Source organism: Gossypium hirsutum, chromosome D01, assembly GCF_007990345.1.
Source record: "Gossypium hirsutum isolate 1008001.06 chromosome D01, Gossypium_hirsutum_v2.1, whole genome shotgun sequence".
Lineage (NCBI taxonomy): Eukaryota > Viridiplantae > Streptophyta > Magnoliopsida > Malvales > Malvaceae > Gossypium > Gossypium hirsutum.
In genome coordinates, this window is record NC_053437.1 from 38,620,759 (window position 1) to 38,764,937 (window position 144,179).

Here is a 144,179-nt window from a genome sequence, read left to right on the forward strand (position 1 = left end):
TGGTCACTTGTATTGACTAAACACCCTTTTGTTTCAAGTTCAAAACTTGGCTAATACACACATATATACACTAGTAAAGCATCCTCTCCCTTTCCATCAATTTAACACATGCATTACTCATTAATATACAAAAATTATATTCGGCCTTAGCACACAACTTGCTAGCCGATTCTTCTCCATCTAGCAACCAATGCACATATGTGCTCACTCAAAAATGCTAAAAAGAAGATTCAAGAATCATCAATCCACCATCACATGCATCATTAACAAGCTTCATATTTAGCATGCAATGGCATTAACACAAAATCTACCTAGGCCGAATATCATCCCCATGACATAGCAAAGATTTGAACCATGGGATAATTAGAACTCAAGCTAGCAACTAAAAACATGCATGAATCTCATGGCACAACCTCAAACATACCTTGATCTAGATACAAGTATGGCCAAACCTCCTCCTAATCCTCTTCCAAACCAAACATGAAGCAAGAACTCCTTCCTCCTTCCTTAGAATTTTCGGCCAAATGAAGATGAAAAAGGATGAACAAAATTTTCTCTTTTCTTTTCTTTAACTCACGGCAATGGGGGGGAAAACAACCACACACTTTTTTTTGTTTTCATCATATTCCCTTTCATTATTTTATGCCCATGCTCCTTATTTTATTTTTTTTCCACCCATGATGCACCAACACAACATGTCTATGACATGTCTTGCCCATCACACTTGGTCTACCATGCTTGTCATGGCCGGCCACTACTAATTAGGGGGGAATTTGACATGCAAGTCCCCTCTTTTTATTTCATGCACTAATAGGTCCTTATGCTTCGACCTATCACATTTCAAAAATGTCGCACATAAGTCCTATTGACTAAATTCACATGCAATCGACTAAATCGAAGCTTGAAATTTTCACACATTCATAATTACATATTCTAGACAATAAATATCACATTCAAACATTTCGGTGACTCGGTTTAGCGGTCCCGAAACCACTTCCCGACTAGGGTCAATTTTGGGCTGTCACAACTCTCCCCCACTTAAGAAATTTTCGTCCCCGAAAATCTTACCGGTAAATAGGTTTGGGTATCGTTCTTTCATCGAGCTCTCGGTTTCCCAAGTAGCTTCCTCGATCCCGTGTTTGAGCCATAACACCTTAACCAACGGAACCCTTTTGTTTCGCAACTCTTTCACTTCACGTACTAGGATACGAATCGGTTCTTCTTCATAACTCAAGTCAGATTGAATTTCAACTTCTGAGGGATTAATCACATTGACGGATCGGATCTATAACGTCGAAGCATCGAAACATGAAAGACATCGTGAATCTTTTCAAGTTCAGGGGGCAAAATCAATCTATACGCAACCGGACCAACTCGTTCGGAGATTTCGTACGGCCCAATGAATCTCGGGCTCAACTTGCCCTTACGGCCAAATCTGAGTACCTTTTTCCAAGGTGAAACTTTAAGAAACACTTTATCTCCCACCTGATATTCAATGTCTTTTCGTTTCAAATCCGCATACGATTTTTGACGATCTGTGGCTGCTTTCAGACTTTCACGGATTACCTTTACTTTCTGTTCGGCATCCTTAATCAAATCAACTCCGAAAATTTTACTTTCACCGAGCTCGGTCCAAAACAATGGTGTACGGCATTTACGACCGTACAAAGCCTCGTAAGGTGCCATCTTAATACTTGATTGAAAACTATTGTTGTAAGCGAATTCAATCAAAGGTAAATATCGTTCCCATGAACTACTGAACTCGAGGATGCAACATCTCAACATATCCTCAAGTATCTGAATTATCCGCTCAGATTGACCATCGGTTTGGGGGTGAAAAGCAGTGCTAAAATGCAGCTTGGTACCCAAAGCTTCTTGCAATTTCCTCCAAAATCGTGAGGTGAATCTCGGATCTCTATCCGACACGATAGAAATAGGTACCCCGTGTAATCTCACAATCTGAGAAACATACAATTCGGCTAGTTTATCCAATGAAAAATCCGTACGCACGGGGATAAAGTGAGCCGACTTAGTCAGTCTATCAACAACAACCCAAATCGCATCCTTCTTACTTGCTGACAATGGCAGTCCGGACACAAAGTCCATTGTGACTCGATCCCATTTCCACTCGGGTATCATGATCAGCTGAAGTAATCCTGAAGGCACTTGATGTTCCGCTTTCACTTGTTGACATATTAAACATCTCGAAACAAAGTCGGAGATGTCTCGTTTCATACCATGCCACCAAAACCAACGTTTCAAATCGTTGTACATTTTCGTACTCCCCGGGTGAATTGACATTCGGCTACAATGGGCTTCATTCAGAATCATCGAAATGAGTTCCGAATTCCTTGGAACGCACAAACGACTTCTGAACCTCAAACAATCATCATCATCAATTTGAAACTCCGATTCCTTGTTCGGAACACACTCAGCCCGTTTTGCAACCAATTCATCATCAACTTTCTAGGCTTCACGAATTTGATGAATCAATAATGGTTTGGCTTTTAATTCAGCTACTAACACATTGTCGGGTAGAACAGACAAGTGCACATTCATCGCTTGTAAAGCAAACAATGATTTCCGGCTTAAGGCGTCCGCAACCACTTTAGCCTTTCCCGGGTGGTAATCAATGACAAGCTCGTAATCTTTCAACAACTCAAGCCAACGTCTTTGTCGCAGATTTAAGTCTCTTTGAGTCATCAAATATTTGAGACTTTTGTGATCCGAAAATACATGGCACTTTTCACCAAATAAGTAATGTCGCCATATTTTTAAAGCAAATACGATGGCAGCTAGTTCAAGATCATGGGTCGGATAATTTTTCTCATGTGGCTTTAATTGTCTTGACGCATAGGCCACCACTCGACCTTCTTGCATCAATACGCAACCCAACCCAAGTAGGGATGCGTCACTATAAATGACAAACTCTTTGCCTGATTCGGGTTGCACTAAAATTGGAGCTTCAGTCAAATAAGTTTTCAGTTGATCGAAACTTTTCTGACATTTCTCCGTCCATTCGAACTTAACATCCTTTTGAAGTAGCTTCGTCATTGGTGTGGCTATCATCGAGAAACCTTTTACAAATCGTCGGTAATAACCGACGAGCCCTAGGAAGCTCCGAACTTCGATAATATTTCTTGGAGGTTTCCAGTTAAGTATGGCTGAAATTTTGTTCGAGTCAACTCGAATACCCGATGCGGATACCACGTGACCCAAGAAGCTAACCTCTCTTAACCAGAACTCACACTTACAGAACTTAGCATATAACTGCTTATCCCACAAAATTTGCAACACTAGTCTCAGGTGCTCAGCATGTTCGGTCTCATCTCTTGAATAGACCAAGATGTCATCAATGAACACAACTACGAACCGATCCAAATATGGTCTGAAGATCCGATTCATCAAATCCATAAATACCGCAGGGGCATTAGTGAGCCCAAACGGCATCACTAAGAATTCGTAGTGACCATATCTCGTTCTGAAGGCAATTTTGGGTATGTCCGAATCTCGAATTCGCAACTGATAATAGCCCGATCTCAAATCTATTTTTGAGAACACTGAGGCTCCCTTCAGTTGGTCGAACAAATCATCGATACGCGGTAACGGATATTTGTTCTTTATCGTCACTTTATTCAGTTGACGATAGTCAATGCACAACCTCATGGTTCCGTCCTTCTTTTTCACGAACAATACTGGTGCACCCCAAGGTGAGAAACTTGGTCGAGCAAAACCTCTATCCGTCAATTCTTGCAACTGAGCTTTCAACTCTTTTAACTCGGTTGGTTCCATACGATACGGAGCCATCGAAATCGGCGTAGTCCCAGGTACAAGCTCAATACCAAACTCTATCTCCCGAACAGGTGGTAAACCCGGTAATTCTTCAGGAAAAACATCCGGGTATTCACAAACCACCGGCACAGATTCGGGTTTCTTTTCTAATTCTTTGTCATCAAGTACATACGCAAGGTATGCTTCGCACCCTTTTCTTACATATTTCTGGGCCAACATTGAGGATATTACAGCTGGCAACCCATCCAAGTCCGTAGACTCAACTCGGATTACTTCGTTATTTGCGCACCTCAATTCAATAGTCTTGCTTTTGCAATTCACAACCGCATCATGCACGGTCAACCAATCCAACCCGAGAATAACATCAAATTCATTAAACGGCAAAAGCATTAAGTCCGCCGGAAAACAGGAACCTCGAATTACTAGGGGACATTGCTTACACACTTTGTCGACAAGCACGTAACGACCCAAGGGATTTGACACCCGAATTACGAACTCAGTAGACTCAATAGGTAAAGTCTTACTGGATGCTAAGGTTTCACATATGTAAGAATGAGTAGAACCGGGGTCAATCAAAGCAATTACATTAGTATCAAAGAGAGTAAAAGTACCGGTAATAACATCAGGCGAAGAAACATCCTCGCGGGCACGTATAGCATAAGCTCTAGCAGGCGCACGAGCCTCGGATCTGGTCGTAGCATCTCTAGATCCTCTCTGACCACCACCAGCATTGCCCGTATTTCCAGATGGTCTACCTCGAGCAGTGGTAGCACCCGGTTTCCCACTTTGATTTACATTCTGTTCAGACAACCTCGGGCAATCTTTAATGAAGTGGTCAACTGATCCGCACTTGTAACAGGAGCGGTCAGGGAATCTACAACTCCCCGAATGCCATTTACCGTAATATCGACATTTCGTTCTGTCTCGACGTTCATTCCCAACACTGGCGACCGAAGTGCCTCGTGTACCCACAGGGGGTCGATCACGATCTCGTCTAAAAAGGCCCGAAGTGCCTCTCGACCAGCCCACATCATCTCAAAATTTCTTCGATGCCTGTTGAAGAGACTTTCCCGAAGATCTTTTACGAAACTCTCCAGTCCCCACATCAACTTTTTGTTTTTCTTTTCTAAGCTCTTCGGCTTTACAAGCTCGCTCGACAAGTACTACGAACTCTCGTATTTCAAGAATGCCAACGAACATTTTTATATCTTCATTCAGCCCATCCTCGAAACGTCTACACATGATAGCCTCGGACGAAACACATTCCCGAGCGTATCTACTAAGTCTAACAAATTTTCGCTCGTAATCAGTAACTGACATGGAACCTTGCTTAAGCTCAAGAAATTCCTTCCGTTTTTGATCAACAAATCTCTGACTGATATACTTTTTTCGAAACTCAGTTTGGAAAAACTCCCAAGTTACTTGCTCTCGGGGCACAACAGAAGTCAGAGTACTCCACCAATAGTAGGCAGAATCGCGTAGCAAGGAGATAGTACACTTTAGGCATTCATCGGGTGTACAAGATAGCTCATCGAGTACCCGGATAGTGTTGTCCAACCAAAATTCAGCTTGCTCGGCATCATCGCTGTCCGTAGCTTTAAATTCAGTAGCCCCATGTTTTCGGATTCTGTCAACTGGGGGCTTATTTGACCTTATTTGGTCAGTTTCCGGAGGTATTGTAGGTGCGGGGGTGGTATTTGCCGGGAATGGAGGTTGTGGAACAGCCGTATTAGTTCGAATGTATTGGTTGAACCAATCATTCATCATGCTATAGAAAGCTTGTCTAGCTTCATCATTCGGGTTACTAGCATTAGGTTGAGAGTCCGCCGGCGCTGTCCCTTGTGCGGGAGCAGGCGCTACACTCTCAAGATCATCAGCTACCGCTCGGTCGGGATCGGGATCCATTACTATAAATAAACACATTTGCAAATGTCAGAAATCACCACACTATCAAATAATCACATAAAATGGCATGTATAGCTAGACCCAACGCATTACGGTAGTCCTAGAATCGACTAAACCGTAGCTCTGATACCAATCAAATGTAACACCCCGAACCCGAGGCCGTCACCGGAGTCGAACACGAGGTGTTAACAGACTTTAAAAAAAATTTCCCAGACACTGCCAATCTGCGTACTAGTCGCTTTAAAAATTATATCTTGAGTTCAGAAACTCGGAATCCTGTTCCGTAAATTTTCCATGAAACTAGACTCATATACCCATCTACATATTTTTTCTAGAATTTTTGGTTGGGCCAATTAGTACAGTTTATTAGTCAAAGTCTCCCATGTTACAGGGATTGACTACACTGACCTTTGTGCATTACGACTTGGATATCTCCCTGTACAGGGCTTCAATACTGATGCCGTTTGTTTCTATAGAAACTACACTCAGAGAGGAATCTACACATATATGGCTTGACTCCTAATTGTCTCTGGTTAATTTGTAATGAATTTTCAAAGTCGGAACAGGAAATCCAAAAACCGTTCTGGCCCTGTCTCACAAGAACCTGAATATCTCTTAACATACTGTCCGTATGATTGTTTCGTTACTTTCCTATGAAAATAGATTTATCAAGGTTCGTTTACATAATTTATTCACTATTTAATTCCATTCCTACTATTTTTAGTGATTTTCCATATCTACATCACTGCTGCTGTTAGCATCTGCCTTTAAGGTAGACTTTACCTATTTCATAGTTTCCATGATTCAACTAGCCCTTTTTGCATAAATAGCACAATATATGATAGTGATTAACCATTCCCATGGCCAATCCTTGTCAAGCATATCCACACCTCTCAATAACCATATCCATACCAAATGATTATAACATTATACTCAAACATATATAAGCCATTTTCGCATGGCTATCCAAAATTATACAAGTCCAAAGGGTCCATGACCCACAACAAACGGGTAGTCCTATACATGCCATTTCGAAGATCAACCAAAATTGTACCAAAAAGGGGGGGGCTTTGATAGTGTGGGCGACTTCAACTTCAAAATCCCGAGTCCGATAGCTGGAGAACCAAAATCTATAAAACAGAGAATCAAAGAAACAGAGTAAGCAATTTATGCTTAGTAAGTTTTGAGCAAGGAATTCGAGCACAGCAAAAGTATAGCATTCATATAGCTAAACGGATAATTCCATATGCACAAATTTTCGATATCATACTTGCTTCACATTACCAACCCTTATGTACATACACAAAAGATCAACTTAGCCAAAGGTCGGTAGCTCGTTTATCAACTGAGCGAATACTTATTTGTAAGGGCTCAACTAAATTCAAGCACATACGAAACATACCTCAATGTTGGGATGTTTCTAGAGTATTTACTGAAATTTTTACAGCAAGATCATTCATTCCCAAATCACGTACCTTCGGAATTTAACCGGATATAGCTACTCGTTCAAATGCCTTCGGGACATAGCCCGGTTATAGTAACTCGCACAATTGCCTTCGGGACTTAACCCGGATTTAGTAACTCGCACAAATGCCTTCGGGACTTAACCCAGAATTAGTATCTCGCACAAATGCCTTCGGATCTTAGTCCGGATATGGTCACTTAGCACAAAGCCTTCGGGACTTAGCCCGGACATCATTCAAATAACAATGCACATTTAACAGTAATTCATGGCACATTCGTATTTCATTTTCGTTAACAAAACTCAAACACAAGACACTTATCATTCTTGCAATTTCGGCTCAATAGCCACACACAAAGAGCATGATTTTGATTTGCTTAAAACATGATCTAATCAAATCATAATTTAAGCTCTTTTACTCAAGAACTTACCTCGGGTGTTGTCGAACGATTCCGATAGCTATTCGACCACTTTTTCCTTCCCTTTATCGGATTTAGTTCCCCTTTGCTCTTGAGCTTAATTAAACAAATAAATTGATTTAATCATTTGAGCATCGAAAAGAGGAACACAAGGCACTTAGCCCATATTTATACATTAGACATTAAAGTCACATATGTACGGAATCATGAATCAAACTCAACATTTTAGCTAATTTTTCCCCCTTGGCCGAATTTTCTAAGCCAAGACAAAAGCATCAATATGCTTGCCTCTAACCGAATACATGCAACACCAATCTCCTTCCTATGGCCGAATATGCATGTCTATGTTGGGGCCGATTTCAACACTTAATACATTCTACAAGTATGGTCACTTGTATTGACTAAACACCCTTTTGTTTCAAGTTCAAAACTTGGCTAATACACACATATATACACTAGTAAAGCATCCTCTCCCTTTCCATCAATTTAACACATGCATTACTCATTAATATACAAAAATTATATTCGGCCTTAGCACACAACTTGCTAGCCGATTCTTCTCCATCTAGCAACCAATGCACATATGTGCTCACTCAAAAATGCTAAAAAGAAGATTCAAGAATCATCAATCCACCATCACATGCATCATTAACAAGCTTCATATTTAGCATGCAATGGCATTAACACAAAATCTACCTAGGCCGAATATCATCCCCATGACATAGCAAAGATTTGAACCATGGGATAATTAGAACTCAAGCTAGCAACTAAAAACATGCATGAATCTCATGGCACAACCTCAAACATACCTTGATCTAGATACAAGTATGGCCAAACCTCCTCCTAATCCTCTTCCAAACCAAACATGAAGCAAGAACTCCTTCCTCCTTCCTTAGAATTTTCGGCCAAATGAAGATGAAAAAGGATGAACAAAATTTTCTCTTTTCTTTTCTTTAACTCACGGCAATAGGGGGGGAAAAACAACCACACACTTTTTTTTTGTTTTCATCATATTCCCTTTCATTATTTTATGCCCATGCTCCTTATTTTATTTTTTTTCCACCCATGATGCACCAACACAACATGTCTATGACATGTCTTGCCCATCACACTTGGTCTACCATGCTTGTCATGGCCGGCCACTACTAATTAGGGGGGGAATTTGACATGCAAGTCCCCCTTTTTTATTTCATGCACTAATAGGTCCTTATGCTTCGACCTATCACATTTCAAAAATGTCGCACATAAGTCCTATTGACTAAATTCACATGCAATCGACTAAATCGAAGCTTGAAATTTTCACACATTCATAATTACATATTCTAGACAATAAATATCACATTCAAACATTTCGGTGACTCGGTTTAGCGGTCCCGAAACCACTTCCCGACTAGGGTCAATTTTGGGCTGTCACACATTGTGTCTGATCGAGATACCAAGTTTTTGAGCTACTTTTGGAAGACCTTATGGGGTAAGTTAGGCACTAAATTGTTGTTCTCCACTACATGTCATCCCCAACCTAATGGACAGACTGAAGTTGTAAATTGTACGTTGTCAACGCTGCTTCGAGCTATCATTCAATGAAATTTAAAGACGTGGGAGGAGTGTTTACCACATGTTGAATTTTTATACAACCGAAGTGTGCATTCTGCCACTAGGTTTTCTCCTTTTAAGATAGTGTATTGTTTCAATCCTCTTACACCTTTGGATTTAATTCCTTTGCCTTATAACGAATCTGTCAATTTAGATGGAAAAAGAAAGGTTGAATTTGTTCAACAACTTCATAAAAAGGTTTGGGATAATATTGAAAAGAGGACAAAGCAGTATGTAGAAGATGCCAACAAGGGTCGAAAGAAAGTCATATTCGAACCGAGAGATTTGGTTTGGGTACATATGCAAAAGGAATGGTTTCCTGCCCAACAGATATCTAAACTCCTTCCAAGAGGAGATGGCCCTTTTCAAGTCTTGGAGAAAATTAATGATAACTCTTATAAGATAGATCTCCCAGGTGAGTACAATGTTAGTGTGAGTTTTAACATTTTTTTTTATTTATCTTCATTTTATACAAATTTAGATTTGAGGAAAAATCCTTTCAAATAGGGAATGGATGATGTGAGCATGGGTACAAGATTAGGACCAAACGTGAAGGTTCTATTACTTGAAGATGCGTTGCAGGTACCTATGGAGCCAATTATGTGGGAAAGGCTAGAAAGCTTAAGGAGGCACTCAATGTTCTCATACAAGTCATTTGGGTTGAGTTGGAACAATCCCCATTGCATTCTGGACTTAGTATGGAACATCAACCTTGCAATGTTTTATTCGTTACCCAATAGGCCTTTCTTATTCACATCTTAAATAAAGTTTATTCGCATGTTTAAATAAAGAACTTGTCGTTTTTTCTATTCTATTTCTTTGTTTGTTTTATTCAATATTTTCATTGCACTCATAATATTTTAGTTTATGCATATGGAATGAATGAATTGTGAAATGAGTCTTATTTATATTATATTGCAGGTACCTTTGTTGACCATACATCTTCCATGAAGACCTTTCATCTCCAAATCAGAATCCAAGGAGCATTCATGGACAAATTTAATGAGACTTAGGGATTCAAGCATTCATTGGTCAGATTTAAAAGACAAAATGCTAAAAGGTTCACATTCATGCATCTTAAATGACCATTCGGTTAGCCAAAGTCCCTCTAATTGCCAACATTCAAGATGAGAGTTAAACATGACCTTTGGAGGAATTATTATAGCATCATATTTATACAAGTGACTTTTCGACAACCTTATAACCTTTGGAGAGACTCTAGTTGTAATGCATTTATGCACAAGTGACCTTTTAGTCACCCCATGCACATTCATTTCCACCGTCCAAAATGGGGGTTGAATGTGACTTTTGAAGTTCTTCCACTTTATTAAGTCTACATGTAAGGTTGGGAGTTATGTGACTTTTCGTGTACTACTTGCATTCATGCATAATTAAGTCCTTAAATTACATAGATGGATTAACTATCCATATACCTAGAATAGTATACAAATAGTTGCTCATTTTGCAATTTGGAGGTTGATGAATCAAAATACATTTTGAGATTTTCTTGAGTTCTTAAAAACATACAAACTAAACTTATCAAGGGTTTTGCCCTGTGGCATTCTTCTTTCATTTCTTATACATTATACATTCGGTTCTTGTTTCTTTCATAAACAACGGGTCACATTCAATAACATTGGTTCTTTTCTCATACAAGTTTTTGATTCAAGATTCATATCTTATTTCTTTAGTTTTCAAGTACCTATTTAGAAACGGTCAGGCATTCAATGAATTGTAATTCTAAACCGATTACAAGCTCACATCACATCTAATCGAGGGATAGGATGTCAACACTTTACCGTGATATTATTTATAGCGCGACAGTCAATACACATCTGCCAAGTTCCATCCTTCTTTGGAATTAATAAAACAGGAACGACACATGGACTAAGACATTCTCGCACATACAGATCATTCACAGCGATCAAAGCTACATAGTTTCTTTATTCTTAATTGAAGTTAAAACTAAAAGGAACATGACTTTGATTGCCCAAATTATTGAAAGAAAAATATATAACATAGTTAATTCACTATATATATTAGAAACTATAATGATTGCAGCAAGAATGAATGATTTCCGATCTGTAAGGAAATAGCTAAGGGTAAAAATCCCTTCCGCCACTTATAAGGCTAAGCTTGAAAGAATAGCTAGCCAGCCTCCTTCAACCCGTTGCTCTCCAAATCTTCGCATCATCTTCCCACTACCTGAAATTTCATGATTCACGTATTACATTCAGTTACATCGCAGGATCTATTTCTTCTGGAATTCTTGCTCTCCCTGAGTAAAGATACTGCATCTCATCTATCCATGTCTGCCAAATTCCAAACCATTAGCCACCACCAGAGATGATAAGTTCTATAAAGAAATAATGTAAATATACCTCATGTCGAAAGGCAATCCTCATGTTTGGAACATTTGTCTTCTGAATGTCATTCCCTTCTGGACCTCTTAGGAAATATTTGTTGCCAAGCCAATGCAACTGCAGTAAAAAGGGAACGATAATATGTCAAAAATGTTTTAACTATGGCTTATTTCATAGATTTACCATTCGCAAGAGCTACTGAGGACTTAGACGTATGGAAAAAGACTATCAAAGGTTGGTCAGTCAATGTCAGTGAATTTGGCGTATCTCCGAATCCCAACCAAGTATTATAAAGACCATTTTCAAATCCACATTATGAGTTTCCCAGAAAATGTATCAATAACATTTTACCTTCTCAAGCAACCTGGAACTTTACACAAAATTTTATCTTATTTTTAGACGGGGCTTGAGCTTTGAAAGGCTTTGTTCAACGCTTGCTGCAAGTGAATAGAAAAATAAAAGAGAGAGAAAAAAAAAGCACAATTACAGGTTATAGGCTTCCTATTGACCATTTTTCCTGCTTAGTATGGATGTAAGTTAATGAACATGCCCGATAATGTTGAAGATAAAAGAATTGAAGAGAAACAATTTCAGCCAACACGTCACTTATAATATAAGCATCCTCTCTCACTCCTTCATTTGCAATATCAATTACCCTAAATAGAATCAATTTTTCCTCAATCAGATAATAAAGTAGTTGCCCATTTTTTTATCTGAAGTGTACCCGCCAATAGAGAGCCCGTCATTCAAAAGGATTTATGTAAAAAGATAGAATGAGAAACTTTGCTTGGTAATTGAAAGAATGAATCCAGCAAGTTGCTTCCATACTTCACAAGAAAAATTGAAGGGCCAAGAAAGCAGAGAAAGTAAGTTTCAGAGATCTCTCTAACCTTTGACATATGCAAAAACCCAGACTGGTATACAGAATTTCTAGCAATCTCACATAAGTCACAAGCACTGAGCTTCCAAACCTGCAAAGTACCGATTTAAGATGATGACAGACATCAAGCATTATGGTTAAGCACCTTACCATGTGTCTTTTAATTTACTAGTTCCTTTAGACTGTGTTGGGGGAACAGTTGGATGAATTTTTTTTTTTCGTTCCACATTTTCAGGAATATTGGAAAAGGATATATATAAATATATACAGAGAGAGAGAGAACTGGCCATTTGGTTTTCCACAGTATTATAGATATAGTACTGTCAAAAGCAAGTAACAAACCTGTGCTGCAACACTGTACTCTTCTACAAGAGCTTCCTTCGTCAAATGAATTTGTAAAGGATCATCAGATGAAAGAGAAACATTTAGCCCACGCTGAAAGAATGAAGGAAATGGGTTGCGATGATAGTCCAGGAAAAGGGAATTATTGCTCAGAGGAGACATGGCCAATCCGATCTGATAAAAGGACAGTAAGATGATCAACATTAGTAATTGAATCAATTGTACTATTTTAAAGGGGGAGTTCATTCCAAAAGTCACTCGTAAACTGTTTATGCAGAATAATACAAGGGGCAGATTCTGCATATTCCAACAGATGGGAACGAGATATGATGACATCCCCACTGATTGGTTTGGAATAAGCGCATAATACAACTGAAAAACCGCCCATGCACATGCCATTTTTCATGCTCTATTTTTACAACACAAAAAAGGCTAAACCATCTGCTAGAAAGAAACTGGTTTATGGAAAATCCTGCAAGACAACCTGAGCAAGGTAATACAAGTACTGCAAAACAGGGGATTTCCGGAGATTAATCCCGTGAGATATATTGTTGCACAGAAGGAAAGCAGCAGCTAAATGGTCAATATCACCAGCCTGCATAAATTTGCAAGTGTCAAAAGCAATTTAAATACCTGCAGAAACACTAAAACAGAGAGAAATTGACTTTAACCTCCCCACAGTGAGGTCGGAGTTTTATTGTCTGCAATCCTTTTGACTCACGAAGCTGAAAAAAGGAAAAAATAAAAATTATGAAATGTTTCGACATAACATCTATAACAAAACGATCAAGGATAAAATAATCTTCCTCTTTACCCCAGGCACCTAACCAGCTCAAGTATTGTAAAGGATCACATGATGTTTCATTCCCCCATATCCTTCTGACAAACTTTTATTCAACAACATTGACTTCAATAATTAGTCTTAAAGTATATTCCAGATATTACTGAATCAGGGGATGATTACATAAAATCATAAAAGCCGACTAAATCTTCCCCTAACATCAAAAGACCAGAAGCCCAATCGCTGTGTAAAAAGCAATAATGGTATGTAAAATAACTATGATAAGATTAGAAAATAACACAAACCTTGTTGAGTGTATAAAGGTTTGCATAAAAGTAGTAGGCATAATAAGAATATGCAGGATTAAATTCATTAGTCCATTCAGCAGGAGTTGGCATGTGCTTTGTAGGACGCCTCTCTGGTTTACTCTCATCATCAACTAAATCAAAGCCAACCACCTGTACTAAGAGACATTAGCATTTCTTTGTGGCATTCACAAGTAAAAGGCTACAAACATTTTCCCTGACAAACTGATTATTACAACAATTTAGGAAAGTTCTACAAAATAATGCATTATATGACAAGACTAAACGAATGGTGGTTCAACAAACAAAACAACCTAAATTAGGGATGGCAATCGATCCAATATCACACTGCAATCTTTGAAATCTCCAAATCCGCTTAGTTTGTCCAATATCTAAATCAGTTTAATATTAACTTACTATCCGAATACTACTATTTGAGTCCACACCCACTGTAAAAAACAATCTGTTGAATATCCAATTTGGCTAAGCATCCAAAATTTTTAAGCCAGTCCTTTTAAAAATAAATTTATCCAAATCCATTATCCACATAAAAAAAATGAATTTGGATAACAGATGCGAAGATCTGACAATCAGCATGAAAACTGAAGTGAAGTGGGATAACAAATATCCAAGGGTTTATCCAAATCCGCAGCAGATAGTAAATCTAATATCTGAATCTGAAAGTTACCCAAAATTGCAGCAGACAGATTCTATAATATCAGATATTCAATTGCTTTGCTGTCCAACTCCATCCATCTAAAATCGCAAGGATGTACCCATGTTCAATATGCAGTACAGACCCAAAAATTGACCATATAATGTGGCTCAAGAGAATTTTCGAATGGTTTTAAAGAATTATGAGAACACAATGAATAAAGTTAAGGCATCATTTATTCAGCTTGCTATAATGCAGGTCACTCCAGTAAAGAAGCATTTTTTAACTGTATTTTCCCTTACCCCAATAACAATGAAATCTCTTATTATAGCACAGTATGTTCTCCAAGGAACATAGAACTCACCATTTTTAGGAACACGTGTAGTTGAGGATGAGAATTCGGATCAACTGTAACTTCAAATAGTGGAATGAAAACATTGTCCAGAATATTCTGAAAAGATTTTACAATTCCCATTTGCTTGTACACATTATACAATCGTGGTAACTGCAAAATTAAGTCAAAATCAAGTGAAGAAGGTTACCTTTGACTTGAGAAATATATCAAAGAGAGGGAGAGAGAGAGAAAACAGTAATCTGGAAAGATGATGCTTGATATGGGCATGATACCCTAAAACCCGATCTTAAATTTTAATTTCTAAAATGTTATTAGCTTGTGCATACTTTCAAATACTTTTCATTAGAGTTACCATAAGACTAATTTTTCCAATTTTAGATGATTCAAGAAACTACTTGGGGGAAATTCTTAAATAAACATGTGCAAACAAGATACGATCATTTGACTCTTTAACAAGAAAGCATCCAAGAAAACCAGTAGTTAATACTTAAATAAACATTATCAAATGGAGATGTAAAGAAGAAAGAATCCTACTGCAAAGCTGGATAGCAGGAGAATCACTAGAATGAAGAGAAATAATATTGGCACTATACCTGAATTAACCAAACAGTAGTCTCACTATAAATTTCATTGTTAATAAACCAACTTGCCAACTGGTCCCATTCACTTTGTTTCCTTCCATATATGGACACCCTGTACTCTGCCATCTAGAAAATATATATATATTATTCAGTGTTAGAGGCGCAAGGAGCACTCTAGGTGCTAGAATCCTTTTATTGTATAAGGCACATGGCGCACAAAAAAAAAACACTTGCTTATGTTAAGGCACATGTATGCGTGTTTTGGTATGTCCATGTCTGTATATAAATAAGCCAAAGATATATAATTATAATAATAAACTATAAAAAGTGCTCCAGTTTGAACTACAAAACATGCCAAATTTTCTTTCTTTTGTCAACCATATGGATATTTCCATATGATCCCATGCCTGGTGTTGAATACTCAAATATTGAGAAGTAGAGAGTTCGATATTATCCCTTTGTTACAATTAAGAAACAATTAAAGAGATATTAAAAAGAACTTCAATTAGAAGGCCTTTTCCCCCTATATGCACCAGGCAGGCGCTTAGCCTGAAAAGGTCAAAGGCCCTTTTACTGTCTGGTGATAAGGCAAAAAACATTGGACAAAGTTGGTGGGAGGATAGAATACTAAAAGAGCCCAATGTTGTCACTTTTCTACAGTAAGCTCATATGCTTTTTTTGTACCCAAACAATATCTTACCCTTTAATTTGTACCTAAAGAAATTATTTCTAATAGAAAGTTTACTTTTGTTATGATCAATGCTGGAGGCCAAAACTGATTTGGCCTAAGGAATTGGTAGTGAGAATTGGGAGGCAAGAAGAAAGAAAGTTCTTAAGTGTTATATTTTTCAAAAAATACAAATTGTTCATTTTTTTACCACATCATCAAGCCAGGTCAGCTTCCATGTGGATAAAGAAAATTTTGGCGGCATTGACCATAACAGAAGTCAATCTTTTGTTTGAAAATAAAAGGTTATTTGGATACAATAAAAACAGAGGCTCACTTAAGAAAAAGAAGGATACTTCATGGGCTTTTAATAATTTAGCCCTTGGTAGGAATATGACCATCCAAAAAAAGGCAGTTGATACTTTAAGGTCAATTAGCCAAAACAATAACAACAATTCTTAGGCTTCAATAAAATAATTTAGACAACAAATAAAGCTTTAAGGTTGAATTTTGCACTGCAGCAGCATTGGGTTTTACAAGGTGAAAACCCACATTGCATAAAAATATCAAAGCTTCAGATCTATCACAATTTAAAATTCTAACCAAAATAAACGCCAAGAATGCTGAATGCATAAACAAAAAACATAAGATTAACCCAAGGACCTAAACTTCAAATAGCATGCAAACATTTTTAGAGAAACGCTTCCATAAATACTTTGGAGGTTGAAAGAGTAAATATATATCTCTTAACAGTATGAATTTAATTAATATTTCTATCTGGGACATGCTAAAATGGAGGATGCACAAGTAATGATTAAAGCAGAGCATTATGACTTTATTCTACCTGATATTTGCTTGTTTCAAGATCTGATAGCACTTGCTTTGTAACTTCTGCCAGAAAACGTCCTGTACAAGCACCACTTAATTTGTCAATGCTTTCCCAAATTTATATTAAGAGTGATGGCAACATCCAAAAAAAGAAAAAAGTCTCAACCTAGAATGTGAGAACTAAAACAGTCAACACCACTAAATCTGTTAATTTTGCCAAACATATGTTACCAATAACATAGAGCTGTGACCCCGATACCAATGTGAATTTGAGATACAAAGCGAGAACTATTGGAGAAAACTTATAAAAAATGAGTGACTGTATCAGTTACCAATAAAAGGAAAAAAAAAGGGTTATCTGACCAAACATAGTAAATAAAACTTAAGCTTGCTTCGTGATGACGTAGTTGTCAGACCTTGGATAAGATTGTCCTGCTTTAAAAAGATCTCTCTAAGTCTGCTTTGCCCACAAGGATTATATTTAAGATTGAATTTGTCAAATCGATGAAAGGTGCTCTTATCAGCATGAACATCCAACAAATCAACATTGAGATCATATCTGAAATAAAGGGCAGGTGAAACATTAGTTGAAATAAATCAAAGCACTTTCTGAAACATAGAAGCGAATGGAACCAAGGTTTTGCCTACCCAGTCAAGTCCAAACTCTCAAAAACTTCTTTCAATGTCATATACTTTCCATCCCTAAATATAACAACCTGCACAATTTCATGTAGGATTGTGTTGATTATGATCCATTTCAAATGCTTACAAACACAACACAGGATGCTAAATTAGCAAATAAAAGTAATTCAAAACCACCTCATCAGGTTCTTTTCGTAGTTTTGATTTGATGAAACTAAGCAGATGTTTCTGGTTCATGCAAGCAGAATGATGCAAATGTGTATCAACCTTCCGGATATTGTAGAAATCCCGGTGTGGTGCACTCTTCTGAGCCAAAAACTCCCTATCTGCATTTACTAACAGATGAAGGCGGAACTTCTGTGCAGCATCCAGTTGTAAGTTACATAAACAAGCCAAAGTGGATAAAATACACAATTTAGAGTTCAAAACCTACCTCTTCTAGAAACCTTAGTCGGTGATGACAAGCAGATCGAACATTTCCAGCTGACATGACTTTTAGGAGGTGATGCATATCAGTGAAAAATGTTGTTGAACTTGCAACAGGAAAAAGCTCAACAGTGCCTGAAAATTCATAGACAGATCATTTCCTGTTTTAGGGTTCATCAAAGGAAATAACCTTAAGCAATGGAAACACGCAGATCAAGCATACAACTATAGTTTAAATAATTTTTGCATCATTTCCAATAGATTATGTATTAGAGACCAGTCATGTTAAACAGTGTTACACTAAAAGAACTCCTATCCCCATACTCACACACTAGAAACTCTATTCCTGGGGCATCAAATTTTCCAAATAGATATTAAGATTTCGGCCCAAAACCGACAATATAACCTTGTCATGTTCAAGAAAAACACTTAATTGACAAATCTGATTCATTTTTGACAATATAATATGGTATACACTAATGGTACATACCACTTTCACTTGCATAAACATGTATGACTCCATCTTCCATCCTAAAGTGATGCTGCATGAAAAGGAAAAAAACAGAGTAAAATACAGAAAATACTTTTATCACTGTTGCTTCAATGAGTTTAGCAGAAATGTTGTAACCTTTTTTTTCTAAACAATATTTAAAAAGAAAAAAGAATAGAAAAATGAAACACACCGCTGTTTTTTCCACAGGTTCAAAGTGAAATGGATCACAGCTCGCCTTTGGAGTGCTAGGTTCCATCACAGGTTCCTTGGTCCATGGAGCAATCTCCTCCCTGTAAACATAATTGTCTCGCAATTCCAAGCACTCCCGTACCATCTTTCTTACTTCCTCCTCTTCAACATTTGTTGAGTCTGTATAGAGATTGTTAAAAGCAGAACAACAATCAACTTAGAAGTGTTCTTAGTCAAGCACTTCTAGTAAGAAATAAAGACTAATTCTGACTTGGCCTGTCAGTCTTGCTTAATAAATATCTATATAGAGGAAAAAATGTGTTAACACACCCAAGACACCAATTAACAAATTAAAGTAATAGAAAATTCCAATTTATTAAATATAAAACTAAGTTTACAACAGAGATAGATAGTAAAAGCATTCAGATTTAGAGAAGCTATGATACCATGCAATGTGCTTCTGAGAGGCAAACTAGTCTTGGTAAAAACAGGATCATTCTCAAATATGCCAACTGAAGCTGAATCAACGTTTCCCTTGCCAACTAGATTCACACAAGATTTTTCCTCATTCCCAGAAGCTTGATAGGTCTTGTCACGAGCATGGTTAACACTATCGCCTCTAAATGGAAGAGGAAACGAATTTTGAACTTTTGTAGCAACATCCTATATATTTACCAATAACAGATGAACAAAAAATCAATTGCTTTTGATGCATTATTAGTAATTAAAAGATTCACCATAGTTACTCTACAAATGATAAGCCCTTAAACCTAACGGCAAAGCAAACCCTATCTGCTCGAAAACAAATTCTATTGAAACTACTTTGGCTTTGTACTATAAGCAATGATATTGGCATGAAACTAAAGGAAACACCAGAACTAGAAAACCGCTCACCTTTAACAAATCAACAGAAACATCAATATTCTTGTCAGCAAAAAGAATCTCATCCTCATCCGCAGGCTCTGTCCCTTCATCATCTGAATCCCCAGCAGCATTGCCACCAGGCGACCTTGGAGTCATTAGCCGACCATAGGTAGCCAACCTCATAGTGGAACCTCCATGACTAAAAGTCTGACTTTCTCCTGCAAAAGAAAAGAAACAAAAGAATAACATACTTCATGTAGAATACATGGCAACTGCATTTAGCAAATCGTGAATGCTTACAAGTTCAGAACCCGAACCATTTTCCTAAAACACTCGATGTGCATCAAGCCAAGAACTGATTCGTAAAGTCACATTTTACAATTACTTTACAATTTACTTTTTGCTCTCGGAAAAAAAAAAGGAACAAAATGACTTCTGGATACAAAAGGAAATGAATTTTTAAAGAATTAAAACTGAAAAAAGAAATGTATGCTTAATCTACAAAGGCAACAAATAATAATAATAAATCTTATTAGAACTGATACTTCATTTTATTTGTTCATTCATTTTTAATCAATTTATACGATTTTCATTATTCAACTATCAGGAACATTTTTTAGGAAAATATATTTACAACATTAACTCTAATTTCTACTTTCCCTTGTGCCCACTGTTAGCAAAACTATTCAAACTCTCTTTTAGCAATGCGGCATTTAACTGTCATGTAATCAATATCGATCCGCATTTCATCAAAATTTGATTAGAAGTCTAATTCGATCGTCATAAAACACTTTCTACAGTTATGGTAACAACGGGAAAAAAGAAACAAAAGATTAGTGCAAAAGCAATTATAGGCCTAAAATAAAGAAACTACCTCTCCAAGATGTTTGAAGAGGAGGAAGACCCGAAGGAATAAAGTTAAGCTTCTCAAGCGACGAAGCAGAGCAACTTTGAACTCTTTCCCTCACCGCCTGATCAAATTTAGCATCCTCCTCGAACCACTCATTGCGCAAAGCCACGTTAGGCATCGAACTGGAAATGCGAGAACTCCTCGACACCTCCATTTTCTCATCAAAAGATTTAGACGCGCTCGATTTATGGTCGAGGCACTGATCCACTTCTTCTATTTCTAGTCGTCTATTATCTTGTTCGTAATCCACTTCTTCATCCTCTTCGTCTTCATCGGAGACAAGGCGACTTCGAGGCCGCCTTGCCTGCGGCACACATTCGCGGCGGATCTCGATAAGCCGATCGATGACGTGGTCGACACTGCGTTTGTGGATATAAAACGCGGATACGGCCATTAATGAAGCTCCGAGTAACGCCGCCATGGCCAAGTGCAACGAAGGGATAGGCGTAGACGAGTCCATGAATATCTTTCCCTGCAAAACAAAGGAACCCTAATTTTTCTATTTTGACAACGCGTGTGAGTTGCGAGAGGAGAAGCGCAACATTTCTTCTTTACTTTTATAGCTTTTGTGGAGTGCTGGGCAGCAGATGGCGAGACTGTGTGAGAGAAAAAGAGCGAGAACCAAAAGCCTAAAAGTGCAAGCCAATGGTAGGACCTGTTAGAATATACGTGGACCTACCAGATGATGACGTATATTATATTTTAGTTTTATCTTTTTCCTTTTCGGTAATAGTGTTTTTTTTTTATAGTTAAATCTTCTCTAAAGTATTGATTATCCTTCCACCAAGAAAAACTTTTTACGGACTGCTGGCGAAACAAACTTTTTACCATCAGAAACCTTCGAGTTTAAACGTGTCTAAATTCATTTTTGGACGAAAATTCTTGAACTTGTAATCTTTTATTGTTTTTAAAATTTTCTAACAAATAATAAAATCTATAATAGATATCAAAATCTCTAAAGCAATAGTAAAAATTTTAAAAGATACGAAATTCTGTAATGAATACTGAAATATAAATGAAAAGTCACCTACTCCTCTTGATTTATGTTGCTGACTTCTCTTACAAATTATAGTTGTTCTTACTCATCTTCATTAACAAACAGTTTTCAAATTTCCGTTTTTTTTAATAAAAAGATTTTAGTGTTAAAATTTTTCGAGAGTGTTGATTTTGAATAAAAAATGAGAGTTGTATTGAAATTTTGAAAGATATCGAAATTTGTAATAAATACTAAAATATAAATGAAAAGTCAACAACTCCTCTCGATTTATGTTGCTAACTTCTTTTACATATTATAGTTGTTCTTACTCATCTTCATTGCCAAATAGTTTTAAGAAATTTTCATTTTTTTGTTTTTGAATAGAGAGATTTTAGTGTTAAAAATTTTAAAAATGTTTTTAAAAAAATTATTTTGGGTGTTGATTTTAAATCTAAAAACGATCAGAGTTGTATTGAATTTTTTTAGTTTACGAGACTAAAAGAGAAGAAAAAAGAAAAAAAATCAAGAAGGAAAGTACTTCAAAAAAATATTTTCTTAAAAAAGAATGTGATAGATTCTGATGAGAAAGGAAAAAAGTGTACACTCGAAAAGCGTACCAAATTTTTAAATTGAACCAAAATCTGTATTTTATATTAATTTTTTTAATTTATACTAATATAAAAAATTTTGACAAAATAATTAAAAATTTTGGTAAAAGTTAATTTTTTTTATTGGTATCTGTTAGAAATTTTTGTATTTGGTAAGAGATTTTGGTATCATTAGAAAATTGAGTAAAAAAATTTGGTATTCTGTTAAATATTTTGTTATACATTAGAGATTTGGTATCATTTACATATTTTGGTTATTTATTAGAAATTTTGGTATCATTAGATATTTTGGTATTTGGTATTTGGTTAGAGGTAAGAGATAAGAGATTTTAATTCTTAAAATTGTTGCACAAACGTTAGTAAAATAATAGCAATATAAAGTTTTATATTAATCACAAGATCGAACAAAAACAATTGATGCGAACCTCAAGGCCCAAAATTAGGTTCATGAACGTGATGGGCTCAAATTTCCTTAAGGTTAAATAACGAGGTCGAAAGCTAAGAAATTTTGAGCAAGATTGAATGGGATCATCCAAGACTTCGTTACCAAAGCCCTAGATGCGTAAACGACCGAAAAAGAAAATCAAGATTTACTTTCTTGTTTTCAAGAAAATCAAAAAATCAAATCTTGGTCCAATTTTGTTGTTACAGACAATTTCAAGAATCAAGAAAATTAAAATTTCAAATCTTAGAAATCTTGGTCCAAGAAACCGAATCTTGCAGCTAAAGTGCATTGGATTTCATGTACGAGCTTTGTAACACCCTTAACCCGTAACCGTCACCGGATTAGGGTTACGAGGCATTATCGTACAAAACACAAATCAACACAGTCATTTATTTAATCACATATTCGAACCAACTAACATGCAACAAAGTCGTATTACATGTACTTTATAAATATAACATACGAACCATAAAAGGCATCGCATTCATGGTATTCGAATACCTAAATTAAATTCAAGCATATTTTATTCCAAATATCAATCACATATATCACCTCATTCTTTAGTATACATCTATTTTAATGGCTAATTATTATACAAACCATTTTATATACCCATGCACTTTCACATAACGAGTTAAAACAAATCATATTATACCATTTATTAGTTATCCAAATATGATTCATTAGCAACCATTAACAAATGGTTATATATAATTCTTATACATTACCAAAATTCATGTGCATTCCAACATAACAAAATTACCCATTTTGAGCACAAATGACAAATCAAGCATACCAATTTCGCAAACAAAATATCATGTCAAAACATCTTATAGACAACAAATCAATAGCCACATAAATCATATCAATACCGTAACTAAATTTTATACTAATTATACCAAATACCAAAATCTCATGCTTATCAAAATGAACCAAATACCATAGCCGAATATAAATATGCATCATATATATATCATAATTTATCTCACTTAATGACCAAAGCAATTTATACATCTATACATAGGTCATTAATAAGCCACACCAAATAACCAAATTCACATGGCATAGCATAGTCATCACATAGCAAATACGAACACATACCAACATCAACATTTAACCGAATAATTAACCACATGAATATATCAAATTTGTCGAATCACAATATAGATTATAAACATCATTTATCATTTATCAATGCACAAAATAAGCTCATTTATATAGTCAAAGTAACTTCCAACAATTACACCATTTACTAACCAACTCGCATGGATAAAACCACAACTCATAAACACATCCATCAACTACATTGACATCACTCAAACCGGTTCATAAAATCATACATTGCACAAGATATACCATATAACATACTTCCAAAATGAGCTAATTATAAAGCCGAATTCTCATCACTTTCAAGCCAATTTGCGTGGCTATACATATACAAATCAAAACCAACCATAACAAAACTAGCCTATACATGCCATACATCAAACGTACAAACTCTTAAAGTACAGAAATAGCAATTGATAGTGTGACGATGATCCTTGACAATCCCCGAGCTTGAAACTAACTTTCAAATTTTATAAAACAATGAAAAAACACACAAAGTAAACTTTGAAAGCTTAATAAGTCATAAGCAATTAAATTATCACGAGAACATTAATAGTTCCATTCAAAAAGGCCAAATTTAATCAATCTCATACACATATAAAATCATCTTACTTATATAATTACATATTACCACATTAAATATTACACTTACCTTGATCTTTCATGAATATATAAACTTCTCACATACCTGACCCATTTAGCTCAATTTTATCTTTGGCCTTGTATTATCAATGCCCGATGAACCATTCGGAATTGTTAAGGATACACAAAAATTATATAAAGCTCATACAATGCCATATCCCGGATATGGTCTCACATGTTAACACATTTCGATGCCACTGTCCTAGACAGGGTCTTATACGACTCATACAATGCCAATGTCCCAGACATGGTCTTACACAAAATCAAATCTCGGAAGTCCTTATGTCATGACATCAATATCCTATACATTTCCTAATGTTTGTTCGGGGCTTTTGACTTCGTGTCATTCGCTCTAATGAAATTGTGGACTCATTTGAAATAGGCATAAGGCTGAGTCGAATGAAATAAAACCATACATTCGCTAATGGTGTCAAATATTCTCTACAAGTGTGAGTTCCATGCTTTGACACAGTCCACTTAAAACCCGAAACTGTAAGTTCCTTAAGAATTTTTTGCCATTTTTCAGCCTCAATATTTTATTAAGGAAGAGTATTCGTCATCTTCAAAATTAGGTAAATCAAAGAATTCATTAATAGTGCTTGAATTTATTGGTACCTAGATTCCTCGGACAGAGACTTCTGTTAATTCGCTTCAGGTCAAATCATAAAATTCATGAACTAACTCTTCATCTGCACTTGGTTTTTTCTCACAAAACACTTCCGAATTTAAAGCTTCAACAACTTTTCTAATGCTCATCATGAAATCAGTATAGTTGCTTTCTTTCAGTGTAAAGCCTTTTTCTATGAGCATTTGTTGATTTTTGAAAATGCTATCGTATCTTGCTTTGGCTTCTTCACAGTGGAATTTGTTTTGTGATTTTTCGACTTAGACAAAGACACGAGTTCTTTTGTAAGGCATGATTAACCTGAACGTAAGATGGAAATAAATATTTTCTGAAAAATTCAATTAGAATAAAATATTAATAATTCAATAAATTGAAAATTAAATAATTAAATAAAATTAAAATTTAAGAGGAAAATTTTCTTACCCACCTTTGTATAAAAATTAGAAACTCAAAAATGAAATTAATATGGAGCTAATAGAATTGGTTTAGAGTAGGTTGGAGGGTAATTGGTTGGTGGCTAGTTGTGATAATAGTGTAGTGTTAAGGAGACAAGGGGCGTATGGCTAGCAAGTGGAAACAACAATGTGCGATAGCTAGGGGCGTGAGTAGCAGTGACTTGCGGGATCAGCAGCAAAAGCATGCAAGCAAGGGCTAGTGCATGTCAAAAAGGGCGCGAGCAGGGGTAGGTGTGCCAGGAAACAGGTGTGTTGGCAGCAAGGCACGAGCAAAGCTGGTGCGCAAGTAGGACTAGGCGTGAGGTGCTGGTGGTCGGCTTTTTTGGGTGCGAGAAAGGATATACGTAGGTTGGCTAGCAATGTGTGCAAGAGAGCAGTTGGCAAGGTGCGCGCGATAGTGGCTGCTGGTCGTGTGCAACTACCAGTGGTGGCTTCGACAGTTGCCGATAGGAGCTGCAACACTAGATAGCTTGGAGGTTGGATGGTTTTAAGAGTGATGGAAGAAAAGGAGCATGGACATGTGGTATTTAAAGTGTAAGTATGGGGAGTTTAACTCAAATTCTTAGAACAAAATAATAATAAATTATTATAAGTCCTAATGTCATAAAGTTAATAACAATTAATAAATAATATAAAGCAATTCTAATCCTATGTAAAGTTTACTGCTTTTCCAAGGCAAATCCAATCCTAGACATAAACATATCTATTGCCACACTTCTTAATTTGTAATTTGTTCAATTTTATTGATGATTTCCACCTGTTATGTTATTATGTGAGAAATAAAAATCCTAATAGAACCTAATCCTAAAAACTTTAAATATCCTAAGAAAGAAAATAATATAAAGTAAAGATCCCCTCCCTTTTTATTTATTTGCAGATCCCTTAGAATCCGACTCATCTTTTGCTCTATCGTCTTTATTTTTGTATGAATCGCTTCGTTCTGTCTTCGATATTGGACTCAATGGTTCAAATATAAAATTTAGAAACTTAGGCACAAAAATAAATGAGTCATGAAATATTTTCCTAAAAGTGTTTCTCATTGAGTCGTCCCGTATTTTTGAATATCTCCAATAAGCTTGTTGTTGCCACTACATTTGTTGCATTAGGTCCATCAACTTTGACAACTCATCACGAAGATCTGGTTGAGGTGAATGAGTTCTAAATGTTGGGGTCGCCATGTCAGGTTCAGTCATTGGTTCAATTGGTTTTGCTTTATCAGGGACTTCAGTTGACTGTATTGGTTCTATCTTTGTGGGATTTTCTCCTTCTTCTTTAGGAACCTTGCTCAGTTCAACCCGTTGCTGCAGAATAGAATTTTCGGATACTCAGTAGAGGTCCCAATCTGTGATTGTGCCTTGACTATAGCCTATCTTCTTTACGTTTTCAAGAATTTTAGCTTTCAAGCACAAAAATGTTATCCTAAAGGGAAAGTATATTGGGACAAAATGTCTAGCGGCACATTTTTGAATTTCCCTTAGAATGATTTTTCCCGCATCAATGGTCTTTGCCATTAAAATCGAGTATAACAAGACCATTTTCTCTAAGGAAATTGTGGTCCCATGTGAACTAGGCATAAGGCTGAACCGAATGAAATAAAACCATACATTTGCTAGTGGTGTCAAATATTCTCTGCGACAAGTATGAGTTCCATGCTTTAACACAGTCCACTTAGAACCCGGAACTGTAAGTTCCTCAAGAATTTTTTTGCAATTTTTCGGCCACAATATTTTCTATTAGGGAAGATTATTTGTCATCTTCAAAATTAGGTAAATTAAATAATTCATTAATAGTGCTTGAATATATTGGTAACTTTATCCCTCGGACATAAACTTCTGTTAATACGCTTGAGGTCAAATTCGCATAAAAGTCATGAACTAACTCTTCATCTGCACTTGGTAAATTCTCACAAAACACTTCCCAATTAAAGCTTCAGCAACTTTTCTAATACTCGCCATGAAATTAGTATAGTCGTTTTCTTTCAGTGTAAAGCCTTTTTCTGGGAGCATTTGTTGATATTTGAAAATGCTATTGTATCTCGCTTTGGCTTCTTCACAGTGGAAGTTATTTTGTGATTCTTCAACTTGGACAAAGGCACGAGTTCTTTTGCGAGGCATGATTAACCTGAACAAAAGATGGAAACAAATATTTTCTCAAAAATTCAATTAGTATAAAATATTAATAATTAAATAAATTGAAAATTAAATAATTAAATAAAATTGAAATTTAGGAGGAAAATTTTCTTACCAAATTTGTATAAAAATTAGAAACTCAAAAATGAAATTAATATGGAGCTAATAGAGTTGGTTTAGGGTAGGTTGGAAGGAAATTGGTTGGTGGCTAGTTGTGATAGCAGTGTGGTGCTAAGGAGACAGGGGGCGTGTGGCTAGCAATTGGAAACATCAATTTGCGATGGCTAAGGGAGTGAGCAGTAGCGGCTTACAGGATCAGCAGCAGTACGCGAGCAAGGGTTGCTGCGTGTCAAACAGGGCGTGAGCAGGGGCAAGTGCGCCAGGAAGCAGGTGCGTGGGTAGCAAGGCACGAGCAGAGCTTGTGCGCAAGCAGGGCCAGGCATGAGCTGGTGGTGGTCGACTTGCTTGCGCGCGGGCAAGGATGTGCACAGGTTGGCTAGCGACGTGCGTAAGGGAGTAGTTGGCAAAGTTCATGTGATGGTGGCTACTGGGCGTGTGTAGCTGCTAGTGGTGCCTTCGATAGTTACTGATGGGAGCTGCGACACTAGATAGCTTAGAGGTGGGATGGTTTTAAGAGTGATGGAGGAAAAGGTGGTATTTAAAGTGTGAGTATGGGGGAGTTCAACTCAAATTCTTAGAACAAAATAATATTAAATTACTATAAGTCCTAATGTCATATAAAGTTAATAACAATTAATAAATAATATAAGGTATATTAATATATTATTTTCTATTAATTTATTTATTGAAATAAAAAATCTTAAATAAAATATTAAAGCAATTCTAATCCTATGTAAATTTGATAATAATTAATATAAAATATAATTATATATTAGGTATTATCATCTTATTTATTAAAAATTAAATTAAAAACTTTTATTTTAGCTGCTTTTAAAGATATTTACGAAAAGAGACAACTAATGTCAATATTTATAGAAAGAGTAATCAAATTTTGCAAATAATTCGATTAAGTACCTGAACTTAAAAGAAAATTTGAGAATTGGGTTGCAATTAAAGATTGGATCAAAATTGACCCTTTTATTTGAAAAACTAAAAATTTATTTTTCCATTTAGGGAATAATTTCTCAAAAGATTTTGTTAAAATCAATTCCCAGTAAAGATTGGAGAGGTCACAAGCGGTCCCGCTTAAGTTCCAATCTCTTAGATAGAATTTATTTTAACATACTAATCTCGAAAATATATCCTAAATAATTTATTTAAAAAATAAGAAAAATTAAGTATTTGATAAAATGAACGAGATTTTATCCCGCTCAATTTTATTCCCCCATTAATGTTTTAAACACTGAGCATTAACTCGAAAATTACCTCCCTTACCTTGAAGTTCAACAACTCCATATGAAAAAAACTTGGTGAATATTAAATGGATCAAACCAACATGATTTCAACTTACTTGGGAAAAATCTTAATCTGGAATTGAACAACAAAACTTGCTAACCTACTTCAAATTCTTGAACTCGGATATGCTTATCATGCCATCTCTTTAATATCTCATTGAATAACTTGGCATTTTCATATGAGAAAGTTCAGAATTCTTCTAACTCATTAAGTTGGAGCATCCATTTCTTTTTGGCAAGCTTGGGATCCAAATTGAGTTGTTGGAAAGCCCAGTAAGCTTTATGTTCTAACTCCAAGGGCAAATGATAGGTTTTCCCAAAGACCAACCGATAGGGAGACATCCCTAAAGGTGTCTTGTATGATGTCTTGTAGGCCCATAAAGCGTCATCCAGTCTTCTGGACCAGTCCCATTGGTTTGGACAAACTACCTTCTCAAGTATGCCTTTTATATCTTTATTCACCAATTCAGCTTGTACATCCGTCTGTAGATGGTAAGCTATGGCAACCTTTTGCTGAACTCCGTGTTTATCGAGCAACCATTTCAACCATTTGTTCACAAAATAGGACCCCTCATCACTGATGGTATCCCTAGGAGTTCCAAACCTTGTGAGCAAATGTTTCTGTAAAAACTTCATCACAACCTTGGCATCATTCGTTGGATATGCCTCGACCTCAACCCACTTAGATATGTAAACTACTGCTACCAATATATACTTCTGACCAACATGAGGGAATGGACAAAAAAAATCAATACCCTAAACATCGAATAATTCTACCTCAATGATGTTTGTTCGGGGCATCTCATTTCTGTTGGTGATGTTTCCAACCCTCTGGCATCAATCATAACTCTTTACGTAGGCATATGCATATTTGAATAGTGTTGGCCAAAAGAATCTGGCTTGTAATACTTTGGCTCCAGTATGTGTACCGTTGAAGTTTCCCCCACTCGGAGCTATGTGACAATGATATAAAATCTTATGTACCTCATTTTCTGCCACGCATCTCCTGATCATTTGATCTGTGCACTTTTTGAACAAGTATGGCTTTTCCTAAAAATAGTACTTCACATCATGAAGAAACTTTTTTTATTGATACGTCTTATCAATCGACATCAAACCACAAGCTAAATAGTTAGCAAAATAAGCAAAACCTTTGTGGGCATAATTTACCTTAAGTATGTGCTCATCTGGAAATGTAACCTGAATGGGTATATGTGGATAATTTCCTTCTTGCGGCTCCAATCTAGATAAGTGATCTGTTACTTGATTTTCTATCCCTTTTCGATCTTGAATTTCTAGATCAAATTCTTGGAGTATAAGTACCCATTGGATAAATCTCAGCTTGGCATCTTTCTTGGAAAGTAAATATTTAATCGTTGAATGATTTGTATAAACAGTCACTTTAGTACCTACAAGATCGGATCGAAATTTATCAAAAACAAATACAATAGCAAGTAACTTTTTCTTTATTACCGTATAATTCAATTGAGCTCTCGTTAGAGTCTGACTTGCATAGTAGATGAGATGAAAAAATTTGTTCCTTCGCTGGCCCATCATAGCTCCTATCACGAAGTCACTTGCGTCACATATAAACTCAAATGGCAAATCCCAATCCGATGTGACGATAATGGATGCTGAAACTAATCGATTCTTTAAATCATTAATCGTTTTCAAACATTCTTCATCAAAGTTAAATATCGCATCCTTCTCTAATATTTTGCATAAGGGCTTAGCGATTTTGGAGAAGTCATTGATAAATATTCGGTAGAATCTGGCATGTCCCAAAAAGCTTTTAATACCCTTTATAGATGTTGGAGGTGAGAGTTTCTCACTAACATCTACCTTTGTTTTATGACCTCGATTCCATGTCTCATTATTCGGTGCCCTAGAACAATACCTTCTCGTACCATAAAATGACACTTTTCCCATTGAGTACGAGGTTTGCTTCTTCGTACTGCCTTAGTATCTTGGCTAGATTGGCTAAACAATCATCATAAGTGTCTCCAAACACCGAAAATTCTTCCATAAAAACTTTCAAATACTTCTCAACCATGTCGGTAAAAATAGCCATTATACATATTTGAAATGTAGCAGGTGCATTACATAAACCAAATGGCATACGTCTAAATGCAAATGTACCGTACGGGCATGTGAATGTTGCTTTATGATGATCCTCTGGTGCTATTGTGATCTAATTATATCCTGAGTATCCATCAAGAAAATAGTAATAGTCTCACCCTGTGAGTCTATCCAACACATTGTCCAAGAACGGCAAAGGAAAGTGATCTTTCCTAGTTGCCTTGTTCAACTTTCAGTAATCTATGCAAATTCTCCATCACGTAACTGTTCTGGTCAGTATTAACTTATTATTCTTGTTCTCAACGACTGTAATACATCTTTTCTTTGGCACGCACTAGATCAAACTTACCCATGAACTATCTGACATCGGGTAAATTATACCCGCATCTAACCACTTAATGACTTCTTTCTTTACTACGTCCTTCATGATGGGGTTTAGTCTCCATTGTCCATCAATTGTCCCTTTCTCGCCATCTTCTAGGATGATTTTGTACATGCAAATGGATGGGAAAATACCACAAATATCGGCTATGGTCCATCCGATAGCCTTCTTTAATTGTTTCAACATTGAAATGAGTTTTTCTTCATGCTCTTCAATCAACTCTGTTGAAACAATCACATGCAAAGTTGAAGCGTTACCTACATAAACATATTTTAAGTGCGAGGGAAGAACCTTAAGTTCTAATTTAATTGGCTCCTTGATTGACACTTTTGATTAGACATAATCTCTGCTTTCTAATTCTAAAGATTCAAAATGAGATTGTAGATTAAATCTCTTCTGGTTAGCTTCTAGCAAAGCTAAGTATTCCTCCCCCTCTTCATCACTTGGAGGGTTTGACATCAAAACTTGTTCCAATGGGTCCCCAACAAAGTTGAGTTCCCATTCTACAGCTAAATCATCTAACTTAGATACTGCAAAACAATCATTAACTCTATCAAGTAATTGGATAGACTTAAAAACATTAAAACTTACCTGATCGTCCTAAACACGCATAGTAAGTTCACCCTTCTACACATGAATAAGGTTCCTTCCAGTTGCTAGGAAAGGCCTCCTTAGGATGATTAACACCTATTTATCTGCTTCAAAGTCTAAAATAAAAAAGTTAGCAGGAAAAATAAATTTGTTTATACGTACCAATACATCCTCAATTTTTCCTTCTGGATGTGCTAAGGATTGATCTTCTAATTGAAGTGTAACCATTGTAGGTCTAACTTCACCTATCCCCAATTTCGTCAATATAGACATGGGCATCAAGTTGATGCTTGCACCCAGATCACATAATGTCTTACCATAATAGTGTTGAAAGGTATGCTAAAACTCTAGGGTCCTTCATCTTTAGGGGTAGTTTATTTTGTAGATATGCACTGCATTCCTTTGTCAGGGCTACCGTCTCAATTTCTCCTAGTCTTCGTTTCTTAGACATGATATCCTTCATAAATTTAACATAGCTTGGCATTTGCTCAAGTGCTTCTACCAACAGAATGTTGATATGAAGTTGATTGAGTACATCTAGGAATTTCTTGAATTGGTCTTCCTACTTCTGCTTTTGAAGTTATTGAGGGTAGGGTGCTGGAGGATTCTTAACTTGAACTGGCTGATTCGTCTTTTGTAGATTTTTTGCATCTAACGAAGTTGTTAGTTTATCAGAATTGGCTGGTTCAAAAGTTACCTTATTTGGTTTTGTAGATTCTAGTTCTGGTGAAGCTGGAATTTCAACACTTGGTTGAATTTCAACTTTATCTTGAGTATCAGCTTCCTCTTGTTCAACTTCAACGACGTTGGGCTCTATCGTCTTTCTGCTCCTTAGTGCCAATGTTTTACAATGCTCTTTCCCCAGATTTTTTGGGTTCTCTGCATCTGACACGAACTCGTCCAAGGGCTCAAATGAATTTGTTCGTGATCCAATCGAGCTACTAGCTAGTCTAATTACTCGAGCCCGAGCCAAACAATGTAAAGAAGTAATTTTGACATTAGTTGAACGAGTCTGGGAGGAAGCTTCAAATGGACTTGTCAACCGAGCTTGGGGTGGCTGAACAAGTGCTCTATGCAATTTGATTCAAGCCGAATTCAACCTTAGTTAACTAATTAGCTGCTGAATAAGACTTGAACGTTTTTAGTCATTTTTTAAATTATAATAAATTATGTTTTAATTTCCTACAGGTTTATTACTTGTCTGATTGTTCATTAAGTATATTTGACTCCTTTTGTTCATTGTTTAAGTCCTTAATTGTGTCATTGTTTGTTCAGCATTTATATTTGTCTTAGTTTGATTTATGTCTATTAAGTATGTTATAATTTGGACAGCATCAATGCAGGTTTTAATTCGGACAGCATCAATGCATGTTTTAAGTCAGACCTATTAACTATGCTCTATTTCGGATAGCCTTAATGCATGTTAATAAGTCAGACTCCTTAATTGTGTCTTAGCTTATTACACATTTAATTTGTGTTTTAGTTTGTCTTTTTGATGCTTTTAATCAAGTTTAAATTTGCCTCGTTGGTTATTAAATAGGCGACTGGACATTCATGCACTTCTCCAGATTCATTGGACTCATTTAAAAAGGAAACATTCATGGAACTAACAAATTCATGCCATTACAAAAATACATGTGACTGTTCGTATGGGAGGGCCAAGTACATGTCTTCATACATTTTTTAATGAGGAAGAATTCATGAACACATCAAGGGAATTGAGCCTCATAAATTTAGCACACTGAATGAGAATATACATACACCAAAGTGGGGAATGAACTTCAAAGATCCATGCATCAAATTCATGAACCATCATCCTCATTATGGCGTCACTAATATAAATGCATGTCCCATGCATTATACATTCGGTCAAAGGGGATAGAGAGGAATTAAAGGTGGTCAATTCATGGAACATGGAGTTTCTTCATTGGTAAGCATGCATGCATGCACCAAGGGGGAGAAAGTGACCATTCATAAGACTATGAGACATCAAGGTAAGCTAATTAGCCAGCAATTCACTTGACCATTCGGTACTTGGTGTTCACACTAAAGAAATCTCCAAATTTGAGTGTTCACACCTAAGGGCCATTCGATTGCCACCAAATACATTCATCAACTGATTCTCCATTCAGTGAACCTTCAAGCATTAACTCCAGCTCATAACAACATTAACCGTGCAAGTTAATGCTTCTTTTAGCTCAGCTATTAAGTCCACCTCAATGTCTATTCGGGAACTCCAAGTGACAAGCTTCATGGCTGTTCGGGGACTTCAATTGTCAAAATGATAAATTAAGTTCCTTCAAGATTCATTCGACTGGATTAACTTGAATTCCAGCTATCTTTAATTGTATTTATTTAGTGTCCATTTGGCTAGAATCAAGCAGTCTATAAATAGCTTGTTTGTAACTTGTTTTCGGAACTTTTTTCACCTTGAATGAATTATAGCAAAGTTGTGAGTTTTCAAATCTTGTTGTTCTTGGTGATTCGAATTGACTTATCTAGCTTGCTAGTGGCGTCATTCTATCTCCATTCTGAACTTATCACTCTTCGAATGTGGCGTTCATCTCCATTAATACCGATTGGTTCCTATCTTCCTAGATAGAGGGTCACGATCCTATCAACTATCCATTGTCCATCTTAATAGTCGTATAAGATTCGGGTCTCTATTCCTTAATAGAGGTTCTTTCTTCTGCTGTTAAGTTTATTTTCCATTAATCCAACAACCTATCTTTTATTTATGTTCTTTGTTTTAAACTATCATCTTATAAAAAAATAGCCTTTTGGTAAACTGAATAGGGAAACAAACGACTCGGGTTCGACACCAAATACAAGTTCGTATCAGTATCACTAGGCAACACACCTTGTGATTGGTTACTAAGTTCAGTCGCAAGCTGGCCCATTTGGTTTTATAGGATTTTCAATGTGGCTACTTGGCTTTGGATTAAGGGATCATTTTTTGCTATGTATTCCTTCAGCAAGTTTTCTAAGCCATTGGAAGATTCAGCTTGAGGTTGTTTCCGAACTTGTTAGGTAAATACAAGTGGTTGTGTAACAGTCCATTTTTAGTGAAATCAAAATAGTGATTTTAGGACCACAAGTTCGATGAGAAAATATTTATTTTAATATTATTTTAATATCGACGGTATGATAGTAGTGTGGTATAAAAATTTTGTTAAGAAAATTTGACGTTTGCATGTTTAATCAAGTAAAAGGACCAAATTGTAAAAGTTGTAAAAGTGGAGTTCTAGTAGATAAAAGTATTAAATGGTTATAAAAATTAAGTGTAAAAGTACTTAGATGGTAATTAGACCATTTAAGTGATAGTGGATATTTATGGGATTGGTTTTATTGAAATTATTAATGTTTTGAAAGGATAAAATGGTTAATTAGTAATTAAAGTTAAATTAACTAAAAGAAAATATGTCCATCTTCTTCATTTTTCATACATTCAACTGAAAACACCATAGAAGAATAAGCTAGGGATTTGGCCAAACTCTTCCTTGTGCATGTGAGTGAATTTTTATCTCGTTTTTAATTATTTCTATGTTTTTTAAGTCGTATTTTAATCTAGCTAGCCTAGGGACTAATTTGCAAAATTGTTAAAAGTGTAGGGTCTTTCCATGAATTTCCTAGCTTGAAATTTGAATTTTCAGGGAAGAAAATAAATTTTGTTGATAAATAAACAACTTTTGTAAAGTGATTTTAGTTGAAAATGTCAATTAGGGTCTTGGATGTAGAACTAGTAAAAATGCATGGTGAAATGGTGAAATTATGATAAGTATGAATTGGTATGTGTTCATGAAGAATTCGGCTAGCTTGGGTTAGGGATGGAATTGCATGAATTTCAATTTACGAGCCTAAGGACTAAATTATAAAAAGTTAAAATGTTAGGGGTAAAATTGTAAGTATGCATAAATGTGATTTGTGGATTGAATTGAATAATTGATATTGATTGAAACACTTAATTGAATTTTATCATTTATTTAGATCGAGATAAATCTCAACCAGATTTAAATTGAGGAAAGGCAAAAGTTGTGGATTAGCTCAATTGTACTCCTACGCATTAGTTGTCAAAGTAAGTTCATATTATTTAAACATATAATTGAATTTCTATATGTATTTTTATCTTATAAAAATGTAATTAATTGTTTATGTAAATTATACCCTGTTTGTACTTCGGTACCCCTAATTACACTTACGTGCCCCTATTTGTACTTCGCAACCCCTGATTACACTTACGTGCCCCTGTTTGTACTTCGGTACCCCTGATTACACTTACGTGCCCCTGTTTGTACTTCGGTACCCCTGATTGCACTTAAGTGCCCTTGCTTGTACTTCGGTACGCCTGATTGCACTTGCGTGCCCCTGTTTAAATTTCGGTAATTCAATCAAGTAAAATAAGAGTTGCATTCAATTGATGTTAAGTTAATATATTTGCTATGTTCTTACTAAGCTCTGTAAGCTTATACATTTTTGTGTATCATTTTGTAGATCATTATTGTTGACCCTTGGACGGATCGAATCTTCGGCTCACACTATCTGTCGTTGTTGATAGCTCTTGAACTCTTAGGGTTGTGGCATGTATATGTGGATATATATATGTTGTTTTGGTATAGTATGGTGAATTACTAAACTAGGTGTTTAGGTAATTTTCTAAGTTTTTGAATAGATATATTTTGGTATAATAGAATGTTATGGAAGTAAACACTCACGGATTGTTTTGGTTTGTTGATGAATTTAGTTGTTATGTTTGGTTTATAAATATGGTATACTGGTCGGTATACTTTTGTCACTTTGATGCTTTAAGGATTGGTATGGATATGACCAATTTGGTATGTTACACGGACGTGTAAGGCCATTTCAAAAGTTACACGGCCTAGCACACGGGTGTGTGGCTTGGCCATGTGGCCCAAGTCAGAGAGTTACACGGGTACAGACACAGGTTGGGACATGGCCGTGTGACCCCTGCAGTATAAAATTTTCTAACTTTTTCCTTTTTGTTTCAAATGTTCCCAATTTAGTCCCGAATCATTTTTAAAGTGTTTTTAAGGCCTATAAGGCTCAAATAAGGGACGATATGTACGTGTTTGAACGAACTATGATATGATTTGTTAATGTTTGAAAATAAATGATTTAAGTTGCATATTTACGTTAATGCTCTGTAACCCTATTCCGATGACGGATACATGTTAGAGGTGTTACAGGTTGGGTCGGTCTAGGTTGTGCATAAGTGTTACTGAGTCCAGCCCCATGGTTACTCCAAGAGAAATTAAGGCGGTTTCGCCAAGATGGGTTATAAAAATTAGATTGCAGTCCTTGCCTTCTTCGGTTTTGGTTCTGGTTACTGATGTAATACATGGATTTTGGGTTTGATGGGCATTCTTCGAACAAGTGCCCTTCCCCACAATAAACACAGTCTACATTCTCAAATTGATTTGGTGGTTGAGCTGCAAAATTATTAAACCCATTAGTAGTAAAGTTTTTGGCATTTAGGATGTTGAAGATACCTAAGATGTGAGTGAAGTGAGGGCGTCTACTTCATGTACTCCAGCGACTTTGTAACACCCCTAAGCCGTATCTGTCGTCGAAATAAGGTTATGAAGCATTACCGTAAAAACATAGCTTTAAAACATACATTTGTAAACTTTAATATAAACATATCATAATCCATACATTAACATGCATATCGTCCCTTAATCGAGCCCTCGAGGCCTTAGAAACATTTTGGAAATGATTTAGACTAAATCGAAAACATTTGGAATATTTAGGAAAAATTTAGAAAAATTGAACTGCAGGGGTCACAAGGTCGCGTGACTCATGCCGTGTAAAAATAGAATTAGGGACACACAATAGTGTTCCAAGCCAAGCCACAAGCCCGTGTGCCAAGCCGTGTAACACTCGAAATGGCCTTACACACCTGTGTGCCAAGCTGTGACTCATGCCTGTGTTACTCTCTGAGTTGGGTCACACAGCCAAGCCACAAGCCCGTGTGCCAAGCCGTGTAACGCTCGAAATGGCCTTACACACCTGTGTGCCAAGCCATGTCTAGGCCATGTAACTGCCTGACTTGAAACCTTTAAAACCTACAGGTGACACACGGCCATGTCGTATGGCCGTGTGTCACACATGGCTGAGACACATGCCCGTGTCTTAGGCCGTGTGGACAAGAAATTGGCCAAAATCAAGCCATTTCCTTCACCCTTTTCAAGCATGTACCTACAAGCCGTTAGGACCCTTGTCCAAGGCATCAAAACATACCAAAACATGCACAAAATGACCAACTCAAATGACAAATTCCATTCAACCAATATTTCATATAGGCACCTGAATCAAAATCAAACTAACATACCTAAACTTATGCATATTTGAACACATTGCTACCATTTTAAAACATACCATAGTTGACCTATACCATGTTAATATAATCCTACAATTTGGACCATTACTCACATGCATCAAAATCACCCAAGTGACACAGACCAACTATTTCCAAATGGTACCAAACAATCAACATATATATACATACCAAAATCCACATTTAGCATTCAACCCAAACTTTAAACATAACTCCATCTATACATGCCATTATACCCTTGATCAAAACTTCAAAAACTACCGTTATATTCGTTGGATAGTGTGATAGATCTCCGACGAGCTTCCAAACTAATCGAGCTTCCGATAAACTATAAAACATAAGAAAGAAAACTACGTAAGCATATAATGCTTAGTAAGTTTGTAAGTTGTGAACATAACTTACGATATCAATGCATAACGTTATAATTTAAACATGATTCAATCCAAAATAAGCTTGGCACAAGCCTAAGCATCATCAACAACACATGTTAGAATATTCAAACATAATCCACGTGAATTTAACATAGGTAAGCCATTACACATGAACATAATTCATTTGAATTCATCATTTTCCTTAACATATCATACTTTCAATGAAACTTACCAATTCAACCCTTTTCATAAATACATGACATAGTTCCTTTTTAAACACTTAGCATCCCTTTTCTTTTCATGCTCGTTGAATTGTTTAGAATATCATTGGATATTTGGGATAGCTTATACGAAGTGTGCTAAACATGTAACCGTAACCTTTCCTTTCCTTTCCTTTACATCATTACTCACATGAGCTGTGGGTCAAAATGTAAGCTACAAGATACTACTCACACGAGCTATGGACTATCCGCAACAAATGTAGGACCTCAGCCATCAGTAGGACATTCAAGACCAGCACCCGAAACATGAAAACCCTAATGACATGTCATTTGTATCCCACGAATTCCTAAGGTTCAAACGGGGCTTGATAATCATCGTGACATCATTGGATTTACATCATTCACTTACATAGCAATTAGCACATTAACATATAGATCAATAAATAGAATTAAAATAATATATAATCATACGAACTTAACTCGATAACAAAGACATAGAAACGAGATCAACAATACGAAGCTTTCGCTTTTCCCCTATCTAACTCCATACGAGGTCTATATTGATCTAAATATATAAATTCAATCCATTTAATAATTTTATTATTAAATTAAATCCAAAATTCATACTTTTGCAAAATTATATTTTGCCTCTAATATTTTAACTTCTTTACAATTTAGTCCATAAGCTCATAAATTGAAATTTATGCAATTTCATCCACAGTTCATGCTAGCCGAATTACCTAGGGACTTATATCAACCCATACAAATCATCATTTCACAATTTTACCATGATATTTTACTACTTTAACAAATAACTGCCTAAATGATAATTTCATCAAAACTCAGTTTATAAAACTTGTTTATTTAACAACAAGGACTCATACTCTTTCATTAAATTTTAAGAATGATGAAAAAATGCTCATGGAAAACCCTAAACCTTTAATTTTTTTCAAATTAGTCCCTGGGCTAGCTAAATTAAGCTACAACGATCCCAAAAATATGAAAATCATTAAAAAGGGACATAATATCACTTACATGCAAGAGATGTATCTAGCCAAACCTAGCAAGCTTCCATGGAGTTGCTTTCTTTTTTTTTTTTGGTGGAAGAAGATGAAACTAAAGATGATATCTTTTTTTTCCTTAATTTACATAACATATTTATTAATTTACTAAATTAACCTTATTAATCAACCTTAAAATCATTTCATTTTATGTCCATAAGTGTCCAATAATAATGGTCTAATTATCATCTAAGTCCTCTTACATTAAATTTTCATAGCTATTAGATACCTTTAACTACTAGAACTTTACTTTTACACCTTTAACGATTTAGTCCTTTTTACTTAATTAAGCATGCAAACGTCAAAATTTCTTAACGAAACTTTTATAGACACTACTAACATACTATAGACATTAAAATAATAATAAAATAAAAATTTTCTCGTTAGATTTGTGGTCCCAAAACCGTTATTTTGATTTTACTGAAAATGGGCTGTTATAGACTCATCTTCTTAATGCTGCTCAATTGATTGGCCATTGATAACTGTTGCAGGAAATCTTCTCAATGATTTCATAAGCCTCATTGTAAGAATTAGAAAGGAGAGCACCATTAGCAGAAGTATCCACTACTATCCTTGTGTGAGCATTGAGACCGTTATAGAACGTCTCTAATTAGATGCAATGAGGGATTTCGTGATGAGGGCATCTTCGTAATAGTTCTTTAAACCTTTACCATGCCTCATATAAGGACTTTTCATCCAATTATTGGAACATAGTAATCTCGTTCCTCAACTTAGCATTCTTGCTAGGTGGGAAGTACTTCATAACGAATCTTTTTGCTAACTCTTGCCATATGGTAATGGAATTTGGTGGCAATGAGTTCAACCAAGCTCGACCTTTGTCCCATAGTAAACATGGGAACAACTTTAATCATATTGCATCTTCAGGTACTCCGGCTAATTTGAAAGAATCACTCACCTCCATAAATAATCCTAAGTGAAAGTAAGGATCTTCGGTAGGCATTCCACTAAATTCACCCACTGTTTAAAGCATCTGGAACATGACTGGTTTTAGCTCGAATTGTTGTGCCTCAATTTTAGGTTTCCTAATACCCGAATTAAGCTCATGAAACACTAGCATGACATACTGTCTTAGAGCTCTATCCCTATCCTCAGTAATATGGATAGGATTTTGAGCAGGGTTTGATTCGTTTCCTTGATTCAAATTTTCAAAGTTCATCTCTTCGGTCCTTATTTGAGCTGCTTGTTTTCTTCTTTGTCGAAAAGTTCTTTCAATTTCAGGATCTACGGGGAGTAAATTGATAATTCGATCCGTACTTATAAACACTTGAAAAAAACATAGAAAAATTAGCTAAGTTAAAATTGAACAGAAAAAATTTAACCAAAATGCAAAATTAAAAAATTCACAAATAATGACTTTTAAAACTGTCCCCGACAACGGCGCCAAAAACTTGGAACAACAAACATTGAAAAATTAGCTAAGTTAAAATTGAACAGAAAAAATTTAAACAAAATGAAAAATTAACAAATTCACAAATAGTGACTTTTAAAATAGTCCCCGACAACGGCGCCAAAAACTTGGAATGACAGAAGTGTGCAAGTGTACACAATCACAACAAGTAATAAAGTGACAAGTAAATGTCGAGTTATCGTACCCATAGGGACTATGAAATATGTAACACCCCCTACCCGTATCCGTTGTTGGAATAGGGCACGAGGAATTACCGGAGTTTACTAAACATTTTCAATAATTATGAATCATTTACTATTCATATTCTGAAAATAATCATAACGTCCCTCTATTGAGCTCTCGAAGCCCAAAACATTTATTAGGAACCTACTGGGATTAAATCGGAATCATAGGGAATTTTTTGCAGAATCCTAAATATATATATAGATTTTAAATTTTTTTATTTCCGAATTAGGTACAGGGTTCATACGGGCGTATCACATAACAAATCTTTTCATAAGAAATTACATAACTGAAACCTTTCCACTCTTTCATAAGCTCAATTATATTTTCATCTAAGAACTTACCATTCCAATGCACCTTATAATTAAACATATTACCATTCAATAGTAATTTGGCACTTGCCTAAACTTCAAGCAACAACATTGGTTAGCGTACTTTAATACTAGCAAACTTATTTTCTCGCCATGTTTCACTTAAATTTATTACTCGTCTTAATATACATAATTTTCCTTGTATCAACGTATCAAAGATAGTCTCATATTTACATGTCATGATATATATCATTCTCTTGTTGTTTCTTCTTAAATATAAATTATTCAATTCATTATGACAATATTTCATGTACCATAATTTTTTTATAAGTTCAATGTATATTTATTCCAGTAGCAGTTCATAATCTTGAATATGCATAATTATCAAGCAAGTTTCACATAAATGTATTTTCCATGTCATATTTTAGTATATCAAATAATTATCATTTCTATGTATTTCAAGTTTAATTTCATGATTTCCTGTACCTATCATTTTCTATTTTTATCTCGTTGAATTTCTCGAAATTTCGATGGATTTTCAAGGGTACACTTTAGTGTACAAATTCAGGTCCGTCAATTCATCTTCATGTGCGCACATTTTTCAGTTCAGAGAGCACACTCCCGCGAACCTCATTTCTTACAGCGGGATTACCAGTCCAAGCTAAATCCCCTGCAATGGCAATTACTCTAATGAGCTTGGATATGAATTACCAGTCCAGGCTAAATTCATGCCCTAATTCGGATTACCTGTCCAGGCTAAATCCATTTTCCACATATTCTTCGGGAGGGCTAAATCAAAATCATCCGTCCGGGCTATATCTTTTTCACACATATTCTTCGGGAGGGATATATCAGGATTGGATCACCCGTCCAGGCTAGATCCTTTTTACCGTCAATTCCTTTTCAGAGATCCATCGAATTTTCCTTCCATTTAACCTGGATTTTTTTTCTTTTTATCAAATATATCAATGTTTCATCAATAACATACATTTCAAGCATCTAAGAATATAATTCAAGTTACACGAACTTATCGAGCTAAATTGTAGAAATATCAAAATTCATGGACATATTGGTAATTTTTCATTTTTTCTTGAATTTCCACCCAAATCTTGATCTAAATTAATATTTCATTCAATTTATTAATTTAAATGATAAAACAATTCATTTCATGCAATTTGGTCATTTTTGACATTTTTACAAAATTACCCTTAAAATTTTACTTTTATTCAATTTAGACCCTGAACCTAAAACATGTAAATTAGCTATTTTAAAATAAACTCATATTAGCCAAATATTCACATATATTATTTTTCCTCATCCTCCACTCCATTCCACATCCTTGATATATATATATTACCACTATTTACTTGTTTACAGATAACAAGTTGTTCACTTGAGTTATAGTCACTGAATTAATTATATCTTATGCTACAAAACTCCGAATTGAGATCCATAAATTTTATCTGAAACTAGACTCACATATATTCTTACCATAAAATTTCCATAATTTTTGGTTTAGCCAATAAGTACAGTTTATTCTTTAAATTCATCCATGTTCTGCTATCTGACAGTTTTGACCCTTCTTCACTAAAAATTAATTATCTCCTTGTACAGGATTCAGATGATGTTCTCGTTTGTTCATTTTTAAAATAGACTTATTAAGGATTATAATGATATAAATTATAACTCATAATAATTTTTTTACAATGTTTAATGATTTTCCAAAGTCAGAACAGGGGAACCCGAATTCATTCTGACCTTGTCTCACAAAATTTATTATTTCTCATAATTTACAATTCTATTGATTACACCATTTCTTCTATGAGAAACTAGACTCAATAATATTTAATTTCATATTTTTTTCATCCTCTAATTCAATTTCCACCATTTTTGGTGATTTTTCAAAGTCACAAAACTGTTGCTGTCTAAACTGTTTTGTTGCTAAATGTACTCTTTCATAATTTCACTTTTTCACTTTCAATCACAATTCAATTCAAAATTCACTTTTCCATTTCTAAGTCGATATTCAATTCAATTCCACACCTATATTCATTATTCAATTACACTTAGTCAATTCCTCGATGAACACTTCAGAATAATAACAGATACTCGGTGGATTCAGCACATAGCAACCACCTTATTATTAATTAATGATGTCTGGTGGAATCAGCACATAGTAACCAGCTTACTAATCAATGATGTTCAGTTCACATAGTAGCCTGCACATAGTACTACACATGTGACCATTACCATCTGATACACGTAGTAGTCTGCACATAGTACTACACATGTGATCGAAACTATCCGGTACGCATAGTAGCCTGCACATAGTACTACACATGCGACCTATCATTCTGGTACACGTAGTAGCCTGCACATAGTACTACACATGTGATCATGACTTTCACTTTTACATAGTGGCCTACACACATTCCGTGCCACACATGTGATCATTTCTGTCACTTCATTCGCATCCCTTTTTATTCCAAAGATTCATTCGAGAATTTTTCACTTTTTCTCACTTTTCTTTTTATCGATCAATTTCAGTTTCTCGTCTTTCTTGACTTATAACAATACATTTAACTTATTTAACACTCACATTATTTAATTTAGTCCAAAAATCACACTTTGGCAAAATTATCTTTTTGCCCCTAAAGTTTTACAAAATTACGATTTTGCCCCTAGGCTTGTAAAATAATTTTATTCAATTTCTTTTCATTTCAAGCCTAGCCAAACCATTTTCATAACTATAGAAGTCCACAATTTTCACTTATTCACACACATTTTACAATCTTTTTACAAACTAGTCCTTTTATGCATTCTCACCGAAAATCACTTAGTAAAAGTTGTTTCTCCAAACATAAACATGCATACTCTACTATTAACCATCAAAATACACAAATTTCTAACATGGTTCAAAACCTATACCTTCATCATATCTCAAATAAATGGTAAAAATAAATAAATCATGTTACAAGGAATTCAAAAACGTGAATCATTAAAAACAAGGCTAGAACGGACTTACAATCGAGCTTGGAAGCTTGAAAAACCCTAGCCATGGTTTCTCCATGAAAATTTAGGCCCCTAGCTTGAAGGTGGACAAAAATTGGCTTTTAATTTTGTTTTTAATTCATTTTAATTACTAAATGACTAAAATGCCCTTAATGAAAAACTTTGGAAACATGCCTAACCATGTCCATTTTTGTCCACCAACTTAACCAATGGTCTAATTACTGTATAAGGATCTCCAATTTAAAATTTCATAATAATTGGACACTTCTAACATGTAGAACTCAATTTTTGCACTTTTTACAATTTAGTCCTTTTTATTAAATTGAGTGCTCAAACGTCGAAATTTTCGAACGAAACCATAAAAATATAATAAGAATAAATTTTTTTCCTCGTCGAATTTGTGGTCCCGAAACCACTGTTCCGACTAGGCCCAAAATCGGGTTGTTACAAAAGAAAAGTATTTATGAAATGTAAATCAAACACTTTCGTGATGGGAAAAATATTTTGTTTTGAAGAAGTGATTTAAAAACTAAAAATTAACTAAGTAATAAAAATAAAAAGTAAAAATTCCAATGCACGATTTCAAAAAGATGAGTTTTAATCGATGTGACATAATTGTGTTAGATCAATTACATTCATTAAATTAGAATTACTAAACCCATGTTCATGTTGTTACGAATATTTTCACGGCAACTTGGTAATTTGTTAACTACTGCTCATACATACTTACTAAATTAACTAATCTCTTGAACATTTTTCAATGTCAATTCAAACAATTAATCAGTCTTCATAAACACGAATAGGATTAAGTGAGGTAACAATATATTTATATATTGAAATTGTTTAATCACAATAATCTTGCAAGATATGCAAGGCTAATGTACCGTTTAATACCGTCACTAATTTAACCTTCAACTATCTTAGAAGATTAAGCATGCACCAATTAAATAATGTGTCAATTAATTATAATTTCAATACATTTAATAATTAATTCATTCGTTACCTTACATTTTATAATGCAAGCATAACATAAGCATGGTTTTATTTAATTGAACAACTCACCAAGGCCTATAACAATACAAACATGATTTTAATTCAAGTGGACAGAATGCAATCAATCTAACACGAATTAATTTAAGCCGTTTTAATTAGAATAAGAACAACAACAAAATAATTATCCATACTCATGATCACAACATAAACAAGAAAATTAAAGAGAAGGGAACTAGGAAGCAAATCCAATATTTCTCTAAAGCCAGATTAGTGCACTTCTCTACTCGTTGTGTTGAACTGAGACCTCTATGAAAAATTGAATGATGCTATTCCAAGGTGAAAGAAGGTTTTTTTTAAGAGAGAAATTGACAAGGGAAATGGGAAAACAAATAAGGGAATGGAAGAGAGAAAGTGAGTGAAAGAGAGAGAGATGTATAGGAATGAATGGTGTGTTGAATGAGGTAGAAAAGGTGGGTATTTATAGGTGTGAATGGCTTCTAAAACTAGCAAATAATAAGCAGCCACAAACTCTTCCTTGGCCGGCCGTACAACAAGCAAGTTTGAAACAAACTTGTTATTTTAAGCTAGGGGTAAAAGTTTGAAGACACGAAAAGTGGAGGGCTTTGAATGGAGTTTAGGGAAACTTTGAGGGCTGTTTTGCAAGCATAAAAATCATAAAAAAATCGGCTTATTGGCTTAGCTTGTTGGACGGTTTGGGGCTGCCAATTTGTTTGGTGGATCAGTCTTCCCTTTTTAGCATTCTGGGCCATTTTCTCCTTCAGCCTTTATATTAATTTTTAACCCAATTAACTTTGGACAAAAATTAAATATAAATTATATAAAATAATCATAATTTGGACCACCAATTGGCTGGAAAAATATTCAGCCTTGCTCTTGGTTCACTCGATGTAAAAATTTTTCCAACGGTTCAAGCCTTTTGAGGTGTCTACCGAGCCAATTTTCACCTTTTGTGCAAAACTGTTGAAAATAAACAAAATTTGTGAAATTTTATTATAAAAATAATTAAAATTAAATATGCTAATAATTTAAGTGCAAATTAATTATTTTATAATTAAAGTGTGAATTTCGACAGGATTTACTATGAAACTGAATGAATTAGGGCTCAAAGGTGTTGCAAAAGTCTATATTTTTGTGTTACCACTCTCTGTGAATCTTTTACTCTTGCAAATAGACTTTGCACTCTGTTTTTACCACTAGAGGATTCACTCACCATTGGGTCAATTGAATTTTGACTTTTAGCACTAATGGCCCCTTTTCTCTCAGTCTTTTTGGTTTGTCCTTTCCCCTTAACCCCCTCATAGAATTTCATTATTTTCATTTGATCGTTATACACGTCGTTGGGATTCAAAGGGGCTAAAGTAAATTTCTTCACTTTAAAGATAAGGAAATATCAATTTTGTTTTCCATGGTGTATTACATCACGATCAAATTGCCACGGCCTTCCAAGAAGTAAATGATGCGAGTCTCAAGGCAGAATTTCAGACCCATGAATGTGATTGGCTCACACTACCTCAAGGCCCAACAATAATTTCAAAGGCTAAGCAAATCAAATCAGGATTCAATCAAAGACATGATTCAAGAACGAATCTTTTTGAGGAAAGGGGGAATGATACATGCACGGATGGGGTGAAATTTATTAAATTCCAATAACCAAAGCTGACAATTTTCAAGCTTAGGAAATTAACATACTTGCAATGAATTTTTGGACGAGATCCTGGTATTTTTGGGTTGAGATGTCTACATGGCGTTTTAAGATCTATATCTTAGCTTACAAACGCATTTTGACTCACTCGATTTTGAGTTTGGGATCTCAAGTTATGATCATTTTAGTAAAGATTGCGTGAGCCAAATTTCTGAATAGGATTATGACGGGAATTACGAATTTCGAGCTTGTAATTCGAGTTTAAATCTTATTGGGTTTGGGTTTTAGGCTTAATTTTTATTATATATGAGTCCAATATTGTATTTATCAGCTCTTTATTTTATTATTATTTTATTCCAAATTTTTTATAACTATTTAGTATTTTAAGTTATTTAGGAGTTTTATGTTAACAAGGAAGTTTAGTTTAAAACTACTTATTGTTTAGATTAAATTAGAGTTCTAGTATACTTAAGAGTTTTATTTAGATTTATTTAGCTAGCCTATATATAGGCCTTTGCATTGTACACAATTTATTCAATTCATTATTATTCAACTTTTCTTTTGAGTGTATATCTTTTTAAGAATTTTTCTTGAGTTTCTTTTAGAAGAGTTTTAACAATTTTTTCAGATTGTGGTGATCATCTTTAAGCTTTTTTTTGCCAAGTTTTCTTTCTTGGAGGGGAAGTTAGAGCTGCTTGAAGGGGGTTGTGGATTCTTCGTGTTTCCAATTAAGCTGCAAACGGGACCAATCACTCATGCCCAAGCCAAGAGATTCAGGGAAGCTATCTCGGGTCTTGTTGATCAAGTTTAGGGAGAAGTTGTAGCGGGATTCATTAATCGAGCTTGGGAATGCCCTCTATCCAACCCATGCAACTTGCTTCAAGCCAATTTTTATTTTAGTTAGCTTAATTTGGCTACTGGAATAAGGACTTAATTTATTTTAGTTAATTTAGTTACTTAAGTTAAACATCATTAATAGTTCGGACATCATTAATTTTGTCTTTAATTAAGTACTAGTTTGGACAACATTAATATATGTTTTACATTCGGTCTTAAGTCAGACATTATAATTGTGTGTCTAAGTTTAATACAAATTAAGTTATGTTTCCAATTTGTCTTTCAGGTTGTTCACATTGGCGGCTGAACATGCATGTATAGTTTCAGATACATTGGACCGAATTTATGAGGGAACATGCACTAGGACGTTCACGCATATGGTAGCTGTTGGTTACACTCTTCCAAGTGACTATTCATGAAAAGCTATGACATCAATTGAGTCCACACTTGAATTGATCAGCCAGTTGTTTTGTTCACACCAAAAGGATCGTCCAAATCCTGATGTTCACACCAAAGACTTTTCAGGCGCCTCAAGCAGCATTTAAAAGATGCATGCACATTCAGTGATCCAAGGTGGCATTAACTTATGTTCATAACTATTCTTGACCAATCAAGCTCATTGCTTATTCAGCTCAACTTCTAAGTCCACTGAATTGACTACTTGGGAATTTCAATTGACAAAGCTAATGGCAACTTCCATACCTAGAAGTCTTCAAAGAATTTATCAGATAAATCAATAAACTTTCAGCTCCATTTAATCTGATTGTATTATGCCTATTCGGCTGACTTCTTTACAGCCTATAAATATTAGGCTTGAAACATGTAGAAAGAACTTTTGATCCTTTGATGAATTTTAATATTTTTGTGAGTTGTTCAACTCTCATTGTTCTTTTGTGACTCAAATTGACTTATCTAGCCAGTCTAGTGGCGTCAGTATGATTCCTTTGTGAATTTATCACTTTTACAAGTGTGGCGTTCAACTATACCGCCATGTGCAGGTTAGGTACTTCTCTTTTGATTGTCGACTCAACATCCTACAACGATCCCAATCTTAAATGTGGTGATGTTTATCTTTTGTAATGGCATGTACCTAGGATGTCTTTGGTTTTTAATGAATTTGGTATATGTGATGTAATTGAGTTTAAGTATAATGTTGGTTTGGTATATATAGAAACTTATGTTTGTATTTGGAGCCATAATTTGGCATGTTGATTTGAACCAAGACTTGTTAGGTGTTTGTGAATTTAAGTTTGATGTTTTAGGTAGATATAAGCTAGGCCAAATTGATTGATTTTGACATGTTTAAAACTTTAATTTGAATGATGCATGGATGATATGTTTTTATGATATTACATATGGAGGTACATTGGTTAGACATATTAGGTGATGAATTTGGTGTATTTTGGGCATGTTTAATCGTGTTTTGAATAGGTTAAACGATTGGTAATTGAGTTACTTAGTGCCCAAGTGAGTAGGAAATGGTAAACTTGAGTTTTAAGGTACTTTTGGGTGCACACGGCCTAGCCACAAGGGCGTGTGTCACACACGGGCAACACACATGGGCATGTGACCCAAGTCAGAGAGTTACACGGCCTAAGCCATACAGGCGTGTGTCTCAGCTGTGTGAGGCACACGGCCTGGCCACACGGGTGTGTGACCCTTGCAGTTGAAATTTTTCTATCTTTTTTCTAAATTTTTTAAATGTTCCTGATTTAGTCTCAAATCATTTCTAAAGTGATTCTAAAGCCTCGGTGGCTTGAATAATGGAGGATATGCATGTTTAATGATGGGTTATGTTATGATTATTGAAATGTTTTGAAATGAATGATTTAGGTTACATTTACTTGGTAATGCTCTGAATCCCTATTTCAATGATGGATACGGGTTAGGGGTGTTACACGTGTAACTCACTGACTTGAAACAATAGAATTTTACAAATGATACACTGCCGTGTCGCCAGGCCGGGTTCACGGCCATGTGAACCCTAAAATTCACCTAAAATCAAACCATTTCAAGTCTAATTCATACCTAATCATTCATACCATTTGGGCACACATTCAAGGGATTTAAATATTATTCAATTACACATAAACATGCCATTTCAAACATCCTAATTCATCTAACCAGTATGTCATTCAAAGGCACCACAATTGTATCAAAACATTATGGATCAAACCAAAGCAATTTTACCATGTCTCAAGCAAATAACCTAGTTCAAACACCTACCAAAACACATCACAATGACCATTTTCAAGCCATCACAAACATACCAAAAGACCATGCATTTCATTTACCTAAAGGTGGTCAAAATGACCTAACGCAACAAGCATTACAAGTCCATCAACCAAACATAAACTTCAATGGCATAAACATACTAAATCAACCATTACACATCCATGAATTACTATTACAAAAGGTCCTATACATGTCATTATTAACTTTGGCCAAAATACTCAAAAACTACCGAAACAATTGTTGGATAGTGTGATAGGTCTCCGATGAGCTGTCAATTATCTATAAGATAAAGGAAAGTAACTACGTAAGCAACGAGTGCTTAGTAAGCTCATAAAAACTTACACATAACTTACTATTTCATTAATATAATTCATAGATTAAACATAAAATCAATGCCAATGCCATATGTTTAGTATAAGCCTATAAAAACTCACAAGTTAGTATACTTGTCCATGATATAAATGAATTCAATCATAAGATAAGTAGATTTTCCTTATATATATGCATCATTTAACTCATCAACCTTTCCATAAGATCATAATTCATTCTATTTGAATACTTACCATTTCATTTCTTTTTCTTACCCGTTGAACCATCTAGAATTACATTAGATACTCAAGAATACTCACATACATAGTGTGTCTTTCCATATAACCGTAACCTTTCCTTTACATCAATGCTTACACGAGCTATGAAATGGGCCTACTCACACGAGTTGTGGGTTGGAATGTAAGCTACACGATGCTGCTCACACGAGCTGCGGAGTATCCGCAACAAATGCAGGACCTCAGCCATCGGTAGGACATTCCAGACCAGCACCTGAAACATGAAACCCCTAATGACATGTCATTTGTATCCTAAGAATTCTTAAGGTTCAAACGGGACTTGTTATCCGTCAATTCATCATAGCATTGTTGCATATATGTTCAAATCCATTTACAATTAACACAATATAATATATAATCAAATTAACTAACATTAACACAATTATAGTTCATACGAACTTACCTTGATAACTAGGGCATAAAAGTAGAATCGAACACTAATCCGAAGCTTTAGCTTTTACTCGATTTAAGTCCGATTGTGGTTTATCTTGATCTAAATAGATAATTTTAATCAACTAAGTACTTCTAGTATTCAATTTTATCCATAGTTCATATTTATGTTAAAATTACAAAATTACCCCTAGTACTTTGACTTTTCACAATTTAGTCCTTAAGCTCATAACTTAAATATAACTCATTTTAGCGTAAATCCAACTTAATCAATGTTACAAGGGACCTTTAAACAATCCATAATTACCAAAAATTCACGATAAAACCCATGGATTTATACTTTTAACAATTTAATCCCTATTTCTAAAATTCATCAAAAATCACTTAACAAAACATGTTTACTTTACAACCAAGATTAATAATCTATCAAATAACATAAAAACACATTCAAAAACATCAATGGTAAGTCCCTCAACCTTTAACAATTTTTCAAATTAACCCCTGGGCTAGCTAGATCAAGCTAAAATGAACTCAAAAACATAAAAATCATTAAAAACGGAACATAGAATCATACCATGCAAGGAAGAATTCAAAACCGAAGTTTTTCTCCTCTTAAATGGAAATTTTTAGTTCAAAAACATAAGAAAAGAAAGAAGATGATAGCTTATTTTCCTTTTAATTAACTTAATCTTTTAACCTAATTATCAAATTACCATATTAACCTTTAAAATTCATTAAAAATTCATTAAAACCTATCTATGCATATCCACTAACTCTTTAATTGGTATATTTACCATTCAAATTTATTAACATTCCTTTCCATAGCCATTTAGCCCTTTTAACTAATACAATTCAACTTTTACACATTTTATAATTTAGTCCTTTTTATTTAATTAACTATTTAAACTTCAAAATTTCTTAACAAAAATTTAATACGGCCTTAATATAATCTCGTAGACATTTAATAAATAAAATAATAATAACTCACTCGTCAAAATTGTTGTCCCAAAAACACTGTTTTTGACACCATTAATAATGGGCTATTACAATATATAACTTATTGTTATATATCATTGTGTATTATTATACTAGTTGAGATATGCTCTATGTAACACCCCTTACCCGTATTCGACACCGGAATAGGGTACGAGGCATTACCAGAACACATACGCTTGTAAACGTATTGAACCGAATTATAAAATTTCATCTAAATTAAAATTTTCAAATTATTAACATACTTTTATTGTTCTTCACTATATATTCTCAAAATTTTATATTTATAATAAATAGGGCCTACTAGACCCGATACATACTCATGCAATTCAATGCTTCATTTCTTTTTCATTCATTTCACAATTTCTCATGATTACAATTCAAATCATATCACTAGCAATTTCCTTTTAATTCACTTACAATTCAATATCATTAAGATCAATACTAATACTTATTTACCATTTAACTCAATATTTATCGATTATACCATTCATTAACACATCTATGAAATTCTCAATTTTGCAATGAAAATATCACTTTAGCTTAAATAACAACATCAATTCAACTCATTATCCCCTTTTTCGTCATTTTACACTTCAAGTATGAACTTACTATTTCATTACCTTTCTATACCCGTTTCCTATACATATCACACAAGACAAACATATCATTCAACCATAGTCGCAAGCTAGTGCATTTAAACATAATTCTTTTTGGAACTAACCACATGATAAACCATTTCACTAAAGATTACATAATTTAAATCTTATCACCCCTTTCTTGATCACACGCATATTTCCATTTAGGCATTTACCATTTCAATGCATAAATTATAAGTTTAATGTGGCATAATCCAGCCACAACTTGGCCAAAGCCTAAGCATATACACCAAATATGTTAGCCAAATAAACATATAGCATAAGCATTATAAGCATGGATGAGCACAACATTTGTTCATGTATCAAACTTACCAACATGAGTTAATTCATAAACCATTCATGACATTACTTCATGCCAAATCATATACCCAATATACCATACACACACTATGAAACTTTATTTTCCCACATGATCTTAAACCATGACCAATAATGCACAAATATAAGCGTCATTTCTATTTCATCGTTTATCAATTATAATCGAACATATGACTAATTATACACAAATAATTCATATATTTTCATATTTTCCTCCTCCTCCTCTCCATTCCACATCCTTAATGTGTATAACACACTTAAACAACATTATCCATACTTTCACTATTTTCCTGTATGTAAATTCAAGCCGTCTGTCTGAGTCAGAGTCACTAATTTATTTATATCTCGAGCTACAGAGCTCCAAATTAAGATCCGTTAATTTTTTCAAAAACTAGACTTATATATCTTTTTTCCATAAAATTTTTAGAATTTTTGGCTTATCCAATGAGTACAGTTTATTCTTTAAAGTTTCCCCTATTTCACTGCTCGATAGTTCCGATCCCTCTTCATTAAAAATTAATTATCTCATTGTACATAATTCAGATAATGTTCTCATTTGTTTCTTTTGAAAATAGACTCACTCAGGATTCTAAACATATAAAGTTTAGCCCATAATTATTTTTTTATAATTTTTAATGATATTCCAAAGTCATAACAGGGGATTTCGAAATCATTCTGGCCCTGCCTCACTAAAATTTAAATATCTCATAATATAAAACTCTTTTGCTTACTTTGTCTCTTTTATGTGAAAATAGACTCATTCAGCTTTAATTTCATATATTATTTAGCTTCTAATTCAATTTCTACCATTTTTTATTTCAAAGTCACAAAACTCCTGTTGTTCAAAACTATTTTATTTCTAAATTTACTCTTTAATAGTTTCATTTCTTCATATCATCTTACTCAAGGGTCGATTAAATATCGAACCCAATATTCATCACGTAATCTTATTCATTTCACATGTACTTTCACTTGTCCAATATCCCCGATGAACACTTCGAAATATTAACCGTTACTCGGTGAAATCAGCACCTAGCAACCACCTTATATTCAGTGATACGGGGAATCAGCACATAGCAACCCCTTTCACAATCAAGGAAACGGTGGAATCAGCACTTAGCAACTACCTTTAGAATAAATAATTTGGGGAATCAGCACTTAGCAACCCCTTTTCGATCAGTGATTCGGGGAATTTGCACTTAGCAACCCCTTTTTGATAAGTGATTCGGGGAATTTGCAATTAGCAACCCCTTTTTGATCAGTGATTCGGGGAATTTGCACTTAGCAACCCCTTACATTCAATGAATCTTAGTCTAATCCGAGTGTTCAACCGAGAACCTTATTTTACAACATTTTACCAACTTTTTCAAATTTAACCACATTTTTGTAATTTACATCAAATATTTATTCTATATTCAATGATATCTCAACAATATATTAAATAAAATTAAAACAATGCATTATTCACATACAAACTTACTTAACACTCACATTATTCAATTTAGTCCAAAACTCATACTTTGGAAAAATTACATTTTTGCCACTAAAATTTCACAAAATTATGATTTTGCCCCTAGGCTCGTAAAATAATTTTTATTTAATTTCCTTGCATTTTAGGTCTAGCCGAACCATTTTCATAACTATAGCAGTCCACAATTTTCACTTATTCAGACACTTACACACATTTTACAATCTTTTTACAAACTAGTCCTTTTATGCATTTTCACCGAAAATCACTTAGTAAAAGTTGTTTCTCTAACCATAAACATGCATAATCCACCATTACCATCAAAATACACAAATTTATAACATGGGTCAAAACCTATACCTTCATCATATCTCAAATAAATGGTAGAAATAAATAAATCATGTTACAAGGATTTAAAAAACGTGAAAATCATTAAAAACGGGGCTAGAACGAACTTACAATCGAGCTTGGAAGCTTGAAAAACCCTATCCATGGTTTCTCCATGCAAATTTCGGCCCCTATCTTGAAGGTGGACAAAAATTGGCTTTTAATTTTGTTTTTAATTCATTTTAATTACTAAATGACTAAAATGCCCTTAATGAAAAACTTTGGAAACATGCCTAACCATGTCCATTTTTGTCCACCAACTTAACCAATGGTCTAATTACCATATAAGGATCTCCAATTTAAAATTTCATAACAATTGGACACTTCTAACATGTAGAACTATTTTTTTTGCACTTTTTACAATTTAGTCCTTTTTACTAAATTGAGTGCTCAAACGTCGAAATTTTTGAACAAAATTTTTAAGAAATTTTCATGACATTATTCTGTGAAATTTTAGACCATAAAAATATAATAAGAATAAATTTTTCCTCGTCGAATTTGTGGTCCCGAAACCACTGTTCCGCCTAGGCCCAAAATCGGGTTGTTACACTCTAAGTCCCTACACTTTTTGTACATTTGAAAGTTAACTCTTCTAATATATTATATAATGTTATATCATATCATATAATATATTTATAGTTTATATATATGCATTGATGTTTAAACATTATAATATCATAAAATGTTATATCTTTTACTATAATCTACGTTATAATAATATATATGTATTAATATTTTTAGTAATAGTTATATATTATATCATTATTTTATGTATTAATAGTATACGAATTTAGTATATTGGTTTAAGGTCAGGTTAGGTAATCGGTCTTCGTTTCGGTAATAGTTATATAATATATTATTATATAATCATCAAATTTTAATTTTATATTTTTTAATATTGTTAATTTTATATATTTATTATACATATATAATTATAGAATTAAAAATATTTTATATTAAAATAATATTTTTAAAATTTTATTTCACTTTTTAATTTAACATAAAAATTATTATCAATTACTTTTCCTATTAATAAAATTTTAGTATAAAATATACAATGCTTATGAATACATTTTTTAAAAATAAAGAATTATAATTTATTTTTATTTTAAGTAACAACATAAAATTATCTTAATTATTATAGTCATCATTGTTGTTTAGTTATGAATTCGGGTTTTGGGTCGGATTTATCTCAAGCTCGAGCCAGATCGGTCTTTGACTTGGATCTGTTACAAGCTCAGGCTTTCTCGGACTTAGATCATTACAAGCTCAGATCGACATGGGCAGACTTTCGGGCTCAAGTCTATTTTGCCAGCTCTAATGTTTAGTGATGACATTTAGAGATTGCATATACTAGCTGATATATGTATCAGCTAAAGTGCTCTAAATAATTATGTGTTTCCAAATAAGTCTTGGGCATGCTAGAAGTACGAAAAACTAGCCAATTCTATAAAATGAAAAATTCTTAAAAGAAAGAAGCAAGAAATGAATATGGTCACATGTTAAAAGAGGCGGGTACTCATGAAGAGATCCAATGCATACCTTTTGATAAAATCCTAAAAGTGGTTCAGGTACATGAAATTATGAATATAATGAGATATCTCAACCAGTTGTGTCATAACTAAAGATGATAGAGCTAATAAAAGGAAATTATTGTCAACAATGCTTCTATTATACCTCATGAAATGTATCTCAAACATGAAGTTCAAACACCCAAAAGGTTTAAAGCCAAGTGGAGAACATGTAGCATAATAGTGAAAAAATAAAAGTTATAAAATCTAGAATTGACTTGTAATACAAACTTTCACAAGACACTTGACTTTGATTATGAAAAATAATTAAAGTTTTTGGAGTGCAATAGTTTGACACTAAATAAAAATTATTTATTTTACATTTAGTACATTTGTATTAAGTTGATATAAATTATTTGATAAAATTATAAAAAAAACAAAAACAAAAACCCCTAAAAGATTAATGCTTGAAGCATAAAACTCGAGTTTCGTGAGAAAACCATTAAATATGAATATGAGTTATTTCACATATTTTTAATTATCAATGTATTTATACATATATGTTATTATTGTTGATATTATGTATCAAATATAATTGGAGTTTCTGAGAATTTCCAATAGCAATATATTTTTGGTAGATAAACTTTACAATAAAAGTATACCTAAAGATCGAGTGTTCAATAAGGACAAATGGTCACACAATAACATCATAAACAATTACTATTAAGTATCCAATGGTGTTTATATAATCAAAATTAATCAAGATCATTTTTATGTAGATTGGAGATATTGAAAAGGAATACAATTGATCATACAATTATGTTATAAAATGATGGTACTGAAGTACTATTTCTTTATGTGTCTAATACACTCATTGAGTTGGTAATAGTGAATGATAAAATCCATAATTTTTATAAAGTTGTTGGCAACATCTAAAGCGTAGCAATTGAATTTTATTGTTATAATGATACACATCAACAAAATTTGTTATATATGTTGATGATTTACTATTCATAAATAATATTAAACGTCTCAACATTAAGTTGTAAATGATGTTAAAATAAGAGAGTAAAATACACACTATACCCTTTTTTTACTAGACTCTTTTTTTCTTTACTAGAATATTTTTCCCGCAGGGTTTTTCTTAGTAATATTTTAACGAGACATATTCATTCTTTGTTAATGGATATCCAAGAAGGGGCGTTATAAACAATATATTATTATGGATGTCCATAACTCTCAAAGTTGTAACCTCGAGTGAAAAAATAAGGATTTTATATTGTAATTAAGCCTATATTTACTATTTGTAACTTAAGAAATTGTATTATATTAGAAGACCTAGAAGTATGTACAATATACAGAAGGAATGAAATAAAAAGTTCTCTCATTTGTCATTCTATTATACTATTTCTTTATATTTATATTTTCTCTTTACTTTATTCTTTCCTTTCATTATTTCATAATAATTCTGTCTTTTTTATAATTACAAAATTAAAAGAAAAAATCAAAATTTTTAAATTAAAAAATGCAAAAACTTAATGTGTCCAAATTAAAAATAAATGAACTAAATTCAAATTTTAATATACCATAGGATCGCTAGCATATTTAAACTTATGGGTGTTTTTTTTCAACTTTAATTGGAAGCCAACTAATCTTGCACTAACCTGTCCATATGTACAAAATGTTTACCGAAGAGTATCCTGGAATTGATTTTGTTACTATATTAATCATCCATCATTCCAAATATATTTTTGTATCTTAATGCAATAGTTTTAGTCTAAATTAGGTAATGGTTCTCACGGTTTAAACTTATTTTTTATCTCAAATATTTTTTTAATTTGGTAATTGTTTCTACCTTAATAATTGAATTAAATAATTATTTCCACATTAAAATTTAAATATTTTTTAAATTAATTTTTAAACCTATAATTGTTCTCACAATAGAGTTTAAAATTTTTTTTCTCTAACTTCTTTCCGAAAAATATCATGGATTAATTTAGACAAAAAAAATTAAAATTATAATTTAAAATTAATTGTCAAATTCAAAAACGAATTTTAAAAAAAATTTCAAACCCTAAACCAAAACAATTACCAAAATTAGGCCAAATAATGAATTAGTTTTATTTTTAAAAACACAAGGAAATTTGAATTACAAATATTATTATCTATAACCGCACACCTAGAGAGCATCGTACGTAATGGAACAGTATATAGGATCGAAAATATAAAGCATATATGGGAAATTGTCATCTGGAAAGAGCTCTCTGTCTATAATAACTAGCCTTCACCATTTTTATTATTTTAACCTGTAGTGCAATTGTAGATTTAACAGTCTCTGCTTAGCTTTCAAGCTTTTCAAGGTATGGTTTCTTTTCTTTTCTCTTTTTTTTTTATTATTCTGTATTATCTCAGTCTCAAGCACACACGAAATGACAACAAAGAATAAAAACCAAAAGGATATCTCCCATGAAATCCGTAATGGTTTAAGTGCATGCAAGCAATCTGCTTTCTTGCTCCCCATTTCCTTTCTTCTTCTTCTTCTTCTTCGTGATCTTTCTTGGTTATAGCCATTGAACTTAAATCATAGTGGAGAAGTTGTTTGGTAGATTTTTACATCGTTGAGTGATGAGATCTGTAGAGAAAAACTCAAATTTCATTGAAAATAAATACCCCTAAATAGAAAAGCCAAGAAGAAGGCTTCAATTCTATCCAACTGTCCCAATTGTGCTCGAATTTGGACGGAGAGAAAAATCCTAACAGATAAAATCTATCTTCTTTTTTTTATGGAGAATACATTGTCATAGTTAACGAATAATTTCTTGACTTTCTTCCTATAGGTCTAGGGTGAGCCAACCTGGATTTGTAAGGTCTGCTGAGCCTCGCTCAATCTTATAACAACGACTATGAAACTGATATTTGATGATTTGTCATTTTAATTCCTCAAACATTTTACATGTTAGTATTTCAGAGCGAAGATAGCGATGGAAGGTGGTGAGAATGAGAATGGGGGTAAGAAGAGGGGATGTGGTTGCAGCAAGCAAGATTTCTTGCCAGAAGAGTCATTTCAGAGTTGTAGAAGCTATTTGAATGCATTGTGTAACACTAAATCTAGGCTTAGAGACCGGCTGCTGGCACGTTCCGCGGACCACATGGAACTACATGAAATACGTGGTCGTAGCCAGCATGAAATGAAGAAAAGGTTGAATTGGTGGGACATAATTTGGTTTGGGATTGGAGCTGTGATGGGTTCAGGAATATTTGTCCTCACTGGGGAAGCTGCTAGAAATCATTCTGGGCCTGCAGTTGTGGTTTCGTATCTTATTTCAGGTATGACTGCGCTGCTCTCGGTTTTGTGCTACACTGAATTCTGTGTGGAACTGCCGGTTGCGGGAGGCTCATTTACATATCTTAGAGTAGAGCTGGGTGATTTCGTTGCTTATATTGGTGCTGGGAACATTCTGTTTGAGTACGTGGTTGCTGGTGCTAGTGTGGCAAGGTCCTGGACTTCCTACCTCGCTACTTTGTTCAACCATGACCCCAATAGTTTCCGCTTCCATGCTTCATCCTTTCCCGAAGACTACAGCCATTTAGACCCTATTGCAGCAGTTGTCTCACTGCTCATCTGCATTACCGCATGTATGAGCACCAAAGGGTCCTCAAGGTTCAATTCCATTGCCACCATTGTCCATCTACTAGTTTTGCTTTTCATTCTCATTGTTGGTTTAACCAAAGGTAACCCCCAACATTTTTCCAACTTTGCCCCTAATGGCATCCGTGGTATTCTGAAAGCTTCCTCTATTCTCTTCTTTGCTTATGTGGGATTTGATGGAGTGGCAACCCTTGGAGAAGAGGTTAAGAACCCGGGTCGAGATATCCCAATCGGCTTAATAGGCTCGATGTTGATTATAATACTACTGTATTGCCTTCTCTCAGCAACATTGATTTTGATCCAACCCTACTACCAAATTGATGTGAATGCGCCATTTACTTTGGCATTCCAAGCCATAGGCCTGAAATGGGCTAAATATATTGTTGCTTTAGGTGCATTGAAGGGCATGACCACGGTCTTGCTAGCCAACATACTCGGACAAGCTCGGTATTTCACTCACATAGGGCGCACTCATATGGCACCACCCTTCCTTGCAACCGTTAACGAGAAAACAAGAACACCAGTTAACGCCACAGTCGTCATGACCCTCGTAAACTCCATCGTAGGATTCTTCACAAGCCTTGACGTGCTGGCAAACCTTCTTTCGCTGACAACACTGTTAATTTTCTCACTGGTTGCATTGGCGCTTTTGGTTAGACGTTACTATGTGGGAGGTGAGACAACAAGCTCCAACAGAAACAAGCTGATCCTGTTCTTGATGTTGATCATAGGATCCTCAATTGCTACTGCTGTATATTGGGCGATTGGGAAAAATGGATGGATCGGGTATGCAGTGACAGTCCCCATTTGGTTCATAGCTACGCTTGGGCTAAATCTGATGGTGAAGGAAGCAAAGAAACCTAAGTTGTGGGGAGTGCCATTAGTGCCTTGGCTACCATCAGCTTCTTTTGCCACTAATGTTTTTATCATGGCTTCAGTTGATGGGGCATCATATGTGCGATTTGGAATCTGGACATTGCTATTGCTACTCTATTATGTTTTCATTGCACTACATGCTTCATATGATGCAGCCAAGGAGACTACTGATACAACTTCCGCAGCTACTGCTACATGCCTTGAGGATGGAGGAGCATCACAACTCCACCATTGAACCTTTTCTGGAGTAGATTATTATTAAATATTGCTCTTATTTATTTTCATTATTTGTAACTTCAAGGTTTAATTAGATTAATGCAACATTTTGTTTTCTAATTCGGCTTGTGCAAATTAATTTCATATTAAAATTTTTAAGATTACCAACTGAAGCATTTCAGGAGGCAAGGCCAAACGTCCAGGCTGGTTTTCTCTACAATAAGATAAAAAGGCCGAAGGAAAGATGATCAAATAAGACGAAGGAAATTCTTGCGAATAGAGTAGAATATCGTCATTTAAATAATGAATTACGCACAAGTGAAACACCTGCAGCTCCCCTAATGCTTTGAAAACCCAACACTGGAATATATATATATATATATATATATATATAAGTTGCTTACAAGCTAAAAACAATGAAGATGGCAATGGCACCAACAAAAAGACCTTTGGGTGAGAAAGCACACAGACCTAAAAAAAGGAAACTTACAATTGATTGCTTTTTGATGCGTTTATATTTTCTGACCAAATTTTATGTCTCTATCTTAAGGAGAGAATTAAGAGATGTACTATTGAACCGCTGAGCAAGACCACGGATCACAAGAACAATAACATCCCTGATGTATCGCGAATGCACCATGAGGTCTACTTCGTTCTCGCTGTCCACCACAATCCTAAGTCGGCGTTGGTCATTACGAAAAACCTCCACCTGCCACAACTTGGATCCTTTAGATTTAAACAAAAATAAAGAACCGAGTCTTGATGACCAATCTAGCCATTCATCACTAAAATATTTTCTTAATATGAGAAAAAAGGTCCTTGAAAAGTATTATCAATTCATTTTATCCTATAATCTAATGCACCAACTAGAAGACAACAATGTGGATTGCATTGTCTAACAACATGAAATTAGCTCTGTCAAGAAACAAACTTACATGAAAAGGAGGAGCAAAGGTTCCGCGTATTTCGGTAGTAGGAAAAGAAGTCTTTGAACCCGGCTTTACAACCTTAACTCGTTTTCTATTAATTTCCAGGATTCTTCTCTCAAGGCACCCTTCTCCTGGGACCTGCAACATTAATAATGATAAGAATAGATAATTATGTTTTTCTTTCTGAAATAGAATAACCATATAAAGAACGGAAGGGAGGATATGAATATATGAAATAAGAACCTTCTTTGGGTTGCGATCCTTGTCACATAATACCTGCTCCAGAGATTGAAGCAATAAGTCTCAGAAATCAAAAAAGTATAAACAAACTTGGCCACTTCATCTGTCAAAGTATCAAGTTACATTGTCTTATATTTTTTTTCCTAGGATTAAGACTCAAATATATTTCTACTTAGGATGTCTCCACCATTGCTTTTGAAAAACACTTTTGATATCAAAAGCACTTCTACAACCATAAGTATGCAGATAACATTTTTGAACACAATTACTTTTGGAAAACACTTTTAAACTCGACATTTTTATTTATTTAAAATCACCTTTTTAAGCCTCATTTATCATCCCTACTTTTTTTCATACTATTTATGTTGGGTATACAATTTTTTCTCTTTTGAAATTTATTTGCTTATATATTCAAATTCAAATTAAATTTTACAAAAAATTTATATTAATTGTCTAAGAAAATATTTAAAATTTATATTTCATATATCAATATATTAATAATGAGTTAATAATAAATTATTTTTATATTTTTATTATAATTTAAGTTGATATATTTTATATATCATAATATTAACGAATTTGAATATCATTTAAATACATATTCTTTTACTTGACAACATAATATCTCAAATTTTCTAATTTAAAAAGCACTTTTTGACAATGATAAACACTTAAATCTTAAACCGAGCTTTTCAAAACTATTTTTCCACCACAGTTTTTAAAAACACTTTCCAAAAACAATGCTAAACTAGTCCTTTGGCTCCTTTATTTGGTTTTAATACTTAAAGGGAACTTCCTAAACTGACATAACATCTATTTGAAAAAAATAAAATAATAGTAACTGTTTGGATCTTCACAAAACTCATAGCAAGGAACGTCCTAACTATTCTTGTGACTTTTGAAGTCAAATGAGTGAAAGGCAGATCAGGTTCCTATATCTTCATACTCAATAGTAATAAAAATAGAAAGATGCATCAATACCGCAACCTGAGTAGATTAAGGAAAAGAAAAAACTTATAAGGTGAAAAGAAATACCAATCACTTAAAACAAGGAATATAATCTCACCTCAAACTTTACAGATCCAAGATCAAGCTTCTGTTTTACTTCTTTATAAACATCAGGCTCTGCAATTTAAACAATCACCAAATAAACAAAAAGGATAGACATAAAATACATGAAAAGTTGAAGAACAGTATGTACAACTGTTCAAAGCACCTTCACCCCACTCAAGTTGGAGCTTTGTTGTGGGACAGACAACATCAACATCTAGTTACTAAGAACGGAAATAAGAAAGCCATCTAACACCAGGTGAGCCCATGCTCAGCCAAACAGAATGAGAAGAATTCATTTTCATGTAGAAATGCAACAGAAACTTCAGAATATTATTGGTTGAAAAAAGAGCAGAAGGTGAGCTTCAGAATTACCGACTGCAATTGGCTCAGTTGATGCAGAAACAGGTTGTCCCTCAATGCCATCCTTCCTGAATGGAGTATAAATAGCAACCAACCTGTACCCCACATCATCAACATTTGCTTCATACATCCTCCCTGTTTCACCTGCAGGATCAGCATATCTTTCAGAACAAATATATAAAGGATTGAAGCCTGGACCCTAAGCTTTAAATCAAGTTAATAAATACGGTTCCTCAAAATCTCGTAAGAGAAGTTTAATATCTTAAGAAATATACAGCAAGGCAGTATATTCGTTTTTTCCCCCTCTTCTATAACTCCCTAGAAGACAAAGCCAAAGCTACCTCTTTGAATCACAATCAGGGTTTAATATCTTAAGAATCTTAAAGCATTCAGCACATAGCCAGGCAGTATATTCGTTTTTCCCCCCTCTTCTATAACTCCCTAGAAGACAAAGCCAAAGCTACCTCCTTGAATCACAATCAGGGTACCCATCAGTCATTGTAACCTGACCAGTCAACCTTTCATAACCAATATGTCAGAAGATTGGAACCTGGACATTATGCTTTAAAGTTTTCAGTTAATAAATCATATTCCTCATAATCTCATAAAAGAATTTTGGTATCTCAATAAAGGAATCTTAAAGCCGCAGAGCATTGCAGGCAGTAGATTTATCCTTTATTTCTCAACTCTGCAGCTTCCTACAAAACTGAGTCAGCGGTAGCTCTTTGAACTGTGATTCGGGCACTTTAACCTGATCAGTCAATCTTTCGAACAAGATGTAAAAGGAACTAAGAAACTAGATTCCCAAACTTTGACCAGAAACAAGGGAAAAAGTATATTCTTACCGGCATCCAAAGATTGGAATTTCAGTCAAACAGTTATGTCAATATCTAAAATCCTTAGCAGACCCATGGCTTTTGCATACCTGGTATGGAGATAAGATCAGGACTACCAACCATCGATCTAAGCCACTGAATTTTACTTTTTCCTTCTTTTCCTCCAAAATAAGTGCCACGTACAGCATATAAATTGGTATGAAAGCCCCTCCCTTCAATCTCTAGCTTATCAATTCTAGGAATCCCTGAAGAAAAAGAGAATTTCAGTATCAAATTAAGGAGCAGAAGGAAAGAACAAAACAATAAATTCTTAATGTAAAAAGTAACAGCACTAGTAATTCTTATATTCAATGCTATTTGATATTAACTTATCCCCGTAACTTCCTCCACCTTCCAATGAGGTAAGCACCCATTTTACACCTCAAAGTTTTGCAACATGAGTTTATCCAAACTAAAAACTGGAAGCCATATTTAACTTTACAGGAATCACGAACATCAACTTTAAGTTGTGGTGAGCAGCTCACATAGAAGTAATTACTCCCACACCCACAACAGAAATCTTTCTAATGAGCATCTCATTCCAAACATGAAGTTAGACAATGAGTGAAAGAGCTTTAACCATACTAAATTTTTAAAGAGAAATTTTCCTTAGGAGAGAATAAAGTGAAGAATGTGATATGCAAATAACCTGGCAATACAGGAGCAGTCTCAGCATAAACTGGCTCACTTGACCTTCCAAACACATCCGTCACAATACATTCACATTTTAGGCATCTACCAATGTCCTCGAAGCAAACTTTAAAAGAGCAGGAGCGTTGTGATGGTAAGGGCCCAAAGGATTTTCTATCTTCTGTTTCTGATGAAAAAAACCTGCAGAATACATTATTTTACACTAAAACAAATGAATAGCAATTGCAGAAATGAGAAAAACAAAAATTTATTTTTACTGCCTTTTCTTGTTCAATTCTTTTTAATTCTATAAAACTGATTCCCTTCATAATTCAGCTTCATGTTACAAAAGTTCCATAACAAAGATAGGATTAGGAACTTTAGTGATTGATTTAGAATCTCAACAAGATTATGTATGATGTGGAAATACCATTGGTAGCACACATCTTTTTTGTACTTGCTCCAGACGCATTGTTGGGTTTCACTTTTTGGAATCACTTCAACTGCAGTTAGTACATCACCTTCTATTGCCTTCCCAGTAAGAGCAAGCATCTCTACCATTGGAAGCTCTAAAGGGCAAGAAATTTTGAAATTCAAATCAAAATAATGCTATTGAAATTGCAAAATAAATAAATAACAAATATTTGGTACTTAATATCGATTAGGATATTCAAGTGCTAGGAGGAGGGATGGAAGATTGGATAGAAATTTTATGCTCTCTAGTAGTACTCCCCTTTCATATACCAAAACAGTGCTAACATCCATTGGTTGCTGGTATGAAGTATAACTCAGTAAACAGGCTTGAATCATAACTTGCATAATCGAAGCTGAAACATACAAGACAATAACAGCAGTAGAACTAGACCAGATGGGACAGAAGATACAGGTAGAAGAAATTTTCACAACAAACAAATAATGAAATTCTACCCAATGAGATGGGAATTCCACATTCCAAATATTCATTGCCTTTGAAGAAATATTTGATTCAAATAATGCTTCCCTGCCCAAGAGACAAAAGCAAATACTATACTTACCAGGGAAAACAATTTCAGTTGGTTCAGACAGCTTAAGTTCTCCAACAACTGAATCTGATCGAACTGGTGTGTACCTGAGAGAAGCATTTATCAGCTTAAAATGACAAGTACAGCTACAATTTAAGCAGTAAGATGGTTGGAGACTGTTGTAAATAAGATATTAGGATAAATCCTACAGATTAGATACTATTATGTACAAATTTTTAGGGATTTTATTTACTTCGATTTCTTTCCTTAAGTTGATTCTTTAACTTGCATAAATAGGACACCTATTATGTGAATAAACACAAGTTTTCTCTTCTCATAACTTTCTTCTTTCTACTTGGTTTCTACTTCTGTTACATGGTATCAAAGCACAATTTAACTGGAGCCAAATTATCTAGATCGGAGCAAGATGGTTTGGATTTATTTATGAAGCATCGATAAAGAGGATAGCTTAACCAACAAACCTCCTACCAATGATACCAAACAAGAGTGGCTAAGGGAAAATGCTCAATTACTTTTACGATTTCATAATTCTATTGAACTGATTTCTCTGATTAATCACTATAAATTTCTTAAGGAGCCAAAGGATTACTTGGATTTTTTGTATTTTGGGAAATAGAATATCTCTTATGTACGAGTTATGTCAAGCGTTCTACCGCTAGAGAAACAAGATAGTCTCTCGCAGCCTATATTTTACAGAGTTTAAAAAGGTGCATGAAGAGATTAAAGTTTTGTTGCTGTTTAGCCTAGATGTGAAAGTTCAACAAACTCGATGGAAAGTGTATATTTTCTTATTTGAAGATCCAGAGAACTATAGACTACTGGTTAGGAAATTGAACCATCTTACAGAACTCGTTTGAACATCACATACTCTATTAGTATTGTGAGTCAGTTCATGTCTTCTCCAATAGTCAAACATTGGGTGACCTTCAAACAAATTCTTTGTTATTTAAAGGGAAGTCCAGGACAAGGTTTATTATATGAAAATCATGTAAACACTAATATTGAATGCTTCTCGTATACAAATTGGGAAGGATCGAAAAAAAATAGAATATCAATCACAGGATACTGTGTGTTTGTTGGAGGAAACTTAATTTATTGGAAAAACAAGAAATAGAAAGTACCATATCGGTGTAGAATCAAAATTCAAAGCTATGGCACAATTTGTGTGTGAAATTGCATGGGTGTATCAATTGTGAATTTGGATTAAAAATTGTATACACTCTAATCTAATATATCATGAGCGAACTAAGCATATTGAGGTTGAATGTCACTTTATTCAAGAAAAGATACCAAGAAAAGTTTATCTCTACAAGTTATGTTAAAGCTGGAGATCAACCAGGAGATGATACAATCCCAACTTATAGATCTTGTCATTGGACAATTCACAGGCAAACTATATGTCTCAACAGGGTTGTTTCCTTGATTTTTACTTCTTCCTCGCGAATGTTTGAAGAAATTGATGAAAAAAATAAAAATTTGAGGGTTTTGAAATAATTTTCTTGTGTATTAACTCAAGTATTTACATGGGTACATATACACAATTATGTTGAACTACTTAGGAAATACAATCTTCACAATAAATAGAATAAATAAAATCTCAATAATTTATCCCCAAGAAATTAGATCAACGTTGATTGACAAGACTATCAATAGTCAATGGTTAACACTCCCCCTTAAGTTGGTGCATAGATATCACACATGCCCAACCTGTAGACCAGATAGTGATAAGTTCTGTTGTTGAGTCCATTGGTAAAGATATTGGCTAATTGCCAATCAGATGCCACATGAACTAAGTTCAGAATACCAGTAGTCAACTTCTTTTTCATGAAGTGTCTATCAATCTCAATATGCTTTGTTCAATCATGTTGGACTAGATTTTGAACAATAATGATGGCAGTTTTGTTGTCACAATTCAAGAACAATTTGTTCCCTTCTAACAACCTTAATTCCTTTATCAATTTCTTCAACAAAAAAAGCTCACAAACTCCTTGAGCCATTACTCTATATTCTACCTCAGCACTAGAATGAGTACCTATACTCAATTTACTTCTCCACGTGACAAGATTACCTCCCACAAGTGTGCAATATTTGAATGTTGATCTTCGACCATCTAGTGACCCAGCCCAATTTGCATCCATAAAAGCTTCTACTTGAAGATGACCAAGTTTAGAGGAAAAAGACAACTTCAATGAGGTTCTCAAGGATCATGCATAAACTAGCTTACCATGTCCTTAGTTTTTCCAACTCTCGCTTTCAACTTGTGATTGCTCTCTACAAGTGATTCTGCTGGTTTACACCCCATCACTCATTTTTGTCAAGAGATCTAGAATGCATTTTCTTTAAGAGATGAAGATTCCATCCCTAATCTAGCAACCTCAATTCCTAAGAAATGCAATTTTCCCAAATCCTTGATCTCAAATTCCTGAGCCAACTGCCCTTTTAGCCATGTCATCTCTTCTCTGTCATCCCCTATCATTGGTTTACTAAATCTATCAAACCATCCTCTAGTGTCACGGGCCGCACAAAGACCCGCGACCAAGGCACACTCTGATGTTCCCTCTTGTTCATTAGGGATCATTCGGCCTGACAGGACTGACCCATTGCTTAGAAGAGACTCAAGGTCTATCTATTTGGATTCTGGTTAAATTGTAAACATTGTATTTTACCAAGGTAATTATTGTAAATGCTAAAAGATGAACATTTATAGAATTTGAATCCGTTAAAACTCTCTTATGTAGAGGGAACTAACCTCAATCATTGATGTAATTTGATATGTATCATTGAATCTGAGATAGCTTAACTATAAATAGAGCTCTATCTCCCTTTATTTATATTCATCCCATTCTTGAGTTAAAAATATATATTAAGAGTATTTACTCAAACACTTGGTATGAGATTTTTCTTTCGGCTTTTTGTTTCTTATTGCTCTTTCGCGTAAGTTTGCTTCCGCTTTGCTTCAATGCCTTAAAGAATTTTTGTAAGAATTCTCATTTTTTGAGAGTAGGCTGACTTAAACAGATTTGAACCTAAGAAATCACCTAAAGTCAAAAAGTTTGCCAGACTAAAGTTCTAGCATCGTAACACTAGAAAATTATTTCAAATCATACAAAGATTTCTTCAATCTACAAACTTTCCCTTGGGTGTTTACATTCCAAAACCAGGAGGAATCTTCGTATAAACCTCATCTTCCAAATCTTTATGCAAGAACACATTCTTTATATCAAATTGCTGCAAGTCTCAATCAAGGTTTGTCACACGATAGCAAGATTCAAATAGTATTCATCTTGGCAACAAGGGCAAGTGTCTCTTGATAGTCCACTCCATAAAGTCTAAGTGAAACCCTTAGTTATCAATCTTACTTTAAACCTCTCAATTGATCCATCTGCCTTTGTTTTATTGTGAACACCCACTTGTATCCAACTAGTTTCTTTAATTGTGGAAGAGTACCAATTCCCAAGTCTCATTCTTTGCTAGAGCATTCATCTCTTCAATCATGGCGCCCTTCCACCTTGGATCATTAAAAGCTTCCCGCCAATCTTGTGGAATACACACAAAGGACAAGAACAACGCAAGAGCTCTATAGAAATGAAACAATGACTCATAGGAAATAAAGTTAGATATAGGATGTTTGGTATAGGAACTGACACCTTTCCTTTGAGCTATAGGCAAATCTAAATCATTAGAACTAGGAATTATAAATGATTCACCAAGAGAGGTAGATTCTTGGCATTGAGTAGGGTGCATGATGGTTTCTACCTTATTTCTCCATAAGCCTTGAAATTCGACTTGTTCAAGCGTTTCGTAATCTCCGCCTAAACAAGTTTTTCACTTTGAATAAATTCTCCTAAAGCAACAATACTAGGCATAGGTGTAAACTCTTCTGTACCATGCTCCCCCTGAAAAGGTGACTCCTTGATGCTGAAGTAGGATTCATCTTCGTAGAATGTAACATCCATATTGACAATATCTTCTAATCGGAGGATGATAAAATTTGCAACCCTTTTGTGTAGGAAAGTATAAAACAAATACACACTTAAGGGCACGAGGATCTAATTTTCCAACATTTGGAGACTGAACAAAACAAAAACACCCAAACACCTTTAGAGGAACTGTGTAATCAAATATGCAACTACAAGAACATCATTTCCCTAGTAAGGCTTTGGGAGTCATTGTGAACATTAAGGATCGAGCTACTTCCAATAAGTGTCTATTCTTCCTTTCTACCACCCTATTTTGTGCACTAGTTATTGGACAAGTTTGACGGATGATCCCATAAGACTGTAGTAAGAAACGAAGTTGTATTCCCTGCCATTATCAGTTCTCAAAAATTTCACTTTCGTATCAAATTTAGTACTAACCATCTCGTGAAAAGATTGGAAACAAGAGAAAACATTACTTTTTTTATTTAATTAAGTAAATTCATGTCATCCTAGTGCAACAATCAATAAAAGTGACAAACCAACGACTGTCATTCAATTAGCTAATTTTACTAGGTCCTCAAACATCATAATGAATAGTCATAAAAGGAACACTACTATTATTTCGCAAATGATAAGAATTGCCGTTATGTTTGGCACATTCAAATGCATCACAAACCAAAGAATCAAACTGTATCTTTGAAAACAAGCTTGGATATAACTTTTCTAAAACATAAAAAGATGGATGCCTTAACCATCTATGCCATTGTATTATTTCCCTTTTAACATCCTTATTTCCAACAAAAGGAGTTTGACACTGATCCAAATCTAAATTCTCCTCCAACATGTATAAGTCATCATGCATTCTACCACTATCAATCCTCTTCCCTATTTAAAGATCCTAAAAGACAACAATTAGGGAAAACCTCATGTTTACAATTTAAGGCTTTAGTGATGACACTAACTAATAGGATGTTGACAGGAAATTTAAGGACATGAAGCACAAAATATAGTGAAATATTGGGAGTACAATTGACAAAACTTGATTCGATTTTTAGAGGATACTGAAATATAAGGACACTATCTTTGGTTGGACAAGGAGAATAGTTAAAAGGGTGTTTAAAGGATCCCATCATGTGTCTATTCACTCCAAAATCTAATATTAATGTAGGCATTAAGAGCTTTACCTGATGTCACAAGATGAGACATTGCATTAAAAGAGGCAAGTTGAGGCAGAAGACACTTTAGATGTTGAATTTCATCTATAGAAATTGTCTCGGTGGTAGTCTCTTTGGACGACTGTGGTTTCAAAAAGATTGGCTTAACCACAAGTTGAAGTGGTTCGTTTTCCTCTCCTTCCTCTGATGGGTCAACCATGTAGTTTCTAACAAGTTTCCTTGGTGTGTCTCGATTTCCCACAATACTCACAATGCAGATGATCTTTATTTGAATCCTTGGCCTTAGGATGCTTTCGTTAACCTCTACCAACCATTCCAGCATTTTCAATCAGTGTTGTAGGGCATAGCACTCCAACTCTCTTCCTGTTGCACATGAGCAATGGTCCTCCAAGTGAGGGAAATGGTATCTTACCCAATACTTGAACTCGTATTTGACCATAATCATTATTTAACCCAATGAGGAAATCATAAACCCACTCCTTGGCAATCATCTTTTTGAATTTGACTACATATCCAATACTATCTGCCTAAAAATCTTGTTAGTAATCCAATTCCTGCCATAATCCACTTAAGTTTCGAAAAATATTGAGATTGTCATCTCACTTTGTTTGATGTTATAGACTTTATTTTGGATTCCGAAGACTTGAGCATCATTCCCTTCCTTCAAGTATGTAAAAGTTGCTACCTCCCATATCTTTGTGGTGGTATCGAGCAATAGATAGGTTTTCGAGATATGAGGCTCCATAGCAATGATAAGCCAAGAACAAACAAGAGAATTTTTTGGAGTCCCACATATCAAAGGTGGAATCTTTTTCAACGGGTTTCTTGGTAGCTCCAATAATATATCCCTACAAGCCTCTAGCTTTGATGAATGCCAAACATGAACATGACCACGTGAGATAACTTTTCCCACCCAAATTTACGAGGCTAGTAAAGAGGGATTATCCATCTAAATACTAAAACTTTAAAACCTAGCTTCCCAAAAAACTAGTCCCAACAACCAAAAAACAATAGACGAAGGCCGGAACAATGCCTAAGAGCCCAACAAAACTGATCGGAGCAATGACAACCTTAAGAGGTGTGCGTCACACGCTAGTGTCACAGGGCTAGAGTTTTCGTCTAACGATCCGTGCGGCCTTAAGCGATCCGTTCGTCCAAACTCACCTAAGTCAGCCTTAACTCAAGTGAGGATTCCTTAAGAACTCCTCTAATGCACCAAATTGAAGAGCGGAAGCGATTTATGCCAAAAGAACAACAGAAAGAACACTCGCAAGTGTTTGAGTAAATGCTCTCTATTCTCTTATTCATAAAGAATAATGAAACAATGAATGGAAAGAGTACAAATGAAGGGAAGCTCTCTATTTATACTTGAGCTCCCCCAAAACCAACAGTCAAAATATATTTACATCGATGGACGAGAATACCCATATCTCTTTATTTTAGGAATTTACAAGATATATCATATCAAATCTAATCTAATATTTACAAGATATGATTCCCTCTATCTTCTAAGATTAGTTACCATATTAGCCTAAGTTGTCATCTCTTCGTTATTGGGCCAACCAGACTTCAATCTGACAAGCTTCTTCAATAGCTCTTCGAATCGAGTCAGTTCTCGTGGGCCAAATGATCCCTATCTAAACAATAGACCTCCATTGGATGCATTTGGTGCGATGGTCACGGAATTTGAACTGTGGCCCGTGACATTCTCCCCCACCCATTCTCGCAACGTCCTCGTTGCAACTTCTGAATGGCACTGACTTGATTCGCCTCGGTCTCGTCTCGACGCCTTAGTCTTTCCCTCCCTTTGGGACTTTTGCCTTGGCTTATGTCGCTTCTTTACTCGAACCGTCCTCGTTTGTACATCTCGACGACAAGAAGTTATGTCACTCTCTTGTCCACATTCTAACTTTGCTCGAACAGAATCCTCTTAATTCACCACACTTGGCTTTGTTTTGCCCACAGTCTCTCGGCCTCTTTGCTCAAAATCTTCGAAAGGGCCCCTACGTTCTTGCCAAGTCAACAAGTTAGAATGCAAAACACTATCACAGCATTTACTCTGGTCAACTGTCCCACATGCATCACTTCTTTTTCCTTGAAGTTCAATGCACCACCCACCTCTCCCATAGGTGGAAGCCTTGTCGATGACTCGGCCAACTCCGACACTTCACTTAACTTGAGCCTCATTGGTCCCAGTTTCACTGTTTTCATCGCAACTCTTTCCTCTAAGTCCGATGACAAACTCACCTCTTCTTGGGTGAAAGCCCCTCCGATGACTCACCAAGCTCAGACGTTGCCTTTCTTTTGACTCCAACTTGCTTTGGACAGTTCCGCAACTCATGCGGACCACGGCACAAGAAGCACTTTACTCGCTTCTTTTCCCTCCTCTTTGCCCTCTTGGCTTCGACTTTTCCCTTGCTCGAACCAAGCTTCTTGGGCTCCTTGTCTGCTCAATCATTTCCCTCGATGACAGACTTTCTTGGACACTTTCGCAACCTATGCGAACCATGACACAAGAAGCACTCCACTGGCTTCTTCTCGCTTTCGGCCTCCTTGGCTTCGACACCCCTTGCGCTCACACCAATTACCAAGGTCTTACCCACCGGCTTCTCCTTAAGCACGGATTTCTTCGAACATTTCTTCAACATGTGTGGACCGTCACAAAGAAAGCATCTCGGCTTGTCCCTTTTCCTCTTGGGTTTCTTCTTCCCAACTCGTGGTTTCCCATTACCACCATTGTCATTGTTGCCATTGCCATCAACAATATTTTCCTTGTGATCCATTACACATACGCCCCTTTCCTCGGAGTTGGAAGACCCAAGCTTGTCTTTCCCTAAACCAAGCTTGAACACGGACTCAACTATTGTCATGGCTTCCGACAACTTTTGGACACCTCTTTGTTCCACCTCCTGTCTGACCCACGGCTTCAATCCATTTTGAAAAGCAAGCAATGCCTCTCTTTCGGTTACCTCTGAAACTTGGAGCATGAGTTCCTTGAACTCTCAAACATACTCCCCCACTGTGCCCCGTTACGTTATCCCTTACAACTTTGCCCGAGCGTCTTCCTCGGCAAATTCTAGATAAAACTATCCCTTCAATTTGCATTGGAACTTTTTCCACGTCCCAATCTCACCTTGCCTTTTATCTGTGATCCTGCCTCGCCACCATAAAAGCGCAATGTCAGTAAGAAACATTGAAGCAATGTTTGCCTTAACCACGTCATCCATGATGCATTTGGCACAGAAGTAGTTTTCCATCCTCCACAAGAAATTGTCCACATCGCATGCAGACCTTGTCCCTACAAACTCTTTCAGCTTCAGGACATCCTCGTTACTGAGTGCTGCATTTGTCACTCCTTTTCCCACGGTTGCTCGACACAAGGCCAACTCTTCCTCGAGCTCCTCTATTCTTGTGCTCAAAGCCCTCGTCGTGGCCATTGTTTCCTCCTTCAAAGCCATCATCATGGCCTTGAGAGCATCATTCCTTTCCGACAGCTTATCCCCTGTGTGAATTAAACAACTCGTTTACCTTATCCATGGTGGAATCAAGAGACATCTTTACATAGTCTCTGGACTGTTCCTTCCAGTTTGCTATGCGATCCTCGACCCCGTCGAGTGCCTCCTTTACATCCTCCATGGATCCCTTGAGTTTACCCACACGTTCCTCTACTCCGATAATGTTTCCATCAAAAACTTCCTCGCCCACCTTTGTTCAAACTCTTCTTTCAACATCCCAACAGTGCCTTTGAACCAATAACTCAGATATACTTGGTTCGAACCAACAGCTCTAATACTACTTGTCACGGGGCTAGAGTTTTCGTCTAACGATCCGTGCGGCCTTAGGCAATCCGTTCGTCCAAACTCGCCTAAGTCAGCCTTAACTCAAGTGAGAATTCCTTAAGAACTCCTCCAATGCACCAAATTGAAGAGTGGAAGCAATTTATGCCAAAAGAAGAACAACAAAGAACAACAAAGAACAATAGAAAGAACGCTCGCAAGTGTTAATGCTCTCTATTCTCTTATTCACAAAGAATAATAAAACAATGAATGGAGTGAGTACAAATGAGGGAAGGCTCTTTATTTATACTTGAGCTCCCCCAAAACCGACGGTCAAGATATATTTACATCGACGGACGAGAATAACCATATCCCTTTATTTTAAGGATTTACAAGATATACCATATCAAATCTAATCTAATCTTTACAAGATATAATTCCCTCTATCTTCTAAGATTAGTTACCATATTAGCCTAAGTTGTCATCTCTTCGTTATCGGGCCAACCAGGCTTCAATCTGATAGACTTCTTCAATAGCTCTTTGAATCGGGTCAGTTTTCGTGGGCCAAATGATCTCCATCTAAGCAATAGACCTCCATTGGATACATTTGGTGCGATGGTCACGGGATTTGAACTGCGACCCGTGACACTAGCACGTTGATGAATACGCAGAAGCTAACGATGACACGTGAGACCCACGCGCAGATAGTTGGCCTACCTAAATCTGGGGTTTTGCTGACAATGAGATTCAAATTCTTCCTAGGGACGAGAAAAGAAAAGCATAGGGTGGAAAGTACCAAATTTGGGTTTTTAAGGTTTTGAAAAAAAAAAGAAAAAAATTTGGCCTTCAAATCTGGAATTCTAGCTTTGATACCATAAAAAATTGACAAAAAATAAAAATTTAAAGGTTTTGGAATAATTTTCTTATGTATTAACTCAAGTATTTAAATGGGTATATATACACAAGTATGTTGAACTACTTAAAGAAATACAATCTTCACAATAAATAGAATAAATCCCAATAATTTAGCCCAAGAAGTCGTATCAACCTTGATTGACAAGGTTGTCAATAGTCAAAGGTCAACAATGTCCTATGATGAACAAATGAAACTCACCAATAGGAATTCCAAACCTTAAGCTCGTTAAGAAAGAGTCTTAAACCTCTAAATATTGGAATAAATTCTAGCTTCTTTTTTTTTTTTGCTCCCAATCAACCTATTAAATAGACATTACATAAGTTTACTTAATTGAATAAAATACTTATAAGCTAAGGAAATTAAAAAAAGAACACCAAAAAAACTCCTAAACCCTAATACACCCTAATACCAGAAAGATATTTTTAATTAAAGAAATCTCGTACAAATATAAAACTCAAATAAAATCTCCTAATACTTCTAATAAAATAATAACAAACTGACATCTAACAAGAGATACCTTCACAAAAGCTTTGAATGGAGCTCAGGTTGATTCCATTTATAATAGGCTAAGCATTATTAATATCTATGCTCCACCTTGAGAGGGAGTGCTGTAAATAAGATATTAGTTAAGCTAAATCTTAAAGATATTATTTATATATTATGATGTGGAGATTTTTAGGGATTTTGCTTATTTTGATTTCTTTCCTTAAATTGACTCTAGTAACTTGTATAAATAAGATACCCTATTATGTGAATAAACAAAAGTTTTTTTCTTATCATAATGTTCATTTTGCTTTCTTCTCAATTTTTACGTCCGTTACAAAGATCAAAATTTTTAGGGTTAAATAGCAAAAAAAAGTAATAACTTTTAAGCTAAATACGGCACGAGTTATTGATTTAAGTAAAATTGGTGGTGACAACGTAACTAATATTTTTTTCAAAGAATATCCAACCTCCAAGTAACATGAGTATGATGCAATGCTTACCCAAACAACAAACGACTGTTGTAATCTGCATCAGTGACCTCATAAGTTTTATAGTTAGCCCCATTGATGAGAATGATTGTTCCATCACTTGTCTCTCTATACCAACTAAAGAGACTTGATCCCTCGTAGCCACCAGAATATTCACCCTCCCCAGAATATATTCCTGAAGTCAGCTGCTTTACATTTACACTGGAAACTGCTGGAGGTGCTGCAATACCCATAACCATTTGAGCTCAACAAAAAGTTTAGAACCATGAACATGAATCATCATGGATACTTGGGGTGGGGAGGAGGGGGAGTAAAGACTAAGGTTGGAAAGTGAATATTATTCAGTATGGACAAAAAATATATATGTAACCAAAATGAATTACAGATATACCTGGGATAACTGCTGAGCTAGAAATTGCAACTAATGGCTTTCCAGATTGACCATCGACACGAGTGGGTAGCCATTGTAGTACTAAATAAGCACCCACATCTTCCAGTGATGGAGTATACGTGCTGCTAAAGTAGAAGGTATTAATAAACGTTCATTTTACATGTGCAAAAGGAATTAGAAATCATGTACCCTATCACATCAAACTTAAACTTACAATGTCTGACCGCACATAACATCTTCAGAAGAGCTAGATATATCTGTCAAAACCAACCCATTTGGCTTGGTCTTTGTTCTATGCCAAGTATACTTTCCAACACCTTCCTGTCCACCAAAATATGTTTTTAGTGGGACAATCTCCTGGTTCTGATGGCAATCAGGAATGACTAGGGCCAAACCTACTGGATCCGCTGATACAAGAAAATTTGAGCACGATAAGAGGAATAAGCATGGTACCAAAGTGTCCAAATTTAAGAATTAACGAACAAAACTAAAAATGAGCAATACAACTCACCGGGAGAAATCTCATCAGATATTATGCTCCTAGAATTCCCTTTGATTCCATCTTTGCGTATGGGAGTGTAAACAAGTTCAATACTTCTTCCCACATCATCAAGAGTTAAATCAATAAACTCTGGAAAGATATGCAAGAATTTCAGCCTTGCATCTCCAAATGGTTATCTAGAAATTTTCAATTAACATTCAAAAACAAAACTCACCATCACTACTTAGTTTCTCCTTGATCCCATTGGCTTTCAGCCTAAACCATTCATGTAAACAATCTCCCCTCTCCCTGAATCAAGAACAAGAATTTTAGTTCAACAAGGTCTGTGTACTACAAGTAAGACATAAATTAGCTCTCATCAAAGATGAAGGCATTTCTCCAAGAGTCTCACCCTCCAATATATGAAGCAATGAAGCTCAAACGTTGTCCCTCCATGATTGATCCAAGAAACTCCAGAGACTGACAAGTAGGTGGACCTGCATTTCAATTTTAATTTCCAAATTATACCTATTCAATTATTAATGATCGAAACTTGGTATAAAAAAGTAAAAACTTAAAGAGAAGTTTTAGAAAGCTAACTCCATACCAGCTACTATAGGTCCAATTTGTTCAGAAAGAACAATGGGACCACGAGCCCAGTCATTTCTCACAGGCTCACATGAGACTGAAATAAAGAAACCAATATCATCAACTGTCGGCATATATGATGAGCCACTAGCACCCCTAATCTCACATTGCGAACCATCTGAACTAGTCTGCAGATATACATATTTTATTAATAAGTTACAGAAAACAAAATTCTATAATGCAACATCAAAGAAGTTTTCAAATAAATTTCCATCTATGTCAACTTAGAATACTAATTATGAATACTAATTATGAACTTCATTTATAATAGCAATGTTTCATGAATACTGCATACAATTAAGAAGATAGTAGTTTACGGAAAGACAGTCAGATAATTACCTGAAACCAACGAAAAACTGAATCACCCTCTTCACCACCCCAGTAGTTTTTCTCAACACTCAAAATAGTTCCTTCAACAGCATCTCCAACTATCTGAAGAGCAAGCAATCTCGGGCTTCCTGTTCATCAAGAAGCACAACACAAGAATGAAACCCAATCACTCCAAATTTAGCAACCAAGAATGCACCAAAGCTTATTCTCCTTTAGAAGAAGAACAAGACAAATAAAGGGCTTAGATGCCAGGAAAATAACAATCCCTCCATTATTAAATTGCAAACGGAAAGTTACAAAAGGATATTAGACATAAAAAAACTGTAGACTCGGTGCAATCCATATTAGACATGTCATAATGCAGATATCGAATATGCAATTTCCATGCTTGCCGCCAAAAGATTATTCAAAGAAAAGCATATTTGATCTTAACAGAACCACATGTTGTATAATATAAAAGGTCATTTTTGTTGCATAACAGTAAGCTTCCTAAAGTTGTACGAAGTTAGATAGAATTAACTTATAATGCAATTCAGAAGAAATCAATATATTAAGATGCTAACAACATTCATCCTGCTCATTTGAATCAATCAAATACAGTCTAGACTTATCACCAGATGAAACACAAAGCCACCAAGTAGATGAAACTGGGTAAATGAGAGAATTTTACAGCCCTAAATATCAAACTTCTCCTAAGTTCCATTTTCTCCAATTCAACAATTATTCTCCATTCTCCAATAAACGTAAATGCTAATTTTTTTTTTTCAAATCCACTACAAAAGTTCAATTAGTTAAAAGTTAACATGTTAGAGGAAGAAAAGATGAATAAGAAATACTGAAATAAAAGATAGGATGTTACCAGGACGAATACGTTCCTGTCCCAAGCAGGTTCTTGGCTCACCTACAATCCCATCATCACGCACTGGAATACACTGAAAGGAGATAAATTTACCAATTGCATCTTTGGTTACACGATACTGAAGAAGCCCAGAAACCTCATGAATCAGAGTGCCCATGTCATTTTCAACCTACAGATTCCAAGCAGAACTCGTTTACAAAAGCTTAGCTTAGATGCTTTTAGCACCTTATTTTTTTTCTTTATATTTTGGTTTTTTTTTTCTTATTATTAAAGCAGTCTCATATGATAATAAAGTTTCTTTAAACTTAAAACATTTAAAGCATCAAAACTTGACAAAGGGACTAAACTCAACCATTTGCAAGTAAATGAAATCATATGAGAACCCTAGGTATAACTGAAATGTATACCTCATGAAGGTACCAATTGTAGATACTTTTTCCTTCTTGACCCCCTATATAGCCATATGATGCTGTCAGTATACCACCTTCACTATAATCACCCGTGATAGATAAGAAATTCAGGCTGGGGGGAAGAGCTGTACGGGTCAGAAGGATACACACATGTACATCAATCAGATAAGTGAATTGTTAAAAACTCAAAAGAGGAGAGGGGAGAGTTGAGATAAAAAATCCAAAGTTACAAGTAAACCTTCCTGCATTCATTGCTCACTTTTCACTGGAATTCAACATAAAAATACAAAAATTAGAAAAAGAAATTACTTACTCTCCACTACTCTTTCCGTTATAACATAAACTGATTCACCAGATTCACCATTAGGAGTCATCGGAGTATATTTTGCAACAATATAACAGCCAACTGCTCCTAATGGTATGCGGAATGCCTAAATAAAGGTCAAAGTCAACTCAGAGTTTGCATCAAGTATAAATGTGAGAGGACAAGGAGCTACATGTGTGGATATTTTAGTAACCACCAACCTTAGCAACTTTGGACGTGCTCATTGCTTCAAGCTCATTCTCACCATTGAGCGTTGACGAATTTGTCTTAAACCACTGTACTCTGCTTGAACCTTCCGTACCTCCCATGACAGCACCGGTCACAGTAATCTTACTGTTCTCCCTCAAATCGCCAATTATCTTAACATTTGTTACTTTTGGTGGAGCTGGAAATTTAAAAAATAATATCTCAAAACAAAGGAAATTAGTAACACAAGAAAGCAGTCACACTAAGAATTAATTCTCATCTATAAGGATGATAAACGTTAAGGACTAAACTCTTGATATCATAGATGATATTTCTTGCTCCAAGGATTATATTCATAAAATGAAAAGCATAAGTTATAAGCAAACTGGGAACATAAAGAATAGTTTGCAATCAATATAAGAAGATAATAATACCTCACCATACAAATTAAAATGGCAAGAGGGTCTAAAGAACCCTTAGTAAAAAAAAAAAATCAATTGAGCCCTCAATCACAAAAATAAAAAATCAATTAGGGCATTCCATTAACAGAAACTGCCGTAGACTGATTTCACTGTTAACAGACACTGATGTGGCTGACGAAAGTAATAAAAACTGACATGTGGCATGCCTTGAGGATACTTACGTGGCACGTCAACATGTTTGTAAAAAACCCTAAATAGTAACTAAATAATGCATGTCTAGAATAAACCCTGACAACTTAACATCCACGTCATCTAAGTATGGACATCCATTTGCCTAGATTCTTTTTTAATAATTTTTTAATTTTTAAATATTTTTAAAACTCTTTTATTTTTTTATGATTTTTATAAATTTTAATTTTTTTAGAATTATTATAATTTTTTACCATTTTTAATATTTAATGTTTTATTATTTTTTTACCATTTATATATATAATGTTCTGAACCACATCCAGAATTTGTTGTCCAAGTTCATTCTGAACATGCATTTTTAATAATTCTTTTATATATCTTTTTTATGATTTTTTTTTATTTTTTTAAATATATGCTAACGTAGCATGTCAAGTCAGCATACTTATCGACATGACATACCATGTAAGCTTCTCATTGCTTCCATTAGTCAGTCAGAATTCGTTAATGGTCAAACTGATCAAAAACAGTTTCCACTAACAGGACTTAATTGATGTTTTATCACTCAAAGCTCAATTGACTGCACTTTTCCTTAAGAACTTAATTGATTTTTTTTATTTTTTACAAGGGTTTTTAGATCCTTTTGCCAATTAAACCAAATATATTTATTTGGGGTAACATTCAACAAGTCTGATGATGCCATGGACTAGTGAACATTCTTAAAATATTGGAAACGAGTAAGCAGTACAATTGTCTATTATAGTAATGATGATAGAGAAGTCAACCACAGGCTGCAGTGGGCTCTTTTTTTTTCACAGATTCTGCAGAATAAATAGGATAAGCATTCTCTAAAAGCAAACTAAGAGTTGCCCCATAAAATAAAATTAAATCAATTACCAAACTTTTCTAGTCATGTATCTACTACCAGTTTAACAACAAACAATGATAAAATATGCATTACCGTGAAACATAAACATAAATGAGTATACCTTGCCTCACAGTACCAGAGACTATTGACACAGATTCCCCTTCCTGTCCTGAAAACAGTGAATATTACCACATTACCATCCAATTTACAAGTTGCTTGATGGTAAGAAAGTTCAAAAAGGGCAAATTGGATATACCCTCAAAGTTTATAGGTATATATACAAAAGCCAAGCGTCGCCCAACATCTTCTTTCGTCAAAGTATACTCAGGTGTACCACTTGTCACTATCAGAAAGTCTCTGTCAACAAATTCCAGTAAAAGGATGTGTGAAGAACTAACGTAAGGTAATGTGATGTAATGTAAGAAAACTGTGTGAAAATGATAGTGGGATTAAATCTCTAGATAAATTTCATGAAAATAATCCAATCATCATAATAGGTGAGTGATTAAGACAATATCTCCATATGGAAGAAAGTACACTCATGCATAAGTGTAAGAGAGCCCAAGTGAACAAAAATGTTGTAAGAAGGAAAAAATAAAAAATAATTGTAAAAAATTGCAAAAGGAGTTAGGTTAACTTCAAATTTAGCAAAAACACAAGAGGAGAGGGGATTAGATCCACTTATGCTCCAAAGTACTCATTTTAAAAGTGTACTAACCCAGTCTCCTTATTCTCGCGTAACCACTCAAACTTGCTCGGACCCTCTCTTCCTCCAAAGTAATTGCCAACTCCCCTGATGACATTCCCTTCTACAGCATCCCCAACAATTCGGACATTATTAACGGATGGAGCAGCTGCAAACATATTTCAATTATTTTAAATTGGAATTAAAAATGAGAGAAAGCACAAGAGAAGATGAATGACAGGGAACAAGCTCCCCATAACATCTAATTAAGTACTCAACTTAGAATCCCTTTATTGAACTAGAAAAATGAAAAGAAGAGATAAGCAGATTCAACAGGAAATGCAAAACTAGTTCTACTCAACGCTGCCAAGACTTCAAGGAGACATCTGTATCTTTTGATGAATGTTATAAGAAAGTATAATTAGCAGCTTACATGATACAATGATATGAACAGTTAATAGAAATGCAAACAACTGCTATAGAAATCATATAGAACTGCTATGGAAATAAGTGATCTGCCAGAGAAAAAACAAAAGCATAAATTTTAAAAATGAGATACCACCAAAATTGAGCAACATATTTAAGAAACAAAATTAAATTATACCAAAGCTAGAAGATGAGATATGCATAGACTTTTCCCACATACCTGCTTTTACAAAATCAGTATACTTATATTGAGGCTCCCCTTTGGCACCTTCTTCTGTTACTGGAGTATACATAAAGACCAAACTGGAGTCAATGTCATCTAAGGTCAATTGATACTCTTCACCCTCTGCTCCAGCAATTACCACCGGGCTGCTGTTCCATCTTTTCCTTAACCAGCTGAAAATGTCGAAAACAAAAAATTTATCCGTAAGGGTTTCATTTAAAAGAAACATGTAAGCATGTACATATATCAGTATGGGTATGTCGTAAAACCACTTTAAGAAGCATCCTTACCTAGCAACACCCTTCCCAGGAGTCCCACCACACCATGCAACCTTAGCGTGACCCTTGATTACATTACCTTCCACCAGTTCTCCATGTACTTCAAGGTTTACAACCTTTGGAATTCCATTCCCTTTACAAGGCAGAGAAACAAGCTTTAGAGTGGAGAAGCTAAGAGAAGTTTGTACAAAGTGAAATAAACACGGTATGCATGTGCATATAAATTTAAAGATATGAACAGGTTCTGCTCCGAGCATGCACGTGCACTAAGACATATTGCAAAACAAGGAACCAAATTAAGGAAAATTCAATAACCACAGGACATGGTAAAAACCTCGCGCAACTGGAGATGATATGGCAAAAATTGAAGGATACTCGGTTTCCCCTAAAACTGGAATGCATTCCACTTTCAATATTTTATTTATGTCTTCATGCTTCGGCCAGTAAACCTAGACAATCACATAATACCATATTGAACAAAAGAACAATAACGAAAAGATGTCATTACAAGGCATAAAATATAAGTATTAATCGACCAAAATAAATTTAAAGCAGAAGTAACAATCTAGCGTTAATCAATTACCTCACCATTGACATCAGGAATAGCAGTGAAATTCGAAAGTGTTCTCTCACCCAGAAACCATTTATACTTTAAGATTATATCTGAGTCAATGCTCAACGTGCTCTCCTGAACAAAAACTATGTGACAGCGACAAGCATCCTCTTCAAAAGGTTTGTCAATAGAGGCTTCTTTAAGCAGATAACCAGGAGGAAAATGATCCTTCCATTGCTCAAACAGGAAGCGAAATGTTGAGTCTGTTGAGAAAACCATACATTTAAATACTCAATTGCCACAGAAGTCCATGTGTTTTTTACATGCATTTACACCCCCCACCCCAAGAGCAATGACTCACATCGAGCAATCTTAAACTCAGTCCATGTACCACATACGATTTAAGATATACTACCAAGCAAAAGTTGTTCATGTTAGGAGAACATACAAAAATTTCAAGGATTAACTACATTCTGTCTTTTCCCCTTTCCTATTACTGTTGTAACAACACAACAACCATCAAAGCGCATGCTTTGACAAGTACATCTCCCTTTCCCTTTTTTACTGGCATGTGTACCTACAGCTGGAATTACACAAATGCACTGAAACTTCTCCCATAACTACTAAACACCGTGTACTCAATGAATTATGTAAATAGTTAACCATACTAAAAATGACATGCAATCTCAAAACACTATTGAAACTATCTTATTAGAACCAATTTGCAATGCAAATGCTAAACGAGTTATCACAAAATACAAACCTGCAGCATGCTCTGGACGAGAAAACTCCCAACCATCCCTAATGCACAAAGCCGTATGTGTAGGATAACGCTTTGCAAGTGCTAGCTCATCTCGGGAAAGATCTAAAAGAATGGCCCATATTAGTTCCAGAGAGACTAAAGCAAACTTAGCTATAGATTGTCAAAAGCAATGTTAACCTCTCACATAGAAAGAGTTTAATGCATAGAACAAAAGATGAAACATTAGAGTTCCAAAACCAATATATTGCCAACAGTAAAAGTACCTCTATCATTAAATTTCTTCAAGGTCGGCCCAACAAGTAAAATGGAAGCTGCTTCCAAATGAGGCATCTTAAGTATAGGGTTCTCCTCCACTCGCAAATGCTGAACCACATCACAATGAGAAAACCCGTTATGATGTTGAGGAAATCTGGGATTCTTATTCCAATATTCTCAAGGTTTGATAGGCTAAATAGAAGAGATTTTATACACTAATTTAGAGGATTATGTACAGCTAAATTAGAATTCTTTCATGGTATTAGAACCATTAGACTTTGTTAGGTATTTAGTTCTGATTTGAATCTGATTTTAGTAGGATTTGACTGTGATTTTATTAAATAGAATTCACTTATTAGTTTAAATAAAACATCCTAATAAATTAGGATACTTTGTTTCATATTTTAGTTTCCTTAATAGAATATGAAACTAAGGTTTTGCATCTAATTTCCTAAATCGTACACTTCTATTTAAGAGGAAAATTATTAATGAATAAAGGGAATTGAAAGCTCCAGTAATTAACGTAGGAAACTTCCTCAGAGTTCGACAACCATAAGCAAAAGTAGGAACTGATATAAAGGCAAAGATCCTCTCTTTGAATTTGATTTTTTGTGCTACTAGTTTGGATACTCGATCCCAAACTCAGGACTATAAAAAGTTGGCATCAAAGCCAAGCCACAATGGACATTTCAAAGAACTATACGTACAACTATTTGAAGAAATTTGGGATTCTTATTCCAAGATTCTCAGGATTTGACAAACCAATCTGAAGAACTATATGTACAACTATTTGATTTTGTATCTACAACAGACATTTTAGTTTTAAAAGGGAGATTTTTCTTTCTTATTATAGTTTACTTTTATGTGTGCATAAGGCAGGAAAGTAACGCTGTAAAATTCCTCATAGTTTCTCTTAGAATTTCTTCATGATACATACCAACTTATATTACAAACTCATGGTACTAACCTCAAGAACCGGAAGATAGGGAAAACCCTTTAGAGTTGATATTCTATTTTTGCTGGCAGCTAAAACCTGTGCAGGAAATATGAACTAAACTTTATCAATATTATGCAATAAACAGCCAGAATTATATAACAAATAACCAATAATAAGCAAACAATCAAAATAGGTTATAACCTGTAGTCGAGGTTGACTTGCCATTGCAAGGGATTTCAACTTGTTTTGAGCAACAGAGAGAAACTAGAGAAAGACAGGGAACAAGAAGGAAAATGTACAAAATTTAGAAGGCTAAAATAAATTTTAAATCTTAACATGATCTCAAAGATAAATACTGCTTCAAGAGCTCACCTCCAAGTTCGGTAGCTGAGGTAAACTTATAAGTGAAGTGATTTGATTCCCAGCAAGATATAATTGCTACACAAGCAATAAATATGTTAGAACCTTGAAGCATTGAGGACATTGACGTTTGCTCTCGTCATTCAAGAAAGACAAACCTGTAGGGCTTTGCAATTCGCAAGAGGTTCAAATCCAGGCCCTTTGAAATCATTAAAGCTCAAATCAAGAACCTGGAAAGATTTTACTCTCATCAATTCCCAATTTATTCAAAAAGATAAATATAATAAATTAGTTCTTAAACAAAGCAGGTAAAAGACAAAAATGTGTAATTCAAATTATCAAACCTTCACTCGTGTCAATATTTCAACTCCTTCCAGTGTTGATAAGAGATTGTCTCTGAGATAAACAAACTGCCAAACAAAATAATTAGCAGAAGGAACAACAATATGAAATTCAACGGAACTTCTCCAGTAACATTCTAATCTCATCCCATAATACAGCCAATATGAACAATAAAATCTCCACTTCAGTTCCTAAGTTCCTCATCCCTGCCTCAAACTGAGTTCTAGTCTAGATAAACAATTTCAAGTACACATGCTTTATAGTTATACAAAGTTGAAGATATCAAAATTAGGTCAAACCTAACAAATAAGGCCTAAAAATAGAAAAACCCCAAACAATGGAGCAACAGATATAAGCCATACACCAGCAACCTAAGTGCTAAGTTTCGTGTTAGACCCTAAGTGTATGGATGTTCTATGATATTTTACAAAGGGAAAAAAAAACGTAAATTGTTTGATATGGAGCAACTTCAAATGAAAAAAAACATACAAAATTTCTAATAAAATTGGATAAATTTATATAAGGATGCCTGGCAAAAGAATTAGTTTACCTCTAGATTTGGTGACAAGTTCAACCCACCAGCATTAAGGTTGCGCACTCTATGGCCCCTAAGATCCAATCTCTGATAATGCAGTGGAAAAACAAAACAACTGTATCAATTAGAAGCTTAGCCAGAAGACATATGGCATTTTATGAGGATCACTAAAAAGTCATAGAGAATACAATATGCACACACAAAGATATATATATATATACAGAGAGAGAGAGAGAGAGAGAGAGATGGGTAAAAGAGATGTACATCTATGTAGATAAATTTACAAAATCATCAAAAGAGAACTACAACTTTGATAACATATGAACTACTTGCAGATAGCCACTTGGAGAATAGGGATTAACTGCTCATCTTAAGCATGTCTAGGCTAAAGCTAGGGTATTCCTAGTATGTTCAATGGTTAGGGGTTCATCCATGAGGAAATCACCAGAAAATTGAAATCTCCAGTACATAGTTGATTCAAAGACAATTTTTTCTCACTACAATCATCCTTACAATGGTCACTTAAAGAAATCCTATAAAACAGATAAGGCAGCAAAGATCAACATAACAAGGATAATTTATATGTTTTCCAGAATGGAAACAAACTTTCAATATGGAAAATCCACTGTCAAGTGTTCAGGTAGAAATAAAGAGAAAAACCAATGCCACTAAAACATTTTAAGTTCTTTATTCATAAATCATAATCATATCGCAAATGCAGAGGCAATGTAAATCAGATCCTAGAAAGCAGACTGCATAGGTCCAAAAGCGCACCTACAATAATCATACCTAAATTGCGGACAACATTATTCTTAACATGCTGATGAATACCATAAGACATTCAGTGATGTAATAGATATTCTTACCACATCATCACCAGCTTTGATCTCCACCTGAGGAAGAACAATGAAATGTGAATCTCTACTTTCTGGGGTCGCTGCTTTCTTCCGCCCAGATAAATTAGAACTCCTATCCAGGGATGATGACAAAGACCCAGATCTTAAACCACTGGATACTGTAGGTGACCGTGTGATTGGAGAAGAAACCTTTGAGATTGTCTTCTTGCTGGCGCTACTGGCAGTGCTGTCCAGTGATGAAGAACTAATCTTTTTCAAGGATGAAGAGGCTGACGACGATGGCTTTACAGTGGACTTTCTCAGAGTTTTTTGTATACTTGTACCAGACGCAGTCGATGTACTTAAACTTCGACCCACAGGTGACACTGGAACCGACTTCCTAGTCTCTGAAAGGTTTGCTCGGGGTGTTAGTTTTGTTGCCGATGAAGACAGTGAACTTCCTCTGAGTTCTGGTAGGGACCGCCTAACTGACTCAGTAGCCAACAGGGTGGAGGGTTTCTTGCCTGCAATAGAACTAGTATTGTTTTGCTGTCTTGCAGTAGAGGCTGATGACTTCTCAGACAAGCCTCCTGTGCTGTTCCTTCTTGTCACGGCAACAGAATTGGATGATCTCAATGAAGAAGATACAGTTGATCTAGCAAAACCTGAACTTAATTCAGATCCATTTCTAGTATCACTTCTCTTTCTGGTTGAATTAGCCGGTGCTGAGACTTTTGGCTTTGCTGCTTCACTAGATTTCCCAGGTTTAGCAACCTTAGTCACACTTTCTGCAGGACTTTCAGCGAAATGGTGGTCCAAATTTAGGGGCTTTATCACCGGATCTTCACCAGGTTGTGCTTCGGGGTCCTCCATTTTAAGCTACAATACTAGTTCTAGCAAATAAGAAACAAAAGTGTCCTTCAGCCCCCTAAAAGCACTAATCAAAAACTCAAAACTGATACTTTCACAAACTGTTGCCCGTTTGAGAAAATACCAAATGACAAAAGCAGAAAGGAACTAAACGGAGCAGCGGAAAATAAATTTGGGACTCCTTATCTGAGCCACTCTAACCAAAATAATCTTTAAATTGCGGTTGCCTCAAAAGCAAACCAAAAAAGAAAAACCCAAATTCCTCTTTATTTTTCGTTTCCATTGCAATATGAGAGGTGAGTGTGCCCAGTTTGGTGACCGACAAAACATGGTTAAAAAGGAAACGAAAGCAAAAATGTATTGACTTTAAGCGTTAATAATTCACACTCACTGTAACCGATGCTTATGTAAGTTGTCTCTTTCCTTCCTTTAAAACCAAACCGAAATAATAAAAAAATTATACAAAACAAAAATGGGAGCTCTTTTTCCTTCCCACTTCCTTCACTTTTCTTATCTACCAAACGGATAACAATGCAACCAAAGTGGAAACATAATTACGCCAACCTTTTCAAAAGAAAGATTGTTCTAAGAAAATGACTTACAAAGAACAAGGTTCGGCAGATAAGTAGGTATGAGAATTAGAGGTAGAGAAAGATAATGGTTGGATCTAGTAGACAATGCAGGTTGTTCAGCAAAAATTAAGTGTTTTTACTCAGATCTAACGGGGAGAAGAGGGAAAAGAGGAAAGAAAGAACAGAAAAAGAAGTCTTACCTAAATGTACAGCAATGTAGATCCGGAGAAGAGTACTATTACAACTAGGGTTTTTATATTTTAGCATAAAATAAGATATAAATTTGTTAAGATGGGGCAAAAAGCAAAGCAGGAAAAAGGTTGAAGAAGATAAGACGAGCTGAGAGAAAAAGAAAAAGGAAAATGGAAGCTTAGTCGTTGAAAAGCAATGCAGAGAGGAAAGGGTGCTGCTTATGTAAGTGCGAGTGTTTGTTTTATTGTCTTCAAATTATTTCTGTTTGTAGTGATTAAAATCGCGGAAAATAGAAAACTTACTGTTTAAAAAAAAATCTGGCGAGTCCACTCAGTCAGAACTCTACACGTGACTCGAACTGTTTTCTTTCTGGATAATGTTTTCGAAAATAATTTTCATTTTTTTTTTCTGGAATGTTTGCTGACGTATAAATTACTCATGAATGAAAATTATAGAAAATGAAGAGAGGAAAAAATTTATTATTAGAAGTCGCCTTTAGAATGGACAAACATTAAAAAATACAATATTTACTCAAGTTCCCCTTACCCTTAACCCAAAATAATTTAGGAGATATTAAAAATTTAGACTTAAACCATGAGTCTTAAAGAAATATTAATTAACGTTAATAATAAGTTAGATGAAGTCTTTAATAATAATAATAATATAGAATCTGATGTAGATTTAGGTCCTTTATACTATGGTAATGGTAAGGATAATATTTTAGTTTTATTCGAAGAAAAAAATATTTCTTCTGATGAATCAACATCTATGTTAAAAAATTATAAAAAACATAAAAAACGTAAAAAAGATGATAAACAAAAAAGAATATGATTTCCAGTCCTATAAAACCATTATAGAACATTGGAAAGAAAAATTTACTAATACTAATGATCAACTTGAAAAAGTTGAATATTTAAAACTAATAGAAGAACTTTATGAAAAACATAAAGATCTATTCAGTATGTTTAATTATCATTATATGTTAAAATATGATGATAGTAGTAGTTCAAGTAATTTTGAAAACACAGAATTATTTAAGAAACAATCTGATGAAGAAAAAACTTCAACAGATCAGGATGAAGATATAAAAGTCTCAACTTATAATTCTGATGAAGAAACCACTTCATCCGAAGATGAAACTATAGACATCCCGAAACCCATGGATACTGCAAATCCTTATAATATAAAATTTGATAAAAATGAAAAAATATTTTTATTAGAAAACTCTAGAAACACTAGAATTGAAAAAGTAAAAACTATTATTCAACAAATGAAAATTGGAAAAAATGATATTATTACTTTTTCAAATTTTCAACCTAAGAAATATTATACTTATATTGAAATTAATTTTCAATTTAGATAGTATAAAAAATATTCTTTACATGCTTTATTAGACACTGGAGCTACAACAAGTACTTGCAGAAAAAATGTTATTCCTATAGAAAAATGGGAATCTATGAATAATCCTATAAGAGCAATAGGAATAGATGGTAACGAAACTATAATCCAATACAAAGCTAGAAATGTACCAATCTACATAAACAATGTTAGATTTGTTATTCCTAAAATTTTGTGTTTTCCTGAAATGCATGGAGACATATTACTAGGAAATAATTTTATATATCAACACTTACCTTTTTCTATTGATAGAAATTTTGTTATTCTATCTGTAGAAAATTTCTTAGTGGAAATACCACTTGTTGGAAACCATAAATTTGTGTGTGATCAAAATTTTAACCAACAAGGAAAGAACAAATTAAACAACTAGAAACAAATCATTGGTTGTTTAAAATTCTCGAAAATAATTTTAGTGAAGAACCATTAAAATTATGGAAAAACAGTCCTAGATACTGTGAAATAAAACTGATAAATCCTAATAAAATCATTAGGGTTAAGCCTATACTCTATACTAAACAAGATATAGAAGAATTTGATGTTCAAATAAATGAACTATTAGAAAAATGATTAATAGAAAAAACTAATATTCCTCATTCCAGTCCAGCTTTTATGGTAAGAAACCATGCTGAAATTAAAAGAGGTAAAGCTAGAATAGTTATTAATTATAAAAGATTAAATCAAAATACTATTTTTGATGGATATTTTATTCCAAGAAAAGAAGTTTTAATTAATCAAGCTAAACATGCTAAATACTTTAGTAAATTTGATTGTAAATCGGGATTTTGGCAAATCATGTTTACCGATGAATCAAAACCTTTAACAGCTTTTAGTGTCCCTAATGGTCATTATCAATGGAAGGTAATGCCATTTGGTTTATGCAATGCCCCACAAATCTTCCAAAGATGGATGGATTCCATTTTTGATAAGTATAAAAGATTTTGTGTGGTATATATAGATGATATCTTAGTCTTTTCAGAAACACTTGAAAAGCATAGAAAACATCTAAATATTATTTCTCAAGAATTCCTAAAACATGGAATTATACTAAGCCCTAAAAAGATAGAGCTAGAAAAAACAAAGATTGAATTTTTAGGATTAAAATTATTTGCAGACGGTCTTCAACTCCAAGATCATATTATTGTAAAGATAAAAGAATTCCCTGAAAAAATTGAGGATAAAAAACAACTTCAACAATTTTTGGGAATTGTTAATTATGGTAGAAATTTTTTTCATAACTTATCTGAAAAATAGGTGAGTTATATGAAAAATTAAAAAAGAATATATCTTTTAGCTGGTCTAAAAAAGATTCAGAAATTATTAAAAATTTAAAATCTGAAATAAATCAGAATCCTAAAGTTTATTTACCTAAACAAGGTGATAAATTAGTTTTAGAAACTGATGCATCCCAAAACTATTGGGGATGTATTTTAAAGGCTAAAACCACTAATAATGAATAATTAATATGTGGCTATAGTTCTGGAAAATTTAAACCAAATGAGGTTAATTATGTAATATATGAGAAAGAACTTTTAGCTATTAAAAAAGGAATAAAAACATTCCCTATATATTTAACACCTGAAAAATTTATTATAAAAACTGATCATCAGGCAGTAAAGCAATTTCTAACTAACAACAGTTTAGAAACTGTACCAAGAAGAATTAGGAGGTATAATGATTTATGTACTTTTAATTTTGAAGTTATATATATAAAAAGTGCTGAGAATATTCTTGCTGATTTTTTGAGCAGGCCTTTTAATGGATAGAGGTAAAAACCCTCTAAAAGAAACTGCCAGTGAATGGACTACTGTTCACAAAAAACCCCAACAAAGGGAAAGCAAAATCAAACTCCAAAAAAGGATTTGTACCTGCACAAATACCATTTTATCCTAACCAAGGATATTATGTGTCTTATCCAATGGTAAACCAACCACTTGGACCAAATGTTTCAAAATATCTGATGGTAAACTAACCAGTTGGAAACAGTTTTTCAAACATGGTGTATCAATCACCAATGTCTCAATATTTGAATTTAGCATCACAAACTAGAGGTGTCCATGGGCCGGGCAGCCCGCCCGAAATATGGGAGGGTTCGAGTAAAAATATAGGCCAGAAATATGGGTTTGGGCAAAAAAACGAGGCCCATTTAGAAAATGGGCCAGGCCTTGGGCACCACTTTTTTGGCTCAGGCCCGGCCCGAATTTAATAAAAATATATATTTTTTTATTTTTTAATTTTAAAATATTTTTAAAATACTTTTTTTTATTTTTTATTTTTAAAATTATTATTTGGTGTTTATTAAAAAATGGGCCAGGCCGGGCTCGGGCTTAGGATTTTATTCCCGGGCTGGGCTTGGACAAAATTCTAGGCCCATATTTCGGGCTGGGCCGGGCTCCGGCCTAGGAGGCTAGCCGAAATTTTTTCTGGGCCCAGCCCGGCCCATGGACACCTCTATCACAAACCAGTTATACTGAAATCATCAAAGGCTCGGAAAATTTGTTGAAAAAAACAACAAATTGAAGAAGAAAAAGAAATTTCAAAAAAAAAAGATTTTTATAATCTTGGTTTATCACCAGAAAATTATTATTTTATAAATGAGATATGGAAAACCCATATTTCAAATCAAAGAGCTAATTTCAGAAGAGCTCTTACCATATTTTCATTATTTTTAGTTGAAAAAACAACTAAGGAAAATAAAGCTGAAGATTTATTATTAAAATCAGTTTTATATCGAGATTGGGATGAATTCCAACTCTTTATAATGGATATTAAGGAGATAAATAATCTTCTTGATACTATTCAATATTTTATTCATAAAGGAAAAAGCAGCCCTTTTATGAATAAGGTATTTAGAATCTGTTTACATAACAAATCTAGACAGATTTGTCCATTGGAAATATTCAACAAAATAAATGATATGATCTGCAATCAGCAGAATCAATTTAGAAAAACTTTTTCTGAATATTTTCTTCAATCTTATGTTTTTACCAATTTTATTGGAAATAGTATTCCAACTATAAAATTTAGATTGGATCATGAACTATTTGATATAACAAGTATTGAATAGGGATTTGTTAGAGAAATAGTAGTACAAAATCTCTCTTTTCATCTTCTAAAAGATTTTCCAGCAATAGTAAAATCTTTTTTACAATCCATCATAAGCAATGATGATTTTTTTCTATTATTTTTATATCCAAATTAGTACTCTTATTGGTATACCTGAAAAAGAAAGATTTTTTCAGCCATATCAAATTTGGTATTTTCATACCATGATTGGCAGTGCTCGATTATCAGCCTTAAATGAAGATAAAGAACACTTGACAACAACAATTGACCAGTGTGAGAAAGATTTAAGCTATTATCAAATCCAAACTGGAATTGATTTAATGGCTAAAGCCAGATATCTTATTCAAGAAAGAAATTATCGACTCAGAACTGATGGAAGAAGGATAATGGCGTATTATTCCAGAATTAGTGATAAATATGAAGAATCCATTTGTCTACTAAAAAAGATAGCAGAAATGGATATAGAAGATTTCCCACCTCATATTTTGCAACAAATCAAAAATACATAGGAAAATTGTCATCAAGATATATCTACAATTCATCACTATGGATGACATCAACAAAGATGGCAACATGGATTGATGATGCAAGCAATGATGGAAGCAACCATTAATGCTAAAGACAAAAAGTCTTAATCGTCATAAAAAAATAATGAGGTAAGCAGTGACAAAAGCGGCCATGACACAAGCAGTGATGGAAGTAGTCATAATTGCAAGCATGCTACGTGGAATCAAACATGACCATGCAAAAGGACATGAGATGTGGAAGCAACCACATCCATTAGAAGTCGAATCCTTATCAGAAACACTGTTCGAGATTCAAAATACGATTGTATAGAATTTTTTAATCTCCTCTATAAATAGGAGGAAAGATCAATTGTATATATATCTTGTAAATTACCAAATAATTTCTTTTTTGGTTTTCTCTTGTAAACTTTTCCTTTTTGTAATAAAACAGTCTATCTTTCCTTCCGTTCATACTCTCAAAATACCTTCACTCCCCCTCGTTGGTATCAGAGCTGCCGGTGTAACGAGTTTTTGGAGAAATAATATCGTAATATTCATTGTAAGTTTTTATTTTTCTAAGTTATATAATAAGGTCAGTTCTGTAGAAGAAAAAGTAAATAATTGAGGAGATATTAAAAATTTAGACTCATGGTTTAAGTCTAAATTTTTAATATCTCCTAAATTATTTACTTTTTCTTCTACAGAACTGACCTTATTATACAACTTAGAAAAATAAAAAAAGTCATATCAACAAGACTATTGATACCCTTACTCAGAGATGAAATGTTGTTTTCATTTTTAGAGTCTATATGCGTAATATGATTACAAGTTTTATCTTGAAATTGAAACTCAATTTGTTCCATAATGTTTGTTCCTGGTACCTAAGACCGTCTATTATCTATATCGTCTTCACACAACGCCTAACGTCCTCTCTGGACTCAACGACAATAAGAAGACAGAATAACAAATATATGGGTTTTGAAACAAACAACTGTGAAACAAACAGAAATGCAAATCAAAAATAAAAACTTACAATGAATATTACAATATTATTTCTCCAGAAACTCGTTACACCGGCACCTCTGATACCAACGAGGGGGAGTGAAGGTATTTTGAGAGTATGAGCGGAAGGGAAGATAGACTCTTTATGCTTTTCATAAAGTTCTTCTATTAGTTTTAAATATTCAACTCTTTCAAGTTGATCATTAGTATTAGTAAATTTTTCTTTCCAATGTTCTATAAGGGTTTTATAGGTCTGGAAATCATATTCTTTTTGTTTATCATCTTTTTTATGTTTTTTTTATGTTTTTTTTATAATTTTTTAACATAGATGTTGATTCATCAGAAGAAGTGTTTTCTTCTTCGGATAAAACTAAAATATTATCCTTACCATTACCAGAGTATAAATGACCTAAATCTACATCAGATTCTATATTATTATTATTATTAAAGACTTCATCTAACTTATTATTAACATTAATTAATTTTTCTTTAGACTCATGGTTTAGGTCTAAATTTTTAATATCTCCTAAATTATTTACTTTTTCTTCTACAGAACTGAAATATTAATATTATTTTCAGCACAAAAGTGGCCATGACACAAGTAATGATGGAAGCAGTCATAAATGCAAGCATGCTACGTGGAATCAATCATGACCATGCAAAAGGACATGAGACGTGAAGCAACCACATCCATTAGAAGCTAAATCCTTATCAAAAACACTGTTCGTGATTCAAAATACGATTGTATAGAATTTTTTAATCTCCTCTATAAATAGGAGGAAAGATCAATTGTATAGATATCTTGTAAATTACGAAATACTTTCCTTTTTAGTTTTCTCTTGTAAACTTTTCCTTTTTGTAATAAAATAGTCTATCTTAAACCATCACTACTTGTGTCATGGCCACTTTTGTCACTACTTACCTCATCATTGTTTTGATGACTTCCACATTGCCAAACCTTTTTTATTGGTATGTGGATTAAGTTGTTATCTTTGTTGACATCAACCTTCTTGCATATTATTGAGATTCATTTCTTCAATTTCGTCCAAATGTAAAGAATCTAATGAAAGTCTTGGTGGTGGGTTCCAAGTCTCTCATGTATTTTTGATTTTTTCTATAATATGAGATGGAAATTTTTCTAATTCCATGTCAGCTATCTTTTTTAACAGCTTCACAGATTCCTCATCTCTATCCTCCTGGATGTTTCCATTAGGAAAGGCCAATATCCTTCTTCCATCCGTCCATAATTTATAAACATCATCATGGAAAAGATAATGGGCTTGTGATAATAAATCAATTCCTGTTTGGACTTGATAATGATCAAATTTATTATAACATTCATCAATAGTTTTTGACAAATGTTCTTTGTCTTCATTAACCGCAGATAATTGGAGGGTTCCAATCATCTTTTTAATGATCCAAATTTGATACGGCTGATAAAATTTTTCTTTTTCAGCTATACCTATTAAACTACTAATTTCAATATGAAAATAATAAAAGAAATCATCATTGTTTATGATGCTTTGTAAAACAGATTTTACTATAGCAGGAAATTCTGTTAAAAGATTAAAAGAAAAGTTTTGTACAACTACTTCCTTAGTAAAACCCCATTCAATATTGGTTATATCAAATGGTTTATGACTAATCTGTATTTTAAAGTAGGAAATTCATTATCTAGATAATCATTAAAAACATATGCTTGTAGAAAATATTTTAAAAAAGCTTTTTGAAATTGAATTTGCTGTCTACAAATTACTTCATTTATTTTTGTGAATATTTCTACTGGTAATAATTTCCTAGCTTTATTATACATACATATTCTAAATACTTTATTCATAATAGGATTATTTTTTCCTTTATGAATAAAATATTGAATAGTATCAAGAAAATTATTTATCTCCTTAATATCCATCATAAAGAGTTGGAAATCATCCCAATCTCGATATAAAACTGATTTTAATAATAAATCTTCAACTTCATTTTCCTTAGTTGTTTTTCCAACTAAAAATAATGAAAATCTGGTAACAGCTCTTTTGAAATTAGCTCTTTGATTTGAAATATGGGTTTTCCATATCTCATTTATAAAATCATAATTTTCTGGTGATAAACCGGGATTATAAAAATCTTTTATTTTTGAAATTTCTTTTTCTTCTTCAATTTGTTGTGTTTTCAACAAATTTTCCGAACCTTTGATGATTTCAGCATAACTGGTTTGTGATGCTAAATTCAAATTTTGAGACATTGGTGATGGATAAAAGTGGATATTGAGAGTATGAGAGGAAGGGATTTTGAGAGTATGAGCGGAAGGGAAGATAGACTGTTTTATTACAAAAAGGAAAAATTTACAAGAGAAAACTAAAAAAGAAAGTATTTGGTAATTTACAAGATATCTATACAACTGATCTTTCCTCCTATTTATAGAGGAGATTAAAAAATTCTATCCAATCGCATTTTGAATCTCGAACAGTGTTTCTGATAAGGATTCGGCTTCTAATGGATGTGGTTGCTTCCACGTCCTGTTGCATGGTCATGGTTGATTCCACGTAGCATGCTTGCATTTATGACTGCTTCCATCACTGCTTGTGTCATGGCCGCTTTTGTCACTGCTTACCTCATCATTGTTTTGATGACGATTAAGACTTTTTGTCTTTAGCATTAATGGTTGCTTCCATCATTGCTTGCATCATCAATACATGTTGCCATCTTTGTTGATGTCATCCATAGTGATGAATAGTAGATATATCTTGATGACAATTTTTTTTATGTATTTTTGATTTGTTGCAAAATATGAGGTGGGAAATCTTCTATATCCATTTCTGCTATCTTTTTTAGTAGACAAATCGATTCTTCATCTTTATCACTAATTCTGGAATAATACGCCATTATCCTTCTTCCATCAGTTCTGAGTCGATAATTTCTTTCTTGAATAAGATATCTGGCTTTAGCCATTAAATCAATTCCAGTTTGGATTTGATAATAGCTTAAATCTTTCTGACACTTGTCAATTGTTGTTGTCAAGTGTTCTTTATCTTCATTTAAGGCTGATAATCGAGGACTGCTAATCACGGTATGAAAATACCAAATTTGATATGGCTGAAAAAATCTTTCCTTTTCAGATATACCAATAAGAGTACTAATTTGGATATAAAAATAATAGAAAAAATCATCATTGCTTATGATGGATTGTAAAAAAGATTTTACTATTACTGGAAAATCTTTTAGAAGATGAAAATAGAGATTTTGTACTACTATTTCTCTAACAAATCCCTATTCAATACTTGTTATATCAAATTGTTCATGATCCAATCTAAATTCTATAGTTGGAATACTATTTCCAATAAAATTGATAAAAACATAAGATGGGAGAAAATATTCAGAAAAAGTTTTTCTAAATTGATCCTGCTGATTGCAGATCATATGATTTATTTTGTTGAATATTTCCAATGGACAAATCTGTCTAGATTTGTTATGTAAACAGATTCTAAATACCTTATTCATAAAAGGACTATTTTTTTCCTTTATGAATAAAATATTGAATAGTATCAAGAAAATTATTTATCTCCTTAATATCCATCATAAAGAGTTGGATTTCAACCCAATCTCGATATAAAACTAATTTTAATAATAAAGCTTCAGCTTCATTTTCCTTAGTTGTTTTTTCAACTAAAAATAATGAAAATCTGGTAAGAGCTCTTCTGAAATTAGCTCTTTGATTTGAAATATGAGTTTTCCATATCTCATTTATAAAATCATAATTTTTTGGTGATAAATCAGGATTATAAAAATATTTTATTTTTGAAATTTCTTTTTCTTCTTCAATTTGTTGTTTTTTCAACAAATTTTCCGAACCTTTGATGATTTCAACATAATTGGTTTGTGATGCTAAATTCAAATCTTGAGACATTGGTGATTGATACACCATGTTTGAAAAATTGTTTCCAACTAGTTGGTTTACCATTGGATAAGACACATAATATCATTGGTTAGGATAAAATGGTATTTGTGCAAGTACAAATCCTTTTTTGGAGTTTTATTCTACTTTCCCTTTGTTGGGCTTTCTGTGAACGATAGTCCATTCACCTACAGTTTCTTTTAGAGGGTTTTTACCTCTATCCATTAAAAGGCTTGCTTCAAATAATCAACAATTATTAGTAATAAATCACAAATATTTGCTAAACTAATTAATTTTTAATTAGTGTAAATTTTTTATTACACACAATTTTATTATTATTTTCCAGTGGAATTTCCACCAAATTTTCTTCTATTGATAGCCAAATAGAATGTTTATCTATAGCAAAAGGTAAATATCTACAAATAATATATCTCCCTACATATTAGGAAAACATACTATTTTAGGAATCACAAATCTGACATTGTTTATGTAGATTGGTATATTTTTAGCTTTATAATTTGTAATGGTTTTACTACCATCTATTCCCATTATTTTAATGTGTTTTTTCATTAATTCCCATTTTTCTATAGGAATCGGATTTTTTCTGCAACTACAAATTGTAGCTCCAGTATCTATCAAGGCATTTAGAGAATATTTTTTATATTTTTGAAATTGGAATGTAACTTTGATATTTATTCCAACTTTTGACTTTTTATCAATTGTTGAAGTTTGAATTTCTTCCATTCTAGTTTTTCTAGAATTATTACTAGGTTCAGTAGGAAATATAGGAATTTGAACAGTTTTAATTCCTATTGGTGTACTATTTGTACTAATATTATCCTCTTCTTCTTCTGGTTGAGAACTAGAGGGTAAAACTAAATTTTCATTTGTATTTGTTATACAATTGTTTTTAAAATACAATTTATTGCCTGGCGACATATATTCTATTGTACTTACTGGTTTAGAAGTACTAGAACTATTAATTCTTTCCATCATCCAATCTCTTGGTATTGATAGATCTCTGAAATCTAATAATTTCGGCTGAATTTCAGTAGTAAACCTATTTGGTTCAAAAAGTTGAATAATTTTGTTATTAATCTCTTTTATTTCTACTTCTGCCGTATTTGTATATTCATTAATAGAAGTCCAACTGATTACCAGATCTTCTGCTAAATCATTAATATCAGAATTTTTTGTCTGAATCCTAAGACAAAGACACTCTTCTATTAGAGGGTCTGTAATGGAAATAAAGTAGTTTGGTTTAACTTTAAATCCTATTACGCCTGTATGTAAATTAGACTGAATTCCTCTAATAAGTGCTTTTATTGGATTTTCAAATCTTTTATCTAAAAGAACCGCTATTATAGGAATGTCGTGACCTCTCCTAAATAAGGCTCTAATAGTGATCATGATTATACCTAAATGTATATATCTGACCTGAGGATATTTCTTTTTAATCCTCTTGATTTTATCTTTAGTAAAGAGAGGAATTTCTGTTAATCCTCCTCTTGTATCTTTAGCGACTGTGTTACCGTTAATTTTTTCTATATGTCTCTGAGTCCATATTTTAAACTTAGAGATTTTGTATATTTCTTCTTTAGAAATATGATTTTTATTAATCTTTTCTATCATTTCATCAGAAAAGTCTTTTTCTTCTCCAATTAAATTACCTAATTTAATATACTATTTTTCAGAATTAGGAATTTCTTCTAATTGATTATTAGAACTACTTCCTATATTAAACATAAATATATATATTCGTCGTTATTATCAGAATCTGTTTCTGATATTAACTCATATAGTATTTCTTCAGGATTTATTTCCTTTTGAAAACATATTTCTAAATCTTGTTCTTCAAGGCTTTTTATCATTTTCCTAGCATTTTTTCCTTTATTAGGATAATTGCTAGCTATATGACCTTCTTCATCACAAATAAAACATTTGCAAATTTGTTTCTTTGGTTTAGAAGTTTTTCTCCTAACCACTTTTTGATTTTTACCAGAAAATTTTTTATTGCCTGGTTTCCATTTTCTTAATTTATGTTTTTTATGCTTTTTAAAAGTATTAGGAAATATTTATTTACATCCAAATTCCCATTCATTTTCTAGTATCTTATTACAATACCTATCGCTTAATTTATGCTTAACTTGTTTAGCAGCCTTACTTTCAAACAATGTAAAGTTATTCTTTCTCTTACAAAGTTTATCCTATTACCTATAGAATCTAAGTTTTCTATTGGAAGACCAGATGATTTACTATGCTTTTCTAAATAAGATATATATTTGTTTATACATATCTCATCCTAGGGTGGGAATTTGGAAGACCAAAATTCTATTGGAAGACCAAAATTCTATATTTTCATTTTTTAACTTTTGATATTCATGAAGAAATTTCTTAGAAAAATCTTCTAAATATCTAATATCACATAATTTAATCTTTGAAAGGATATAACTAGATGTGCTATCTTGATCTTTTTTGTCAAAATACCCACAAAATTTTGTTTTTAGAATTAATGTTAATCCTTTTAAAAGATCTTTAGGGGTTCCTATCTGGTTGATTAATTGCCCCTTTTGTTCTTTACCTTTCTCAGACTCTTCCTATCTTCCAAGAAATTGTAGAACATCTCCTTGAAATGTTCCAATAAAGTAATTTAAAATTTTTTCTTTTGACCATGTGTTGTTGTTTACAACAATAGCCATTGATTGTCCCCAATCATCTATAGTTTTTTCATAGTTTGAAATAGGAGTATTAGACAAATCTAAATTTATTCCTCCTTGGGCCACATTTCTTTTATTTAAATCATCTATTCTTGGTTGAACAGGTTGATTAGAAGTTTCTTCTGGGTATTCAGGTTTTACCTCATTAGTAGCTATATTTTCAGTTTTGTTACCAAAAATTCTTATAGTATCTTTATCAATTTCAATATTTTTGTTTAAAGACCTAAGATAATCATCTGTTTGATTATCTGGCTCTATTTTTCTTTTTCCATATGGATATGTTGAATCAGTATCCATGGGTTCCGGGATGTCTATAGTTTCATATTCGGATGAAGTGGTTTCTTCATCAGAATTATAAGTTGAGACTTTTATGTCTTCATCCTGATCTGTTGAAGTTTTTTCTTGATCAGATTGTTTCTTAAATAATTCTGTGTTTTCAGAATTACTTGAACTGCTACTATCATCATATTTTAACATATAATGATAATTAAACATACTGAATAGATCTTTAATTAATGAAACTAAATTAAACTAACATAAAATATTAATTATTTAATTAGTATCCTCGTTGGTAACTTCTTTAATGAAACTAAATAAAATAAAACAAATTGTCACAACTTTTTGTGTAGCTAGTTTTATTTAGATTCTTTTTGTTGGCATTATTTACATTATTTTCGGCAACAAATTGAGGTTAAATTAGCAGAAAATGTCACTTTTTTTTAATTAGGCCCTTGGGCCATTTTTTTTATTTAGAGAAATAGGTCGTTTTTAGGAGAGAGAAAGGGAAAGCACGTTATTTCTACACAAATGGTAGGAAAGTCACCCAACTCTCTCTTAAAAACCCTAACCATTTTTAATTTTTTAGGGTTAGAGTTTAAGGCTTGGTTTATATTTTAGGGTTTAGGGTTTTCGGCTAAACCCCCAGAGGTTCATGGGTAGATTTGAAGGATCGGGGATGTGATAACGCGCCTCAAAACAGATACATTTCATATGTTATTACGGGATAGGACTATCACCTCAGAAACCCATTGTGGGGAAATCTGGTTTCGGGGTAATAATGCTTGATACGATCAGGGGTCAAAGCCTAAATGTAGGTTCCAGTCGACGGTTGTGACGCGGTCACGGGTTTGAGTATAACCGGGGGCTAGGTGACGATCGTTACACAGTTAAAATTTTAAGCTTTTTGGATACCCGCAAACGATGTCGTATATATATACCATACCTAATATTGAGACCATAATCATACGAAAAAACTCTAGGGACTTCTGGTGTAATCAACGTAAATTTTTTCTCTATTTCCAGGCAGCTTATATCTTTGACCTTTCATTCTTATTCAAAGGATGACACCAATGTGGACACAATAGGGCTCTCAGGTGGAGAGCAGATGTTCCAACACAGTAGAGGTCAAACTCGGGTCGACACAATAGTGGTTGTAATTATTAATGGCTTGTTTAATGAAGACAACCATCGTCGCCCAGAAAGGAACGTCACATTTACTACACCGCAACAGCCGCTCGCCGCTTGAGAGTCCTCTTGCATCCATGACGGTATCGGCCTTCAAATAAGAAGGAAGGTTAAAGGTATCGATTGCCTAAAAATGGAGAAAAAATTATACCGATTATAGTGGGAACCCTAGAGTTTTTCCGTATGAAAATGCCTTTGAACTTCTGTATGGTATTTATAGGGCATCATTTTTGGGTATCCGAATAGATTGACCTCGTGGCCGCATAACGACCGTCAATTAGCTCCCCGTTATACCTCAATCCATTACTGCATAATAGCCGTCGATAGAGGCCTCCACGTAGACTTCCACCATTGACCGTCAAAAGTAAAACCACCTCGAACCTAACTTCTTCGGGATATGCTTCGGAGGTAATAGTCCCTAATCGGCATGATATATAAAATGTCTGTAGCTTAGAGCGATATCGCATCACCGACGACTCAAGAATACCTTGAACATTAAAGAAATATTTTTAACGACTGGAATTGTTAGCACCTTAAAATGATTTATAGAGTAGAGATGGAGAGTGTGTGGTAGAAGATGTTTGAGGGGCAATGAAGTTTGGTGTGTGAGACCTCTTTTATAGGCACAAGAAAGGGTCCATTTGCAAAAATAAATCATTTTATTGAAAACGAGTTTGAGGAGTAAATCACATATTTGAAATGTGGTTAAAGCAGATGAAAAATATGAGGAGTCAAACTTTTAATTTTGGGCAGAAGAAATTTTGTTAGAGAAAGCACGCCCAGCAGGACGAGCCTTCCTATTGACATGGTAGCCTCTAGGATCCCACCCATCATCGGTACTACTTACAACATGTGGGATCGAACTACCACAAAAAATATCCTTTAGAAACTGAGCGAGACCTAGTCATTGACACGGGTTTGTAGTTCCAACTATTTAATATATACATTACAGTGCTTCCACTATTCAGCTGTTTGCTCATTGCACTAACAGGTAAGCATTTCTCGACAGGTTACAAGCTTGTCCAACATCAGTTCCATGAAATGCTGAACAACTAGAGTACCATCAATGCATACAGTGCAGCATACTTAACGAATATATCATTCCAACAATATACGTAATTGTACGATGGGGCTTACGATACGGACATATGATGTTAAACTTAACAGAGTGCATCAATTTTGTACTGAAAGGGACGTATCATTTGCCAATGACCTCGGTTGTGAAGGAAACATACTTCCCCCTAGCCACTCTGTTTCAAAAAAGGGTGATGGCGTATGTTGGACAGATAGTAGGCAGTGGTACATGGTGCGATGACGTTATGAAGGAGATCCAACGAAAAACAACGAGGGCAAACACTATGTATGTAGTTTGCCACTCACATCAGAACCTCGATTTTTGAGTCATGGAGCACACTACGCTCGACCAGGACATGTCGACAACATCTTATCGTATGAACCAACTATAGGGACTTGGGATTATTAGAGATTCCAAGCACTTCGGTTCCCATACGCACATGCGATTGTTGCATGTGGGAACGTACGAATTGAGTACGCGCTTTACATCAATGATATCTACCGACTAGAAGGGTGACAGGGGATTGTGCGCGGACCAAGATTGAGTTGTCAAGTCACGGGAAACTCCTACGAAACTCTAGACGATCAGATCTGAAACGAAACAGAGAATTAAAGTTAGATCCGATTAGATCTGAACAAAAAATCCCCAAATCAATCAATGGACAGCAAGAACTAAAACGCCCTAAGAGATGACAATTCTTGGAAGCCAAGAACCCGAATTTGAGTTTAGAGAGAAACCCCAAATAGCCGAACCTATCAGCACCAAGAACAAATTAAAATCAGATCACAAAGAACAATCAGATTAAATAGAGTCCTAGGGTTTGAGACGACAAGAGAAGTAAAGAATTCTGAATCAAAAACAATTATTGATACTCAAGAACGTTGCGAATTTTCCCAACACGAATCAGCAAGTTAATTTTCCCAAAACAGCAGATCAAACTCCAAATCCCAGCAAGCCGAATTTAATCAGAATTGGAAGGAATAATCGGCAAGATCAATGGAAAAGATGAATGGATGCTCGATTCTTGCTACCAAGAAGTGTGTCGATCAGTTTCTTTAACGTTGAAGAAGGCTGGAAACACAACAAGAAAACTAAAGAAGTTAGGATATGAAATCGGCACAAAACAGAAATTAAAAATAGATTGAACAACAAGAAAATAAAGATAAAGTCCTAAGAAGCCTTGAAATCCCGAAAGATTCCACAACTCCCTTCAAACGGCTCTAATCTCCCCTCCACTGAAGATCAATGGCAAGAAGAAGGCTGAAGATGGTTCTCACAATAAAAAAGATTGGTAAAACTACTTCTAAAGAAAACTCAAGAGAAAATTCTTGGAGAACTCAAAGAGAATTTTCACTCAAAATAAATTTGAAATTTTTTTTATGTAATTATAATGTGTTTGACAATGTGGCCAGCCATGCCTATTAAGAGGCCTTCTAACTATTTCCCTAATCTCATTAGGAAAACTAAAAAAACCCTAATTAATAAATTGAGAGGGAAAATTCGACCAAGGCATTTAATGGGCTGCTTGGGCCGAATTTGTACATATATAATAATCCCAAAGTCTAAAAATTAAACTAGGTATTTAAACAATTAAAATTTTACAAATTGGGCCACTTTAATAATTTGGCCTGATTTTCAACTAAGTATGGTTTGAATTTCTTGGTTGGGCTTGGAACCTCTTATTGGGCCTTACCTTTAAGAACTTGGGCTTGTAGTCCATCTCCTACCAAAATTGGTTCGTTGATGCTCGTAACGGAGATCCAATGCACGTTAGCTGTAATATTCGGTTTCTTGGACCAAGATTTCCAAGATTTGAAATCTTGATTTTCTTGATTCTTGAAATCGCTCCAAACAGCAAAATTAGGACAAGATTCGGTTTCTTGATTTTCTTGAAAACAAGAAAGTGAATCTTGATTTTCTTTTTCTTTCGTGTACGCATTTAAGGCCTTGCTAACAAATTCTTGAATGGTTCCATTTAGTTTTGAATGCATTTGTCTGGCCTTTGACCTCGTTATTGGGCCTTATGGTAATTTGAGCCCATCATGTTCTTGAGCTTGGGTTGGGCCTTTGTGACTCGTATCATTCCCCTCTTCCGCAAAAAGATTCGTCCTCGAATCTGAAAAATCAAATGGGGATAAGTCAGCCACATTGAAAGTAGAACTTACATTGTACTCACCGGGTAGATCAATTTTATAGGCATTATCGTTGATCCGCTCGAGTACTTGGAAAGGCCCATCGCCCCTTGGGTCCAACTTGGTCTTTATTTTTGCAGGAAATCGTTCTTTCCTCATATGGACCCAAACCCAATCCCCGGGTTCTAGGACAACCCGTTTGCGCCCCTTGTTTGATTTGTTGGTGTTGGCGTCATTTGTTTTGGCTATTCGTTGCCTAGCCTTCTCGTGTAAGGATTTCACCAACTCAGCTTTTTATTTGCCATCTAAATTAACAATATGTTCAAGTGGTAATGGCGCAAGATCAAGTACTGTTAGTGGGTTAAAACCAAAAACAAGTTCAAATGGAGAATAACCAGTTGTAGAATGAATAGATCTATTATATGCAAATTCAACAAATGGTAGGCATTCTTCCCAATTTCTAATGTTCTTTCCCACAACAGATCGTAACAAGGTTCCTAAGATTCGATTAACTACTTCAGTTTGGCCATCAGTTTGGGGGTCACATGTAGTGGAATAAAGTAATTTCGTACCAAGCTTACCCCACAATACCTTCCAAAAGTGGCTAAGGAAGTTGACATTTCTGTCAGAAACAATTGTTTTAGGGATGCCATGAAGTCTTACCACCTCTTTAAAAAATAATTTTGCCACATGTGTACCATCATCTGTTTTGTGACAAGGAATAAAATGTGCCATCTTTGAAAACCTGTCAACAACAACAAATATACTATCTCTTCCTTTCTTAGTTCGAGGCAAGCCTAGAATAAAATCCATGGATAAGTCTACCCAAGGTGAAGTAGGAATCGGTAAAGGAGTGTAAAGGCCATGAGGCATTACCTTAGATTTTGCTTGTTTACATGTAATGCACTTAGAACATACCTTTTCGACATCCTTCTTCATATGTGGCCAATGGAAGTGTTCTTGCAAGATGTCTAGTGTTTTGGCTACTCCAAAATGTCCCATTAAACCCCCACTATGGGCCCCATGAATCAATAAGTCTCTCATGAAACACTTTGGTATACACAACCTGTTTATACGAAAAAGAAAACCATCTACAAGATAAAACTTGTCAAAAGTAGTATGTCCACAATTTCTATAGGTATGGCCGAAATCAGCATCATCATCATATAACTCCTTAATATGTTCAATCCCTAATACTTTAGCATTCAATGTAGTTATTAAAGCATATCGTCTAGACAAAGCATCCGCAACTACATTATCTTTACCTGTTTTATATTTTATCACATAGGGGAATGTTTTAATGAATTCTACCCATCGGGCATGCCATTTACTCAACTTACCTTGTCCCTTTAACCACTTAAGGGATTCATGATCTGTATGTATGAAAAACTCATTAGGTAGCAAATAATGTTGCCATACTTGAAATGCACGAACCAATGCCAATAGTTCTTTGTCATAAGTTGAGTAGTTTAATTGTGCACCATTCAATTTTTCACTAAAATAAGCAATTGGTTGCTTATCTTGCATTAAAACGACGCCAATGCCAATTCCTGAAGCATCACACTTAAGTTCAAAAGTATTAGTAAAATCAGGTAATTTAAGAAGAGGAGCAGAACATAACTTAGCTTTTAGGGTCTGAAAAGCCTTTTCTTGGGTTTCACCCCATTTGAAACCCACAGATTTCTTTATAACCTCTGTTAATGGGGCAGCAACAGTAGAGAAATCTTTCACAAATCGTCTATAAAAACTAGCTAAACCGTGGAAAGATCTCACCTCAGTTACCGATTTAGGAGTCGGCCACTCCTTGATTGCCTTGACTTTGTCCTCATCGACATGAATACCTTGAGCACTAACTATGAAACCTAAGAATATTAGCTTATCACAATAGAATGTGCATTTATGAAGGTTGGCAAACAACTTTTCTGCTCGCAGAATATCTAAAACGGTTCTAACATGGAAAACATGATCATCTAATGTCTTGGAGTAAATTAAAATATCATCAAAGTAAACTACTACAAATTTACCCAAGTGAAGCCATAAAACGTGATTCATTAATCTCATAAATGTACTCGATGCATTAGTAAGGTCGAAAGGCATAACTAACCTTTCATACAATCCAAATTTTGTTTTAAAGGCTGTTTTCCATTCATCCCCTTCCCTCATTCAAATTTGATGATAACCGCTTTTTAAATCAATTTTGGTGAATATAATTGAACCATGTAATTCGTCAAGCATATCATCAAGTTTAGGAATTGGATGTCTATACTTTACCATTATTTTGTTGATTGGGCGGCAATCAACACACATTCTATACGTACCATCTTTATTCGGTACCAATAAGACAGGAACGGTACAGGGGCTTAGGCTCTCAAGAATGTACCCTTTGTCTAGTAACTCCTCAACTTGCCTTTGCAATTTTTTTGTCTCCTCGGGATTGCTTCTATAGGCTGGTCGATTTGGTATTGAAGCTCTGGGTACTAAGTCAATTTGATGCTCTATCCCACGTAAAGGTGGTAAATCTTTAGGGGCCTCACTAAAAACATCCTCATAATCTTGCAAAAGACACTGAAAAACACTAGGCAAATTTTTGTTAATGTCAGATAAAGATAACTAATTTTTCCTAAACCTCACAAGGATACAAGGCTGTTTATTTACTAGGGCTCTCTGCACATCTTTTTTTGTTGCCTTCAAATAATGTCAGATAAAGATAACTAATTTTTCCTAAACCTCACAAGGATACAAGGCTGTTTATTTACTAGGGCTCTCTGCACATCTTTTTTTGTTGCCTTCAAATTTTTTTCTCTCATTTTACCACTTGTGGATTCACTCACCTTTGGGCTTTTTTGATTTTGACTTTTTTCACTACTAGCCTCTTTTCTCTCTGTCTTTTGTATTTGTCCTTTCTCCCTTACCCCCTCGTAAAATTTCATCATCTTTAATAGATCTTTATATACATCAGTGGGATTTAAAGGAGCAAAGGTGAATTTTCAGCCTTTAAACATAAGGGAGTATGGATTAAGTTTACCTTGGTGTGTAACATTGCGATCAAATTGCCAAGGTCGTCCAAGGAGCAAGTGTGCCGCATGCATTGGGACCACATCACACCATACTTCATCCTCATAATTACCGAGCTTAAAAGTGACCAAGGACTGTTTCGTAACTTTAACTTCGGAGCATTCATTAAGCCACTGAAGGTGATATGGCTTAGGGTATTTGGTACAAGGCAACTTTAAAGAATCCACCAAATAGCTACTCACTACATTCGAGCAACTCCCACTATCAATAATGAGTGAACATAAGTTACCTTTAATAAAACACTGAGAATGGAAAATATTTGTCCTTTGGCTATCATCATCTTTCATCTAAATGTTAAGGGTTCGGTGAACTACAAGGCATTGAAAATTAGCAAAGTCCCATTATTTTGGTGGTTCGACCAACTCTTTGCCATTATCACTGTCATCCACAAGTTCTGGCATATTTGGATCTGTTTTATCAGAGTCGAAAGTGTACTCACCATTATCTTTCAGAAGAAGTAATCTCGTGTTAGGGCATTCCTTACTATAATGACCTCGCCCTTTGCACTTAAAGCATTCAATCTCACGAGTCCTCTTCACATTCGAATCACCTAAATTGGGCTGCTTAGAAGGTGTTTGCGCTTTAATAGGAGCCCCTTTTTTCCAATCTGATTGCTTGCTTCCATTACTCAAAGAAGACTTATTAGTAACAAAAGGTGATTTTGAACTTTTAAAATCAGAATTGGAAGTGTTACCTCTGTAATATTGTGAAGCAGAGAAGGAGCCAAACCTTTGTTCCTTTAATTGCTGCTCGATCTCAATGGCTTTATGAACTACTTCTTCTAAATCAATGTAAGTTTGTAGCCGCAATGTATTACCTATTTGCCTATTCAAACCATCAATAAATCGAACCATAGTTGTTTCATCATCCTCCTCCACATTAGCTTTCTGAATGAGCATCTCCATCTCTTTAAAATATTCATCCACCGTCCTACTACCTTGAACAAGTCTTCTAAGCTTTATATTTCTCTATAGTAATGAGGTGGTATAAATCTTTTACGCATAATTTGTTTCAAATCATCTCATGTCGCAATCTCACCTTCATAATTCCGATGGCGATTTATCCCAAGTTGAGTCCACCAACTTAATGCATAATCTGAAAATTCTAGCATTGCTAACGCTACCTTTTCATCCTCCGGACATTTATAATTACGAAACATAAGTTCAATTTTAGATTCCCATTCACAATAAGCTTCTGGATCATTCTTACCATGAAATTGAGGAATTGTGAACTTTGATTTTGCCAAAGAGGGTTGCCCACGATCATGAAAATCATAATCAGTTCTAAGGACACGTCGAGGAGTGCTCCTATGAGTAGGAGGCTGGTTATCCACATCTTCTTTAATTGGATCTCGATACTGAGGCTCTTAATTCAATCGCACCTCATTGATAGTAGCACTCAAAGTTTGAAGTAAGGCAGCCTGTTCGTCTAACTGTTGTTGGAATTTTGTAAATGTGTCATAGACATCATTATGGTCATTATCACCTTGACCAATCCTAGACATTTTCAAAAACTTGCAAAACAAACACTCAACACTTAAAAAGGAAAATTAGCAAACCTCACCGTTAATCACTCAAAAAGAAAAATCAAATTCTCAATGAGGTAGAATTTAGTCTTGTGAGTTCTTTAGTAGAGTCTATATCAATCAATTAGAAAGTGTATGAACCGAAACTACCAAAGAATCCTAATTGCCCTAAGATGTCAAAAACTGACGAGACACCAATTGATTTGTGTTGCACCGAGGAAGAATTGTGCACACCTTAAAATCCTACTAACACAAGAAAAAAGAAGGTGTTAGATAGTGTAAAGGGAGAATAAAGGCAAAACAAATGAAAACCTACAGCTAAGAATCAATAAAAATTGCTGAAATCCAAAAACCCGAAAAACTGTGAAGTAACTTGACAACTTCGTTCGAGGTGTTCCCGATCTCCAAAAATCACGAAATTTAAACTAGAATGTCCTTACATATTTTATATTTGATCTGGAAAGTTACAGCCCTAAACTCAACCCGCTGAATATTTTTTAAAATTTTTACTTAATTTCATATTTTTCAATTTTTTTGACTTTTTTCCTCTGATTTTTTTGTGGGAAATATTTTTTAATATTCTACCACAGTGCCACAAATATGCATGTAAAATGTCAGACCAATTGGAAAATGTTTACCCACTTAAATGAATTTTTTTCGTAAAATTTTTTCTAGGTAAAAACTGCTGTTTAATGTTTTTTAAAAGGAGATCAGTTTAGAAATCACCCAAGAACACCCAAAACGTCCAAAATATGATACCAAATGATAGGGGGTTGCGCACGAATAAAGATCGAGTTGTCAAGTCACAGGAAACTCCTACGAAACTCTAGACGATCAGATCTGAAACGAAACAGAGAATTAAAGTAAGATCCGATTAGATCTGAACACAAAATCCCCAAATCAATCAATGGACAGCAAGAATTAAAACGCCCTAAGAGATGACAATTCTTGGAAGCCAAGAACCCAATTTTGAGTTTAGAGAGAAACCCCAAATAGCCGAACCTATCAGCACCAAGAACAAATTAAAATCAGATCACAAAGAATAATCAGATTAAATAGAGTCGTAGGGTTTGGGACGACAAGAGAAATAAAGAATTATAAATCAAAAACAATTATTGAAACTCAAGAACGTTGCGAATTTTCCCAACATGAATCCGCAAGTTAATTTTCCCAAAACAGCAGGTCAAACTCCAAATCCCAGCAAGCCGAATTTAATCAGAATTGGAAGGAATAATCGGCAAGATCAATGGAAAAGATGAATTGATGCTCGATTCTTGCTGCCAAGAAGGGTGTCGATCAGTTTCTTTAACGTTGAAAAAGGCTGGAAACACAGCAAGAAAACTGAAGAAGTTAGGATATGAAATCGGCACAAAACAGAAATTAAAAATAGATTGAACAGCAAGAAAATAAAGATAAAGTCCTAAGAAGCCTTGAAATCCCGAAAGATTCCACAACTCCCTTCAAACGGCTCTAATCTCCCCTCGACTAAAAATCAATGGCAAGAAGAAGGCTGAAGATGGTTCCCACAATCAAAAAGATTGTTGAAACTACTTCTAAAGAAAACTCAAGAGAAAATTCTTGGAGAACTCAAAGAGAATTTTCACTCAAAACAAATCTGAATTTTTTTTTATGTAATTGTAATATGTTTGACAATGTGGCCGGCCATGCCTATTAATAGGCCTTCTAACTATTTCCCTAATCTCATTAGGAAAACTAAAAAAACCCTAATTAATAAATTGAGAGGGAAAATTCGACCAAGGCATTTAATGGGCTGCTTGGGCCGAATTTTTACATATATAATAATCCCAAAGTCTAAAAATTAAACTAGGTATTTAAACAATTAAAATTTTACAAATTGGGCCACTTTAATAATTTGGCCTGATTTTCAACTAAGTATGGTTTGAATTTCTTGGTTGGGCTTGGAACCTCTTATTGGGCCTTGCCTTTAAGAACTTGGGCTTGTAGTCCATCTCCTACCGAAATTTGTTCATTGATGCTCGTAACGGAGATCCAATGCGCGTTAGCTGCAAGATTCGGTTTCTTGGACCAAGATTTCCAAGATTTGAAATCTTGATTTTCTTGATTCTTGAAATCACTCCAAACAGCAAAATTAGGCCAAGATTCGGTTTCTTGATTTTCTTGAAAACAAGAAAGTGAATCTTGATTTTCTTTTTCTTTCGTGTACGCATCTAAGGCCTTGCTAACAAACTCCTGAATGGTTCCATTTAGTTTTGAACGCATTTTTCTGGCCTTTGACCTCGTTATTGGGCCTTGTGGTAATTTTATCCCATCACGTTCTTGAGCTTGGGTTGGGCCTTTGTGACTCGTATCAAAGGGATTCATAGTGGTAGAGTCTTGAATTCCCGACTATCCCAGACGAGATTATGTGGTTGCTGGTGTCTAATGCGTCATATGAGTTGGCACCGAACATGAAGCTACATCACGTCCCAAAAAGTTGCCCGAACTTCAAAATGATAAAAAAAACATGCATATTCGGGAGAGAGACAGTCAATAGAGATTATGTAGGTATTGTAGAAACTCAGGGCATACGAAGACAACATGTTCTCTGTATAGAGATACATTAGGGCCTCAGCATCGATAAGATTATTTTCTTCCAAATAATATTACAGATGCAGTGCTTCCTTTATTCAAGAAATTAAAACTTGTTATGCATTGTTAACTTACGCGTGACTCAGGTTACATAGAAACGAAGATAAATATAATGTTCGAATTAAACGATTTATTTGTTTATTTACTTTTTTATATATTTTCATTGCAATAATGTTACATTACCCTTGTCATCGGGGAGAATGTGTGCCACAAGGCCATGGATGACGGTCGCGTGGATGATTTTTGCGTACAACCAGAGGTGAAATCAGATGTATATCTGAAGATGCAATCAGAGGTACATCTGGAGGTGTATCTAGATGTGCGGGCTTGTAGACTTCCTCCTCAGTGTCATCATCGTTGGGACTCCCACCTACTAATGCCACTTGGTCTTCATCTTCGGGTTCACTAGTGTCATCTTCGTCCTCAGTGGTCGATTGTTATGTGGTCCTAGCCTCCTATCGTATATCTGACACTCTAGCGGGTGATGGCTACACCGATGACCCACCTTGGTAAAACAGTGATGCGGGCAGTGTTTGGGTCACTATAGGCAAGTAACCATAAGTTGCCCTAAATCCTGGGTACGTCAACATTGCCTTGAGTATCGGTATTAGCATCAAGTGTTGCATGGGCATCTGTATCAGCATCGAGTGGTGCATCATCATCGACATCATCATTAGTGACGGTGAATGCCCTAGCATTTGGCCCGATATATAGGTCAACATCTGGCCTGACATCTAGGTCGACAGGGGGTGAAATATTTTTGTCTACGAAATTTTGAAAATTAAATCAAAATTTGAAAAATATACTGAAAAGGCTTTCAATTTTGAAATAAGGATTAATTTGTAAAAGGGTCCAAATTTTACGTGTTTATGAAACTGTTTTACCAAATTTTAAAAATACAACCTAAAATCATTCCCCAACCTAAAATCATTCCCCCTTACAGATTTCATGTTAATTCTTCTCATTTGCTAGTTTGTGCCGCCTCTTGCACTCTTAACCTCTCATATTTGATTTTCATTGTTAAATCTTCATCCTTTTGATTCTTATCATCACCTAAGTCAATAATCTACATAATATTTCAAGAAAACACCCTAAAATCTCATTGATTTCATCATCTTCCTCACTTGTGGGTTTTCTCAAATTTACATCAAAAGTTTAATTTTCTTCCATCGAAGGTAACCGTTCATCTCTCTATTAGTTTTAGATATTATCTAGTCTTTAAAACCAAGTTTTTAACCATTAAATTGCATGTTTTGTTTAAAAGCCAAAAATTGGATTGTTAATGATAGATTCTATATTTTTGAGTAAAAACATAATTTCAAAATGTTATTCAATTAGTTTTGGATGATTAGAAGGTTTCTAAACTAAGTTTAAAGTTTTTTTAAGGATTTAATGAATATTCGTGAAAATTTCCATAAACATGTTAAAAATTTCAATACGATGAATCGAGTAGTTGTGTGTAGTTTAAATGTTGAGAATTAGTTGTAGGTAATGGACCTTGTAAGAGTTAAGGAAAGGCTAGTTTGAGCTTTCGGTATTTCAATGAAAGCGTAATTACTGAGTGTTTATAATCGTTGTTTGTAAACACTATTCAATTTGTTCTTTGGGAATTTAGAAGTAGCTTAAACCTGTACTCTAAATTTCAAGTTTAAGCTTTCCTGTACTCATGTTTAACTTGTGAAGTATGTGTTTGTAGCGACCCGATAGTCAGAGGTGTTGGAAAGTAAGGTTCGGGACTTCATCCCCGTAAAATGAACCTGTAAATATTTTTATTAAATATTTACGATGTTAGTTAGTAGTGAATTAGATTCTGGTTAAGTAATTTTTTGTGAAATTAGGAGTTGTTAAGGTACATGGATTAAATTGCGTATGAGTTAAAAGTTGAATTATAAATTGAAATAAACTAAAAGGACTAAAATAACAAATAAGCATTTATTTAGTGTGGTGGACGACACTAATAATGTATGATTTATATACATATTACTTAATATATATATGTATATTATAATAAATGGTATAAAATGTATGTAAATTATATTATATAATAATATAATAGAAACATAATAAAAGATATGGTAGGAAAGTGGAAAGAAAAAGGATTGCATGCAAATTAGAAAAAGAAAGAAAAAAAAGAAAGAAAGAAAAGAAGAAGAGAATGCATGGCTAGGAAATTAAGAGGTTCAAGCTCAAATTGGTTAGTACAATTTCATCCCTTTTCTTGTAAATTTTATGTTCTTGGAATCTTGATACTTAGGGATACCCGACCCATGTTGTAATTTTTAGAATTGTTAATGATTTTAGATGTTGACATTGTTGAATAGTTTAAGTATTAGGGATTAAATAGATAGATTTTTAAGTTAGAAATGGAAAAGGACTAAATTATGAAATTAATAATTGAACTTGAGCGATAGGGACTAAATTGAGAAAAAATTGAAATTAAGGGGTCGAATTGGAAAAGAGGAAGCTAAATTTAGCTTAGAGTGAAATTAGTATAAAAATTTGAGTTTAAATGTGGAGGTTAAAATTAGTCTCGATTCAGGGACTAAATTGAAGAATAAGCAAAATATAGTGTGAAAATTGAAATTTTAATGTGAAATTTAATTGTAATATTAATGTATTTTGATTGTTTTATTCTGTAGCTAACTTCATACCGGAATCCTCGAGTAAATAGGGGAAGGATAAAATTGACGTCGAATAGCTCGGAATTCACGGTTTGTGTTTCTATAATTCGAACTAAGTTATAAATTATTGCATTTTGAATTGTTTCATATGGTAAGCACCTAATGTGAGTACTTTTGTACTTTGAAATGGAATTGAATTCATAGTCGATTGAAATGAATTGATTTGGTATATTATGAATATATTGAAAATATAGAGATTGAATTGAATATATGTTTATATGTGATAATATGTATATATGTGAAATTGAGACATTGGTCGTATTGAAAAGTGAAACAAACCCTATTAACTATATCGGACTGAGTTAGATATAGATGACATGCCATAGGATAGAAAGAGTTCAGAGATTTCTTTGACCTCAAGTCGATTAAGCACTGGTTGCCAATTTGCTTCGGTTTAACCGATGAGATGGGGTGTCAATTTATATAGCACTGGGTGCAATTATTACTGTAGATTTATCCGATGAGGCACTGGGTGCCAAACTAGTGTGTTGGTTGGATCCGTGTATCTGTCTGAGTTTGAGTCGTGTTAATATGGGGAAATTTTAATAATAATTTATGTGATTGATATTGAAATGGCCAAGATGAGAAATGAATATGAGATGATAAATATTGAATTGGCTAATATTAGAAATGCGATATGAAATGATGAAATGAGATGTGAAACTTGAAATGAATTCAAGTATTGATCAAGAGATGAATCATGCCATTGCATGAGTTGAAACATTCAAATGTTATATGAAATGCCTTTGTTTTATATAGACTTGAACATGTGGAATTTAGATGATGTAATAAAGAATGGGAAAAAAATTTGTATCATGGATTTGAAATATAAGTGCATAATATTTCTTGTTGCATTCTTACATTTTGATTACTTTTATTAAGTTAAATTGTTTGGATTATAAAAATACCACTCAGTTTTACTCAGGTTGCGGTTTTGTTTCCGTGCACAAGCTAGGTACTTTCCAAATTATTGCCGACTCAGCATCCAACAATGAATCCCGAGCTCAAGTGTGGTGATGTTATATTTTGTAATGACATGTACCTAGAAAGTCTTTTGGTTGATATTTTGGATTTTAAGTGAATTGATGTTTATATGTATATATCTTGTGGTTGAAGTTAGGTTTTAGTATGTGTATTTAGTTTTAAGGCTTGATATCCTAAATAGCTAGATGTTAGTTCAATATTGGCAAATTTGGTATAGATAAAAGTCTTGAATGGTTGATGCATTGTTGGAATGTTTGAACATATAAAATGTGGTACCAATGAGAGTACATTGGTTAGGCATATTAGGTGATGGACTTGATATATTTTGAGCATGTTTAATCATGTTTTGAATAGGTTAAATGATTGGTAATCGAGTTGCTTGTGCCCAAGTAAGTAGGAAATGGTAAACTTGAGTTTTAAAGTACATTTAGGTGCACGCGGCCGTGTGCCACAGACGGGCAACACACACGGGTGTGTGCCCTGGGTGTGTTGAAAAATAGTATAGTGGTGGTTTCCGCACGGGCTGAGACACGAGCTTGGACTTGACCGTGTGTCTCAAGTCAGTGAGTTACACAAGCTATGACATTGCCTTTTGTCCCAACTTCAAGAGTCACATAGCCTGGGGCATTCCACACGGTCGTGTGTCTCTTGTTTTTAAGAATATTGAAAATAGTCCGAAACTTTTAAAATTTTTTCAAATTAGTCCCTGCTAGTTTTTAAACTATTTTTAGGGTCCCATAGACTCAAAATAAGGGTTGTAAGAGTAATTTTTACTTTGAGTTGGAATGAATTAGAAAACCTAAATAGTCGGAGTATGGACCAATACTTTAATGCTAATAATTGGAATAGTCTTGTATGTATTCGACTTCAAGCATTCAAGAAGTGATAAATAGTGATAAGAGTGTAGACAGTGGAAGACCAAGTTTAGCATTGCATAGCATGATATATTATTCAATTTTATGATATTCTTGTATGAAAATATTAGATTGACATGACCTGCCCCTATATATTATAATGTTAATGGTTAGCTTAAATGTTTAAAATATGATTGATTATTTGTTTTGATTTGTTAGTAATGCCCGTGACCTTAATCCGACGACGAAGAGGGGTTAGGGGTGTTACAGTGTTTGTGTTATTGTGAAAATGTGGAATGAGATGAGAAGCTATCACGTGTGTTATGTGTTCATGATTACTATTATTAAAGAGTATATGTAGAAATATCGTACATGCTAATTGACAATGATAATATTGTACTAATGATACAAATATGTAGTGATAGTGAACGGATAATCGCTAAGTAATATGTGTGTTTGATAATGGATATTTTGGCCTTGTGAACTTTGAGACCATTTGATATTGTTGGCATGCCATAAGATTGTGAGTACTCACCTATATGTGTTATATGATTTGGGCGTTGAAGCCCTGAGACATGTTAGAGAGATAAGGGAATACGAGCTAAGCTCCTTTCAGCGGGACATGTTTGGTGTGATGGAGAGTGTTAGCTATGTGTTCGACTCTATGAGTCATTTGATGTGTTAAAGATCTGTGTATCTGATTTGTGGTGATAATGCCAACTTTTATGTTTCATAGCTTAAGTGTCAATTATCTTTAAATATGATTGTAAGTATTGTGATGTATGCATGAATGGGATGTGATGACTATGTAAATAGACCATTAGATCTGCATCAATAAGTAAAATAGGACACCGAAGTTGGAACTGTTGAGATTATGTTATATGGTTGTTTCGATAATGCTTGATGAAATGTTTGCATGGTAGTTGTTCTAGGTATTCACTAAGCTTGTTAGGCTCACTCACTCATTTTAAACCATTGCAGATTAGTAGCATTCCGGTGTGAGCGGTGTGGTTTTTGTAGGGTGATCCAAGCAAGTTTTTTATGTTAATTCGTAGGTGTTTATTTATCCGTTTATGTTATGGGAGAATAAAGGCAATGTGGTAGACCTTTTTGCTGGTATTTGCGATGATAGTTGGACGTTTTGCATAGCGTATTTGTTCTTAGAATTTAGAGATTTGAATCATGATATGTGATTATTGCTCGAACTTATTTTCAATGTTTGAGACTATTATGATGGTCGTTTTGACGGTATTTGATAGGGTAAAGGATGCATGTTGAGTAGACTTATACTAGAATGGTTGGTATGCTTAAATAGGCTGAGTTTTTGTAGTCTGGAGAGAGGTATCGATATTCGTGTGTAAAAACGATACCTCTGAGATATTTTGAATTGCAAAAAGTTAGAACCGTACTTTTGTATCAATATCATATCATGAGTATTGATACTCAGGGTAAAATTACTGATACTTTTTGAGAGGTACGGATAATTTCTTGAGTTTTATTTTTAGGGGAGAAACAAAATGTTGTTTTGGTATTGATACCTATGTGCTAGTATCGATACCTACGTACTTGTATTGGAAATTTGGCCAAGTTGCTCTAATGCATGTTCAAATGTTAGTAAATGCTTAATTAAAGTATGTGTAGCAATTTGTAAAGATAATTAAGGATTTGTTTGACTTAAAACTTATGCAAATGTTAAAATAGAGTATGTTCCATTAAGAAATGAGCCATTTGTATTTGTATAATGTGAGACGGTGGTGTGACATCCTGATATTCGAGCTCGGCGACCGGGCTGGGTATAAGGTGTTACATGACCTGTATATTGCATAGACACAAGCAACATTTCTCTTTTTGGGGTTGATGACGATCCCATCATATGACTGCGTCCCCTCCTATGCTACTGCTGTGGAAGTTGTTGTTGCTTTTTACGCCAAATTTGCCTTCTCCTCTCCTCTGGCGATAGTAGATACAACTTTCCGACGAGTCTGAACCACGGTAGGTACTCGACATTTGCCCCCGTGTCCCCAGAGAAAATTGGTTTGCGGGCAAGTAAGGACTGCATCCTACCTCCCAAGCCTCGATGTGCTCCCCATGCCACTGCGTCCAGTCATCATAAATCTTCCCCCACATGTCCACCTTGAGTATCTCCTTTACGTTTTCTGGTGGCGGCGGGATTCATTGCCTCCACCCGAACTGCTACAACACTTGGTCCAATTCGTGCATTTCCACCGTCGTGTACACTACTAACGAAACCTTGCCGTCCCACATCTCCTAATTTTCCAACACTTCCAGCAGGATGCAAGATTTGATGTTGGTGTCAGTGTACGACATCCATTCAAACAGAAAAGAAAAATTGTAAATATTGTTATGTACAATTTTTTTACTATTCATTACGTAATTAATATAGGTTGAAAGAATAAGTAACTAACGTTGTGTTCCGAGCAATGGCCTAACAGCAGCTTACAATCTTCCAGCTCCTCGGGCAGTCCCACATAACTCGGCCTATACAAGCGGTATGTTAGTCGAAACGTATAATGAATAAAAAATTTACTATACAAACTACGTATTTATTAATAAATGATGTTTACCTCGTCACCAAAGGGAGGTGTATGGGTCGATCACTCTAAGATGAAGAAATGGTAGTCTCCACCAGACCTATGACTGCAGCAGGAGTAGGCAATCACCAATTGACATCAGATTCGATACCGTGGCCCGATACATCTCCCAGTATAACGTGGACAAGACGACCGATCCCCAACTTAGTTTTCCACATTCATTGAAGTCCACTAGATGTAGTATCCACTTTATGTGCGCCAAATTTTGAGATTTCTCAGGAATTAAAATTCCACCGAATAACCTCATGATGAATGATCGGGCGTATTGTTCTATGACCTCCTCAGTTCGCTCGTTAGGGAGCTCATCGAAATTATTCTCCAACCAGTTGATTGATATCTGACCACCTTCAAACTTGTACTGGACCTTCCCCAATAGTACTCTGCAGAGGTCCACTTTACCTAGAATGACTACTGATCCCGTGATGACTGACCCATCCATTGGAAGATTGAGTTGTAGTGCTACGTCCTCGAGTGTGATTGTACAGTCACTGCATAGAAGGTGGAAAATGTGTGTTTCGGGCCTCCATCTTCCACTAATGCACTAATTAGTGTAAGATCGAGTTTGTAGCCCCCCAGTCATGCAAGATGCATGCAAGAATTCAACATGTTGCAAGTAGCCACGAATTTCAAGGATCATAGGCTTTCCCATATTATGAATGAAGCCCTCTAGAACATGATCATCTGCCTATTTACATAATAAAAAATTTCAAATTAAAAAAAATAATTAAATTTAACATAATTAAAAATAAAAAAATTAAAATTTTGTCTTATCGTTATTGCTTGCGCGATGGAAACATGCTTGTTGCCAAAGCGTATTAAAGAGGTGATCATTCATGAGAAGTCGATTTGAAATGAGCTAAGTAAAAAAATAATATTTTTAAATAATTAAAAAAATAATATTTTTAAATGAAAATATTGAAAAATTTAAAACGAGAGAGTTGAGAGAAGGATGTGAATGAAAAAAAAACAAAATTTGGGGGTATTTATAGGAAAACTAAAAATTTTACCATTGGGGGTTTTAATTTTTTTTATCGTTGGCGCGACAACGTTTAAAAAGTCGTTGCTTTTTACCATTAGGGGAAAGTGTGTCCAAAGGCCTAATTAAAAAAAATCGGTATATAAGCCTAATTTTTCCCAAATTAAGAGATCTTTTGCATCAAATTTTGTGTCCTAACAAAAGAAAACTTATTCACAAGAAAAGAAAGTAGTATATGAGATCATGATTTCCTTTTCATATATACGGAGATCATGGATAATCACCATATTTATCTCTAATATGGTATAAACCACGATGTTGGGAAAACTTTTAAATATTTAATCTAATCATTCTAGTTGGATTGAAACCTCAATATGTTAAAAAGGTGCAATTCAGTTAAAAGCATAGGGAACTAATTGTGCACTTCTTTGTTTATTAAAAACAACACTTATTGTGCAATATGTTTTGTAATCAAATTGTCTTTTTCTGGATTGTACTAAATTTTCTTAAGAAGTTTTTTAGGAGAGTTCTTAATTACAATTGTATGCAAGTGAGGCTATAATATTTGTGGGTGTGGTTAGGCTTAAATCACCTTTTGTACTGTGAAGATTATAATGAATTTTTCTCTGGGAAAGACCCTACAAATATAGGATTAGATTCGAATTGTGAAAACAATCACCTATGTTCATTTTTTATCATTTTCAACTTTAAATTGTTTCTTAAGTAGCAACTTAACAAAGGACTAACACTATGAGTTTAACACTTACACAAACAAATGCTTAGAATAGAAGAGAACAAGTTAGGTATCAACTTACTAAAATGGCACAATTGGCGAGCTCAGAACCACGGGTTGTCATAGGAGATTTCAACCAAATTTTAAAGGAAGAAAGAAATTCTCATTGGCTTATAAAGAGGCAAAGGGCAATGAAATTTTTTTAGATTCTCTTAATGCATGTAACCTTATTGAAATACATATTCACGGTGAACTATATACATGGACAAATAATAGAAATGGTGAGGAGGCGATATGAGAAAAATTATATAACGCATTTGGGAATGCAACATAGATGGAAGATCATCCTCATGCTCACTTGGTTTAACTTCCCAATTGTAGAATCTGGTCATAGTATGATTCTACTTGATACTAATAGGGAAATTTTCAAGGGAAACAAACTATTTTTGTTTTGAAGCAATGTGGTTTCTAGAACTACATAGTAAGGACATTGTGAAAGAAGTTTGGGAAAGAAAGGCAAACGACTTTCCATTTTTTAGACTCATCTCAAAGTTGAAGATTACAAAAGATAAACTCAAAGTGTGGAATAAGGAGTCAATTGGCAATATTCATAAGAGGAAGCAAGCTCTCATGGAAGAGTTAGCAATGGCATAGAATAACTTGAATGACTTTTCATCTATAGAACATGTAAGACATTTCGAGTATGAAATTCAAAGTGTCATTGAAAAAGAACATATTTTATGACATTAAAGATCGAGGTGTAACTAGATAGTTAAAGGTGAAAGGAGCATGAGATATTTCATTAGTTGACCAACAAGAGGAAAATGATAAACAAAATAAACACTATTAAAGATGAAGAGGGAAGAATATGAGACAATCAAATTGTAACACCCCTAACCCGTCTCTGTCATCGGATTAGGGTTACGAAACATTACTCTACAATTAGAAAAAAATTAACATCATAACATTTAAATAAATTAAACATATTATAAACCATTCAATCATATGCATTTTGTCCCTAAATCGAGCCTTCAAGGCCCTAAAAATAGCTTAGAAGTGATTCAGGACTAATTTGAAACAAAACAAGAATTTAAGAAAAAGTTGCAAAAATTGGAAAACAAGGGTCACGCAGCCATGTGGCCAGGTTTTGCGGCATAGCCCAAGCCGTGTAACATTCGAATAAAGGGAGACACGATCGTGTCCCAGCCCGTGTCCTCACTCATGTAACTCACTCAGTAGGGTCACACAACCGTGTCGCAGGACGTGTAACTCTCTGAGCTGCCACACAAGCCCATGTACTAGGCCGTGTAACTCACTAACTTAAAACACTAATAAATTTCAAATGACAAATGGATGTGTCGACAGGTCGTGTGTGTCACACGGTTGTGTGACAACCCGTGTTCCAGGCTGTGTGAACCCAAAAATATACCTAAAATCAAGTCATTTCAAAACTGAATCATGCATAACTAACCATTTCATTTGGACACATATTCAAGGAATTTAAACATCATTCAAACACACCTAAACATGCCATTTTAAACATCCTAATTCACCTAACCAATATACCATTCAAAGGCACCACAATTGTATCAAAACATCATTTACCAAAACATGCCAATATTACCATTTTCCAAACCTACCAATCTAGTTCATTAAATGCTAAGTAACATAACATATTTTCATTTGCATATCACCACAAACATACCAACAAAGACCTTATATACAAGCATTTGAAAGTGACCAAAATGACATAACTTGGTGAGGTGTTAAGGTTCACCAAACCAAACATAAACTTCAAAGCATATACATACCAGATCACCATTAACACATTCACAAAATGCCATTACAAAATAACCTATACATGCCATTATTAACCTTGGCCAAAATACTAAAAAAACTATCGAATTGATTGCTGGATAGTGTAATAGGTCTCCGACAAGCTTCCAACCGACCGAACTTCCAATAAATTATAAAACAAAGGAAAGTAACTACGTAAGCAAAAAGGTCTTAGTAAGCTCGTATAAACTTAAACATAACTTAACATTTCATTTATACAATTCATAGATTAAGCATAAATCATTACCAATGCCATAAGGTTTGTAATAGCCCATTTTTAGTGAAATCGTAAAAGTGGTTTTAAGACCACAAATTCAACGAGTAAATTATTATTTTATTTTTATTTTAATGTCTATGGAATGTTAGTAAGTTCGTATAAAAATTTTGTGAAGATATTTTGATGTTTGCATGCTTAATTTCATAAAAAGGACTAAATCATAAAAGGAGAAAAAGTAGGATTCTTTTAGTTAAAGGTATCAATTAGCTATGAAACTCAAATGTGAGTGGACATAGATGGTAATTAGACCATTCATTATGTTAGTAGACAAAGATGGACATATAATTAAGTGATTTTAATGTTTAATTAAAAAGGTTAATTTGGTAAATTAATAAATAAGTTTAAGTAAAATAAAGAAGCAAAAGGTATCATCTTTTTAGTCCATCCCTCCACCAAAAATAGGTTAAGAAAACACTATTGAAGAATTCTTAAAGGTTTGGCTATGTCCAATAGTTGCATGTAAGTGATTTTTGACCCCGTTTTTAATGATTTCTATGTTTTTGAAGTCATTGTAGCTTAGTCTAGCTAGCTCGGGGGTCAATTTGTAAAACTGTTAAAGATTTAAGGTTTTTCCATGAATTTTATTGCATGATTCTTGATGTTTTATGAAATAATATGAGTCATTGTTGATAAATAAACAAGTTTTGTAAAAGGATTTTTTGATGAAATTGTCATTTAGGGACTTATTTGTAAAAGTATTAAAATTTCATGGTAAATTTTAGAAATTCTGATTTGTATGGGTTGAGATAGGTCCCTAGTGAATTCGGCTAGCATGAAATGATGATGAAAATGTTTAGATTTGAATTTATGAGCTTAATGACTAAATTGTAAAAATTTAAAATGTTAGGGTTAAAATGGTAATTTTACAAAATATGAAATGTGGACTGAATTGAATAATAGAAGTATTAAATGGATTTAATTTATCTATTTAGATAAATATAAACCTATACAGATTTAGATCGGGGAAAAGTGAAAGCCTTGGATTGATCGACTATGTTTTAACGCTTTGTTTATCGAGGTAAGTTCATATGATTAAATATCGTTTTAATTTTATAATGATCTATATGGTAATGTATTTTTGCCATGTAACCATATGATGTATATCCAATGATGTTACGATGATTATCGAGCCTCGTTTGAACCTTAGGAATTCGTAGGATACAAATGACATGTCATTAGGGTTTTCATGTTTCGGGTATTGGTCTTGAATGTCGTACAGACGGCTGAGGTCCTACATTTGTTGTGGATACTCCACAACTCGTGTCAGCAGCATCGTGTAGCTTACATTCCGACCCACAACTCATGTGAGTAGGCCCATTTTACAGCTCGTGTGAGCAACGATGTAAAGCAAAAGGAAAGGTTATGGTTATATGTTTAGCACACTTCGTGTGAGCTTTCCCGCGTATCCGATGTTATTCTAAATGGTTCAACGAGCATGAAAAGGAAAGGAATGGTAAGTGTTCAAATGAACTATGTCATAAATCTATGAAAAGGTTTGAAATGAAAATGTTCAATGAAAGTATATCTATGTTCATGAAAAGGATGAATTCAAAACTAGTATGTTCATGTACACCTGGCTTACCTTATGATAGTTCAAGTGAATTATGTGTTAATGCACTAGCATGTGTTGTTGATGGTGCTTAGGCTTGTGCTAAGCTTATGGTTGGATTATATTATGCTTAATCTTAATGTTATACATTGAAAAGGTAAGTTATGTTCATGTTTTATGAACTTACTAAGCATTATGTGCTTATGTAGTTTTCTTTCCTATGTTTTATAGATAATCGGAAGCTCGATCAGTTTGGAAGCTCATCGGAGATCTATCACACTATCCAGTGATTATATCGGGAGTTTTTGGTATTTTGGCCAAGGTTATAATGGAATGTATAGGTGGACTTGTGTTTGATGTTTAGTTGAATGTTTAGTTGAATGCTTAGATGTTGAATTTGGTATGTATATGTTGCTTTGGCATCATGTGCTATGATGCCTATTTAGTATGTGTTAATGTAGCAATGGTTTGATGCATGTTTCAATGACCAATATGGTATGTGATGGATTAGTTTAATGTGGTCAAGATAAGGTATATTTTGAAATGGTATTGGACATGATGTGTATGGTTGAAATGTTTACATGTTTAGGAAGGATTTGAATGAATGCATTTGAGGTGCCTTGTTTGGCATATTGGTTGGATGTATTTTGGTCTATTGAATTGGTCATTTCATTCATGTTTTGGTAAGGCTTTGAAATTTTGAGGTTTTGCACAAAATGCTTTTAGGTACATGTTTGAGTTGGTCATGGAAATGGCTTGATTTTGGCCAATTTCATGTCCACACTCCTTGAGATATTGGTGTGTGACTTAGCCATGTGAGACACACAACCATGCGACACGGCCGTGTGTCCCCTATAGGTTTTAAGGCATGCAAGTCAGGCTGTTACACGGCCTAGCACATGGCCTGGAACACTGGCGTGTGTGGCCATTTTGAGAGTTACACGGCCTGGCACACAGGAGTGTGGCTTGGCCGTGTGACCCAACTTAAAGAGTTACACGGGCACGGACACGGTCTGGGACATGGCCGTGTGTCCCTATTTCGTTTGTTACACGGCCTAAGACACAAGTCACACGGCCTGGCCACACGGCCGTGTAACCTCTATAGTTTAATTTTTCCAACTTGTTTTCTAAATGTTCCAAATGTTTCCAATTTAGTCCCGAATTGTTTCTAACGTGTTTTAAGGCATCCAAGGCTCGATTAAGAGACGATATGCATGTAAATGAATGATTTAAGCTATGTTTATATTAATGTATGAGATTTATGTTTTAAAGTTATGTTTTTACAATAATGCTCCGTAACCCTATTCCGGCGATCAATATGGGTTAAGGGTGTTACAAGCTTAGTAAAAGCCTATACAACATCATCAAACTCACAAATTAGTACACTTGTCCATGATACAAATGAAATCAACCAAAAGATATGTAGTTTACCATATATAAACACATCACTTAACTCATCAATGTTACTATAAGATCATGATTCATTCCATTTGCATACTTACCATTTCATTTCCTTTTCATACCCGTTGAACCATCTAGAATTACATCAGATACTCGGGAATGCTCACACATAGTATGTCTTTCGATATAACTGTAACCTTTCCTTTACATTAATGTTCACTTCAGCTGTGAAATGGGTGTGCTCACATGAGGTGTGGGTCAGAATGCAAGCTACACGATGCTGCTCACACGAGCTATAGAGAATCCGCAACAAATGCAGGACCTCAGCTATGGGTAGGACATTCAAGACCAACACTCGAAACATGAAATCCCTAATGACATGTCATTTGTATCCTAAGATTTCTTAAAGTTCAAACTAGACTCGTTATTCATCAATTATCTGTACGTCGATACATTTACAATTTTAGGTTCATTTATATTACAAAACATAGGAAATAATAAATTTAACTAACATCAATATGATCATAGTTCATACGACCTTACCTCGATAATTAGGGTCGTAATAGTAAAGTTAAACTAATCCGAAGCTTTAGCTTTTCCTCGATTTAAGTCCAATTGTGGTTTATCTTGATCTAAATAGATAATTTCAATCAATTAAGTACTTCTAGTATTCAATTTAATCCACAGTTCATATTTATGCAAAATTAACTAATTAAACTTCAAAATTTCTTAACGAAACTTTAATACGACCTTAATAAAATCTCGTAAACATTAAATAAATATTAAAATAATAATTCACTCATCAAAATTTTGGTCTCGAAACCACTATTTTCGACACTAGTTAAAATGGGCTATTACACAAATGGATATTGAGAACAACTTTAATTTTTTTTCTGAAACATATTGTAACACCCTTACCCGATCCGGTTGCCGAACTTGAGCTATAGAATGCTAAAATAGTTAACAAGATCAAACACATACAATTTTCACTTTAACATTCAATAAATTAACAAATTAATTCATAATCCAAGTTTAGCATGATTTACAAACAATTCTGAGTCTTAATCGAGCTTATGAAAGCTCTTACATTGATCCGAATGCAAATAAGATCTAAATTGCAAACTTTGAATCAACTAGGAAAAAACACACTTTCAATCAACTAGGAAAACACAAAACAAGGTCACATGGTCGAGTGCCTAGGCCGTGTTTTAAACTACAACTGTGTAAGCTAGAGTCACATGGCCGTGTATCCAGACTGTGTAACTCACTGAAATTATGTGGACCAAAGTGTAAAAACTTACAAACAATTAAACGACAGTGTGAGTGGGTCGTGTGAAAAACCATTGACCATATTTACAGTACCACACGAACGTGTGGCTAGCCTTTGTAAGAAACTGGGACCGTGTTTAACCAAAACCTCCCAATTTATCAAGAGCAGATGGTCGTGTCACATGCCCTTGTGTGACACACGATCGTGTGTTTGCCCGTATATGCCAATAGGTACCTTAACATGCAAGTTACAAAACCAATTTTTTAGATAAGACATACGTATGTACTTAACTAATCTTTAGACCTATTCAAAATGCACAACAGCATGCCAAAATATATCATTTTCCTGCTTCTAACCAATAAGCCTCAAGGCATTATCACAAACATGAATCAATACTAAAGTTCAACTCCATTCATGCCAAGATAGAAAGTAACCATACATGTACCCTCTACACAAACAAAATACAACTTTCAATCATCTAACATTGACCAAAAATACCAAATCTATAACCTATAATAGACCATATTACCATAACCAACAAAATCTTACCTATTCAAACATTCCATATCATCTAAACGTGCCAAACATCCATATAAGTCTATCACTTTACCCATGCCTTATAATCTTCTTCAAATTACCATATCAAGCCATAATCAAACATACCAAAATGACACCAAACACATATGCTTATACATTACCATTCACACTTTGTTTCCACAAAACGTTTATATACAATTCAACCCCTATTTACTTGCCACATAACTGAAACAAATGATTAAAAGTCTACCAAGATAGGGGTTTCTAGTGTGATCTTCAGGTTGATTTGATCACCGAGTTCCTCAAAATGATAACTACATAAAATAAAAAATGAAACAGAGTAAGCTTCTAATAAGCTTAGTAAGTTCATAGGTTGAAAAAAATGCAACTTACCTAAATTTCCACATTTACATAACAAAACAGTTAACTAAACATTTTACCATGTTACCACAATTCATATCAATAGGTGAGTTCATCACATTTGTAACATCCCGATTTTGGGCCTAGTCAGAATAGTGGTTTCGAGACCATAAATCCAATGAGGAAAAATTTATTTTACTATATTTTATGGCCTATAATTTTACAGAATATTTTCATGAAAATTTCATTCAAAAATTTCGACGTTTGGGCACTCAATTTAGTCAAAAGGACTAAATTGTAAAAAGTGCAAAAGTTGAGTTCTACATGTTAGAGGTGTCTAATTGTTATAAAATTTTAAATTGGAGGTCTTTATATGGTAATTAGACCATTATGAACATGAGATAAGTGAAATAGGAAAATTTTAAGTTAGGGGCATTTTGGTAATTTGGTAATTAAAATGAATTAAAAGGGAAAAAGATGGCAAATTGTGCTCATCTTCTTCATTTGGCCGAAATTAGAAAGGGGGAAGCCATATTTAGGGTTTTCAAGCTTCCAAGCTCCATAGTAAGTGATCCCAAGCCTCATTTTTAATGTTCTTTACGTTTTTGGAGTCCCGATAACTTGATTTAACTTATTCTAACAATAATTTAACCTAGGGTTCATATTTGGAAAAATACCCATAGATGAAATGTGTTTATTTTGATTTTTTATGGTAGAATATGAAGCTTGGAATTATGTGAAACAACTTTTGCTAAGCGATTTTAAGTGAAAATGAGTAAAACAACATAATTGGTAAAAATACCTAATGTTCATAAGTAAGTGTTAGAGTGAGAATTTGATGTTTCTGTAGAAGGGAAAAATGTTCAGAATGTTATAAAACATAAGAATAAGGGATGAAGTTTAATTTCTGAGCTTTGGGGAAAAAGTGTAATTATGCAAAAGTTTAGGGGCAAAATTGTAATTTTTCAAAAGTTTGAGTCAAGGATTTTTTTGATGAATGTGAGTATTAAATGAGATAAATTTCCTATTATAGATCAAGAAGAACGAAATACAGAGTTAGACCAGGGAAAGAAAAAGGTTGAAGACTAAAGTGCTAGATTTGATCATATTTTGTACCGAGGTAAGTTTATGGTAAATAAATGCAATATTTTTATAATTATTATTAATGCTGTTATTTTTCAGCAATTATGTATTTATTCCATGAAAATATCTAATGTTGTGTTAAGTATGAGGTGACAGAGAATCAGTGATAAAAGCCCCGTTGAAACATTGGGAATGTATCGGATACAAATGTCATGACATAAGGGAATGAGATCCCATGTAAGACCATGTCTGGGACATGACATTACCACCGAGATGAGAGGTCCTCGTAAGACCATGTCTAGGACATGACATGGACACCAGTATGAGAACTCCCATGTAAGACCATATCTGGGATATGGCATTGGCAGTACAGAAAATATCCCATGTAAGACTATGTCTGGGACATAGCTTTGGCATGTATTATTAGACAAGAGACCCGAGTATCCTTAGTATTCCTAGTGATTCAACGGGCTAATAAATAGACCATGTTACATGAAAGTTCAGATAAAAGCATAATAATAAATTCAGTGAGTTACAAGGATTGAGAATATCTCAGTTATCAGTTGAGAAAGAAATTTCAGCAAGGGAGGAGTAAGTTATAATCATGAGTTATTTAAGTAAGCAAGTAAGTAAACAAGTAAGTGAGTAAGTAAGAAGCGAGTAAAGATTCTAATGTTTGATGAAATTTATGAGTATGATTATTTATGATAAATGTTGTTATTTATTTACTTGTAAAATTACTAAGCTTTATGCTTACTTTCTTTATTTTCCTTATTTTTATAGTATCGCCAAGTCAGTTCGAGGATTACAAGGACGTCGGACTTCGTCTCACACTATCTATAGACATCTCGGATTATGTGATTTCGAAACGTGTAAAGCTATGACATGTATAGAGACTTAGTCATTTTGAGTGTGTTTATATGATATGGCTAATGATTAGCTATTGAAATGTCTAATTAAGAACATGTGTGGAGTTATGAATGCCTAGGTGATAGTTTATACCTAGAAAATATGAAAGAGTAAAAATTTGCAATGAAACAGTTTTGGGACATCAGCAGTGACGTGACTTTGAAAAATCACCAAGGAAAGTATAAAATGAATTAGAAAGTGAATGATATATATAATTAAATCTTATCGAGTCTATTTTCATAGAAAAATAACGGTGTGGGTAAAGGAATTTTATATTGTGAGATATTTGAATTTTGGTTAGACAGGGCAGAATGGTCATTGGAGTCCCCTATTCTGACTTTAGAAAATAATTAAAAATTGTACAAAAATAATTATGAGTTATAATTTATATGTCTAGATTCCTTAGTGAGTATGTTTTTGTAAAAACAAGTGAGAACAACATATGAAAATCATACGATGAGAAAATTGATTTTTAGTGAATAAAGGTCAGAACCGTTAGGTAGTGAAACAGGGGAGACTTTAATGAATAAACTGTACTAATTGGCTAATCAAAAAAATTCTAAAAATTTAATGGTAAGATACTATATGAGTCTAGTTTTAGGGAAAATTTATGGATCTAAATTTTGAGTTTCGTAACTCGAGTTATAATTAAATTAGTGACTGCTGCGTAGGTGCACAATATTATGGTGAACAGTGAAATAAATTTGAAAAGCAAATTTTTATGCTCTGAACTGGTAAGTTAAATCAGATAACGCCTCGTGCTCGACTCCGGCAACGGTCTCGGGTAAGGGGTGTTACAACATTCATATCATATAACCTTACATACCATACAATTTTATCCAAAACCATATCAAGTCATCATATCATTGAACATAAACATATTTTCAAATAATTCATCTATGTTTTACCACATTATACCCTTTTACGATTCATCATATCTATTAACAATAACAGTTTAACCCGATGAACTATAATGAATAGATACGGATACGCGGGTAACCACCCAAAACACACCTGATTGCTTAAATGAGCCATACCATCCATAAACACACTTGGGCACTAAGTGCCAAGCCCGTAGGCTACATAACCTCCCTAGAAACGCACCTGGTCACTATAAAGATAACTTGATAATCCGCAACAAATGCTGGATCTGGTATGAGCAGTAAACAAATAGTACATCATCATTTCTTCTCATGTCAAACCTATATAGCGTGCAAAATAACCTTACTGGCATGCCAATTGTATCCTATCCTATGTTCATCTGGGCCAATACATATAACAATATAACAGTTTTCAATTCAGTCATTTTTCTCACCTTAAAACCAATTTGTAACGTTTTAATATACATTCAAACATTATAAGATAAAAAATTCAATATAAACAATACAAAAATACTCATAACTATACCATATAAACTTACTAGGGACAAATAACAAAAACATAAATGTCAAGGACCAATATGCAATTTTCCCTTTTCCTTAATAATCTATCGATTCCTAATCTATACAGTAATTTATTTCCAATTATAAATTCCAAACACTTTAAATCATATCATTTAATGTATCTGACATCTTTTATTCATTTTCACAAATTTTCTAAAGTTTTACTTTTTATTCAATTTAGTCCTTAAAATCGCAACAAGCATATTTTACACATTTAAACCCCAAAATTTTAATCTAACTTTAAAATAATCCTTATAAAGCTCCCAAGCATCTATATTTATAAGAATTTATGACAATTTTAACATATTTTCATTTTAGTCCCTAAGCTCAAAACTAACAAAATTCACTTTACAAAATAGTTCTATTTCATATCAAAGTTTCAAATCCTACCATTTAACATCAAAACCTTGAAAAATCATCAATTTTAACTTTTGAAAACTTTGACAGTTTTACGATTTAGTACCCGAGTTAGCTAAATTAAGCTACAACGATAACAAAAACACATAATTTATGAAATACGTACTCTGAATTCACTTACATGCAAGGACTTAAGCTTGGTCAAAGGCTGCTGAGTTAAAAAATGGTGGTTTCAGGTGGGAAGAAAAAGAAATGGAGAAGATGACTTAGGATTTTTATGTTTTAACTTTTATTATTATTACGTTTAACATTATTTTACATATAATTTAATAAAAAATGCACCCAATAACCATCCAATATAACGAATATGGCATAATTTTCAATTAAAACCATTCAATTTTACTTTTAAACTCATTGAGCACATATAAATTAATAGCGATTAACTTTTGCAGTTTTTACGATTTAGTCCATGTACTCTAATTAGCTAGCCGATCAATAAAATTACCAAACAAAAATCATTATAACATTATAAATGAATCGTAAATATTAATAAATAGTATTTACTGACTCGTCCATCAAAAAATAGGGTGCCAAAACCATTATTTCTGGTGCCACTAGAAACGTGCTTTTACAACTCTCTACCTTTAAGAAATTTCTTCCTCGAAATTTTTACCTGAGAATAAATTTCGGTATTGAGATTTCATCGATTCCTCTATTTCCCATGTAGCTACCTTAATATCTTGTTGGTGCTTGATTTGACGCAATTTGGTGTTGCAGATTAAACTAGTTTTCACATTATGTTTTAGTTAAGTTTTCATTTTCTTATTTACATTCAATAAAATGTGCAAATTGAGTCTTTTATTGACCTGAGAAGCCGAATGAGGCCTAAGGTTGAGCTAACACACTTTGTGAATATGTAGTAGACCATTAGAAGGTGCACTAAATGGATACTGGTCGCTGTGTTGCAACACGGATGACTCGACGCCGCAACATAGGGAACATAATAGAGAAAACTTAAGACTACCTTTGATGTCGCAACATAGATTAAGGGTTTCACGACATCGACTCTGTGACGGAAACAACACATGAAGCAGGGGCATTTTGGTCTGCACAATCAAACTTTAAGCTCGGGAACATTAGCTAACCTAGGGTTAAGGATGACGACCACCTGAAGGCTATAAATAGGCTTATTTATCACTTGTTATGGACATTATTCCTTTGGCCTAGATTCTCTATTTTAAATTTAGTTTAGCTTTCTTTTTTTCTTAGAGTTTTAGATTTATTTCAATTGTTTTTGTTGATTTCAAGATATTTGAAATGTGGAAGCATTCAAACTCTATGGATTCGTGCTTAATTTAATACAACCAGGCTCTTTAATTTACTTTATCTTGTCGATGTAATTAGCATGCTTTCTCTTTGCGTCGATTATATATTGTCTATGGAAGCCATGAGGAACTAATCCCTCTATGGGGGATTAGCGAGTGGAGGTATGATCTATTAACTATTTTGTAGGGTTACTCAACGGGTCAACTATTTGGGAAAGGAATAAAGTGAAAAAAGCCTTAGGCCTGACAACCCCTAGAAGTCATCAATGTGAGAATTAACCCAAAATTGGTATTGCCTATCCGTGAACACCTTAACCCCAAACCAATTTGAACTATGAGGTCAGAAGATAAGTATTTGTTGCTGACTCATTATGTTAGTGGAAGATCGAAAGATCTTACTAGGGTAGCAACTAGTTGATTGACGAGGAACCTAAAACAATAGTTGATGGAGATTATCGAAGCAAACTAATCACCCATAATCAGATTTTATTTATTCTCCCTTTTTAATCTCTTGAATTTTATTTTTTATGTTATTTTGTTAGATATTTTAATGTTTAGGTTAGAATTGACCTGGCACTAGCCTCCCTTGGGTATGATCCTTGGAGTACTTACATACTTTGTTGTAAAACTATATTACAACTCAACCCGTATACTTGCGGATACCGCCTTGTCTTTCTATATTTTATTGCAATATTCACACTCTGGATGTTAGTACGTCTGCAGGTGGTTAAGTTGGCTCCGTTGCTGTGGAGGCAACACCACTAGGTTAATTTTAGTTTTTGCACGTAAAATAATAATTAGGAAATTTCTCATTTATAGATACGATTCACACAAAGTTACTAACAATATGCAGGTCTTGGGGACATTATTTGATGTACATTTGCTAAGGTCTAGCATTTCCCGGCCTGTTATCCATAGTTCAGATTTTGAATTAAATCTTGCTCTATTAACATGGATATATAATAATGTTAGATTCCCAATCATGTCAATGAAGATCCCATAGCATTCTTGCAAAAATTTGACCTTATATGCAACACTATTAGTTACGCAAGAATTTTATCCGAGACTATCAAGTTGTTATTGATTCCATTTGTGTTAGAGGGAAAGTAAAAAAGGTGGCTAGAGACACTTCCTCTAGACAGCATCACGACGTGGACCGACTTCGTGTAGTTATTCCTTTGCCGATTAAGGTACTAAGCAGTTACACGCAGTTATTTTACTTCTAATAGAGTATCACTGAAAGTTTGGGACAAGCGTGGGAAAGGTTCAAGGCAATCCTTAGATCTATATTAGGTGGAGGAATACATTTCGTAGTTCAAATACGACATTTTTACTGTGGGTTGGATAGTCAGAATAGACGAAAATTTGATATATGGAGGGGGAAGTATTTGGATTAAAGCCAAGGAGGAAGTAATAGAAATATTGGAAAGATATAGCATCAATGAATCAACCTGGGAAGAATGTCCTGAAATAAAAAAAATCAAGAACTAAAATCTGTAGGACATAAAGAGCAAGAATTTAACCAATTGGAGTTCAGTACAAAAGAATCAACGAGATACGAAATAGAAGAAGAAGGGACAGTGCGTAACAAGAAAACCATCATATGGTAACTTAATTGGACTGGTAGAGACAGAATAAGGAACAACCAAAGCATATTATCCCAAACTCAGTGAAAATGGTGCCATCTACTGTCAAACCCCTAGAATTAGTACTAAAGCCATTTCCCAACCATTTAAATTATGGATATCTGGGGAAACACAATACTTTACCAGTAATTATTACAGCAAGTTTAGATGCAAAACATGAAGAGACCTTATTAAGTGTCTTGAAAATGCATAAAAAAGTGATAAGATGGGCAATTGCTAATGTTAAAGGAATCAATCATGCGTTTTGTCAGCACAAGATCGAATTAGAAGAAAGAAAAAGACCTGTGGTAGATGCTCAACGTAGACTTAATCCAGTCTGTAAGCTACAAGACCAATTCTCTTGATAATTTCATACGGCCCAATAAACAATAGACTAAGTTTCCCTTTTTCACAAAATCATAACAATTTTTTCCACGGGGAGACTTTTAGAAACACTTTATCGTCAGTCTGAAATTCAATTTCTTTTCTTTTCATATCTGCATATAATTTTTAATGATCAGAGGCAACTTTCAAACAATAACGGATAATACAAACTTAACCTTTAATTTCTCGTATCAAATCTATCTTGACTAATTTTCTTTTACTCAATTATGACTAGTATAATGGAGTTCTACATTTTCGTCCGTATAAATCTTCAAATGGTGTCATTTTATTACTGGATTAATAATTTTTATTATAGGCGAACTCGACCTACGATAAATATTTTTCCCAACTGCCTTTAAATTCGATAACACAAACATCGTAACATGTCTTCTAGAATCTGAATTACTCATTCTGTGTAACCCCTCAAATTGGGCTTAGACGTTACATCCCAATCTAAGCGATTACATGGGCCATAGGTATGGTGAAAACTTGAGTTGAAGTAAATTGGGTTAATCTTTGAAAAATACATATTAGTAATTCTCTTAAATACGATGTTTTTAATGTAAATTTGAAAAAAACCTTGTTTAATATTTGTATAACAACTTGATGATCTTCAAAGACAAATTCGATAATTTGAGTTTGTAGAAAATGATTTTATTAGGAAAAATACCAAATTATTTAGTCTGTAATAAAGAGTCCATGCAATTTTTCCAATGTTCAAAGTTTAAAAATCTCATGCCATAGTTCAATAGTCTATCACAAAATAAAATCCCAAAAAGAAATCATAAAGTCCATAAAAGTCCAAAACATAAGAATAATCCATAATCGTAAAAGAAACATTTTCGAGATCATCACCAACGACCGAATCTGAGTTTTAACTACAAGGATTATTTAGAAACACATAATAATATGGGTGAGCTTTAAAAGGCCTAGTGTGAGATCGACACAAGTGTATTCACATACATACCAAAATATATCAATAACATCATATCAAAGATCAAAATATTTAAAAATTATAACACTGATATTTATGCACGGACACATTGATGCATATTTTAAAATGATGCACATTTTATAAACTTTCCTACCCATCTCCGCTACACTCCAAAATTGAGTTCCCTAAAACTCGTCCATCTGAATCACCATTTGTGGACAAGCGACCACTGATTTGCAGATAAATTGCCACTGATAACACTTTGTGCACAAACCACCACTGGTATGTAGGTATACTGCCACTTGTAACATTTTATAGACCAACCATCACTGATATGAAAATATACTGCCACTTACTTCCATCTTTCAAAAAGTCCTACCCCATGGATGTGACATGGCAATTTCACTTTTAAACACATGTGAATCACTTTAAACACTTAGGCATGTAGACATGCTTACATAATCACAATTCTCTAGTCATCACTTTAACATGTTTAATCATGCTTGCCACATTAGATCACAGGTCTCAATATTCACATACTTATATATATCACATGCTTGAATCACCAAATATATAACATAAGCCATGCAACACGTGTCGTGAGAACGAGATCTACACATACATCATTATTTATAACAATAATCACATCATATCACATATCTCATGCGTTTCACAAAATGTATTTCGGATAGAGTCACTTACTTGGGTCCTTTGTAATGAGTTTTTCAACTCTTCTTTGAATACTTAGGGCATGTTTGGTTTGACAGAATGGCCATTCCATTCCGTCCTTATTCTACACGCTACAGTGATACATTTGTTTGGTTAAAATTTTACAATCAAATCACTATTTTGTACAGGATCTATTACGCTTAAACACTACATATCCATTCAGAGGGTCGGGCTCTGAATGCCTATTCAATGCCTCTCGTAATAGCTTTTTCAGACGAAAATCTTCTCTCACCTCCGCTCATCATTTTGGTCACAATAGCAAGAAATCTTCTTGGGTTTTGCATAAAATGCATAGAAGGCTCTCTATTTTTGGATTTTGCGTGTGGCGAATTTGCGTGTGGTGAAAAATATGGAGAAATTGATGTTGAAGGTGGAGCTTTCCAAATAAATGCACATGTCTCCCACCGTGCATCCTAGCGATTACGGGAATAGCGATGCTTCGATCAATTATCAGCGATTGTTGTTAGTCTTCTTCCCTTCGCCATCATCTCTGGTTTTTTTAATAAACAAAATCTATGAAATATTGGATTTGAATTTTTATCCTACCAAGCTTTTAGTGAGTTTGCCTTATCTTTCCTTTTAATAAACTAGAAGTTGAACTTTGATGATCAAGATCTTTCCTTTTCCAGTAGTTTATGTTTTGGCTTTGTTAAATTGAATACCCAAAGTCATGATATTTAGTCAAGAATATGTTGAATTGCCTGTTTGGGTATGCTTTTTTTTACATAAATCTGAAGCTTTTCAGCTAGATTTATCATGAATAATTATCCATTTTGGTCAAATAGTTCTAAGTCCTTCAATGCCTATCCAGTGGGTGACTTTGATATTGAATCAGGTAATACCAAAAGAACTAGAAGGTATAAAGTTTCTTCGTTTTACCCTATTTGGAATGATTAAATCCTTAGATAACAGGCTTTACGACTATTATAAGTTACATCCACTCTTTGTTTTATTTATTTCTTTGGCATAGGTTTATCACCATATGAGCATCACTATAGGATGTTGAGAAATTATGGGAAACTTGATGAGGGGTTCAATAATTACTATCCGTATGCCAAGCTTAAGAATCTTGTAATGGTTGTTAAGCATTCAATTTATACAAGCAGTAGTTGTAAGAAAGTTGATAAAGAGGATTCTTGATTTTTGGAGCCATAAAATGGATTATGTAATATGGCTTCTTGAATTATGTGTTCATTTTATAGTTTATGTGTTCCTTTGGATTCTTCTATTGATTTGGGGCTTTTTTTGGTAATTTTAATTTTTAATTTTGGCTCTTTTTGTTTGTTTTGGGTTTGATGTTCAATAGCATTTCATGTTTGTAATGAAAAATGTGTATAGATATTATTGTAGGCTATCTTTCATTTTTCTAATGTTAAGGGAGTTTTTGGGGCTAACCATTCATGGGTATCACAGAACTGGAGATTAAAGGTGTTGTTACTGAAATCCAAAAGGACAGAAACACTCCTCTTGTGCCAAAGGTTTTTCTTTTTCCCTTCCATCTGTAAATGCATACTATCTAACCTGCAAACTTGTTGTGCTATTATTTTTTCTCTGTTTATTTTTATTTTTAATTTAATGTTGTATTCTTTACTTAAAATTAAAACATTCAATGTTTCTCTCATTGATAACTTATATCTTGGCTTAGAGGGCGTGATGTATAGCACATTATAAACAAAAATACATTCACTCTCAAATATGATTTAGATTGAATTTTTTACCATCTTAATCACAAATGTTTGCAATTTACTAAAATCAAGCCAATGTACAAGATGTCTATTATGTTAGTCCAAACTTGGAATAAACTCTTGCTGTGACTATGATTCAATTAACCTTCCAGAAACTTTTATGATTGCTCATATCAGTGACAATAAAGAACTATCCTTTACTTTTTTTCTGGAAAAAGGAAAGGAGTCCGATTTTACTTGCATGCTTTTCAGCTTGAAGCCCTCACCCGTTTTCTATGTTTTTTTTTTCTCCTAGTACTAATTGCACGCAATTCTGATATCCTCTGTGACACAAACATTCAAGATGGTTGGGATCAAATAGTTGTACATAATGTGAGAACCTTTCTTTCCAGAGAGATGGGAAAAGAAATCTTTGACTGCACATGTAATACAAGTTACATAATGTATTAATAATTTTTGCCTCTATTGGTTATCAGATGAAATTAACTTTGCATGTTGCATATTACCATGCCATCTGAAGTTAATATCCTTATCTTTTGTTCTTTTTCCATGTCTTCACCACAGAAAATTCTCTAATATGTAAACTTTCAGATTACAAGAAGCTTTATAGAGCATTCTCTATATTGGGTATAGTTTTTAGTTATAGTATGTATTTAGTATTTAAAGATAAAGATATTCACTGATTCTATATGTAAAAGTAGGTTTCTCGACTTCCCAATGAAAAGGAGACAATTTATGGAGCATTGGACAAATGGGTAGCTTGGGAGATTGAGTTTCCATTGATTGCAGCTGCAAAAGCTTTACGAATTTTTAAGAAGAGGAGCCAATAGTTGCGCGTTATTCATGTATATTGGTATTCTTGCTTTGTGTTTTCCAACTTCTAAAATACATTTATTGATGCAGGGAAGCTTTATATGTTCAATAATTTTCCATTAATATATATTATTTTAAAATGGCCTTGTATTATCATATTAAATTCTATAAAATACTCTCAATTAGTATTATAAAGGAGCCTTAATGCTATTCTTTGTGAATAGGTACTTTCAATCAGTATTCTTTGTGAAGTTTGGCACATGTAAAAATGAAGTTGCACGAGAGTTTGTGATTACATACATTAAATCTATATTATCCATTTTTACTTTTATATGGAATTCTTATATTATACACATCTAGCAACATAAATAAATTAATAAAAATATGTCAAAAAACATATATACAACATAACAATTTCATTAGTTCTTTTGGTAAACTTCAACATCTGTGTCTTATGAGTAAAAATATTTGAGACAAGATATTCTTTAAATTACTCTTTTAAATTATTCTTTAAGTAATATATAGATTATGGCATATATGCTAAATTATTTGTTTTGCGATATTTTAGCACATTAAATATGCATTATATTTTAAAAATAATAAAGTAGGCTATATATTATTTTTTTGTAATATTATATATTATTTTTATTAATTCATATTTTAATAATTGTTATATTAAGAATATTATTAAATTATATATTATTATTGTTAAATTATATTTAATAATAAATTTATTAAAATATGGTTAAATTATTTATTATTATTATTAAATTATATTTAATAATAATCCTATTAAAATTTAATAACAATAATCATCCTTCTAGCAAAATTTCTACTAAGGGTACTCTGGTCATTTCAGCTTCTTTTCTTATGTTATTATAACTTTATTCTATTCAACCAAACACAAGAATACTATTACAGATCTATTCCATTCCATTCAACAGAATAATTGAATTGCTATTACAGTTCTATTCTATTACAGTTTTATTCCATTATAGTGAACCAAACGTGGTGTTAGTGTACTCACAATTAATTATGTTTAAGTTATTAATATAACGAAAATAATTATATAACATATAATAAGTAGAATCGATCCCACACCTTTTATTTAGGATTCTAAATACTACAATCCTTAGTATCGATTTTGCTTTGATCTAACTCGAAAGAGCTATCTAATACATGAATAATGCTTATTGGTTAGGATCCGTTTGAAAATAATTTACTACTAATAAATTGGTTACTAATAGCCTCACCAACACTTACCGCATAGTTTTGGACTCTCGAAAAGATGATTTCCAATGCGAAATTAGGGGTCTCCCCTATGATTATAGTTTGGTCCTTCAAAGATGGTAAGAAACAGGATTAGCACAAAAATAATTCTATTTTTTTCCCAATATCCTATTTTTTTTCAAGTTTTAATTAAAAAATTAATATAATATTGACGTCACTTTTTTTTCACTTAAACAAATTACATTATGCTACATTATATGTTTAAAATAAATTTTTTTTAAAAAAATCTTTAATTAGAAAATGAAAAAATTTTAAAAATAGATAAATAAACAATTAATTAATTAAAAGTTCATTAGATAATTTAACATTATTTAAAATATTAAAATAATACAATTTACGCTTAATATTAAAATATTTGTTGCATAACGGTAAAATAGAAATGATAAAATTCAATAGTAAGTAAAAAAAACTCATTTATCTGGCTAAAAGTTATAATATTTTATTAAAATGCACCAATTACGTTATTTAAACATGAAATAATAATTTCAACACATAATTTAAATATAATAATTTGAGAAATCAGAACAAAATATAAATTAAAAATATATTATAATTTTTTAAAATGTGTTAAATAATAAATAAA

General features: G+C 34.1%; 3 protein-coding genes, 1 long non-coding RNA gene and 1 other non-coding gene across 11 annotated transcripts; 3 read left to right on the forward strand and 2 right to left on the reverse strand.

The window, feature by feature from the left end:
• Nucleotides 1-10,951: 10,951 nt before the first annotated feature.
• On the reverse strand, nt 10,952-21,057 carry LOC107922389 (probable AMP deaminase). 2 transcript variants are annotated; one of them, XR_005908881.1, is made up of 20 exons: nt 20,417-21,057; nt 19,573-19,760; nt 19,125-19,341; nt 18,680-18,858; nt 18,487-18,538; nt 18,004-18,131; nt 17,748-17,927; nt 17,577-17,644; nt 17,345-17,487; nt 16,945-17,006; nt 15,446-15,559; nt 14,862-15,002; nt 13,843-13,995; nt 13,428-13,481; nt 13,241-13,351; nt 12,757-12,930; nt 12,425-12,505; nt 11,886-11,971; nt 11,553-11,651; nt 11,433-11,483 (listed from the first exon to the last, which is right to left on the reverse strand). XR_005908881.1 is itself a non-coding variant. In XM_041086258.1 (19 exons), the coding sequence occupies exons 1-19, from the start codon at nt 20,910-20,912 to the stop codon at nt 11,409-11,411; spliced, it is 2,715 nt and encodes a 904-aa protein (XP_040942192.1). In that variant the 5' UTR covers nt 20,913-21,056; the 3' UTR covers nt 10,952-11,408. The 2 variants fall into 2 exon arrangements, 1 of the variants encoding a protein (XP_040942192.1); XM_041086258.1 differs by lacking the exon at nt 11,886-11,971 and having other exon boundaries at nt 10,952-11,483; nt 20,417-21,056.
• A 19,483-nt stretch (nt 21,058-40,540) lies between these two features.
• Nucleotides 40,541-40,647, forward strand: LOC121214131 (small nucleolar RNA R71). The gene has a single exon (XR_005909718.1). It is a non-coding gene; the product is annotated as a small nucleolar RNA R71 (small nucleolar RNA).
• An 18,478-nt stretch (nt 40,648-59,125) lies between these two features.
• On the forward strand, nt 59,126-61,808 carry LOC107921983 (cationic amino acid transporter 1). Of its 3 annotated transcripts, XM_041087801.1 has the most exons (3): nt 59,126-59,307; nt 59,785-59,814; nt 59,908-61,808. In XM_041087801.1, exon 3 carries the CDS (start codon nt 59,929-59,931, stop codon nt 61,705-61,707), a length of 1,779 nt encoding a protein of 592 aa, XP_040943735.1. In that variant the 5' UTR covers nt 59,126-59,307; nt 59,785-59,814; nt 59,908-59,928; the 3' UTR covers nt 61,708-61,808. The 3 variants fall into 3 exon arrangements, with proteins under 3 accessions (XP_040943735.1, XP_040943733.1, XP_040943734.1); XM_041087799.1 differs by lacking the exon at nt 59,785-59,814 and having other exon boundaries at nt 59,127-59,307; XM_041087800.1 differs by lacking the exon at nt 59,785-59,814 and having other exon boundaries at nt 59,127-59,307; nt 59,916-61,808.
• Nucleotides 61,809-61,955: 147 nt separating this feature from the next.
• On the reverse strand, nt 61,956-90,768 carry LOC107921982 (187-kDa microtubule-associated protein AIR9). Of its 4 annotated transcripts, none has more exons than XM_016851781.2 (38): nt 90,500-90,768; nt 88,888-89,750; nt 88,037-88,108; nt 87,489-87,554; nt 87,303-87,374; nt 87,157-87,222; nt 86,986-87,048; nt 86,815-86,880; nt 85,856-85,955; nt 85,593-85,694; nt 84,860-85,092; nt 84,611-84,725; nt 84,289-84,409; nt 83,996-84,171; nt 83,383-83,518; nt 82,921-83,021; nt 82,786-82,833; nt 81,203-81,387; nt 80,991-81,108; nt 80,675-80,802; nt 80,268-80,436; nt 79,418-79,536; nt 79,038-79,206; nt 78,843-78,927; nt 78,666-78,739; nt 78,461-78,580; nt 78,164-78,356; nt 77,950-78,071; nt 77,571-77,778; nt 66,810-66,883; nt 66,206-66,344; nt 65,795-65,976; nt 65,196-65,351; nt 64,283-64,414; nt 63,924-63,982; nt 62,861-62,893; nt 62,624-62,755; nt 61,956-62,397 (listed from the first exon to the last, which is right to left on the reverse strand). In XM_016851781.2, the coding sequence occupies exons 2-38, from the start codon at nt 89,728-89,730 to the stop codon at nt 62,221-62,223; spliced, it is 5,154 nt and encodes a 1,717-aa protein (XP_016707270.2). In that variant the 5' UTR covers nt 89,731-89,750; nt 90,500-90,768; the 3' UTR covers nt 61,956-62,220. The 4 variants fall into 4 exon arrangements, with proteins under 4 accessions (XP_016707270.2, XP_016707269.2, XP_040943732.1 ...); XM_016851780.2 differs by having other exon boundaries at nt 77,950-78,074; XM_041087798.1 differs by lacking the exon at nt 90,500-90,768 and adding an exon at nt 90,330-90,346 and having other exon boundaries at nt 77,950-78,074.
• A 49,112-nt stretch (nt 90,769-139,880) lies between these two features.
• LOC121213650 (uncharacterized) lies at nt 139,881-142,425 on the forward strand. Its single transcript, XR_005909032.1, has 3 exons — nt 139,881-140,270; nt 141,222-141,286; nt 142,195-142,425. It is a non-coding gene; the product is annotated as an uncharacterized lncRNA (long non-coding RNA).
• Nucleotides 142,426-144,179: the final 1,754 nt, after the last annotated feature.

Coding starts and splice junctions, on each gene's coding strand:
- LOC107921983 (XM_041087801.1), top strand. CDS start 59,929: ATGGAAGGTGGTGAGAATGAGAATGGGGGTAAGAAGAGGGGATGTGGT.
- LOC107922389 (XM_041086258.1), bottom strand. CDS start 20,912: ATGGACTCGTCTACGCCTATCCCTTCGTTGCACTTGGCCATGGCGGCG. Junction 17,007..17,344: donor GCAGGACAATCTTATCCAAG/GTCTGACAACTA, acceptor GTGCTTGTACAG/GACGTTTTCTGGCAGAAGTT. Junction 11,652..12,424: donor GGTTTTTGCATATGTCAAAG/GTTAGAGAGATC, acceptor TTTTTACTGCAG/TTGCATTGGCTTGGCAACAA.
- LOC107921982 (XM_016851780.2), bottom strand. CDS start 89,730: ATGGAGGACCCCGAAGCACAACCTGGTGAAGATCCGGTGATAAAGCCC. Junction 81,388..82,785: donor CTCTGGTACTGTGAGGCAAG/GTATACTCATTT, acceptor TTAAATTTCCAG/CTCCACCAAAAGTAACAAAT. Junction 66,884..77,570: donor AACAGTCGTTTGTTGTTTGG/GTAAGCATTGCA, acceptor TGCTTCTCTCAG/GTACACACCAGTTCGATCAG.